Raw genomic sequence first — 144179 nt, forward strand, 5'->3', positions numbered from 1 at the left:
TAACACAAGGTAAAACTGAGGAAACTTACCATAAACATATCTAGTTTTAGGCATGGTCATCTATCAGGTCAGAATGCAACTCCCTTTGAACAGGGCACATGCATAATACTGGAATTAAGTTATGCATACTGTAGAACCCCCATTTTACATTTTTCAGTGGATCAGAAAAAATTGTATAAACTCCAGAAAAATGTAAAATCAGGGAAATGCATAATGCATTATATACTGGTAGGGCCCCAAAAAATGGTATAAAATGAGGGAGAACCTAATCAAGGTATGTGAAATGTTTACTGTACAGCAAAGAGATCATTTGAGCAGAGGGATCTAACCCTGCACAGTGATTGGGAAACTGTTACAGGCATACCGGATTTAATCATCAACTAGGGAAAAAATTGCCTTTCCCAGGTGTTCACTTTTCTTTTTGCAATAAAAATCTGTTTTTTCTTTCTACATATAATTTGTAAGCATGAATCTGTAAGCTACTGTTCATGAGAGCCGCTGGGAAGGCTAGATTATTAGTGACAGGTACTAAAGTGCAAGGAAATTCTCATTATAGGCACGATGGGGCTTGTTCACTAAGATGGGAACTACATAGGTACATGTTATGGCCCAATAGCAATTAAACTGCTGTAAAGTTTGATAAGTGTATTACAAGTTAGAAAATGAAAGTAAAGTTCTGAATGATTACTATGGTTACTGCACTGGTGCAATTTAGCACATGTTAGTAAATTTAGTAAATGTATCCCCTTTTTTCGTATTTATCCCACACATTGAGGGTACTTTTTAAGGGCAGGGTTTGACAATTGTATATTGGGTATAATAGGGTAAACATATATAAAGGTTAGTGATGCATTATTCTAATAAACTTTATTCACCTTTATCCTAGCACAGCCTCTTAACTGTAATTTATATTCTATATTTTCTTGTTGTTTTAAAAAGTCAGTAGCTAATTTCCAGGCTGATACATACAGAAAGGACACACTTCTCATTATCTCTACTAGTGGTGTATTGGCTGGTGAGTTCAGACTGACAATTTTATTATTGGGCTGGTAGAAGGGCAAAGGACACTCCCTATCGATTATATAGTGGTGACATCAGAGATGGGCAGGTCAGAGATGCTACATGGCAGCCCAGAAGACCATGCTGGGTACAGATAAGAAAAGGATGGGGTTAGGGTCGCTGTGGGTCAATAAATTGTTGACCTGTGTATCACAAATCCCTGCATATGAGAAGTGCAACATTCAGTTTCTATAATCTTGATGATGTTTCTTTGTCATTTGTGTATTAGATGTTAGTCTGTGTTTCCACTAATATTAAATCCCTTTAACTGCATGCAAATATAATATTTATATACCAAACACATTGGGCGGAATTCACAAAAGTGAAGATAGCCCTTTTTTGGAGTAAAAGTGGTGGAAAAACTGGTGGAAAACACTTTCTCCAGATTCACAAACAGAAATCCGCCTAAATTCCGACTCAACCACCACTTTTCCGTTTTTGGTGAAAGAAAGACAGTTTACAGACACTTTTGTGAATTTGTCGTTTAAACAACATTGTAATGAAATTTTTTCCTGACATTTTTCCCCAACGTTTTCAAAATGGAGTAAAGCTCAGTGTAACTCTAATGGAGATTAGCAGACTATTGTTAGGGGACAAGTTTCTGTCTAACCCTAGAACAATAGGTGCAAAAAGCCTCATTAACATTTTATAAACAAGTAAAACACTTATTAAAAAAGTTTAATTTATATCTTACATATAAAAAGTTTTTACCTCACATTTGCATGATTATGCCAGTTTTAGCTTTATCAATGAGGCAATAATAAATTTTGTGTGAATATATTGTAAATATTTAAAAGGAAAATTAAAGCCTCCCAATGCCCCCTCTTTAATCACTTCACTGACATTTGCCCCAACTTATCTGTGCCCCCATAGCATGTCCAGAACTACAGAGCTGCTTAACAGCATTGGTCCCCCACCTGTTCCCAGCAGCCATCTTGGGGATCAGCAAACAGCACATTCACACCGGCACCCAAACTGGGATATTGGGGTACAGGGTTGGACTGCCCCAACAGGGCACTGGATAAAGACCCGGTGGGCCCTAGTCCTGTTGGACCTCTATTCACTGGGCATGTTGGTGTGTGGGCCAGATTGCTGCTGACCAGTAATGAGTAGGGGCTAGAGAAGAAGGTATTTAGACTCTTAAATCTTGTTACAGAAGTGGAATTACACAGAAATATAGGAAACATTAGAAAGCCCAGCTTGTCCTAAAAAAATGATGCATAGTTTCCCTGGGCAAACTAAAATTATCCCTCAGGAAATGGCCCCAAAGTGAAATGACAAATGGCACATGACATGCAATATCCTGATAGTAAAATCCTTACCCCAAGGCTCGTGAAGCTGTGGGACTGGGTTTGATGGCACTGACAGATTTACTAAGAGCTAAAGGCAAATTCATAAAAAAAATATGTCTGTAAAATGACAAAATCTGAAAACTGTCTGTTTAAAAGACAAATTCACAAAAGTGGAGATAGAGGTTTGTGAATACGGTGGAAAATCCGACAAATCTATCTCCACTTTTATTTTGTCTCAATATCACCACTTTTGTGAATTCCCCCCATTGAGTTCAACAGGGCCTGATTCTTGCGATCTAGCATCACAGGGATTTGCATTTAGGTCATCAGAAGTGAAAGTTCCAAACCCTCCAAGCATCCCTCTACCCAAGCCGTAAATACATAATACTGGATCTTAGAAGCATCACCCTACATTCAGCAGAGGTGCCAATCACTGTATTTGTTAGTAAAGAAATAGACGATTATTTCAGGAGAACTGGGTCTGCAGGTGCATACTTCAATGGAGTAGTGCTGAACAGAACTGTAAATTCAGACAAGATTAGCCACTAAAACAAATGGTTAGATGTATCTAAAAGCTACACAGGTTTTTCAGCCCCAACAAAAATCCAAATAATGATTGCAGAAAGACAAATTCAACAAAAACACATGCGACTTCTTTTTAAGAATGAGTTTCTTTCCCTCGGTTGCTAGCTAGCACATTTAACAGAGAACTACAATGGGTTAAAAAGGATCTTGTTTTAGAAAAAAATGTTGATTGCAAACAAAAATCACATTGTTATATTTATTGCAGAGAAGCTGCAAAATCTCAGATGGTTTAAGAAGAACATCCATATACGAGTATGGGTTTGTTTTTTTTGGCTCAGCTTGTGGACAAACAAAATCTTGAATGATAAATTTGATTCTTAAACTCCCCACTATAAAAATAGGAGGGCTGGCCTACAAATACCCTTCTATTCAGAAAACCAATTTTCCGGTGAGTTGTAGTAAATCTGTCCATTATCATAACAAAGGGAGCAGAAAGATTAAAAACAACAAGCAGATTCTCAAAGCAAAGGGCGATTTCATTCTTTTTCAGTACTGTGTTTTAAAATGGACCCAAACTACATCACCAAAACACTCAAAACTTCCTCACAGACAAGTGATTTTAAGGGACTGATGCCTAGAAAAGCAATACCTTATTATCTTTATCAATCAGGCAACTATAACCTGACAAACACTTGCATTTGGGCTACTTAAAACCAGTGCGGTCAAAATTACACTGTGTGCCGCTGCCCTACGACTGTTCCAAATCCAATTGCCTGACATGCACAGATAATTAAAAAGGAATTTCTGTGCAGAAGCCATTTCAACAGATCCAAAGAATCATACTGATATTCAACAGATCACCATAAATACATTTTCAGCAGAAGAAAAGGTACAGTCATTGGGGGGTGCAAAATGTTAGGCACCCCCCCCCCCCCAGTGATTGTAATTACTTACGTGATACCCTGAGCCGGTGCTCCTGTAAGCAGCCAAGGGTACCTGCAAAATAAAGAATCCAAACGTATGTGTTGGCCCCAGTATTGTGTAGAAATAAGATGGGCAAGAGAACTGCTCGCAGGTACCCTGGGCTGGTGCAATTTCCTGCTAACAGGAGCACCGGCCCATGGTATCAGGTAAGTGATTACAATCACGAGGGGGCCTAACATTTTGGCAACTCCCAGTGATTGAACCTTTTCTTCTCCTTTAAATGGGAACTATCAAAAAAATAAAAATATATTATATACTTCATCATACTGGAATAAGAAACTTTCTAAATATAATCAATTTAAAATTCTGAAACAATCAAGTTTCTGTTCACTCTCTGTTTCTCTTCATGCAGGAGTTGGGAGATTTTGATTGGCAGATCTAATATATATTTTGGGTGTGCTTCTTTGCTAGCAGATGTATTAGAGTTACCCCAAATAACTGATTTTAATACATCTTTTAGGCAAAAGGATCACCCCCGCCCCCCAAAAGCTGTATGAGACCTAACAGTTGATTAAATGCACGAAGGGAGACAGATGCTGAGAGGGGAACAGTGAAGAGTAACTTTATTTTAAAAACAGCACAGAATTTAGATTTTTACTTGATTATAAAGTTAAAGTTTCTTAATTTAGTTTTTTTTAATTTTAATTTTCAAGATAATTTACCTTTAACTGATTGTAGGACATACATTAATTTGAGTTTCAGAATAAAGCCACACAGCTAGAATGGCTAACCACCAAAAACAAGCACACGGCTTTAAAATTCTCATTAACAAAGCAAATATGAACAAATGTACAACAGTCCTACAAATGCATTTCCTTTTATTAGCTATTAAGATGCTGCCTTTTGTGCTTAAGGATTTCAGTTGGTGTCAACATCAAGTCTTTCTGGCATATGTCACAATGATAGTTTCTGTGCAAAGAAGTCACTGAAGTCATCTTGTTGTCCTGTTCCCCAAGTCCTGTGGGTAAAAAAAGAAATCTTATAAAGCTTCTGCTTGTTGAGTTTATGAGCCTTACAGTGAGGAATCTACACCAGAGGACACATCACTAAGCTAAAAAAAAAAAAAAAATGCAGTGCTTTGTGCAATCAAGAGTTAATATTAGATCATATTTGGTGACAATACCTGGGAGGAGGGATTCCCCTGAAACATTTGTCACTGAATGCTTTGATTGTTTCAAGCACTGTTTTTTTCTGGATAAGTGCCATGTCCTTGGCTCCTTATCAGTTACACAAGTTGCTGGGGAATACCTCAATAGTAAGTATATTAGTACAGGTATCAGACCCCTTATCCGGAAACCCATTATCCAGAAAGTTCCGAATTACGGAAAGGCCATCTCCCATAGGCTCGATTGTAATCAAATAATTCACATTTTTAAAAATGGTTTCCTTCTTCTCTGTATTAATAAAACAGTACCTTGTATTTGATCCCAACTAAGATATAATGAATCCTTCTTGGAGCCAAACAATCCTATAGGTTTAATTACTGTTTAAATAATTTTTTTAGTAGACTTAAGGTAGGAGATCCGAATTACAGAAAGACTCCTTATCCAGAAAACCCCAGGTCCCATAACTGTAGTATATTCCTGAAGATACATAAATGTTAGTGTTGCATCTCTCTGTATAAACTTGTCTATATTGCCCTGGCATGTTTTATTAAAATTCCATGTACTTTGCTTCTTACCATATAGCAGCTGTTATCCAGTACACACCATTACAGTCATGGCCCAAATTGTTGGCACCCCAGAATTTTTTCCAGAAAATCAAGTATTTCTCACAGAAAAGTATTGCAGTAACACATGTTTTGCTATACACATATTCCCTTTGTGTGTATTGGAACAGAACAAAAAAGGGATGAAAAAAAGCAAATTGGACATTATGTCACACAAAACTCCAAAAATGGGCTGGACAAAATTATAGCCACCCTTAACTTAATATTTGGTTGCACACCCTTTGGAAAAAATAACTGAAATCAGTCGCTTCCTATAACCATCAATAAGCTTCTTACACCTCTCAACTGGAGTTTTGGACCACTATTCTTTTACAAACTGCTCCAGGTCTCTCAACAGCAATTTTAAGATCTCTCCACAGATGTTCAATGGGATTTAGATCTGGACCCATTGCTGGCCACCTCAGAACTCTCCAGCGCTTTGTTGCCATCCATTTATGGGTGCTTTTTGACATATGTTTGGGGTCATTGTCCTGCTGGAAGACCCAAGATCTCGGACGCAAACCCAGCTTTCTGACACTGGGCTCTACAGTGTGACCCAAAATCCTTTGGTAATCCTCAGATTTCATGATGCCTTACACACATTTAAGGCACCCAGTGCCAGAGGCAGCAAAACAACCCCAAAACATCATTGAATCTCCACCATATTTCACTGTAGGTACTGTGTTCTTTTCTTTGTAGGCCTCATTCCATTTTCGGTAAACAGTAGAATGATGTGCTTTACCAAAAAGCTCTATCTTGGTCTCATCTGTTCACAAGACGTTTTCCCAGAAGGATTGTGGCTTACTCAAGTACATTTTGGCAAACTGTAGTCTTGCTTTTTTATGTCTCTGTGTCAGCAGTGGGGTCCTCCTGGGTCTCCTGCCATGACGTTTCATTTCATTTAAATGTCGATGGATAGTTCGCTCTGACACTGATGCTCCCTGAGCCTGCAGGACAGCTTGAATTTCTTTGGAACTTGTTTGGGGCTGCTTTATTATTTCACCTTATTATTTATTATTTCACATTATCCACCATCCGGACTATCCTGCGTTGCAACCTTTCATCAATTGTTCTCTTCCGTCCACGCCCAGGAAGATTAGCTACAGTGGGTTGCAAACTTCTTGATAATGTTGCACACTGTGGACAAAGGCAAATCTAGATCTCTGGAGATGGACTTGTAACCTTGACATTGTTGATATTTTTCCACAATTTTGGTTCTCAAGTCCCAATACAGTTTACATAGTTACATAGTTACATAGGGTTGAAAAAAGACCAGTGTCCATCAAGTTCAACCCATCCAAGTAAACCCAGCACACCTAACCCACACCTACCAATCTATACACTCACATACATAAACTATATATACAACCACTAATACTAACTGTAGATATTAGTATCACAATAGCCTTGGATATTCTGATTGATCAAGAACTCATCCAGGCCCCTCTTAAAGGCATTAACAGAATCTGCCATTACCACATCACTAGGAAGGGCATTCCACAACCTCACTGCCCTCACCGTGAAAAACCACCTACGCTGCTTCAAATGGAAGCTCCATTCCTCTAATCTAAAGGGGTGACCTCTGGTGCATTTTCTTCTCCTCTTTCTGTTGTCCATGCTTAGTGTGGCACACACAATGCAAAGACTAAGTGAACTTCTCTCCTTTTTATCTGCTTTCAGGTGTGATTTTTATATTGCCCACACCTGTTACTTGCCCCAGGTGAGTTTTAAGGAGCATCACATGTTTGAAACAATCTTATTTACCCACAATTTTGAAAGGGTGCCAATAATTTTGTCCATTCCATCTTTGTTTTGTGTGACATTATGTCCAATTTGCTTTTTTTCCTTCCTTTTTTTTGTTTTGCTCCAATACACACAAAGGGAATATTGGCCTAGAACATAATATTTGTAATTGGATAGAAAACTGGCTGAAGGATAGAGTACAAAGAGTGGTGGTAAATGGAACATTTTCTAATTGGGCCAGTGTGGTTAGTGGAGTACCGCAGGGGTCAGTCCTTGGTCCTTTGCTTTTTAACTTGTTTATTAATGACCTGGAGGTGGGCATAGAGAGTACTGTTTCTATTTTTGCTGATGACACTAAATTGTGCAAAACTATAAGTTCCATGCAGGATGCTGCCGCTTTGCAGAGCGATTTGACAAAATTGGAAAACTGGGCAGCAAACTGGAAAATGAGGTTCAATGTTGACAAGTGCAAAGTTATGCACTTTGGTAGGAATAATATAAACGCAAACTATCTACTGAATGGTAGTGTGTTGGGGGTATCCTTAATGGAGAAGGATCTAGGGGTTTTTGTAGATCACAAGTTGTCTAATTCCAGGCAGTGTCATTCTGTGGCTACTAAAGCAAATAAAGTGCTGTCTTGTATAAAAAAGGGCATTGACTCAAGGGATGAGAACATATTTTTGCCGCTTTATAGGTCCCTGGTAAGGCCTCACCTTGAGTATGCAGTGCAGTTTTGGGCTCCAGTCCTTAAGAAGGATATTAATGAGCTGGAGAGAGTGCAGAGACGTGCAACTAAACTGGTAAAGGGGATGGAAGATTTAAGCTATGAGGTTAGACTGTCGAGGTTGGGGTTGTTTTCTCTGGAAAAGAGGCGCTTGCGAGGGGACATGATTACTCTGTACAAGTACATTAGAGGGGATTATAGGCAGTTGGGGGATGTTCTTTTTTCCCATAAAAACAATCAGCGCACCAGAGGTCACCCCTATAGATTAGAGGAACAGAGCTTCCATTTGAAGCAGCGTAGGTGGTTTTTCACGGTGAGGGCAGTGAGGTTGTGGAATGCCCTTCCTAGTGATGTGGTAATGGCAGATTCTGTTAATGCCTTTAAGAGGGGCCTGGATGAGTTCTTGATCAATCAGAATATCCAAGGCTATTGTGATACTAATATCTACAGTTAGTATTACTGGTTGTATATATATAGTTTATGTATGTGAGTGTATAGATTGGTTAGTATAGGTTGTGTGCTGGGTTTACTCGGATGGGTTGAACTTGATGGACAATGGTCTTTTTTCAACCCTATGTAACTATGTAACTATGTAACTATGTAACTATGTGTATAGCAAAACATGTGTTACTGCAATACTTTTCTGTGAGAAATACTTGATTTTCTGGAAAAATTTCTGGGGTGCCAACAATTAGGGCCATGACTGTAGGTCTTTAGGTCAGGACAATCTAGGGGGTCACAAACTCTCAGCCCCTCCACCTTTCATAAAAAAGTAGATGCATCACTTGAAGGTTTGTGCTTCAGGTTTAAATTAAGAAACATCATATGATGCACAACTAAGTTTTCACACTAAGAATGATTCATGCAGCTGGAAATTACACAAACTTTTAATTTTGTGCATCAGGAAAACACATATTTAACCATAAAAAAATATGGGTGTCTCCACTTATTCCCCAGATAAAGCCACTGATGAAGTGAAACAAGTACGACATTATAACACAGGTGGACTGTTGTGTAGCTCTAAAATGCATTGGCAGGATCTAAATGAGAGTGGTTATGGTGGGATGTATCATAAAATCAGACTAAATGAGGAACTTATTATTACAATTTATTGTTTCTTTTTTTTTTGTTTTTTTTTTTTAAACAGTGGCTATATCTGTATTTAGACATTAAAACAGCATCATCTTGCTATGTTAGATTGCTAAGTGTATTATACCTCACCAGATGAATGGTGGTATTTTTCAGTGTGTGATATTTATTTTCCACATCAGTATAGTAAACTATTTGCTTCCTGAACAAGTCAGATAGGAGGGGGCAACCCATTAAATGCCTGAATAAGATTTCTCCATTGGTTGTATCTACCTTTTATAAGGTATAAATGGAGGCTACAGTCTACCCCACAATGTCAGCATACCAAAACATGTGCCAAAAGCCCTACTTAATCCAGTTCAGCTTGCATCCATTCTTTTAGGTTTTATACAAAATATAGGTCTAAGCTAAAAGCCTGGTATGATTAAGCTCCTGTCTACTGAGAAAACCTCTCTGTTGCATTCTGGCTTTGAGTATGCAACCTTCTTAGATGTACTTTGCCCCCTTGATAAAGACACAGCTCTAGAGAGTTCTCTTTGCACCATCATGATGACTTAGCCTCCTTACCATCCAATCTAAATAAGTTAAGGGTAATGTAATAACATATACAGAACCAATAAGCAGCTATCATTTTTGGTACACTTTTTTTTTTTTTTTTCAAACATTTGATTGGTTGCTATGAATGTTTTTTTATCTGGGGCAGACCTTGCTGCTTTTATTACATTACCATCATTTTCATTTCTGTAAAATATGCTAATAGGTTTGTAATAAAGAACAAACCTGGTCGCTTCCCTGCAGAAAAATCCTCTACGCGGGCCCTGTGCAACCAGTCCCTCCGCCCTCCACACCTCCCAGCCCGACCGTGCCGCTATATTCAAAAGGTAGGAGAAGGGCCGTGGAGAAGGGACTATGGTACAAGAGATTCTGTGGTCCCAGCCCCCCTGCGACCATGGGGTTGCCTGTATAGATAGTTACACCACGGATACAGAAAATGTTTTGATTTCAACTATTACTGCTCCTTTATCATTTATAGCAGGGGTCCCAAACCTTTCTTACTCGTGAGCCACAGTCAAATGTATAAAGACTTGGGGAGCAACACAAGCATAAGTTAATGGAGGTGCCAAATAAGGGCTGTGATTGGCTATTAAGCAGCCGCTATGCACACTATCAGCTTACAGGGGCTTTATTTGGTAGGAAATCTTGTTTTTATTCAACCAAAACTTGCCCCCAAGTCAGGAATTCAAAAATAACTACCTGCTTAGAGGCTAGTGGGAGCAACATGTTGCCCCTGAGCCACTGGTTGGGGATCACTGATTTATAGGAACAATATTTTTTTTATGCACACATTGTACATGGAAATAAAAGCAAATCTTATGAAGACCTTGTGATCCACCATTGCGACTTATACCTTCTGATGTCTCCTCCACCATGCAGCTGTTCTGATGGCTCATTCTTTCCATGGGAGTAAATGGCATATAAAGACCACAATGTGGGCATGTCCAAAAAGAACGCAGACAATCACTGTAGAAATCAGTCTCGCTCTACAAGAAACATATTAAAAATTGTTATGTAATAATTTTAATGGAGAAAAAGGGCATAGCCATGTGTATGTAAGAAATGTCTAAGAAGCCTGCTTCTTCTGTCATATATGCCTTGTAATAAGGTGTCACAACCAGAAAATCATAATGTGACTTAGTTTGCTGCATTACATCAAAGCAACTAAAGGCCCATTATAACACTTTTATTAGATACAGCTGAACTTGGCTTTCCAGGAATTGTTTTTTTGGTTCCACAAAGGCAAAACTGTGTTTTTATTTTGCTTCCCAGAATTTATGCTGTTTTTATGAGGCCCCTGGTGAATGTATAACCAGAGTTTTAATGTATAAACAACCCCAAACAACATACCGCAAGGCAGTTATATGTAAGGAAATTGGTCACGCTGTAGCCTCCTTTTAGAGGATCCGGTTTCAATTCCACACCAGTAAACACCCCTGGAAGACCCGAAGCAGAGCTGAGAACTTGAGGTCCCACATACAGGTTCTGAGCTTCTAAGGCAGCTAATCTCCGCATACTGTAAATCGCCTGCAAACAAAAGAGTTAAAAGAGCTTAAATTTCATTGAGCACATTCTGGGTTACAAACCTTATAGAAACAGACATGGAAACATTATGATAATATCCATCTTGTAGATTAAGGCTTTGTATACGTGAATGTGGCATATAGCAAATATAACTAGGGATGCACGGAATCCACTATTTTGGGATTCAGCCAAACCCCCGAATCCTTTCTGAAAGATTTCGGCAAATCCTAATTTGCATACACAAACTCTAAGGGTCTGGGTCCTAATTTTGCACCTCAGATCGCAAAAACCTGCGGCATGCCACTTGGATCGAGCGCTACCTTCATCAGAACTTGATACAAAAGGGTCAGGAGGTACATAGGCATCCCTACACCCATTCCCTAACTTGTGCATCATTGTAAGTAAGCTCTAAGGGGAGGGCGGGGTGCTCATTGCACTTGCAACCCCTAGATACATAAAAGAACCCTTATAGTCACCTGCCCCCTGGTGCCCCTGATGGGGATTACTGAGATAGTTGCGGTACAAACATAACTGCAAGTGTTCGCTTTCAGTGACTTTTGATTTAACATTTTATATATAAATGCTAGGGTGACTGAAGCATGAGCATTGGGTAAAGTTTAGGTAAAATTTTGGTAAACTTCCATTTAAACTCAAATGCAAAACAGTGTAAACTGCAGGTAATAGTACTAAAAAATATGCACCAATGAGTAGATGTACCTCTGGCCTCACATAATCCACCAAACGTCTGCCTAATCGTTCTGCCTCTTGCCTTGCTGTCCAAGCATCGTCTTCTGTATGGTCCTCTCTTCTAGAAGGCTTCTCCAGTCTGGATTTGAGAAGTTTCTCTAAAGCTACCCTTAACTGCACTGCTTCTGTGATCAAACACAAAGCACTTTCAGGATTGTCCACGTTCATCTCCATCCACTTATCACATACAATGCGGCAGCAGTCTGCACTGGTGTCAATGCATCGGGCCAGCAGTAGAAAACCCTATTGCAGAGAACAAAACTATTATTTTGTTGTTTCTCAGTATGTAGTGCCCCTCACTTACCAATTCCACCTTGGTACTTCAGGAAAAAAAGTTACATAATTAATGTTTTGCATCCAGTTATAGAAGAGCTAAACCCCCCAGACAAAAGCCCCATTCCACTGACCTCCATTGAGCCCCCTCCCTGTTCCTCCCAGAGTATCTTTAACTGCATATATGCCAGCAAGCTCCATGTTGCTAAACTGATCCAAAGAAAACCCAAAGATACAGAAGATGGGGCCTGCTAGCTCTGCAATTCTGCATATATTGGTCATCTTTATAAACAGAGACACTTTTCATTAAAATAGACTCTGCGAGAAGGGAGCAAGGAAGGGGGGCTCAATGGAGGGCAGAGGATGGAGGCTTTTGTCGGAGGGAAGAAGGTAAGTTCTGCTTTATAGCAAAATGGCAAAGATTTTCTATAAAGTCACAGCCTGCAGTATGCTGAGATAATACTCATGGGCATGAAAGTTACTTAGGTGTATTATCTGCCACTGAGTCTAAGCTGACACTATTAGGTTAGTAAATAACTGTATAGCACATTCTTCATTACATTTATAAAGTGGTTACCTAATCTACAGTTTTTCTTTCAAATGAATATTACATATAATTGTTGGACTGATTTACTCATTGAGCTGAAGACATACATTTATGCAGTCTATGACTTGGTTAAATTCCATGCCTTACATATTTGCCTTTTTTAAGATAATTACATTTTTTTATTTTTTTTTTTAAATCTGTGTTGATGCATGGTTTTTCATACAGAAATTATTAAACCCATGGTTCATTAAACCATTAATATAGACTTAAATTATGAGAAAAGGGAAATTTCATTAGCAACCTAATGATATTGCACCCATTTGCCAGATAGTGAACCTATGTCTAAAGCAGAATGGACAATAATGGAGGAGAGATGTAACATAAAATTAAAATGATAGAATACATGGCAGGTGTCAAAATATACAGTATTACACAACATGATAAAAATGTAGTTACGTATCTCAGTACAGCAAGAGCAAAATGCCAATTAGTAATGCACAGAAAAGAGTTTACATGGAGATAGAAGTAGCAATGAAATAGAAAATGTAACATAAGCAACAAATTACCTTAAAGAAAAAGGAAAGATTCAATCACTGGAGGGGGTGCTAAATACTAGGCACTCCCTAGTGATTGTAATCACTTGCCTGATTTCCCAGGCCATTGCTCTTGTTAGCAGAAAACTGCACCGGCTTGGGGTACATGCAAGCAAGTGATCCTCTTTCTTCTTTCTTTGTGTCAGGTATGCATACACAGTACAGTGAAAAGCCAAACTTTAAGAAAAAAGCTGGCTTTTTTAGTTTTTTACACATGAATTGGCAATGGTATTTTGAAGAAAGAAGAAGGGAAGATGTGGGATCCCTCGCTAGCATGTACCCAAAACTGGTGCTGTTTTCTGCTAACAGAAGCACACCCCTAGTGATTGATCCTTGCTTTCTCCTTTAAGCTTCTGCTCAAAATCATATTAACCACAAGGGCAAGTGGTATGTTAGGCAATCATTTTGACCAGTACATTCCTAAGTTTGTTACTGTTATGTCTCCGCTTATCCCCCCACATTAATTTCTAAGACTTTTGTGTCCAATCTGAATAATCAGAAACACCCATTAGGGTGATCTAATGGAGTGGGGTGTGGACAATGTTGGGCTGTTGTGATAAACTGATTACCAGTCCATTATCAACTGGTAGGACCTGGTTTTCTTTTAGGTTCCCAAGTCCTATTCCATAGATAAAAGGCAATTCAAATTTCCTTTAAAAACCAGAATAGAAAACAGGCTTGATGTACAAATTTTATTTTATATACTTGTGTGTTCAATGCATTTTGCATATGGGATCACCACACCTTAAGGTTACAAAAACATTTACACATTAAATAAACCAAACAGGATTGTTTAATCCTTAAAATCAGAATGGATTTCAGCTGAACTACTGGGCACTATGTTATGGATGCAACTCAAGGAGTTTGTATCCCTGGTAACTAAAATCCCCAGATGAGGCAATGCTTTGACAGAATCTGAGATTTTCAATAAGACTCAAAGCCCACGGATATTAATGGAATATTCAGGCAATATCAGATATTTGTTAAGGCTCTACTATAAAACAAAATCAATTCTGGCTCAAGAGGAGATGAACCAAAGCAGAATTTAAAGCTCTACATGTATGGTTAATTTAAAACTTCTGATCATGCCTAATGTACAACCCGATTCAGATGGTTTCAACCTTGCCAAAGATGCGAGGGGTTTCACAGGATGGATAATTAACATTAGGTAGGAGAATAACTAATTAGATTGTGGCCTTTATATCAGAATCACCTAATACAATAAAGCTCTGTACAAGCAATGAAGACTGAGGACTGGCTCACTCCTCCATGCATCTTTGTGTTCCATCATTATTTATTTCCAACATTAAAATGATAATGTACATCACTTATCAAGGGAGCAGCATCAGGCTGTGTAATTCCATTTATACCTACAAGGTTATCACTTTCTTTTTATATTCAGCACTTCTGATAGAGCAACTCTATTGCATAACAAGCAGGAGCAGCTGTGACATTCCCAAAAGTCACTTTAAAGACCTAGGCATCAGGCATTTTACATTAGCTTGGTTCTTAAAATATGAACTAATCATTAAAACAGGTCACTTACCTGGAGAGCTGACAGTCTCACACAGTTTACCAAGTAAGGCTTGTTTGTCTCCAGGAGCGAGACAAACGCCACAATCTGGTGCCTGCTGCTCTGACCTTTGTTTCCTGACTCTAATGGGTGAAAATAATTCACAGTGACTATTTTATGAAACAAAATATAATCCTTTAAGTGCAACAATACACACGTGATTTGCTTAGTATGATTGGCAAAAATATTGCCAACAAATATTTTAACATGTTTAGGATAAGTATTTTAAAGCTAGATATATATTAGCAGTTATATATTAGCAGTCTAAGCTGAATCATCTAAAAATAAGAAACATAATAAATGGGGTGCACTTCCATAATGTAAAATGGGATTTTATTTATTATAATAAGACATGCTGCATATGCTTTTGTGTATAGAGAATAGACTTGTCAGGCATAATTGGTCAGACGGTCTTACTATTAAGTTCTATTCTGATATCTACTGGGAGCTGCTATCTTGCTACCTCCCCATTTTATGTGTATAATGATAGTGCTGCATAGGTATCTATACATTGGGGGTCATTTGCAGGGGTTGAACTCGAAGGATTTTTATCTTTTTTCAATCCTAATGAACTATGTAAGTCTATGTCAAAATGTTAACGCAAGACATCAGAACTCATAAGTGATTTCAACCATGTATGAATAAAGCTGAATGGTTACATACAGAGCTTCCTCTTTGAAACACTTCAAGCAGTACTTGGGCCACCGCAAATGTTTGGTGAGTTACGTTGCTATGTATATTGATCATATAAACACTACTACTAAATGCACAGATCACATATGAAATGTGGTAAACCAGAGCTCCCTAGAGTGAAAGGCTTGGAGATTTTGCACCCTAGCTACAACTACTACAGTGGTGCTTAGTGAGTTCTGAATTTGAACATTAAGTATTATTGGTTGGCACCACTATATTTATATGATCTAGACATATTCTTCGTTTTATTTGAGAAGCATATTTCTATTTGTTGAGCCACTGATTTTTAAATTATTTTTTTCACTGGCTGCTGTTTGGGGGCAGCAGATACACCCAAAAATCACAACCAAATCTTAAGACTCATGCATGTACAAAGTGTTTGCTTAGAGTCTTGCTGCCCACAAATTCTCAGTACTGAATTCTGAATATCTGCAATGCCTATATTTAGGTTTTTGTTGCTGCTCTCTCCAGTGTACTGCAGCCTTGTCAGTCATTACGCAGTTATTTATGACCTAGTACTTTCTGTAACAACTCATTGTACAAAATGTTATCTGTATTCACTACAAATTATCTACAAAAATAAATATATGTACTCAGTAGTATCTGCCACATATTTGCATTGGTTGTACATGATGTTTTCATGTTCATTTATAATGGCCCCAATTCTCATAATATAATTATTGATGGATGGGTGACAAGGGAGGAAATTCAAAAGAGACTAGAACGTAAGGGTAAACCAAGGTCCAGGAACAGATGGCAATTATCCCAGGGTACTAAACAAGCTTAGCTCTGTGATTGCCAAACTTCTTTACTTAATTTTTCAGGATTCACTGTGGTCTAACATGGTGCAGAAAGATCAGAAAATTGCTAATGTGGTGGCGCAAAGCTTTTGGAATGGGTAATAAGGGATAGAAGAAAAAAAAAGGCATTTGTGAGTTACTCTTTAAAAAGATGTTAGAGGACATTATAAATAGCGGGGTAACCTTTATTACCATAGAAAAGATCAATGGACCAGAGGCCACCCCTTTAGGTTAGAGGAACAGAATTTTCATTAGCAGTAGCGTAGGTGGTTCTTCACAGTAAGGGCAGTGAGGTTGCAGAATACCCTTCCTAGTGATGTTGTTCTTAAACAAGCATAATATGGAAGGCTCTTGTAATCTTAAGATCTACAGTAAGTTGGTATAGGTATTAGCATATACAGACCATATGTGTGAGTGTATAGACAGGTTTGTGTAAGTCTATTTTCAACCCAACTTAACTATGTTATTACCATTCCCAGCAGACTCCTCTTCACTGTTTACTTGCAGAAGTTCAGGATTGCAGGAGAAGACACAAGTTGGATGCAAAACGACTCCCTGTTTATTTTTTGTATGAAAAACCTAAGCACAGATATGATGATGGGAGTTTTAATAAATTGCAAATAGGGTAATTATGTAAGAAAAAAGTTATTTCTATTCAAGAAAACTTAATTGTTCTGTTGAGCAAAGCAAAAAAGATTGGATAGCAACATTCTTTTGCAAAACGTTCTTACCACTTGTCTCTGTGGGCAACAGGTAGCATACACCATACTGTAAAAGCACCAGCAAGTAGGGAACCCATTTTATGTAGGCCACTGCCTTGAGAATGGCTGCTATGTTTTGATATAGCTTGGGCTGACAGAAAGCAGACACCTGTTGCAGCGGAAGATTTATTTTTGCCTCATAAAGAAAAGCCTCTTTTACTGTTAGTTGTTAAAGAGAGACATATACAACAGTGGTTCCAATGGGATCCTCCTCCAAAATGCCGCAAAAAGTAATGGTAGATAGTAATCTATCTTATAAGTAATCCCTTATGTTAAATACCAGAAGAGTGCAGGAAGCAATAATGCACCACATAATTCATAATTTTTGAAAAAAGAATGTAAATGCACTCTGCATTACTTCATTACATGATCAGGGAGTTCAGGTTTTATATAGATTTTATGTCCAGGTAATTTATTTACCAAGTTTCATTTTTAGGAGCCAAATGGCAAAAGCGCCTCTGCTCTACACTAAATATTTTTTGTTTACTCTATAATCGTCCTCTAATAAAATGTATCTTGGTCGTGCTTATTGGGTCTATATATTAAAACACCTAGGTGTAGGAGAGGAAGAGGGGCCACTGGCATGCTCCTTCTCTGGTTTAATTATTTGAACTTTGCTTAGAAACAATATAGAGCAGTAATATGATACAAGTTCCTATATAAATCTAGAACCATAATCTTAGATGTTAAGTATTAATCTTTGGCATGCTGATACCTAGTGAAGTATTCTATACATGTTAATAAAACTGGTTTAATAACTATTTTAATTGGATGCAGTTTTGCTTCTTTATGTTTTTTTTAACTTATTACTGGTTTATAATTCTGTGATGGCTCTCATTTATCATAAGCAGTTAAAGGGCAATTAAAGCCCTATACTGGAGAAACTGGACTGCACAAAATTTTACAACACAGAGCAAATGTGGAATTAAAATAACCAACACTGCTCTTTTAAAGGGGTTGTTGTAAAGGACAGATTTTAAGACATTCTGCAGTTGCTCTGTTATTTTCCATGTTTTTTTTTTTTTTAATTTACATATTTTTACAGCAGTTCTTAAAATTGGAATGTAAATGGTTATCTGGATGCTAGGGCTTAAATACCCCAAGCAACCAAAGAACAGTTTTAACTCAAAATTGAAAATGCATAGTAAATGACCTGACAAGAAAAATAAGCCAAAAAATAAAAATAACAATGAAATTAAAGCCTCGCACTCAACCTGGTTTTTATACAGAATTTTCAGCTACAAGCTTGAAAGATACAAAGTAAGGAGGCTAATAATAAGAAAGAAAATGCAAGATAATTTAATATACCAATATTTTAATCTATAACATTCAAAAAGATATGTTAATGGGCCAAAGCACAAAGCTGCACATAAACCAATAAGCTGTAATGTTAGCAGCCTTACATAATCACTACACGTAGAACCCACTGACATTGGCAGCAGTATAACCATTCAGTAACACTTGCTGTGCTTTGCCATTGCAGGTTATAAAGTGATTTACACTGTGCAGTAAATGATTGTGTATGCTCATCTATTACATGTTCATGGCCAAGAACTGCTACAAGTACACAAAGAGAAGCACTGACCTGAGAAACAGCCTAGGCTTTAAAACAGTGTCTCAAGCACAGACTCTCCAATAAAAATAGACCAAGGAGGTTCTACATCTGTGAGGAAACAGCTTATCATTTTTGCTAAGCCAGTATTATTTTCACAGAAGGTTATAGTCCCCTGACAGGTAAATGACAATACTAAGAAAATCTTACCCCAACCAATAGTAAAAATAAGCATACTATAAAAGTTAGCTCAAGATGTCTCTATAACAAAGAAAACCAAGTAACCAATGTTCTGCAGTGCCAGCTTGCATAAATACACACAATAAAGTAGGAACATATTATTGTATGACTGGGAAGGACTACTTTTCAAGGTTAAATGGCCTGGGTGGTATCCTGTACCAATGTACTGTAAAAATACTCACCTGATCAGAATCCTTTCGACAACTGTTGAAGCTATCAGGCACCCCTAGCTGTGGGTACAAACCATGGCACACAATCAGTTTCAGTAACGATACCTCCTGGCTGGAGAGATCTTGGCCCGTACTGGAAGATGCATGCAATTCATGGATGTTGTGCCTTAACTTGAATTTTACATCCTGCACAAAATGAAACACTGTACACATTAACACAAACAAGAGGTACATGGAGGAACTGTCCTTAGTGACATTGCATTGTACTCCTCACATATCAAATGCTGATACTGTAACTGCAACCTACTCCTAGGGCTTTTTGGTGAATTTACACTTTTTTTATTTCAATAGTTTTTATTTTGTTTTTTAACTTTTACAGAGCGGATATCAAAGTAAAACATTTTCGTAGTAAATGACTTATATCCTGAGAGAATGGAAAAAAAAGGAAGAAGGGAGAAGAAGAGAGATCCCATTTTAATAACCAATGGGTCAAAGGAAGAATATAAAGAAGTAGCTTAAGAAGCATGTAAACTAAACATTGGGTTGATGGTTCTTTTAATCATTAGATCTAATGATCTGTAAATAACAGTGCCTTTGAGGTCCCATAGTGTAAGCATAAATCAGAATGATCAGCGTCTTTGAGAGTTTGGTTCATGTATAACCCAAATAAACTTTTCTTTTATTCCTATATCTCTTAGTATTATTCTGTCCTGTAGTTCAGGATGAAAATACATGTAGGTTACTTGTATTCGGGAAAGAGTAGGTATACCATGGCTCCCATATCTTCATAAATTTGTCGTGTCTATCTGCTAGTATGCTAGTTAACCGTTCATTAACCATGACCCAATTCATTTTGCTCTTAAAGTGAGAAATGGGAATTTGGGTTGTTTTCCAGAATTTGGCAATTGTTATTTTAGCTGTCAGGAAAATAAAATTTATTAATAGTCTAGTATGGTTGGTAAGATTAGGTATTTTGGTATTCAAGAGAGCGTTTTGAGGATCTTTCCTCAAATTTATTTGCGTTACAGAGTAAATAATATTATATATTCTGGACCAAAATCTTTGGACATTTGGACAGTCCCACCAAATGTGGAACATGGAGCCAGTTTGTCCACATCTCCTAAAACAATCTTTACTAAATTGGGGGTTTATTTTATGTAGGCGAGAGGGGACCATATACCAACGCATAAGAACTTTATATGTGGTTTCCAACAATGAAGTATTTCTAGAACAGCTAGCTGTAGTTTGCCATATTTGGGTCCAACTTTCATCAGTAACCGTGGTATTAAGATCTCTATGCCATGCTTGAGTGTATGGCAAGGGATCTTGTGAATGTATACTCAGTAGCAGATTATATAGGTTAGAGATTAACCGCTTGGAATATGGGTACTTAATACAAACCGTTTCAAAATAAGTAGGGGTCAGGGTAGAATTATCTTTAATGATTGTTCGGATGAAATGACTTATTTGTTGATAGTGAAAGATCTCAGAAGGAGGTGGGTCGTGGGTATTTTGTATCATTGGCCACGTCTTGAGGCCCGATAGAGAATAGAAATTGTATATAAATTGGAATCCCTTTGACATCCACCATTGGAAGGCAGCAAAAGAGAGTCCCGGAGGAAAAAGTGGGTTACCAAATAATGGTGTTGCTGGGAGGGCTGGTGACATAAGCTTAGCTGAAAGTTTGTATCTATCCCAGACTGACATAGAGTGGGTCAAAAAGGGGTCTGAAAATTTTGGACGTTTCAGAGGGGGAGACCAAAGTAATGCGCATGGGGAGGTTGGGTACAGTTGATGTTTTAATATGGCGACCCATTTAGGAGGGTTAGCAGCATGCATATGAATCAATGGAGTCAGTTGTGCTGCTATATAGTAGCTTTGTAGGCAGGGGACACTCAAACCTCCTTGTTGTTTAGGTCTATACATAGTTTGTCGAGTTATTCTGGGATGCTTGTCTGCCCAGATAAATTTAAACATTTTCCTCTGCATGGTCTTAAGGTCTTGGTCCAAGATAGGGATTGGTAATGTTCTAAACATATAAAGTATTTTGGGTAAAAGGGTCATTTTAAAAGCATGTATTCTCCCAAACCAGGATAAATCCATCTTGGACCATAATTGTAAGTACTCTCCCGCCATTTTCCAAAGTTGTGGATAATTGTGCTGGTATAATGTTGATGAGTGAGATGGGATATTGACTCCTAAATAGTGTATATAAGAGTTCTGCCACTTGAAGTCGAAGTTCAGTTTCAGTAGTTTGACGGTTTGATGTGGTAAAGTTATATTCAGGGCTTCTGATTTGTTGTGGTTTATAGTTAGTCCCGAGATATTCCCAAATGTGTCCAATAAATGGATTAAGTTAGGTAGGGAAGTTAATGGTTTCGTTATGGTCATTAATATGTCGTCTGCGTACAGACATTGTTTGTGCATCATTTGTCCAATTTGGGGACCTGTGATGTTCTTATCTTGCCTAATAAGTTCAGCTAGGGGTTCGATCGCTAAAACAAATAGGATAGGAGAGAGAGGGCATCCCTGTCTGGTTCCCCTTTCTATAGTAATTGGGTTCCCTCGGTATGGTCCCCATTTCGGGATGGCTTTGGGGAAGCGGTACAGGGATTTTAGAATTGTAATGAAGTGGGGTCCTATACCCCATTTATTCAATATAAAATATAGATAATCCCATGAAATAGAGTCGAACGCCTTGTGAATATCAATAGATAATAACATTCCTTGTTGTTTCGTGATATGAAAATTGTGTATAAGTTGTAGAGTTCTTCTTATATTATCTGGAGTTTGTCTGTTGAGAATGAAACCGGTTTGATCTAAATTAATCAGACCAGGGAGAAATTTACTGAGGCGATCAGCTAAGATTTTAGTTAGTAGTTTAATATCAATGTTCATTACTGAGATTGGTCTATAGTTTGCGCACTCCAAGTGATCTTTGCGGGGTTTCGGTATAAAGGATAGTTGCGCTTTTAGTGATTCCTCATTGCATGTCTCACCTAGTCTGATTGCATTAAACATATTTGTTAGGTGTGGGATTAAAAGGGTGGCAAGTTTTTTATAGTAAAGGCCTGAAAATCCATCTGGTCCTGGGGATTTAGCTGTTTTCAGGTCTTTAATTGCTTTTGCTACCTCTTCATGTGTAATGCTAGCATCTAATGATTCTGATTGTGTAGCAGATAGTGTGGGAAGTTGTAATGTTGACAGTAGTTTGTTGGCAGTTGATGAAGGAAATGGTTTAGTATTAGTATATATTGAGGAGTAATACGTAAAAAATTCTTGTAGTATTTTTTGGGGATTGCTTGTTAAACACCCTGTTCTCATACGGATTGTAGTTGGTGGTGGAGTTTGATAGGTCGGTTGATTTAATTTTCGTGCTAGCAGTGTTCCTATCTTATTGCTTTGAGAATAGAATTTTTGATTAGTCCATTGTAATTGTTTCTCAGTTGCTTGAGATAAAAGGAGATCTAAGTCTGTACGCAGGCGGCATATGATAGCTTTCAGAGATGGAGAGGGTGTGATTTGGTCTTGTCGTGTTGTATCCTGTAGTTGAATTTACACTTTTTATATGCATCACTATGAGATACCAGTAATTTAAATATATATAAATATAACATGGAAGTGAGGGTGCCCTTACCTCAGACCTTACAGCTCTTGGAGTAGGTAACAACTGAAACTGATGTAAGCAGGCACTGAATCTGGATTAAGCAGGCAGATAAAATAGCCTTTATATAAAAAAAATTGCATCTGACTAATACAGCCTTACGCATTTCACAGCTATCAAACACTTAATCACAGGCATTGCCTATGATTAAGTGCCCCTTCGGAGTAATACGCATATGGCTTCCCTAGTCTCTTAGGCTCTCTTAGTCTTTAAATAAAGACTATTTTTTCTGTACTTGTTCTGTCTCTGTGATCTAAATTCAGTGCCTGCCTACTCCAATTTCGGTTGATTTCAGACTTTACTAAAGGCTATGAAATATTTTGAGTTAGCCCAGAGGGCATGCACTCTGTGTCAAATAATAATCATTTAGCATATGCAAGTGAGTATAAACAACATTGCCTACTAAGGTATAACCCCTACTGGCTAGCATCAGCTTATTCCACATCCTCACATCATGTGACTTTGTCAATATACAACCCAATATTCCTGCCTGCAGACTAATCCCAGTAGATGCTATCACCCTAAATCAGTGCTGTCCAACTGGCGGCCCGCGGGCCGCATGCGGCCCGCGACCCCCCTCTGTGTGGCCCCCCACCTGTCTGGCTGCTTTGATGGCTTACCTTTGTGTAAGCTTTAAATGGTATCAGTACTGTGATTAACTGCCCCCCCTGCATGGTTCTCACCTCAGATTCAGGCTGTAATCAGGCTGTATTGTTTAAATATGTAATCCCCTGTGTTGTTCACACCTTTTAATCTCTGCATTGTTCTACCCCCTGCAGTGTTCACACCTCAGGCTCAGGCTGTAATCACCCACATTGTTCCCCTGTTCACACCTCAGGAGCAGTAGAAACCCACAAATAATCCCTGCATACTACAAAAAGAACATATACTGAGGTGGTACTGCAATTAAAAAGTTATTGTGCAGACTGTAGGAGCAGTGCCAGCATTGTGTCACTGTAGGCTGCCTGTGTGTGAGCATAGGGCAAGCAGAGTATGGCACACACAGGCAGGGTAGGGAAGGCAGAGTATGGCACACACAGGCAGAGTAGGGCAGGCAGAGTATGGCACACACAGGCAGAGTAGGGCAAGCAGAGTATGGCACACATAGGCAGGGTAGGGAAGGCAGAGTATGGCACACACAGGCAGAGTAGGGCAGGCAGAGTATGGCACACACAGGCCAAGTTTGGCACAAACCAGTCAAGAATGGCACACACAGTGAAAGTATGGCACACGCAGGCAGGGTAGGGAAGGCAGAGTATGGCACACACAAAGGCAGGGTAGGGCAGGCAGAGTATGGCAGGTTTTTGCTGTACTACAACCATTAATATGGGTATGGTCATGTGATAACATGGGTGTGGTTTCAAGTGGGTGCGGTTTCAAAAAGGGGAGTGGTCAAAACTGGCTTCCATTATCGGCCCTCCACCACGTAGGTCGGAAAAATTCCGGCCCTCGGTACAACAGAAGTTGGACAGCACTGCCCTAAGTGATTAATTAACATTTAAGTGACATAATTGTTTTAATATAATCCAGTTAGTTTGGTAAAAAGTGTAAGTTTGGTGACCCACTGCATAGAAAACTCGACACCACTATCTAAAAAAAGATATAAAATGTTGGTGTTCCTGGGTATCACAATATTCACTCATAAATGTACCTAAATGTTTAGTACCATGTTAGCAAAGGTAACTTATATAAACGACCAATCCAGTCAATATGTTCAACAGAATGGAATCCCAGGCAAGGCAAGTTTTTCAGTGAAGAGGAGTGTCAGCCTGGGGTCTAAAGTTAAGGATTAAAATAAATGGGGAGGAGGCTAAGAGGAGGAGACATATTTATCAAAAATAGAGCCTTTTTTTTAATTGGAAAAACTTATCAAACTTAGTTGTGCGCTTATCTATTAAAGAACTTGAATCTCAAAAATATGTAAAAAGTCTAACACATCAAAACTGCATTTATTCAGCAAAATTGCATTCAACTCATCATTTTTAACAGGTTTACTAACTTTCAAAAAGATTTGAAAAACTTTAATTAGAAAAAATTTTGCCTACGATAACTCCGATATTCTATATGAATGTTTGAGTTTCGTAAGATTTCTGTAGTGCAAAACATTAGACGTAAATGCATAGTACATACATATGTGTTAGGCAGTAGGGAAGTGCCATATTCATAATTTTTTTATATTCCAAATACCATATGTATACCAAACAGAATCTGAATCCCATTTTGTGTATATGTGCTCATTAACATACAGTCATGGCCCAAATTACTGGCACCCCAGAAAATCAAGTATTTTTAACAGAAAAGTATTGCAGTAACACATGTTTATTCTCTTTGTGTGTATTGGAACAGAACAAAAAAAAGGGAGGAAAAAAAGCAAATAATGTACACAAAACTCAAAAAATGGGCTGGACAAAATTATTGGCACCCTTTTAAAATTGTGGATAAATAAGATTGTTTCAAACATGTGATGCTCCTTTAAACTCACCTGGGGCAAGTAACAGGTGTGGGCAATATAAAATTTAATATAAAATTTACACCTGAAAGCAGATAAAAAGTTCACTTAGTCTTTGCATTGTGTGTCTGTGTGTGCCACACTAAGCATGGACAACAGAAAGAGGAGAAGAAACTGTCTGAGGACTTGAAAACCAAAATTGTGGAAAAATATCCTTCCTATATATTTGTATATATCTTATTTTTATTATTGGGGCAATATTCAGTTATAGAAATAAGCCAAGAACCAGGTTATGCTCTTTGAATATAATTTCGTATGATATTTCATATGATTGGAAAAAGTGAAGCCAAGCACACCTAAATATGAGGAGCATTTATTTACATTTTCTAGTTCTGCCTAGCACACTGCTGCCACCGCATGGAAGTAAATTGGTACTGCTCTGCTTATCACTAGGTTTGGATCTCTTCTTGTTTAACTGCATTTTATCAGAACACATCACTTTGACACATCTAGAGGTTTTGATGCTCAAATGGTAGGCTTTCTCTACAACAACCCTTTTCTATAGCAAAATTGCTGAGATGGCAATGTCATGATTACCTGAATATCTATGCTGTCTTTTCTGTCCTTTCTATGTTTTTCAGTGTGGTACTGTTCTTCTCCATCACTAGAGGACCCAGCACCCTCATCCTGTAGCTTTAACACTTTACGCTTTCGTTTTTCCACCCGTTCATGCTGTCTTTTGAGCTGGTGTAGCTCTTTGCGCTCCTTATGCTGTCGTTGGCGACTGTTTCGATCTCCTCTTTGAGCTACATTCTCTTCCAGTAGCCCATGGTCCTTCAAAAGTTCCTGAAAATGAATCAGTGGCAGAGGAAGTTTTATTTCTCAGCAAACACTATTTACAGTGGGAATAAAGCAGTAAAACAAAGCAGAGGTTAGAAACATTGCAAGTAACGGTGTTTACCAACCTAACAATAAGAATGCTGATGTACCATAAAGCTGGTTTCCCACTACAGCTTCATCAAACTTGCCTCTGCTTTATAATGTAGTAGAACTGCATTTTTGGTATTATACAGTGAATCCACTTGCACACAACAGGTAAAAAGATATCTGGCCTTTCCATCACTCGGCAACTGCTAAGATCTGGACAACAGACATATTGCCATACTACACAGCAATCCTTACAGCTACAGTCCAGTTCATATTAAAAAGAGGCAAATGACTGTACACACTGTTGTGGCTGCAGGGTCAGAGTTTCCAAGGAAAGGATACCCTGCTGAATCAAGGAATACCTACAGCATTGGACTCAATGGGATTTGATCTGCAGTGCAACCTATCTTGATATAACTCTCTTGGCTTACTGAGAAGAGATGAATCATCCTAAAAACAACTAACACCTACCTGATTGGCTGGGAATGTCCTTTGGGTGTGGTTGTCCTGGGAGAGGTATAGTATGGGTTATGCTTGGTTGAATGATCTTCCTCATGTATATAAATAGCATTTGTAAATATTTTGTTAGTTAGGCACTTTCCTCTCCCTTCCATTGCACCTTTCTTCTCCCTCCCTCCCTCCTCCCACTTTCCTCTCCCTCTCCCTCTCTTCATTTTATTTATTTTCCCTTTTCATTTTCTTTTATTTCTCATGTAAATAAATATATTACTTATTTAATAGATCAGGCGGCCTCAGTTCAATACTTAAATACACCAAAATAGAGCAGATCCAACAGATACCTACCTTGAACTGTCGACGGAGGTTCGCCATTTCATATAACCTTTGTTCTTCTAGCCCCCGGCGTCTACACCACTTCCTTGAGTTACTTCTCTGATTTGCCTTAACCTAAGACACATTCAGACACATTCAAAGGTCTTGTTTACGATGACATTTTTAAGTGCCAGTTTTTCTGCTTTAAATTACATATTCATTTACTGTTTAAATTACATTTTGATACAATTTGATACAATTTGATAATTCTACTAAATGTTGCATTTCATACTACAAATAATATAGTGGATGTGAGTGCCTCTGTAATGGTCCAAATACTTGGTCAGACCCTTCCTTAGCTTAAAACAAGTTTATGAACAAAAATATATTTATGTCTTTATAAATAAGGACTGAAACTTTGGATAAACCAAATAGGATTGTTTTGCCATCAATATGAATGTATGCAGCTTAGTTAGAATGAAGTACAAGCTACTGTTTTATTATTACAGTGAATCATTTTTAAATAACTTAAATAACTTAAAATAAAGGGAACCTGTCACCCTAAGAAATAACTCCAAAATCTTTTCTATTATGTTAGTTGAGCAAAATAAACTTCAGTTACACTATATAGATAAATCTTGCTTCCTTCAGTCTTGGAACTATTCAATTGCTGCAAGCAGGCAGCTGCCATTTTGTGGACACTGTTAGTAAGGCAAGCTTTGCATCACCCCAAAATCTTGTTGGAGGACCAGATGCATATGCCCTGGCTACATAATTAGGTGATGGGGAGGGAGGGGAAAAGTGTTAAGTGAAGCGACATCTAGAAAGTGCTGAATGGAAAGCCAAAGGTATTGTCTGCCCCACCTCTATGCCTAAGGCATAGAGGCGGAGCAGGCAATATATGATTGACAGCTGGGATTTTTAAATGCCTTTACAATGGGTATGGATGTGTTATTAAAAAAAGGCATTTCGGTTTCATGTTTAACTCGAAAAGGACTTTCATTATTCAGCTTTTTATGTCTGGGTGACAGGTCCCCTTTAACATTATATGCTTAAAAAGGAATGGAAGATGGCCTGCCTGTTATTCAGAGCTTTTGAATACTTTAATACAGCATTTATTAACCTAAATTAATTGTGGCTAAACAGCAAGGTATGTACAATAGAAGAAGTAAATCAAGATGTAATTACATTAAAACAACATATAGTAACTCAAATGAGCAACTGCATAAAACACTTCTTCTGTACCTGGACCCACTCGTTAAAAATATTGAGCAGTGTAAAGGGATCCCCATGCTCACTCTCCAGAGGCTTTCTGGCAGTGCCCCACTCTGGGTTGCTTGTTGAGTTTCGCAGGATAGGAGACTGCACGCTTAGAGCAGAAGCAATGGTCAGAACTGGTTCCACTAGGCTGAAAAGTGAGCCTAAGATCAGCATTTTTCCTGCACAAGAGGTGTGAACATAAATGCAAATATTAACTAACAGATCTTAAAACAATTAGAAACAGAAATCTAGTTCTACTTGCCTATAACAACATCAACAGGCAGTTTGGCAAGCAGTTTCCCAATGGGCGTAAGTTCTTCATTTATGTCTAGTGCCCCTTGGTCTCGAAGATAGAAAATAGCTGTCTCAATGCTAGACATGGAGGGCTGCTCGATAAAGGGGAAGTGTCGAGGATTACCCAGCTCCATGCTTTTCATCTGGTAGTATTAGAAATATTCAAAGTTATTTACTGACAAACCACAAATGTTAGCCTGCTATATATATTTTCTAGAAAAGGGGTAACTTTTACTCTCATTTTAGATCTAGTACAATAGGACAACTACCTTATATAAGCTGTAACAGCTGTCTAAGATGGCAAAACCACATACCTAATAGCCTCTCCTTACAGTAGTGAGTAAAGGCATAATTGGTGGCAATTGTTAACACATGGGAAGTGGTAACCACCCTTTAGCGCTATGGCTGGTATAAACTAAAAATACTGCAATACTACAAATGATTTTCTACACCTATTTCTAAAAACCACTATAAGTACATAAGAATTTTTGTCACCTTTTATACCCCCAAACAATTAAAAAAAAAAAAAAAACACAGGTAATAATGCACTAATCATCCATTCATTGAAAGTAAGGCATATGCCCTATATTCAACTTTTACAATAATGAATTTAAAGAAGTTAAAATATGATATATTATAATATTTTTTATTTAAAATAAATGTCATATCATCATGTGATACCTGAAGAACCAAGGAATCCAGTGCCACTCGCTGGATTTCGGGGACAGGGTATGGAGAAAAGGCATCATAATCTGACTCTGCATACAGTCGATAACACACCCCTGGCCCTGTCCTACCCGCGCGGCCTTTCCTTTGCTCTGCACTTGCACGGCTGATCCAGAACTCCTGCAGACGCTGCATCTTAGCTTTCGGGTCAAAACTCATCTCCTTTACTTTACCTAAAATAAAAGAAAACCATTGACTCTCACATAAAAGAACTTAGAAGTTAATTAGTATCAACTATAACAAATGTATTTCCTTTAAATTAGACTTACAATCCTAACTCTATGTAAGCAATATTGTGTGAATATGTGTATGTTACAACAGACTGGGTTATTAACTGTATTAATACGTGTATAATGGTTGCCCACTTGTTAATGTAATTTGAAAAGTCATAGTAAGATCAAACCTTGAGTGAAATCAACTTAGTAATGAAAATATATGCAGCATACTCCTGATAGTGGAGGAGGGTGCTCATTCTATGTACTCAACAGGATGGAATTCTCCAATGACATATTGAAAAATTTGAGAATAGAGTAATGGTAAGAAGTTGCACATTTAGAAGTGGAGTAGGGGGTTGATGTTTTGTACAAATTGGATCTCTATAGTACAATACTTTGAAATTTTACAATTCACAGTGGAGAAATGGTGAAAAACACTCCAAATGCTCACCTGAATCAAGTACAAATCTTACTCCATCGATTGTGACTGATGTCTCAGCAATGTTAGTTGAGATAATACATTTTCTGACACCTACAGGAGCCAAGTCAAAAACCTGGGCATGGGGAAAAGGAGTAATATATAATTCCCCACAGTTTGCCGCTATGATTTAAATGTATTGGGAAACTAGTATTTATAACAGAGAATTGTATTGCCCATACATTATGTTTACAAGAAGCTTTGTTAAAATCACCATAATAAATAAGTGGTAATCCAGATATTGTCTTAAAGAATAAGTAAACCTTTTTTTTTTTCTATTAATAAAATTACTCTAAACAGCTTCCAAGAATTGCCTACCTTTGTCCCTCTGTTCTTTCTGACCTGGTTCCTCAGTTACAAGATGCTCGATTCCTCTCCTTCCTTGTTCAGAGTGAAGCTCCGCCTCCACTTCCTGTTCAGGTCTCTCATCAAGAAAAAAACCCTGCTAATGCACAGACTGGCTCCTGCTGCCTCCAGGCATGCACAGAAGGCTCTCCAATTCTACTACAGGTAGTCGATGTAATGAGAGACCTGAACAGGAAGTGGGGGTGGAGCTTCACTCTAAACAAGGAAGGAGAGGAATCGATCATCTTGTAACTGAGGAACCCGGTCAGAAAGAACAGAGGGACAAAGGTAGGCAATTCTGGGAAGCTGTTTAGAGTTATTTTATTAATAGGAGAAAAAAAAAGGTTTACTTATTCTTTAATGACTAGTCCCAATGACTTGTCTTGAAAAAAGCTGCAACAATTAATCTTCATGTCGTAAATTAAACCTTAAAATGTTGGGGGGTCTGCACATTCAGCTGTGCAAGGCATAATGTTCTTTGGCCAACTCGACTAGAAATTATAAATCTACTAATATCTGCAATATCAACAGCATTCAAATTTGCTAAAAACTTGCCTCTCTATGAAACATAGTTCATCCACCCAACTTTTTAATGTTCAGATTCTGAAAAACTCTTTGAGTTTAAAGGGGACCTGTCACCCTAAGAAATAATTCCATTTTCTTTTCTATTGTGTTTGTTTAGCGAAATTGACTTCACATACACTATATAAATGATATAAATCATGTTTCCTTCAGTCTTGGAAATACACAATAACATCAAACAGGCAGCTGCCATTTTGTGGGCACTGTTATTAAGGCAAGCTTTGTATCACCCCAAAATCTTGTGTATGTGCCAGAATGGGGGACATGATGCCCTTGCCCATGCACTGGCTACACAATTAAATGGTGAGAAGGGAGGGGGAATGTGAGTGCTGAATAGAAAGTTTAAGTAACTGTCTACCCCGCCTCTATGCCTGAGGCATAGAGGCGGGGCAGGCAGTATTTCATTGACAGCAGGGATTTTAAATGCATTTATAATGGGTTTGAATGTGTTACTATAAAAATGAATTTTGGTTTCATGTTTAATTTGAAAAGGACTTTTACTATACAGCTTTTTATGTCTGGGTGACAGGTCCACTTTAATGGTATCTTTCTGATAAACATATTAGTTGCCCCTGCTATTATTATCTATAACTATAGATACAAAAAAGAGTTTGAAACAGAGTGGGAGACCTACCTACCTTGTCTTGATCTGCAATTGATAATGTGCTGTGTAACGGAAGCACAATCCAGCGCTGAGTGTGGGTGGCATACACCTGCACTGCTTCTTGGACACTGCTGATTTCAGTCACTCCACTCAAGAATATTAACAGATCACCACGCTCATCTGGTGGGTATTTGTGATCAATGGCCTGCAGCACATGGAGGTATGGTCGAGGATCCAGTTTCTCTGACTTTGACACTGTTTCCTCCTGAGGAATTGGTTGGTATATTACCTGAGTTTTAAAAAAAAATGTAGTTATTCATGCCCAAGTCAGTAGGATAGTGCATGACTCAAGACCAGACAATTACATGAACCTATTACCTGAATTGGAAAGAGTCTCCCAGGGACCTGAAGTACTGGTGCCTGTTCAAAGTATCCAGAGAATAATTTGATGTTGATGGTGGCAGACATAAGTATGACTTTAAGGTCTGGACGCAAAACAAGAAGCTGGCGTAGCACACCGAGAAGAAAGTCACTATGTAGATGTCTTTCATGAACCTCATCCACAATAATTACTTGATATTGAGGAAGCGTGGAGTCCCTTTGGATTTGACGTAGCAAGAGGCCCTCAGTTATGAACACAATTTTTGTAGCAGGTGATCGGCTGCTCTCAAATCGGATTTGGTACCCAACCTAAACATTAACATGAAGTTAAAAACCACAGAACACAAACACCTGTTATCATGTTGCTTTGCTCATACATATGCAGAACATACATACCCTGTAGGTGTCATATGGTAACTTTGCCTTTAACCATTTTAAATATTTAACTTTCACATAATCTATCTTACAATTAATAGGTCTTGCAGTTTGACAGCTTGCCCAACAAACACTTATTGCCCTCTTACCTTTGAACCATACTGATTGAGGCTCTCAAATCCAACTCGCTTGGCTAATGAAATACAGGCAATTCGGCGTGGCTGAGTGCAAGCAATATGTCCAAACCCTGCTGCCAACATGTACTGTGGTACTTGAGTAGACTTTCCACATCCAGTATCCCCGGCTACCACCACCACCTGATGTTTATGCACCATACTAATTATCTTCTCCTTGTACTGAAATATGGGCAAGCTTGATCTCTCCTTGCGAAGCTTGACAAGTTTTGCAAAGCTTTGTTTCTGGGTGAAGTCCAAATAGTGCAGAACAGACATCTTAAACTCCTCTAACTTCTCCCTTGGTATTGATCTACAGTCTCTAGATCTATATTCTTTTACATGGTTATGTCTAGATTTCTCCACATCCTTACTTTGGATGATGGAAAAGTTAATACGGTACCTGGGGTCATACACTTTAGGCAGGTCCTTTAAACTACCACTATATTTTTCCTTGTCTGTTCTCCCTTTGCATTTATCACCTCTCTTCTGCATCTTCTGGAATCTCTGAAAGCGGTCAAAAAACACCCAAAACTCCTTGCTGTCTTCAGAATTTGCCTTGATGTATCCTTGCTCACTAAAAAACAGTTCCTCCAGCTGTCGCCTAGTATTAGGGCAATCCCAGTTCCAGCGCTGGCTTTCTCTGTCTCCATCCATTTCTGTTCTTTTCAGTTAATAGCATGGATTCCTGGAAGCATTACAATATATTAGTTTATCTGAGACATCTAAGACATGAAGACATCTAGCTTCTTAGATACCATGTTGCTCCAAAGCATTAGGGCCATGTACCTTCCCTTAACCACTAGCAGTATATACTGATATACTCCCATTACATATAATGCTTGCTAAAAGGAATTACCCAGCTATTTCTCCCAAATGTACATACTGGGGTACCCTCCTCACCCTTTTCATCCAAAAGGAGGGATGAGGAACACCCTCCTCTGCTTTGCCATTGAGTCCCTAGGCATGGTGGGCGCATCCCTTTTACAAAGGCCTGGGGAGCCAGTTCTACAATTGAATGTGTCAATTATACCTGAACAGCCAGGCAAGCAGGGTGCCTCCCAGCTTCCACAGTATTCTAGTCTGGCCCAGGGAGAAGAAATGTATGTAACTTCTCTAAAAAGTGTCCCATTAGCTGTTTTATTAATAATAATACAAACATGATTAGCAGAGAGCTGCTCAACATAATGATTTCAAAAAAGTTCTGCAGCAGCAATATGTGCAGGGTTTGTTTCACAACATATCTACTACAACAAATCAGCTGCTGCACAGCCTCTCACTAAGCAATATTAACCCTGCAGCAGCGCTGTCCAACCTTTACATGTAACTACAATGGTCAGACATACATTACACAGCACACTACATATTGTAACTTGGCAAGCTCTTCATTTCGTAATTGGGACGCGAATAGGAAATCAGGAATACCTCAGTGATTGGTACATTTAGAACATCAAGTGTAAACACTAATCCTCACAATGCATTTTCTTCGATCCCTTAGTTTTGTCGCTAAGAGTAACCTAACCCTGTAGAAATTAGAAAACTGCACTGAACGCCCCCGGCTTGTAAGTGGCTCTCTTTCCCAGGGAAAACGGCAAGCTGGCCAAGCAGGATTGGGGAGGAGCAATAAAAATGATAATGATTGGATAAGAGAGAAAAGAGGGCGGCACGGAACGAAGAGTAAAGAATAGGAAGTCACGGAGGGAGTTAAGGCTGTAGGGCTTTAGGTTTGGGTGCAAACCTGCACACCCCTATAGAAGCGATACAATGAACTACTTTCTGGGCAGGCTGTTTCCCTATATATATTATTTGCTCAAGAGCTAACGAAGCCTTCGTTCTGTAAATGTTTGTGAAATTAACCACAATGCCTAATGCTCAAACTTTTAATCCCACCTTTTTGTATATTTAGCCAATCATGCGCCTGTTAATTTTGTGTAGCGCATTTCCCCACCCCTAGCAGCTTGGCCCTTCTCAGTTGGTGGGAGGTACCAGTGAGGCGAGACAGGAGTTTGTGTTTCGGCTAGTGTGCGTATCCATGCTCCCGACTTTCAATCTGCAGGGGAGAAAGGCTTTATCCCAATGCAGGGTCTATTTGGTTTATCCAATGGGCAGCTGTGGGATCAGGGTTTAACAATACGTAAGGGGCAACTGCTGGATTTGAGAATATATATGTAATGTCAATGACCTGAAGTGTCCTGGCAGATTAATAAGAATAACTACTACCGGGACATGAATAGTGTTGCTCATTTGCCTTACATATGGTTGCATAGAAACCACAACTTTCTACCGTAACTGTAGGGCAAATGTCCCACGGGGAAATGTTGTCGCTACATTTTTAAAAAGCGAGTTCCAGCGACAAGTTGCTCCTCTTTTCCTTACAATCGATTACTAGAGATTTCCACAATGGAGCAATTCTATTTCCCACAAATCCAGGTGTTATATTTCCCGGCCACATTTAGAAAATACATTCGATGCAATGGGGAAATCGCATTGACTTCCCAATCGTTGAAAAAAGGGTCTCGTAGCGATTAGGAACGATAAGCAGTTTGAACTAGTATCGACGGTTTAGATACTGGTGATTTATATTTTTCTCTATGTAGAGACAAAACAATCAACTTATAGCTGGAACTCGCTTTTTAAAAATCGCAGCGACCTATCTCTCCGTGGAACATTAACCTAAATCATATAGGATTACATCTTAAAAGGCTGATGTGTTTGATCACCTTATAAATTGCACTGTCAGAGCCTAAGGGGCTGATTTACTAATCCACGAACGGTTCGAAGGTGTCCGAATGCGTTTTTTTCGTAATGATCGGTATTTTGCGATTTTTTTCGTAAATTGTCGCGACTTTTTCGTAGCCATTACGTCTGGTTCGCAAAATGTTGCAACTTTTTCGTAGCGTTACGACTTGCACGAATTGTCGCGACTTTTTCGTAGCCTTCGCGCCGAGTACGAAAGTTTCGGATTCATTCAAGCTTCAGTATCGTGACTTTTCTTGGGCCAGGTTGGAGTGCCATTGAGTCCTATGGGAGGCTTCCAAAATCATGCTAAGTCTGAAAGGTTTGCCCGCAGTTTACGAGCGCTCAATACGAAAAAGTCACTACAAGATACGAGCAAATCGTAACAGCTACGAAAAAGTCACGACAATTCGCGCAAGTCGCAATGGTTACGAAAAAGTCGCGACAATTTACGAAAACTCGTAACGGCGATGAAAAAATTGCAAAAAATATGAAAAAGTCGCAAAATGTTCGTTTTCCAATCAGAATTTTTCCCGTGGGTCAGTAAATCAGCCCCTAAGTCATTGTGCTAAAAGCTGATTGCTTGATTTTAGCACTGTCTCCTAGCCAGAAAGAAGGCATGATGTTGTTGCTAAGGCAGCAGCTAAATGAAACATGGTAGCTGCACTTGTACAGCACAAGTAGGAAATAATTACAGCCATGCAGTGAGACCATTGAAGGTTGCTAAATCTACAACTGCATTATGTGCCATGGAAACAATAGGCAATAACCCACCCATAAGGGTAAAGACACACACAGCTACTTAGTAGCTGCTACTTGTCGCGGCTACTAAATGCCATAAAATACCCTGCCATAGACAATTCTGAGAATTGCCTCTGATAAAACACATGTAGAGACAATTATCAGTAAATGATCAGCATTGTCTATTTCTGTAGCTGTGACAAGTAGCTGCAAGTAGTAGGTCTGTGTGTCTTCGACCTAATTCTACACAAAAGCTAGACAACATATTTTGCACAGTCTTTCTTTGTACTCAGAGGGAGTACATAATTATAATACACCAGTTTGATTGAGGAATTACAAGTACTGTTTATGAAGATATAGTTTACAGGATATTCATGGCTTTTGTGTATTATTAATTGATATACATACAGGGTTATATGGGGTGGGAGTAGAAGATGGTGCTTTGGTTTAAGAAAATACAGTATAACTATAAAATTAGGATAACAAGGCAAAATGTAGGTAGTTCACCTTTGAATTACCTTTTAGCTTGATGTAGGCATTGATATTCTAAGACAATTTGCAATTCCTCTCCATTTTTTATTTTTTTGTGGTTTTTCAGTAATTTAGCTTTTTGTTCAGCAGCTCTGCAGTTTGGTATTTCAAAAGCTATCTAGTTGGTAGAGTCTTCTTATTTACCCTAGCAACCAGGCAGTGGTTTGAATGAGATGCTGAGATAAGAATAGTCAAGGGACTGAATAGAAACATAAGTATAAAAAAATAACAACATTGTATCCCCAGCTGGATAACACAAGCTTTTCATATTTTGGGTGAATTTATGTGTTGCAATCAGCACTGGGAAGTTAAGCATTGCATTTGCATCTGCCAACTGAGGCAAGTTTCTCAACTGGCTTCATGGCAGCAGTATACCTGGTTCTGCTGTACACTGCTGCATTTATAAATAGTGCTATATAAATAAAATATACATGCAAACATCAAAACTATCTTCTGCTTCTAAGACCATCCCATCTGCACACCACAAACTGATTCTGTTTCCTTCATTTATTGAATGTATAGGTGAGCAGATGCAGAGCGAACAGAAACAAGAAGTGGTGAATAATGCTCAAAGTGGTGAAGTTACTCTATAGTAATGTAGGGACCCATAGGGTTAACATGCTCCTATGGCTTTAAACCCTACAATTTCCTATGTTATGTTGTTACTGGGCAAAGACCCATGTATCCAGTTATAGTTTGCATATGTGCCTTATTAGTTTATAGGTTGACTCCACCCTTTGCACTCCAATATAGTCTTTAGCAAAGGGGTGGGTCTTCCTCTTTGGCTGCCTTTGATGTCTCAGGTGGAAGGTCCACTGAGCCTGGAATCAGAATAGGCCCCAGTAAAGCCAAATCCTACCCTAGAGTTACAATCCACTCTGGAGAAGTCAGGGACAGGGACCCCCTGAATGAGGACCAGTTATATAGATATACTCTGTCAAGCACTTTCTAGGAAAGTGAGGAAAGGAAGCAAGAGCAGCTTTTGGCTCCATTCAGGATGTTAGCTGGAAGTAGCCTTACATGCAGGCACTGTTGCCTTAGCATAGGGCCACGGATAAGACACAGGATACAGGCTAGTATTTAACCCTGATCCACCGTCGGTTGTAGGACTCTTTGAAGCTAAAGGTATTCAACCTAAGGACTGAGGTATCTATCCAGACTCCATAGTGGTGGCGAGGTGACCAGGTGCTTTAACCTGCCCAGTCTTCCAAAGAGGTGGGATAAACCGGTGGCATCCTCTCTTGTTGTCCTCAGTGTGTACTACTGCTATAACATCTGCATTTGTGAGTATATGAGCTAACCCTGTGCACTAATTGTCTTTGACAATAAAGCAGTTATCATTTGTTCATCAGCAAAGAAACTTCTGGCGTCCATTATTTGCTATTTTACTCTGCACACAGTACAGTGAGTTGTAGCTGCACTACACCCCAGGATATTTCCACTTTGTGAAAGCCCATCTGAAGGATTGAGTTCTATGTACCCTATGGTCTAAACCTATCCTAACTGGTGCTTGTCAGTTTTACAGCCAAATAGGGGTTACAGTAATTTATGAAAATTAGTGTATACTAGAGGAAAAATACCAACAAAGCACTGTGGGTGCATAATGCCAGAGTCAAAAAGAGAAAGTGCAGATTCTCGAAAAAATAAAAAGGCAAAAAAAAAAATAAAGATTAAGTTAAAAAATTAATTTATTTAGGGCAACAGATAAGCCTAACATTTGGCATAGGCAAAAACAGCCTATGAATAAGCACCCCAACGAAATGTATTTATAAATTATTTTTTTTTGCCATTTTAATTTTTATGGAAAAGCTTTCTATTTTTGTCTTGAGCAGATACAAAGCAATAGGGAAGACAGCTCAGCATACCAAAGAGACCTGTGGCTCACTTCCACAGGTATGTGTTAGAGTAAGGTGAAGGGTATGTTGTACAAAGAACACAAAACTGTAGTTATGTCTCTCCCAGAATGAGACAAATAATCAAGTTAGGAAAGCCAGTGCAGGTGCTGGAATGTATGAATCAAAAAATATGGTGGATAGGTGAGCCTTTTGCCCAGAAAGTAGGTATGTAGAGTTGTTTGTGCAGTTGAGTCCTGAGGAGTGGGAGTCTACTATCTGTATATTGTATGGGGTAAAGTGCCCTTACAGAGGATGAAGTCTTATTGAAGAGCAAGTCCTATATAGCAAGACTGCCCGTGAACCAGACTGTTGTTATTCTTGTGAATAAACTTGTTGTTGAGTTGTTTGTGGCTTACATTATGTACAGTTAAACCATATTTTCTGATTAAAGACGTCCTGGGTGTTGCTTTACCATTGGAAAAGTTATTGCAAAGCCTGCCATATAAGTGAATTCCCACACCATGGGGCTGATTTACTTACCCACGAACGGTCGAAATGAGTCCGATTGCGTTTTTTTCGTAATGATCGGTATTTTGCGATTTTTTCGTATGTTTTGCGATTTTTTCGGATTCTTTACGAATTTTTCGTTACCAATACGATTTTTGCGTAAAAACGCGAGTTTTTCGTATCCATTACGAAAGGTGCGTAAAAAGTTGCGCATTTTTCGTAGCGTTAAAACTTACGCGAAAAGTTGCGCATTTTTCGTAGCGTTAAAACTTACACGAAAAGTTGCGCATTTTAAGTTTTAACGCTACGAAAAATGCGCAACTTTTCGCGTAAGTTTTAACGCTACGAAAAATGCGCAACTTTTTACGCAACTTTCGTAATGGATACGAAAAACTCGCGTTTTTACGCAAAAATCGTATTGGTAAAGAAAAATTCGTAAACAATCCGAAAAAATCTCAAAACATACGAAAAAGTCGCAAAATGTTCGTTTTCAAGTCGGAACTTTTCCAATTCGGGTCGGATTCGTGGGTTAGTAAATCAGCCCCCATGTATTAGCCATTTTCAAAATTGCATTTTTAAAAAAACATGTTTGTGGAAAAAACTAAGGTCAGACAATTTTTTTTCTTATCCTTAATGTAGTTAACAAAAAATCAAATGGGATAATTGTGATCATGTTAAATCACGGACAAGTTTTTCATTCAAAAAACTCAGACTTGGGTACACTGGAGATAGAGCTTTTTGGTTTGTTTTTGTCAAATCAAGAAATGCACAGTTTTTATAATTGACTACAAAAAAACAAAAAGCAATTGATAGAAGAAGAGTGAGATTAAGATCTGTATGTTTTTTTTCTTTAATCAGTATTCCCACAGCTGACTTATGACTAATAATAAATCAGTGAATAATAATTCAGAGGATCTGAATACTTCATTACATAATAAACCTTTGAGGAAAGGGTTTGTAAAGGACTTAAAGGAGAAGGAAAGTCATTTTGGCATTTTACTACCAATAGATTTGCCACATTAGTGCCACCTAGAACAATATATTTATTCTGCAGAAACCATTACCATACCTGAGTAAACAGCTTTAGAAGCTTTCTGCTTTTGCTTAAGATAGCAGCTGCCATATTAGGAAGCTTCCTTCCTGCAGTCTCTAGCTGTTATACCTGAGATCACACATTCCTAAAGAAGGGGGGGAGCAGGAGAGGGGAGGCAAGAGAGGAGAGAACTGTGCAGGCTCTGGCCCCGGGAATTAAGGCTGTTTCTGAGAGAGGAAGTCAGACACTGGAACATCATGTTTGCAAAAAAGAGACAAGAAATACTGTTTCTTTTGATAGAGGACTCAGTGCAGCATTACTGTGCTTATGGCTGTATTTACATAGACCTTTCTGATAAAGCTTACTTAGTTCTTACCTTTCCTTCTCCTTTAAGGAACAATTTATCAAAATTCAAATTTGCTGGGTTTTTTTCGAGAAAAACTGCAGCGAAAAATGCAAACAAGAATATGCTCAAGCATATTCTTAAGAACCACAAATAGTCTGTATTTTGTTCCTTTGATATTTTGTAAATTGGAATGTAAATACATCTGTTTGGTAAGTGGTTTTAGTGGGGAGGTAATACAATATTGTAGTTAGAAGGCAATGTAAGATCTCATTTTATTTTGCATAAAATCCATTTAAGCATTTAGTTAATTACACAGAAATGAAATTATCCCACCCCATACATTCATTAAATTGCATTACTATGGAATTAGCTGATTCATGATGGAGAACCATTGACCAGTTAGTCAGTGCCATAAGGACAATGTCTCGCAGACCTGATGCCAGTGAGCTGCTTCCCAATGGCAAGTGCTGCTGGTAACTTTGGGCCCAGAATCAAACTGCATCCCTGCATTTCCACAGCTTTCCACAGACTTCATGGCAAAATCTGAATAAATTACATGATTTTGTCATCCCATTATATTTTATATTTAGTTGTAAAGTATCCAAACACACAAGAGTTAAAATAAGTCACACAAATACTATTAGATATTTACCTTTTTTACATATATATATTATATATATATATATATATATAAAATGACTAAATTTACTTTTATATACAACTTGTCTCCAGAAACTTAGTGGGAAGCTCATTTAGGATATGATGTGGGGTGAATACATATTATGCTATTGCAGATATTGTTAGTATGGCCTATGTAGGGCCCAGGCCAATTTTGAACCTCAAGCTGAAAAAGTTTGCAATTCACTGACGTAAAGGATCTGAACCGTGTTCACTGTCTGATATTTATTGTTGTCCAGAACATTATGTAAAGTACAATACAGGGCCTGCCCACCCGAGCATCTCCAAAAGCAGAACAATATAAAATCAGTTCTCTCCCTTACAGTGTACAATATTGCAGATTTATTATGACACTGGAGAAGCTTTTCACTTTTGCTTTGGATTGTTTTAAAATTTAGGGCAAGTATGCAGCATCAGACCTGGCTGGGGAGTCACCAGGAGGACTGGGGTGGAGGTATAAATAATTTGCATCAGGTGCGGTGGGAGGGCCTGCGTCAAGTACAGGAGGGGTCCATGACAGCAGTAAGGGGGCCGCAAGGCTCTGGTGGTGGGGCCCTGAGATTGTACCAACCAGTGGGCCCAGGAAATCACAGTCCAACACTGCACATTTGACCCCCTTTCTCTTTTAATAGGAATCAACAGGCAATATACAGCAGGGTTCATTTCTAAGGGATCCAAACTTAAGCAGATTTTTTTTGTTGTATTTTTGCATGTTCAATACAGGACCTAACCTGTTTATGTTATACTTGAGTGACCCCAACAATAAAGGAAATATCTTTCCCACAGACAGAGAATAATCCACCACAGACACTAATCTGATTTCCTCCACACATCTCAAAAAGGATCTGATTTCAAGGTTTGGTTAATGTACTTGATTCTTTACACTACACACATGTATCAGTGTTTTTTGTCTCAGAACTTGATTTTGTCTTCTTGGAATCAAATGACTGACTTTCTTCTTCTGCCAGTACGTTCTTCACTACTGATCTAATGGATTTCCTAAATTTGGATTTCAGGTCTTGCCCTGCTAAAACATAAATTATAGGATTGATGCAACTGTTAATAATTGCAAAGCTAACCAAAATGGGGTCTATTTTCAATGTGTTCTGGTAAAGGTCTGAATTGGATGAATGAGTAGCTATTATAAGACCAGCTATATGGTAAGGGAACCAACAGACAAAGAAGCCAATTATCACTACAGTTACTACTTTCATTGTCTTACCAGATTTGTTATAGCGCTCACTGACTTTCCTAACTAAAACACCATAGCATACAGTGATAACTACAAAGGGAATAATGAAGCCTATTAAAAATCGGAAAATAGCAATAAATTGCTTGACCTTTTCTATATGATCTTTAGAAATATTGTAATGCATTACACAAACATGTTTTTCTACAATGTTTACAACTATTTGCCTAAAGACAAAAGATGGGCTGGTCAAAATAAGAGCCAACAGCCACACTATGGCACATGCCAAATATGCCTTTATCACAGTCCTTTTGTTCTGACACCAAACTGGTTTTGCAACCAGTAACCATCGGTCTATACTTATCACAGTCAGTAAAAGGACACTGGCATACATATTAATCAATAGTAGAGTAGGTATCAGTTTGCAGGTAGCGAGTCCCAATGGCCACTGACCCATGACAATCTCCATTATTGTAAAGGGTACAGAGAGGCAGCACAGTAGATCAGCAATGGCCAGATTCAGAAACCATACTGTGTTGACGGACCTTTTCATGTCACAGGTTGTTATCCACACCACCAAGGCATTGCCTGGCACGCCAAGGACCAACACTACGCTTAGGATAAACAATGCCGTGGTTTGAAATGAAGACAAAGAAGTTGGTTTTCCTTTGTTCAAAAAATCATCAAAATCAGAGTCCTCTGAGTCATACAGGGAGTTATTTGAAGAAGGTGTAGTTTCGAAATTCATTATTAATTTTGTTGTGGCGTCTTCTGACCCTAAAATGCATGAGATTATGTTTTGTATCAGAGTCTAAAAATGATTAAATTGCATTGCTATACCACTTAGCAACTAACATATAATCATCACAATACATGGCAAATTATACATAAATCAGGATGTATGGGTACAGTATGGATCTGCATATTATCCATGAGGCAGAATTGTATGTGTCCTGTTTTAAAAGAGATAACTATAACTTCCAGTGGTTTTCTTAATTTATACTGTCACTGCTATTGTCAGGGTAGCACTGACCCATAATGATGTCACTGCCTTTAGTACACTTATCTATCCATGAACAATAACACAGGTGGCACATCCAATTCTTGGTAAGGTACTACTACTGTTTTGTAACAGCCCTTCAATTTGGAAACATGCTTGAGGTTTTAATAATTATACATTCATAAAATTTGAGCATATTAAGAATATTAAAGGAGAACTAAAACCTAAGAATGAATATGGGTAGAAATACCACATGTTATATACTGAACCTATTGCACCACCCATAAGGAACCCATAAACAAGACTATTGGCCATGCATTAGAACCAATTTTAAACAGCACTTACCAAACACTCCAAAAACACTCTATTCTTCCTGTAGCACTGTGGCAGGTGCACATTTTCCCAAGATGTGACATTCACCCACTGAGTGCTTCCGGAGCAAGACCATATCACATACGTGCATCATGTGCCTGAAAACCTGCGCATGCGCACAAAACATACATCCTTAATCTACTGCTCTCTTTCCTTTAAGTTTAATAATGTCTATTAATTAATGATTCAGGCCTTCAGACTTGTCCACAGGGGGTCACCATCTTGGGTTTTGTTAGATGTGTTAATGATACTGCAAAAGCTCAGTTGAGAAGCTGAGCTTAGGGTTTGTAGGAGACTATCAAGCAGAAAAATATGCCTGTCATAAAAGCTGATGCTATAGGGCTGATTATTAAATGCCTATGCTAATTGCACAGGTTTCAGATCTGTCATGTAATGCGGGCCTTAATTAGTAATCAGCCTATATTGAGACATTTATATTCTATAAATACTTTGAATGTTGGCACCTGAGCTCAGTAACTGAGGGTTTATTTCAGGGCACAGATTTTCCCTGCTAAATGGCTGAGGTTGCCTTGGGCTGGTACAGAAGCCCAAAACATAATGTACAACATGTCTAGCCTACTTCTTTAGTTAAGCTTTAGTTCTCCCTTAAAGGAACAGTAACACCAAAAAATTAAAGTGTTTTAAAGTAATTGAAATATAATGTACTGTGGCCCTGCACTGGTAAAATTGGGGTGTTTGCTTCAGGAACACTACTATAGTTTATATCAGTGGTCCCCAACCAGTGGCTCGTGAGCAACATGTTGCTCCCCAACCCCTTGGATGTTGCTCCCAATGGCCTCAAAGTAGGTGCTTATTTTTTCATTCTTGACATGTAGGCACGTTTTGGTTGCATAAAAAGCAGATGTACTGCCAAACATAATATCCTGTAGGCTTCCAGATACCAGGGGCTACCAAATAGCCAATAACAGTCCTTATTTGTCACCCCCAGGAACATGTTTTATACTTGTGTTGCTCCCCAAGTCTTTTTACATTTGAATGTGGCTCACAGGTAAAAAAGGTTGGGGATCCCTGGTTTATATAAATGAGCTGCTGTGTAGCCATGGGAGCAGCCATTCAAGCTGGAAAAAAGGAGAAAAGGCACAGGTTACATAGCAGATAACAGATAAGACACCATTGTATTCTACAGGGTTTATCTGTTAGCTGCTATATAAGCTGTGCCTTTTCTTCTTTTGAATAGCTGCCCCCATGGCTACACACCAGGGTTTATATAAACTCTAGTAATGTTTCTGAAAAAAAAACACAAAACTTTTACCAGTGCAGGGCAGCAGTACATTATAGTTTAATTTCTTTGAAATATATACATTTTTTGGTGTTACTGTTCCTTTAAGTCTAGATTCATCCTGAATAGAATTGTTATTTCTATCCTACAAGGTACTGGGTTTCACCAGCTGCACTGCAATGTCTTCACCATGATTGCAGTTAAACACATGGAATACTAACAGCCTGCAGAAACAGCATAGTGTGAATTAAAAGGTACTTTTTACACACCAGACTGCGCCAGGCATAATGTTTCAGTTATGGTAAGTAGCTGCCCAAAGAGATTCAAATATGGATAAATTACATTGTAGAATAAACAAAGAGTAATACCTTTTCTGCATTTATGAAAGCCCAGGTATCTGTTTTGCCTTTAGACATAGGCAGCTCAATAAAAACATATTTATAATATGAAGAATGTGATACTTTACTGTAACCCTCAAAGCATATTTATAAAAATTGATATTGAAATTGCTGCCCCCCCCCCCCCCGTGCTAATTTTCAGATTCCATACCAGTAACCAGGTAAATTTAATTTCACAAAATCCTTTAAGTTTTTTTGCTTTTTTAGGAGTCCTCAGAATCTGTAAAGCTTTATAAAGAAAAACAATACTGTTATAAAGCTAATTACTAAAAATACACTAGGTTACAGGAGTGAACATGTTTAACTTACTTATAGTGCTGGTGCTTGTCTGAAAGTGCTGGTTGCACTGTCCAGGAACACATAGTCAATAGAACTATGCAATAAAGGAAGTGAAGTACTTCTGCTTATTCTGCAATCTGTTCCTTTACATTATCCAACAAAACCTTGCATAATTTCAACACACTATCTTCCAAATAAAATAGTTCTTATTTTTTTGTGAAAACAATTTGTGATGTTGAATAAAGTGGTACTGAGGTAAAGAAGAAACAGTAATACTAGTAAATTATAGGCATCTTTCTGGTAATAGGGAATAGATCCAGGCACTCCTGTGTCTAAATACATATTACTTCTGTCAGGAAAACAGCAGTCATCCTGTTCTTTATGACTGAAAAAGGAGTTGCACAAAAGAGTTGTTTAGATTGTTATCTAAACAAACCCACACATTCTGGATGGAACAGCTCCCTACCATGGAGAAGGGTCCTGTTTAAAGGGACAGTAACACAAAAAAATGAAAGTGTATAAAAGTAATTACTATATAATGTAATGCTGCCCTGTACTGGTACAACTGGTGTGTTTTCCTTAAAAAGACTACTATAGTTTATATAAATAAAGCTTCTGTGTAGCCACGGGGGCAGCCATTTACAGGAGAAAAGGCACAGGTTACTTAGCAGATAACAGTTAAAACCCCATTATATTCTACAAAGTTTATCTGTTATCTGCTATGTGCCTGTGCCTTTTCTCCTTTTTCCCAGCTTCAATAGCTGCCCCCGTGTTGACATAGCAGCTCATTTATATACTATAGTAGCATTTCTGTTGAAAACTTACCAGTTTTACCAGCGCAGGGCAACTGTACATTATATTTTAATTGCTTTAAAACACTTTCATTTTTTGGTGTTACTGTTCCTTTAAGAATATATATACAGGAATAGTAGTTAGGCAGGCAAAAGGTTGAGGCAAGTGGCATAACAGCATCATCATATTCCAGGCAGAGGTCGAGAAAAGCAGAACACCTTCAAATTTGAATCAATAGTGAGAAATTGGTACTCAAGGTTAACAGCAAGGTTCTAAAACGCTAACGAATCTAAAACAGAACCTAGTTTGGACAAATAACTAAAGCAGAATCAGTGTTTCAATAGTGAGACTGGAGCCAAAATGACAACATCGGCACTTTTTCAGCAACGTGGCCAAGCTGACAAAGAACTAAAGCAAAATATGGATTTAGCCAAAATACCAGTAGCATCACTTCCTGAGCATAAGGACACAAGACTGCATGTGCTGGTGCCAGTGTATGTTGACTTATCAAACTCCTTATAGCTACACACAATGTCACACAACATTTGCAGTCCACATATGACAAATTTTATGCATCCCCTTATCAATGTAGAAAAATGTTTGTTTTAGCTTTAGTGGCTCTTTACAAGAGCAAGAGTTGCAAAAAAGATTTTCTTTATTCTCTGTGTTGCTTGCCAACAAAATGTAAAAAGATTTAATTAAAACAATACAACCATTTAAAGAAATTACTAGCAGTATGAGGCCCATAAAAATTACCTGTAAGGTTATATACTGTCCACAGTCATCCAGTTGAAACATCTTATATTAAAATTGTGTGGATTAACTGTACAAAAATGTATATGGATCAAACTGCACCAGTGATCCCCTCTCCATCCCCTATGGTACCTATCTCACACCCTAAATACTGGAATAAGGTTAACTTAGAGTATAATATAACATGTTAAAAGGTCTGTAGGAGAAAGGGAATGTTTTACATATAAGGTTGCCACAGATGCCCCATATCTTAATTTCTGCCCCACAGGGCAAAGGCAGCACTGCTTTGACCACCCAACACTAACTGAAGGTAACAGCTCTGTGACAAATGATATAAACTAAGTCTGGCAATAGGCATGAATATTACTTGCCTTGAAGTGTCCATACACCTTAAGATCTGCTCGCTTGGCAATGTCGCCAAGTGAGCAGATCTTCTCCCGATATCCCCCACCTACGGGTGGGCGATATTGGGAGAATCCAGGCTTATTCAATCGTTTGGACCTGGGGCCAAACGATCGAATTATTACGGCGTGCATAGGCAAAGTTGGTCTGGGGACCACATCAACAAGCTGATGCGGTCCCCGATCCGACTAGATTTCAGGCCAGATATCGGTCGAGCAGGCCCGTCTGTAGTGCCCATACATGGGCCGATTAGCTGCCGAATCGGTCTAAGGGACTGATATCGGCAGCTAGAATTGGCCCGTGTATGGGGACCTTTACAGGCTGACTTAAGAACCTCACCCTGCTGTGTGTGGTATCCTATTGTTTTACTTACCATAGCAGTTTTTCAGTATAGCAACTCAGTGCTGCTTCCCTTTTTCGATCTAATTGCACAGCAAAGCAAAAATATTGTCCTGGTTACAAAAACAAAAAAATCTTATTTCATATAAAACACTGTTTATGCATAGAAACTGGCAATACACTGACAAGCTCCAACAAAAAAGAAAAAAGGGTTTTGCTGATATCTGACCCTGCCTTAAAAAAACCCTAGTGTTAGAACATCAGCTTATAATTCTATGTCTTGTTGGTAGTTTTATCTACCAGAACCTTACCTTATATAACAAGACTCAGAGGTAAATGTGGCTTTGCAAGATTAGATAACATTTGCAAGTGGCATGAGATGTTCCGTGTGGACAGCATTTATGTTATAGAATGCTAACTGTTAAACTGCAGGGTGGAGATATTTTTACACAGAATAGTTGATGTTACAGTTCTATATTCTTTTATATATACCTATTCTATACCTGTGAATTAAAAATCCCAGAATCTCACCTACCTTGGGTTGCCTCTCAGGAGACACCTATGGGAGTCTTAGGCCGGTCCAAACTAACAATCTGTGGATGGGCTGCAGTAAGATGCCATAGACAGTCACTATTTAATGGACTGGTGTAGACCATTTGGGAAGCTGTATATTTGTAATACCAAGGCCTATTTTGAATCCTAGTCTAGACCTGGACTTAGGTGTTGTAACAGTGCCTGGTGGTCTAGCGGGGCAGCGGGGACGCCCGCCGCTCTCTAGGTGGGGACACCCGCCTCTTCATGCGAGCCAATGCACACGTCCTATTCTGGCGCACGGAAGTGCGTGTGCATCCTTTTAAACTGGCGCGACGCATGACGTCATTGCGCAGGCGCGAAATTCAAATATTTAAAGACGCCTGAGCATATTTTCATCGCCCAACTTCGGTTTAGCTTCCTGGTTCCTGATATTGTCTACTTTGATTGCCTTTTCGTGTTTTGACCCTTGCCTGACCTTGACTTCGCTGTTTGCTGCCAGTACTGACCATTCGCCTGTTTACTGATTACGCCTTTTGGATCTCAACTCTGTACCTTGTTGCCCGCACAGATTTGACCTCCATATTCGTCTCCTCTCCCTAACTTTGCGTTAACACTGGGTTCCCTCGCCTGCCCAGAACATTTGCCCTGGTTCTCTCACAATAAGTCCTGGCGGCACCCGAGTAGCGGACGGCTCCTCCCAAAGTGAAAGGTGGCTGTTATAGGCAGATGAGTGAGCTCTGACTGGGATCTTGGCTTTTGTTCTGGGTTTGGGATACCGTGAGTAATAGGCAGTCGGGCGATAAAAATATGATTAGGCACCTTTAAATATTTGAATTTCGCACCTGCGCGATGATGTCATGTATCGTGCCGGTTTAAAAGGATGCGTGCGCTTTTCCGTGCCCCAGAACAGGACGTGCGATCGCATCACAGCATGGACCTACAAGGAGCAGACCCGATCGCATTGCGTCTGCTGCTTGTCCTGTGTCTTCCCTGCTCCTTGCCCCCCCCCAGCGCCACCCATGCACTTCCTGTGCTGGAAGGACAACAGAGAGGACCCCTGCCTGCGATCCCTGAGACCTTCTAATGGTAAGTGCTCTTTATTTTCCTAATACATACATTTACACACAGTTTTTTTTTTTACACACAGTTTTTTTATTTTGCACACTCTAGCACTCTTTAGCACATTTTAGCATAATTATATACACACTTACACACTGTCACACAAATTTTAGATATGTACACACATGTATACACAATTTTTTTTTACGTATTTTTTTTACCCCTTTGTCTTTAGTTTTTTTCCCTAAAAAATGTATTTTGGCAGCGTGACTATCGGATAGCTATTCTAACCACTAATTACACTGTTGTGTGACTTCTTTTGTTGTTTCACAAATTTGCACAATTTTTGTGGTTTTATTGCATTTTTATCCCTGTATTAGTATTCCTAATCTGTTTTTTAGCATAGCTTTGCCATGTGGTACTTTGGTGTAGAAAAATAACTTAACTTATTTTGAATTTATCAGAATGTGTACTTTCCAAAAATATATGGTTTTCTGGGGCTCTCTGTAAAGTTTGGGGGTGTTACGGCACATAATACACTGACAGGGGGCTTTCTTTCCAGATTGGTACTTTGGTGTAGAAAGTCTTCTTTACCCATGTTGGATTTGTCAGAATGTGTACTTTCCAAAAATATATGGTTTTTAGGGGTCACCCTACATTTCTGCAGCTTCTACCCCTCATAAAACTGCCATGTGTTTATGAATTAGGTAAAGGTAAGCCATGAAATTAGTGTGCACAAGGTATATTTGGGGTCTCTAAGTGCCATGTGCTTTGATAAACCTATGTACAGTGGGCATCTGGTGTGTAGCCAAGGGGGCAGCCATTCAAGCTGGAAAAAAAGGAGAAAAGGCACAGGATACATAGATGATAATAGATAAACTCTGTAGAATATAATGGGGGTTTATCTGTTATCTGCTATGTAACCTGTGCATTTTCTCCTTTAAATGGCTGTCCCATGGCTACACAGCAGCTTATTTATATATACTATAGAAGTCTTTCTGGGGAAAACATACCAGTTGTACCAGTGCAGGGCAACAGTACATTATATTGTAATAAATAAGGCCTGCTACAAAGTTAATAAATTGTTTGGTTAGATCTTTTGTTCATGACAAAAGTTTGTACACAATATTGCACAATAAGTCAGCACTTGGTGTTGGGGGTTTTGCTAACATCTCTGGTATAAAAGGGAGCCACCACCATGTGTCAGTAGCTTCGCCTAGGACTCCTGAACGAGTGCTGGGACATTTGGATCATCACTTGGTTATCAGGAACCTGAAGGTCTTGTACCAAAGCCTGTGGGGCTCCCTGATTGTGCTGAATTGATGCAGAACTGGCTACGCTTGTAACTATAATCATACAAAGATATGGAAATCTATTTGATTCTATTATTACGTGTGTGTAAGTTATTGCTCACTAACAGAAGGTTTAATCAACCCCAGACACAGAGTCAAATCAACAGGATTAATGGTCATGCCATCTGCAGTCATAGTAAAAGAAGGAGACGGACCAGTTTGGATGGAAAGACCATGAGCTCTGTTTTAGCTAGTTTCAGCTGGAGGTAGTGCTGACACATCTAGTGGGAAATACCTTGAGGTAGACATGTATTTGTATTGAACAGTAGTTCCATGGAATACTGTAACTCAAAACCTGTGATTAAATACTGTGGTAGAAATACTGTTAGTATCAGGCATGGTTATTGGAGAGATTTCAAATACTCCGGGTAAATGATAAGTCACTAGTCATTAGTTTTCTATGTACAGTGGAACCCACCTGTAACTCTCCCACTGCACATTAATGGATGATATAAAGGTTTGTTTACACTGATATCAGCAGCCAAGAAACATTATTGTATATGCAGTTAATTTAGCATTCCCTTACAAATCTTAGTATAATCTACTCTATATTCTCCTTAAAATACTCCTTGAATTGATTAAAATTTATCAGCATTATATTTTTGAGAAGCTTCATTTTTCTGACATAGGTGAAAGCAAGCATTTTCCATGTCACACATGACTATGATTAATAACATCTATGATTAATGAGATCCTTTTCTATCTTTTTTAAAGGCAAACAGAGGAGCTTGAGTCAGATGATTCCTGGTACACAATTTGCAGTAATAACTAGAATATACCCTGTTCACTGCTAAACTACTAGTCCTAGTTCAGAGCATCATTTATTATTATGATGAGCATAGTACATACAATGATCTTCATCTTCAACGATGTTTATGTGTAATAGGGCTTATTTAATAATACAAGGTGCATGTGCCATAATGGTTGCTAACCTGCACCTGGCATTTGCATTTAGTGCCGGTGTAGAGCAGCTAAACTCTTATGCCTATGATGGTGCATTTGACATAAAGAGGCAATTGCTGCCCAAGGGTGGCCTGTACCTAACACCTCCCCCAAACAGGCATTTATACAGGGCTCTGGAGCACCGCTACACAGACAGACACAATTATTTTCCATTTTCAAAAAAATGGCAGTTTTTTGCACTTTGCACACTACCTTTCTTTGTTGCTGTATTGCCACAATCCATTGCACTGCATTGCAGCTACTCCCTTAAATAGAGCACTGCTTGCATTTGATAGCACTTTGTTCAAGAGTTGCAGTCACATAGAGGCGCATAGGTTTACCTTCTCCAACCACCTTACTTTTAGAGAGAAGTAGAGGATACAGACCACAACAGAGTCCCTTCATTAGAGCCCTATCTGTACAGGTACCTGATGCTGTGCGCCTTACGCTAGATTTTATATTCTGAGCAAGATGCAAATTGCAGATATTTCCTCGGACAGAAATGCTGCCTGATTGAGCACTAATAGACACACTCTTGCTTCCCTTTAGTGATCCTGCATTTATGCCCAGATAATTGGCTAATGTTTTGTGAACTGCCCCTTTAATTTCCTTCAGTAAATTTAGGACTGAATTTAGTGCTGGACACAGAAGAGCAGTGTGGGCCAAAGCAAAGTTTGTCGGGGTCCCCTTTTGTAATGGTTGTGAAATTTTTTTTTCCTGTCTGCAGAACAATAATTGGGGGCCTCTAGGACAGGGCAATTAGACTACTCCTATTTCTGTTAATTGCCCCACCACATGAGGGTCCCTAAAACTCAGCTCCAAAATATGGTTTACTTGATAGGGCATAGTATTAAAAACAAAGCTAATATTCCACCTTTAGTAATACATTCTAGTCCCAAGTACTGTTTTTTTGAGAAAAGAGGAAACATGGAGAACTCCTCCAGTGGCTATAGGACAGGTACTTTAAGTGATGCAGACACCTTTGGATTACAATTGGATTTCTTTTGAGCATGAAACATTACCCAATACCCTTTCCTACACTCATCAGTGCTCGTTGGCATAGAATTAACATTGGACATTTGAGACCATTTTTACCTAAACCAAAGGCACTGATGGGGATATGGCTTTTCTTTGTTCTTCTCCTATCTGTGCTACTCTAATAAACTCTATCTAAATTAATTTTTAAGAAAGTAAGAGAATAAGTGAAAAGGGATCTTATGCTACTACCAGGAGCATCTTCTTACTGAACAACGCAAAATAATTATCATTATTAATGAGCAAGATTTAATCTAATTTGAAAATGTGCCTGGCAAATATTTTCATGCCAGAAATGTGCTCAGTGTACTATGGAAATCACATATAGAATAAATGTACACCTCCAAACATGAATAAATACTTCCTTTACATGTAAATGTACTTGTCTCAGAGAGAACAGTTCTGATTAATGAAATATCTAACCTTATAGATCTTATGCTCATGGCTTAGATGTTGATGGTTTGGACAGAGAATACAGCTCTCTAAATGTTGACTATGAAGCACAACTGTTTGTCTTTCCATTACTCCAGAGAAGAGCAACATCACATTGTGATGCACATTAGAGGGGTCCTCCACTCAAAGTCTGTTTGCATAATAAAGGAATATTTAAATGTCCCCATACACGGGCCGATCCGCTCGCTTGGTGATGTCGCCAGTTATAACGACGGGTATAGGAGAAGTCGGTTGATGCGGTCGCCGATTCGACTAGATTTAATAACCTGCCCGATCGAGATCTGCCCGATTTCAAGCCCGTTATCGGTCGGGCAGGTACGTCGGTAGTGCCCATACACCGGCCAATTAGCTGCCGATTCGGTCTAAGGGACCAATATCGGCAGCCAGAATCGGCCCGTGTTTGGGGACCTTAATTTTAAGAAACTTTCCAACATATGTTCATTTTAAAAATGCAATCATTTGAAAGTCATTTTTAAACGTAATAGCAACTGAACAGAAGTATTTATTTATACTTTTGTAATCTCTTCACTCGTCCCTGCTTCTGACACTTGAAATATAGCAGAAGTCAGTTATATTTCAGGTCTATTAATGAGCAGGATTCTGCTACATTGTTTTAGGAATCAGGATAAGATATATATATATATATATATATATATATATATATTCAAAGTGAAGAAAGAGGACCGGCACTCCATATTCCATGAACAGTGAAAAGATAATCAAAAATATTATTATTATTTTCTTTCATTATTACATAAAAAAGTTTTGGCTGGTAAGTATCTATTTATCTATCCACTGATTTGCTAATTTATGTACTTTTTGTTCCGTTTAACTTGCGTTACAAAACCACATCCTTCTTAATAACTTGTGTAAATTCTGAGGCAATCTTTCTCTTGCTTCACTTTAACAGTATGATATTATAGCACATAGAATTGTTATTAAAGTCACATTTCAGGTTTGCTCTGCAAACATACAAGTTTTAAACTTTAAATGCCGGCTTGAAACAGAAGCAGACCAATAGGGGCATATGGTGCTCCCCTACAAAACATCTGCAATCCGCAGGGCATGTTTTAGCCTAAAGGTCTACGCAAGGGTAATAATAGCAGCCCACAACAAACCACAAATTAAAAGCCATTTCTGTTTTTAAGGTCTGTGGCTTACAAGAGGTTTTGACAGATAAAGGGCTCTTGGGGCAAACTTTTCAGTTTATCAAATTTATGAAAGGTAGTCTGCCAATGAGAAGGGAGTGAAGGCAGATAATGCCTACGTTTCCATGAGGCAAATGATTATTGATGCAAATCCAAGGGGTTATTTAAATCAATAGTTCTATATTAAGTCTGGCAACAACATTTTAATACCAAAAAAAACTTTTCTATCTGAGTAAGTGTGTTAGTCCCCATTATAACATACTAATGGTTAAATTAAAGGTAAACTGCTACTACATTTAAGAGCAAAAAAGATCTGTTTGGCCAGGTTGCCAAACAAAGCAAATCTTTGCCTTAGGAAAAGACTACATGGAAGGCCTCTTAAATCCATGAAACCATGCAAACTGAATTTGTCACTGTGCTGCCACTGTTATATAAGAGAACTCTAATGAGGTATTGTTATCTAGGAAAGCCTAATGAGATATTGGTCAGGGAGGGAGAGACTGCTGACGTGGCCAAGGGTGCTATCCACAGACACAGCACTCAGGCAGGGACTGATGTAAATGATGAAAAATTTCTGTAAGGGCTCTGGCACATGGGGAGATTAGTTGCCTGCGACAAAACTCCCCGGATTGCCATCCCACCGGCGAAAAAGTAAATCGCCGGTGGGATGGCACACGCGGCGGCGCGATTTCAGTGAAATCGCGCAAGTTGCCTTGAGAGATTCAGTGAAATCGCGCCGCCGCGTATGCCATCCCACCGCCGATTTACATTTTTGCCGGTGGGATGGCATTTGGGGGAGATTAGTCGCCCGAGACACAGGAGATTTGTCGTGGGCGACTAATCTCCCCGTGTGCCAGAGCCCTTAGGCTGGGTTTATTTATTAATTTATGGGGTTCCTTTATAAATATTGTAGATTTTCAAATGTACATTAGCAAATGTTTGCTTCTTCATTGTTCTACTTTCAGATGATTGGTTGCTATATGTTACTGTCCAGGTCCAGGTTGCTATATGTTACTGTCCAGGTCCACTACTACTGCGGTTTCCCGTCTTAAACCTTTCTGCCTGGCTGCCCCCTACATTTGGAATGCCCTCCCTGATTTCCTCTGGAGAGAATCCTCCCCCAGTCTTTTTAAAACTAAACTAAAGACTACCTTTTGGAGCACTCGCCCAGCACCTGATCTGGGAACTGGCACTTATATTGTAGTGTCACCCACTGTGACCTACAGCACTTATATTTGCCTACTTGTGTCTGTAAGTTACCCTCCCATATAGATTGTAAGCTCTACGGGGCAGGGACCTCCTTCCTCTTGTGTCCTCGACTCTTAACTTATTGCTGCTGTATTTATCTGTATTTATTATTATACTTTGTATTTATCTATTATCTTAACACCCTGTTTGTATTAATGTATTCTACTGTACAGCGCTGCGTACATAAGTAGCGCTTTATAAATAAAGATATACATACATACATACATACAAAACAAATGTAAAAAAAAAATGTTATCCAATTAATTAAGTAATCACTTATGACCTGTCAATCATTTGTATTGACCTGGATATAATGCTAATCCTCTCCTGACCTGGTTTTGCATCACTGACCGAGGTAGGTCAGTAGGGAAGGATTAGAGCTCTTGTTGGATAGATGAGCATTAGCAGATTTAAACACAAATCTATCTTGATTTACATCTGGATGCTCAGTCTTTATATATAAGTATGTTATATTAGGATTAATACATGTAAAAATGTTGATTTGAAGCCAAAGTGCAGGTTTTTGTAAAAACAAATGTTAGTATCAAATGACTTCTAGCTTTTGCCTAAACAATATCCCACCCAGTCTATGGTGTTGAATTGAACTTTAAAGAAATTAGTTTACGAGTTGGGTCTGGAAGCCATTTACAACAAGCAAAGGTTTTATGTATGAATATAAGCTGCTGTATAAAAATTGTATGCATAAATACATGTAAAGCCTGGCGTCTGTGGCCCTTAAATTAATAGAAAATGGGTTAAAAGTATTTAGGCACATAGTTACTTTCATGGAAATTGGTGGCCTTAGGCAGTTATGTGCACATACATAGGTATTTATTGTTTGCCCTTGGGGTGAGGAGCATATCAGCTCATTAATACAGTACTTGCCCCAAGGACCTGCATCCCATCAACATGATCCAGTCCTTTGGCCTAAGATCCGAACATTGGGATCAATCCGATATTGCCCACCTTGCCAAATGAGCAGATCTTTCCATGTATGGTCAGCTTAAATGAAGGATATCCCTTTTTACAATAAAGTAAGTACTATTCCATTGTGCTTTATCTTTAATAGGCATTAATATGATACCAAAAGTAAAGGCAATACTAATGTTTGATTTTACATCTTAAAACACATAACAGTTACATTGCCAGACAACAATACAGTGCTATACATTGCTGTATTAGTATTGCCAGTTATCTGCTGGCAGGAAGATGAAATCCAAGCTAATCTAGCCATTATGCTTGTAACTGCCATATTGGGTAAAAAATAATAATCCCTTTCTTGGTGGCAGGTACTGTTTTGGCTGTCATCTTAACCCTTTAAAACTAGATTTGTACGCATCCATGTAAATATGCATCTTGTTTATTGCTAATTTCTCGTGCAGGATGTTGGCTCAATATGTGTGTGGCAACGTTCCCTCAAATTTCTTTTTGGCCACAAGGGCACAATTAATCTTTTACTCTGTACACTGTGCGTGCGCAGAGAAGTGGGTGAATTCACTAATACTAAATTACTTGTTTTCCACCACGATTAGTTGTGGGTGCTGGCCTTATAATTTGTGTCCACAAGCCAAAAGCTTTAACCTAGAGGGAATGCTGGATTTTGGGGTTTAAAGGGATGAAATGGCAGCAATTGCTGTGTTGATACGGGGATATACAAACAGCAAATCATAAGAAAAAACACAGACAATTGAAGTGACACGCTGGAAGTAGGCAATGTATTGTTATTATAAGTATATGGATAAATATATGATTAATATTAGTGATGAATATGTGTACAGACTGGCACATGTAAGGTACATATTGTTTTATGAACTTACACAAATCCCCCGTTATTAACCTGCATGTCTGGCAATAAAATATTTTATACGTTAGTAACCTAATAAGCAGAGAGCATGATGCAGTGATGTTGGAGGTGTATGAATTAGTAGAAATTGTGGCACACAGTATAAATGAATGTATTGATCCCTGCTACTTCCGCCACATCCAATACCAGTGCAAACTGTGTTTTTCCAAAGCCACCAGGAAATAGATTCAGTAAATGAATGGATAATTCATCAATGTTATCCTCTGCTTACATTTGTCAGAGGCAGAATGGCTTGAATACAGATAAACCTTCACTCACACACCATTTAGCTTTAGGCTTCATTTTTGGAGTTTAAAGTTTTCTATTGCCCATACTTACTAATCAGAATATTACTAAAAATTATCGGCAAATCTAGATTTTCAAAAGAAATAAATGAATGTGTCCTAATATTTATAAAAAAAAGGAAACGTTTATATTAGTTCATTACAAGTAACCCACAGTATTGACCAAGTGAGACCTCTGCTACATGCACTGGACCATGTATGCTGTCTGTAGATATAGTTATGACTGGTTAGTTGTTATGGTTCCATCAATAATCACATTCAGGTTGGAAGCTGCTTCCTTCTTCAGATATCTCTCCAGGGTTAGCTGTTTCCTCTGTGCCTTTCAGAAAGGAACATTTTTGTACCGAACCTTTATCTTTCTTTCTGTCTCTTACGCTTGTTTTTAAGACCTTTTCTCCAAAATGTGTTCTGTGAATATCTTGAAGATTTTTTCCTTGTTCCTGAACAAATAAAGTCTTGAATCCACGTTTGGATCTGCCATTGAGGTCCTTGCCTTTCATGTCTTGATTAGAGACAGGTTTCTTGACTTGTATTTCTGTAGAGTTTTTGTTGGGTCCAGCTGGAGACAGACTGGGCACAGCACCACTAAAATCTCCAGTTCTGTTCTTGGAAGAGGGGACCCATATCAGGCCATAATACACAGCCAAAATAACAGCAGCCAGAGACACGCATAGAAAATATGCCACGACAGTCGCTAATCTCACCCACTGCTTGTTGTTAACCCCTGAAGCCTTTCCTTTCTTGTCCCCAGAACAATTTAGGTCCTGAGTCTGCATCCCAATGCCATCCATATCTCTTTGTGTCATGGTTTGCAAGCTGGAGAATATGCTTCTTTTAATGTTACAAACGATCTAGATGCACATCACTGCCTGCTTCACAAATGGGCATCATTATCCTTTCTTTGGCTGTTAGTGAAGCTTGTATCATCACAATAAATGGCAGAATACGTCTGAACCCACAATACAGCGGATTGTTAAAGAATGACTGATGATGTGGTACATCATGCTCATCCCACATGGCTCGATATTCCCAGGGTGAAGCTCATTTTTTCTGCAGTATTATCCTCACAGACACAACACGTTAGTGCTAAAAGACACCCCCAGCTACTGCTGTACTTGGACTAGTCTGGATGCCCCCTGGAGCAGGAGTGAGGATGGATTTTATATACGTCAGGAGAGATGAACTGTTTCCACATCATATTGCTGTTAGCAGCAGATGTGCTGATTAAAAGACCCGAATTCATCTGAGAGCAAGTGCAGAACGCATGATTTTATTTGATAATTTCATTAAGTATAGTACACATTTTGCCTTTGTGTGAGATCAGTATACATAGCTTATATTGACATTGAATAACAATCTATTTGGCATGGATGAAAAATAGGATTTGAAGTCTATTTAAAGAATATTCAGTGATTTTGTAGATATGATGAATAATGTGAAATTTCCACCGCCATTAGGTAACATTGCTCTTTAGAGGAAGCAAATATTAACCCATTATATACATCACTGTCACTTGGTCACTTTTTCCTACATGATTTGAAATCTTGATCCCATTAAACACATCCAAGGCATAATATTACCACTCCTACAGAGGAAGGAAGCATTCATTAATTATGTATGCCAGTAGTATTAAACCTATTAGCTCATGCCAGGCCTGTTCTCCAGCCTAAGTATTGCTGTGATTATTGCTGGGGAATATTTCCCTTTTGGACTGATGTTTAAACCATAAAACATTTCTATGTAGATGACATTATTCATACATGGATACAAATGCAGACAGAGCTTATTTTTCTAAAATTGTGGGCACCCAGTGGTGCTGGAGTGATGTTGTTTTAAAAAAATATCTGTAAAATGCACACTGTTTTTATTTTTGAATAAACTAAAAGTAAGGGGCCCAAAAGCAAAGCCTAAAAGATGGGGTCCAAACATGAGAAAATATACAATAAATGTGGGTTCTTTAACCATATACCGTTTACCTGTTGTTAAACTACAGCTCTCACCACACTGACAGATGCTGGATTTAGGTGTTCTGCTAGAGGTTGTCAATCAACAATAGCTGGCAGCAAGTTTTATTTTTACAGGTCTAAATATTATATATATAAAACTGTCTTTATACAGAATAAAATGTGCAGTTTTTATTTTTTAAAATAGTCCCCAGATCAGTAGAATCTAGTTTGAAAAGTTTCTGGAAAGTGATGGAAATTTTTGTCAAGTAACCTATTGGACAAACACTTGTAAGTAGGGATGCACTGAATTCACAATTTTAGGATCCAGCCAAACCCCCAAATCCTTTGCAAAGGTTTGGCCGAAGGGTGTGCTGGTGAGTGTGGATTGGCACTAAATGAAGGCAACACAAAGCCAGAAATTAGGAGAGACTGCTAAGATCCAGTACAGATCAATACCCAAATAGCCCAAGTCAGTGCCAGGAAAAAGAGATAGTAGATTCCCAGTAAAAGGGAAGTTGTATAATACATAAGCCTGTAACTGGGTGGGTCTAACTTCTGGTTAGAATAGTATTTATTGTGTAGTTGGTGATAGTATCATTATTTTCTTATTGTGGATTTATTGGGATTTATGTTATTTGTAAAAAAATATCTTTATAATATTAATCACTTAAAAATCATATTTGGTTTGTTAGTGTTTCTTTGGCATACCATTCTGCAGAACCTATATAGCTAAGTATTATGTAAGGCTAAAAACCTACAGGGTTCGTCTCACTGGTAAGAATGTATCGCAATTTAATAGGTAAAATTAATTTATTGGCAGACATTGTGCTTGATGATCTCACATATTTTCCTATAAAATGACCAAAATATATTAAAAATTGAGATTAGCTTAACATCATTAATGGCATTATGATGCCAAGCCAAGTAGTGCTTTATTTGAACTGGTTAAAGACAAAGTTAATTCCTGTAATATGAAAGAATACTCGGCCTGCTGAACTCTTCCTTGTTCAGAAATTGCACCACCAGAGACTAATTTTAAGCCCAGAAACCAAAGCTGATGTAGTTCTGCAATATCATCATTAAATCAAAAAGTACAGCATTATTGCCAAAGCATTCTTTAACAGAGTGACAAAGTGGTATCCACCATGCATTTCTATACCTCAGCCTCATACAATTTACAGAAATCTAGTTTGTACATTGGAATTACTAAAGTCAGGAAACATTCCAGTCTCAATTTCAGAGACTCAGAATCTCTCCAAATAACTTGTTGAGACTGGAATTTGTTAGAATTTATAAAGTGCTAATTAACTTTATATAACCATTAACCATGCTTAACCATATAACCCCTAGCTACTAACAGCTAAGGACAAGTTAAATATAACCCTGAATGAATGAGGAGTGACAGGTGGCATTTGGGGAAGGCTGATGATTTTGGTATCCTTGCAAGATAGAGGTTGAAATCATCCTTTCATACATTTATATATGAATATTTATATGTATGTCCAGTTAGTATTAGGTTTTATATGTAAAATTCTGTGTTAGAGATATTGTTTATGTTTTTTTATATAAATCACAGGATTGGGTCTTCCGAGCTCAGTACATTTGCCTGTCATAGGAATTTGCCTTCTGTAACAGAAATAGATAAGGGGAATCAGCATCCTTATAGGATATTGCTAGACTTTACTACATGACAAGTAGTGAGTCTATGGTGCAGTAACACCTCTTACATACAAGGTTGTGCTGATACATAGCCATGTCCATAGTAGGCAATCCCTGACAATATAATATCTATTACTGGCAAATGGGTGGGTTTAAGTGGAATATGATCTATGTTAAACCTGTATAAAGTGAAGCCTTACTTGTATTAGAGAGAAGTGAGGGTCGGAGAGAAGACACTCCCAGAAGGAACATCAAGACCTCAGTACCCTCCAACATCGGGTCATGTAAGATAATAGGCCAGGCACCTTAGAATAACTCAATTTATGTGCCAGTTAAGAATTGTACTTTGTTTCTTATATTCCATTTATGCCTAAAGGATTAAAAGACTCTTCCTGTATTAATACTCATGTTTATTTGTGGATTTTGAGGGTTCCCAAAGAGTACCCTCCCTTCATCAATCTTCCGGTAAATTTTATATAATATCATTATGGATTATTATTTTTTATAATAATTCATATTTTACAGATTCATTTTGTAGAGATATTCTTTAACATTGCCTCTGAACAACCAGATGATTCGCTGATTATTACCTTAAAGGTACCCTATGGCATCTTTCTAAAATGTATAGCTTTAACTATTAACTCAAAGTTTATTAGTACTAACAATTCTAAACTGTAGGTATAGTACAAGTTGGCGGAATGGAAAAGATGTTTATAAATATTTATGGTGTTTGCAAATATATAATACTAATAATGGGCTCCTGGAGCTCTGCAACTATACACAGATACAGCTTATTTGGGACTAAAGGAAAAAAAACTGAAGGCATGCTAATATTTTAGATATAGTTCCATGAACCAGTAATAAAAAAAGGAATCTGCAGAGCAAACACTGGCAGACCCAGAGATTCCTCGCCTCAATTATTTGTATTGGATTACATTACATTTATTTATAAAGCGCCAACATATTTTGCAGCGCTGTACAATAAGTGGGTTACATACATGGACATACAGAGTAACATATAAAGCAATCAATAACCGATACAAGAGGTGAAGAGGGCCCTACCCAAAAGAGCTTACAATCTAAGGAGAAAGGGTTGAGACACAAGGTGTGGGAATGGGCATGACCAGAGTTGTGAGAGGTGTGGCACAGGGTATTGCTAAACTAGATAAGGGTAAGCTTCTCTGAATAAATGTGTTTTTAGAGATCTCTTGAAGGCAGAGAGATTGGGAGAAAGTCTGATAGTTTGTGGGAGCGAATTCCAGAGAAGGGGGGCAGCCCTTGTAAAGTCTTGAATGCGAGCGTGTGAGGAGGGAATGAGAGAGGAGTTGAGGAGCAGGTCAGTAGAGGAGCGTAACAAGTGGGTTGGATGGTACCTAGAGATTAGTTCAGAGATGTAGGGTGGGGCAGAGTTATGCTTTAAATGTGAGGGTCATTAGTTTGAATTTTATCCTGGATGGTAGGGGAAGCCAGTGCAGGGATTGGCAGAGTGGCACGGCAGAGGAGGAGCGGTTGGAGAGGTGTATGAGCCTGGCAGCAGTATTCATTATGGACTGGAGAGGGGACAGTCTTTGGAGGGGAAGGCCAATTAATAGGGAGTTACAGTAGTCCAGGTGAGATATTATAAGAGAGTGAATAAGAATTTTGGCAGCATCTTGGGTGATAAATTTTCGGATTTTGGAGATATTTCTTAGGTGAAAGTGACATGATTTGATGAGTGATTGGATATGAGAAGTGAAGGACAGGGCAGAATCAAGGATAACCCCAAGGCACCGGGCCTGGGAAGATGGGGTGATGGTAGAATTGTTAACCGTTATAGATACCTCGGGAACAATGTGGGCGTTGGATGGGGGAAAGAGAACCAGTTCAGTTTTAGAGAGGTTTAATTTAAGGTAACGTTGGGACATCCAAGTGGAGATAGCGGACAGGCAGGAAGAGACGCGAGTTAGAAGCTCTGGGTTGAGATCAGGAGAGGAAAGATAGATCTGAGTATCGTCAGCATAGAGGTGGTACTGAAAGCCAAAAGAATTGATTAATTTGCCAAGTGAGGAGGTATAGAGAGAAAATAGTAAGGGGCCCAGGACAGAGCCTTGAGGAACCCCAACAGAAAGAGGCAAGGGAGAAGATGATTCACTATTGTAAGAGACACTGAAGGATCGATCTGAGAGATAAGATGAAAACCAGGATAAGCCAGTGTCACGAAGGCCAAGAAAGCGGAGAGTCTGGAGGAGAAGAGGGTGATCCACAGTGTCAAAAGCAGCAGAGAGATCGAGAAGTATTAGTAGTGAGTAGTGTTTTTTGGCTTTAGCCGATAGGAGGTCATTTGTTAGTTGGGCTAGAGCAGTTTCGGTGGAGTGTTGTTGTCTAAAACCAGATTGTAGGGGATCCAGGAGGTTATTGTCAGAGAGGAATAGCGTCAGTTGGTTGTATACTAGGCGCTCAAGCAGTTTGGAGATGAATGGGAGCAGAGAGATAGGTCGGAGGTTAGTAGGATTGGAGGGATCAAGGGAGGGTTTTTTCAGAATAGGGGTTACCAATGCATGTTTCAGTTGGGAGGGAAAGATTCCAGTAGAGAGCGAGAGATTGAACAGATGAGTTAAGGATTTGATAAGACAGGGGTTGGCAGTGAGTAGAAGTTTGGTAGGAATGGGATCAAGCAGGCAGGTAGTAAGGTGAGAGGAAGACAGACTTCCTCTTCAGTCACTGGGGAGAAGGAGCCAAGAAGAGACTGGGAAGCATGTAGGGAGGGAGGGGAATGGTTATGGGGATAAAGTTGTGCATTGTCACTTCGGATGGTGTCAATTTTATTTTTAAAATGCTCGGCAATAGCTTGAGCAGTGACTGAAGCACACGGAGGGCGGGAAGGAGGGGACAGCAGAGAGTTAAAGGTAGAGAAGAGTTGTGCAGGTTTTTTAGAGAGGGAGTTAATAAGTGCAGTGAAGTAGGTTTGTTTAGCTTGGCAGAGGGAGGTGTTGTAGGAGAGCAGAGCAGATTTGTAGCTGCAGAAATCTGACTCTGACCTTGATTTGTGCGAGCGGTGTTCAAGTGCACGTGGAGGGATTTGGTATGAGCAGTGTGCCAGGGTTGGAGTGGTTTGGGCCTCATGCATTTAGTCTTGGCAGGAGCAAGCTCATTAAGGGCAGTGGTGAGTGTGCTGTAGTAGACAGAGGTAGCCTGATTAGGACAAGAGACAGTTAGGATGTTAGAATGAAGAGAGTCAAAGGAAGAAGAGAGATGTGACGTGTTTAGGGATTGCAGGTCTCGGTATGTGTATGTTTGGGGGACAGCAGAGGGTGTAGAGGGAGTTAGAGAGAGTTGAAATGTGAGCAGATTGTGATCAGAGAGGGGGAAAGGGGAGTTAGTGAAGTTGGAGGCAGAAGAACATTTTGTAAATATAAGATCCAGGGAGTTTCCATTAGAGTGAGAGGGGGAGTCAGAGCACAGAGATAACCCAAAGGAGGATGTAGTGAAAGGAGTTTAGAGGCAGCAGGGGCATTAGGATTGTTAACAGGTATGTTAAAGTCACCTAGTACAATGGATGGGGAATCAGAGGAAAGGAAGTAAGGAAGCCAGGCAGAAAAGTTGTCAAAGAATTGTGAGGTCGGTCCAGGAGGTCGGTATATGACCGCAATGCGAAGTGAAACAGGGGAGAAGAGCCTAATAGAGTGAACCTCAAATGAGGAAAATGAAAGAGAAGAAGGAGGTGGAAGGACTTTAAATGAATAGCGGGGGGAGAGAAGGAGTCCTACCCCACCCCCTGCCCTGTTTCCAGGTCTGGGAGTGTGAGTAAGGTGTAGCCCCCCAAAGGACAGAGCAGCAGGTGAGGCAGTGTCAGTAGGGGAAAGCCAGGTCTCAGTTATTGCAAACAAGTTAAGTGATTTAGCGATGAAAAGGTAAAAAAAAAAGCAGATTCTTTATTTTGACTAAACATGGCACATAAGTTAAACACTCTATACAATTGTGACTTCAGTATGGATATCTTACATGTTTCACAGATATTACTCCTTCTACAAAAGCTAATATAACTGACAAGGCAAAGATAAGACCTCTCATCTGGTTCCAGTGTTTACAACATTAGCATGTAGGATGTTCCCAGCTGTGTGTGTCACCTAACTTTGCACATATCATCTTGTGCACGATAGGAATAAAGCTAAATGCAATGTATTTTGCTACCTCTTGTAACAGAGGGTAACAGGGTACTATATCTGGATGATCTCTTGTTTTAGCTAGTTAAAGGAACAGTAACACCAAAAATGGAAGTTTTTTTAAATCAATTAAAATATAATGTACTGTTGCCCTGCACTGGTAAAAGTTGTGTGTTTGCTACATTAAAGGAGAATGCAAGTCAAAATTTAAAAAGCATACTGCCCAATAGTCCTCCTATTGGTTAGTAAAAACGCCACACTTTTGGCTCACCTAATCAAATATTTACTCAGTCACACTTACTTCACTGTTTTCTTGAACAGGCAGCCATCTCTAAAAAGGTATTCTCCCTTCCTTTTCCTCCTTGCTTCATACTGCACATGTGTTTCATTCCCTCCCCCCCTCCCCTCTGCCAGATCCGCTTCTGATTGGCTGGTGGGCATGTGTAGCTCAGAACAGGAGACAGGATCAAGTTACACACATGCTCAGAGAATAGGAAGGCTGCCGCTGGCAGCCTACAGGAAGGGGAGAGAGATTTCAGTGATGTCACTGTAGTCTTCACACTGCTGTAGGCTGCCAGCACCATATCTCAGAAGCAAGCAGGGATCTGGGAATTTAGATATATAGTAAGTACTTAAAAAGAATGCCTTTAGACTTACTTTTAATTTATATTAACCTTTCATTGTCCTTTAACGCTACTATAGTTTATATAAATAAGCTGCTGTGTGGCCATGGGGGCAACCATTTAAACTGGAAAAATGGAGAAAAGGCACAGGTTACATAGCAGATAACAGATAACCTCTCTAGCATACAATAGTGTTTTATCTGTTATCTGCTATGTGCCTGTGCCTTTTCTTCTTTGAATGGCTGCCCCCATGGCTACAGAGCAACTTTGTTTATATAAGTTTCTGGGTAAAACACCCCAGCTGTACCAGTGCAGGGCAGCAGTACATTATATTCTAATTACTTTTATACACTTTCATTTTTTGGCATTACTGTTCCTTTAAGGAGAGTCTTTGAATGGGCTTCACGAAGTCCTGCCTGACTGGTAAGTCATGAGCTTTGTAACAGTGAAAAGAGTCCCTCAAGACACATTCTCTGCACTGCCCCATCCTTCCCTGTGGCAACACGGCACCAGGAAGCATTGCGTAGTCCCTTGCCGAAGTATGCACACACTGAGAGGAACTGCAAACTCAGAAGAGAGCCAATACACTGCTATTGCTGTAAAGCACCTGCACTTTTGGCTTTTACACATAACATACAAGAGAAAATGGAACCGATGTAAGGGTTGAACAAATGCAGAATTGTGTCTGACAACAATTAAAAGACTTTTTGTTCCATTTATGGGTCATCTAAATTTCCCCTTGTTTTGAATATTACTCATCTTAAATAATAGTGTTCTGTTTTTAATGAATAATAAAAGGGAATGTTCAGCCCCTGTGCAAATTGACAGGAATTTAGCTTAATATTTGTAACCAGGTCCCACAAACAAATAAGTTATCCAAACATTATGGTTGTGTTTAATGTAATTATTCATTTTGACCACTTGGTAGGAAGTAGTGTTGTGATATTTAAGCCTGAAGCTGGCAAAACCAGGATTTCACAACATCTTGTTTCACAATTAAGATCACAGAACTTAGTTATTCTTAGTCATTTTTTTCAGCATAATTTTTTAAGTTCAGAATAGAATAACAAATAGTCATAGCCATGAATGGGCTACATCCCTCTACTGACAGTTTGGCCCATTCTTCTTTTGCAAACTGCTCCAGTTCTCCCATTAAAAAGTTGCCTTCTCTCAAATTAAATTTTCATATCTCTCTGAAATGGAATTTCGATTCGGACTCATTGCTGGTCACTTCAGAACAGTGCAACACTTTGTCTTCCATCTGTGATTCAAGTTATTCACCTGCTGGAACACCCATGATCTGTAGTGGAAACCCAGCTTTCTCATGGTGGGTTCAGTAATGAGCTCCAAAATGCCTTGGTATATCCTGATTTCCTGTTTTCACAACTCACAGCATCCAGTTTCAGAGACAGAAAAGTGACCCCAAGACATTAATATTCATTCATCATGACCATTTTTTTTTCTCTGTAAACAAACATGTTTTGCTTTACCAAGAAGCTAAAATACTGTCTCATCGATTTAAAGGACAGTCTCCCAGAGTAAAAAATTGGGTTGATAAGTTGTGTTTTGGTGAACTCCAGTCTGGCTTTCTTACATTTACGTTTCAGCAGCTTACCATAGAGCCCTATTTCATTAAGTTGCCAATGGATAATGTGAGCTAAAAATGTTGTACATTGTATCTAAAGGTCAGCTGAAGCTGCCTGGAAGTTTATCAAGATTCTTTCATCACAATTACTGTATAAGTAATGTATCAGTGTTTGCAGATGACACAGAATTCTGCAGCTCACTCAATTCTATCCAGGATGTGGCATCATTGCAGCAGGATCTTGACAAACTGGCAATCTGAGCGGCTAAATGGCAGATGAGATTTAATGTGGATAAATGTAAGGTCATGCGCCTGGGATGTAAAAATATGCAAGCCACTTATACCCTTAATGGGACTGCACTAGGCAAATCATAATGGAGAAGGACCTTGGAGTCAGGCAGCAGCTGCAAGGGCAAACAATGTTTTGAGCTGTATTAAAAGAGGTATAGATTCACGGGAGGAGGGGGTTATTCTTCCCCTTTACAGAGCGCTGGTAAGGCCCCATCTAGAATATGCTGTTCAGTTTTGGTCTCCAGTGCTCAAACGGGACATGATTGAGTTAGAGAGGGTCCAGAGAAGGGCAACTAAGCTGGTAAAGGGTATGGAAAGTCTCAGTTATGAAGAAAGACTGGCCAAGTTGGGTCTGTTTACACTGGAGAAGAGGCGCTTAAGAGGTGACATGATAACTATGTATAAATATATAAGGGGATCATATAATAACCTTTCTAATGTTTTATTTACCAGTAGGTCCTTCCAACGGACACGAGGGCACCCACTCCGTTTAGAAGAAGGGAGGTTCCATTTAAATATTCGGAAAGGATTTATTACTGTGAGAGCTGTGAAGTTGTGTAATTCCCTCCCCGAATCAGTCGTACTGGCTGATACATTATATAGCTTCAAGAAGGGGTTGGATAGGTTTTTAGCAAGTGAGAGAATACAGGGTTATGGGCGATAGCTCTTAGTTGATCCAGGGACTGGTCCGATTGCCATCTTAGAGTCAGAAAGGAATTTCCAATGGGGTTTTTTGCCTTCCTCTGGATCAACTAGAAGTTAGGCAGGTTATATATAGGCATTATGGTTGAACTTGATGGACATGTGTCTTTTTTCAACAAAACTTACTATGTAATTCAAGTAAATACTTCTCTGCAATCTTTGATCATTTGCTATGCCATGAGCTTCAAAATTCTTAATATTGTGGTGGACACAAAAATATCTCTGTCTCTGTAGATAAACATGTAGGCTTGAGATTGCCCATGTCCAATGTCCTGTCTCATCTAGTCATACAGTACTCTGCTTTTCTCTTTTCTTTGTGTTCATTGTGGGGCACAAACAGTTGATGCTTCTTATTTTGCTGGTTCCTTATACCATGGGTAAGTTAACTTCACAATCAAATTTTAGCTATTAGAAGAAATAAAGTGCCTCGCATTTTGTCAAGTCCATTTTAGGATTTTTAAGATTTTGTAATGCTTTTTTATGTTGTATTTTTTATTGAACACTTGTATCAGAAACGAACAAACTTTATGTGACTTTTTTAGACTGACGCCAGGTTATGAGGTAATCATTGTTTTCTATTTCACACATTTTCAGGGGGAAGTTTATCACATCATTGTTTTCTATTTCACCCAGTTTCCAGTAAAGGTAAACATGTTATTGTTTTTCCAAGAATAAGCACCAATGCACCTAATATGGGCGCCGGAGCACTTCCTGTTAAAATAAGGATTAATGGAAATGAACGGGCATTTAAATTTCACAAATTTCTCGGCTCGAAAAAATCATGATTTTAGGACAATAAACTTGACATTTAATAAATGCAAGAATGATTGTATTTTATTCGAAAAAAATACCAAGTTGAGTTTATTCAAGTTTTAAGACCAGAAAAATTCTAGTTTTAGTAAATCTGCCCCTTAATGTACTGGTACTTGTGGATGCCTTGTGAGAATTTACTGAAACACAGCATTACTCTTCCTCCCAGTGCAAGAAATTATAGAAATGTCCCTACTTTTCCACAGTGCCTATGTACATAGGGAAAGAAATTTGGTAATTTTCATTCTATTAGTAGTACTAAATCACTTTTTTTAAAACAAGCTTTATATTTTGGGGATATATTGTACTGTCTACTCAACCAGTGTTAATCTCATATTGGAACAGGCAATTACTATACAGAATCTGTAAGATATATATATATATATATATATATATATATATATATATATATATATATATATATGCTGCATTACCATCATGTTGCTGCACAAGCAGTTACTTCATTAGGCCTATGCACCCATTGTGTGATCTCTGCAGGAGTGAAATAGAAGAAGGAGAAAACCCCAAAACCCAGTGTGTTCCATAAGCAGCAGCAAAAGTTCAGATCAAACGCATGCATTAGAAAGAAAGCATTCCATTTATCACAAAGAACTTAAATTTACATCTCAAGGTAAAAATGATGAAAAGAGAATCTGAAGGGCTTTAAGAAAGGTAAAATATATGTTGACACTGAGATATGCGAACAAACTCTGTCTCCACCCTTTGATAAATATGTTTGAAAAAAATCCTATACATCCTATTAGAAACCTGGAGAGTTCCCATCTGATGTGCTGTGGTGATCTCTATTTTAAATTTATGATAAATATGCCCCTTTGTTATACAGTTCTTCAAGTGTCATCAAAGCCCTCTTCCACCATGTTTTTGAGTTTGTCTGTAACTAGGAGTTTTTATTGGTGCATAGAAAGATGAAGGTTTTGTGAAGTGCAGATTTGATCTTAAGATGGCCATACACACTAAGATCCCCATGCTTGGCGACCTCGCACATCTTCTCCTGATATCCCCACCTGTGGATGGGCGATATCGGGCTAAAAAAATGTTCCAGCATAGGGATAAAACTAACACAGCGCCTAACACAGGGCTAAAAAAATGTTCCAGCATAGGGATAAAACTAACACAGCGCCGCCATCTTGCTCGCCCTCTTAACTTTACCAGCATCCATCTTCAGACCTACAATTTAAAGAAGGGTGCCTGGGAAAGATAAGTCAGATTGTGCTTCAATACTGCATTTGTTTTATCCCCAAACCTATAGCACAGGGTATGGTCTTGGAGATGCTAATTTATATCTACATTTTTGGTCTCCTCTCTTTTAGGTACTGGATCTATTTGGCTCTTTTGCGTGATCTATAGATTAAATAGATGCACAGCCTGTGTGTCACTAGCCTTAAGCAGATTGTTTTTAACTTGGTAAGAATTAATGTGGGATATTGTATGCCTAGTAGTGCTTTTTCAGTGCTAACTAGGCCTTGGAAAGCCTATGTATGTGCTTAGTATTTGCTACGTTGGCAAAGTAATACTGACCGCAAGTATAATTGTTCATTTATTCTAAATAGCTGGGTGTTTGTCGATATAGCAGGCAGATGATGAGTGGAAATAACCAACTTGAAAAACCTTTGTGAGGCTAATCACTTATTTACCACTATAAATTGCTGCAAATGATGATATAAGACATGATTAGACATTTATGGGAATATGAACTTGAGACAATGTTATGTGCAGTATCACCCTATTGTTCATATTGGATATATATTAAAGGGACCATTAACTACACATACATTTGGCAAAGAGCTCATTGCCAACTATACACAAGTAGTGATTGGTACCACATGGATCTTATACTGGATATAGATACTTATCTAGATCCTGTTTGAAGATCTATATCAATGCTAGGAGTGATACAGGAATTTATTTAGTGAGTGGACTGTTATGGAAGTTAAACTTGTCTTTTTGCTCTGTCTATGTTATTGCTTTAATTGTTAAATAATCATTTCCATTGTTGAAATGCAAACACTGAGATCCAAACTGAAAATTTACTTGCCAGTCATTTGCTCTGTCTCAAAGAAGCTGGGTTACCTACTAGGACATTGAGATGAAGGCTGGAGAAGCCTCATAGTGTGTGCAGAGGGGCAGCAAGAAGCGCACTGCTCAATTCTCTAAACTTCCCACGCAATATGATAACTATTTACATTAATAGTATTACAACCCATATAAAATATAGCAGCAATAAATTTAATTGCTAATGTTTTTGGAAGCAAAACACATCACAATGCCAATGTTTTGTGGACAACTGAGGATTTCAATTTCAATAAAATATTGTAATCCAGCATTTTAATGCAAAATACTACATTTAAAAAGTGCAATATCACAATTTATACTGTCCTCCTGCTGGAGTAAATTATACACATTTGTATTGATTCAGTGATAAGCGCTGGGCTAACTGCTAAACAGACTTGTGTTCTTGCCTAGCTGTTTACAAACTGATTCTTGTGGGTTTAATGATAATAAAATGAGGATGGCATGGAACCCCTGGGCAGGCTGGAGGCCATTAAAATACCCTGGACGTCTCTATCTAACTCACAGATCCTCATCTAAGGCAGCCTAGCTCTGATTGACATTAATACTTAAAAATAGATTGCCACTTAGGTTCAGTTATGTATATGCTGGTATATAATAACACAGTTGCTTAATTTGTCTACACCAAGGCTGAAAAAATAAAAAGTTATTTTGAGAAATTTATCGTTTTTGTTAAAACTGGTTTAGCAGAAATCTACATAACGTATTCAACACTTTATTACAAAAACGAGATGATTTAAATCAAGGCTATTCATGCTTAACTTTAAAATCCTATGCCTGGAAGGAAGTAGAATTAAATATATTCCCTTATGCGACAAGAAAAAAATACCATATCCTTTTAAAAATGATAAAACACACATTTTCAGTAATAAATAAAATATTTGGTTGGATGACAGCATCCCTTTGAATGAAGTTCTGGATATTGCCTCATTTATCAAAATGTCTCTATAGAAAAAATTTAGACCTATGTACTTTTAACTCAGCAAGTACTAGTAAGTACCCAGTTCATTGTGAATTCAATGTTTTTTGGGGGGTTTTTTTAAAGCTAGCAGCAATATTATCTATTTCATCTATTTATTTCATGTGTAACACTTATATCAAGAAAACTATTACTGCTGGGTGTATTCTGAAAGTCTTGAAAATGTTTACTGATCTGACAATTTCAGTCCCTCCTAGGTGGGAAATAATTCATTTTCACATAATGTGTATTCTATTTTAATGCATGCAAAAAATGTATTTTCCCACCATATAAAAGCTGACTGAACACTGTATTTATTGCAGTACTGTATTTATCCACCTGTCATTTCTAGGAAAGACTTTGCAAAGTCTATGTGTAGTTAAGGTATTCTTTGTTGCTAAATCACCAGCCGTTCTTTAGGCTACCATTCAGTGTCACGAAAATACATATCATCTGTAGTGCAAAACAGCCCTAGCTTAAACTAGTCTGGAAAATGTTTTGTTTCTGAAAAATAAAAAAAGAAAATGGATGGAGATTAAACAAAACACAAAAAACTATTGATATACAGAAATCTATAAACACATGAGTTTTCTAATAAAGTCACCCACAGCATTTCAACTTTTTTGAGTAAAAAATGACAAAATACAATAAAGGGAAACATATGCTCATAAGTAAATAATTTGTGAAAATCTCACCCGTAGTATAGATGGGCCCAGGTGCTCATGCCCCAGACCTTCAGCTTAAGGGAGCCATCATGGATAAATCAAAAATATAAAGAAAAGGCAGGCACTCCGGTATACATACATTTTTAGATTAAACATTTATTAAGATACCACACAAAAATTTCTAGGAAATATATTGTTCTAACACATGTGCTTTTCATTTTGATTTGTTTTAACATTTCTGATCTGTCATCTAATTAACTTTGACATGCTATGATTGGTTAATTACATTTGTAAAGCCATTGGCTCTCTTTGCTTTAAATACCTCCTGTATGTAACTTTTCATTCAGGCTATGATTAAGTACCGCATGGTACGAAACGCTTAAGGCTATCTGCAATATGTGTTAGTATAATAAACTTTTTGTGATTTTACTTCAACTTTTCATGAACAACTGCTACTTATTTACTTCAATACCGGAGTGCCTGCCTTTTCTCTATATTTTTGAACTTTTTTGAGTAACCTTAACTAAATATGAGAAACACATAATTTGAAGTGCTGAGCTACCCCACTACAGTTCCAGAAATGCTGCTGCCCACAGAAATAAGTAAATTTCCCAAGGCATTTATTAAGCCATTTCCAAATAAAAACTTGAGGAGATTGCCTTGTTTTTGGCTATTCCTGCATGTCTTCTCCCCTAGTTCAATATCTATAATAATTCTAAACTCCACTGTACTAAGTGCAGTACAAGTTATTGAGCTTCAAAGTGACATCAAGAAATGATGGGAAGCAGAAAGCCACATTTTCTTTAAGTGCAATAGCTGTGTAGTTGAGGCAATCCCAGTGCTGACAAGGAAAACAAACATTCAGTTGTAGTCAATGATGTGCAGGTTGACTTGTAGAACATATGATGATTATGTTGGTCAGGATGAAGCTGGAGTTGCAATATCCTGCTGAAAATGGAAGAACAGAGGAATTATATCACCCATAAAACCAAAGAAAAACAAATGTTTTTATACTTTTCAATTAAATACCATTTTAGCACAATTAATGTGCTACTTAGACATTTGCATGACAGCTGGGAGAAAGTATCCATGGGTTGGAGGAAAGCTGCACTATGGCATGTAGTCGTCTTCCTCTGATCCTCTAATAAACCACAAGGAAATTGTGAAAGAATAGATTAAATATGTATATATATATATATATATATATATATATATATATATATATATATATATATATATATATATATATATAGCTTTGCAAAAATCGGCACTCACCAGTCCAAAGGGCAACGGCCGGGTGCTAACCCAAAAAATGCATCCAGTAAATAGAAAGCACTCACAGCATAAGTGTCCAACGCATCAGCTATTCATTTAGACATGCTATCTACGCGTTTCAATCCACATGGGATCGTCATCAGGATAGTGGATTGAAACGCATAGATAGTATGTCTAAATAAATAGCTGATTCGTTGGACACTTATGCTGTAAGTGCTTTCTATATACTGGATAGATATATATATATATATATATATATATACATACATAATTCACTGTGGACCTAGAAATGTACAGTATAATGCAGAAAGAAGTACATAAATGTACTAACAGCCTAAGGAAAATGAGTCAATATTCAGCAATGCCAACTTTGAAACTGTCAGTAGCAGGTCAGAAGAATGGACATGAGCCCGTGAATAACAAGAAAATTGCGTTAATTGACTACAAAAGACAAGCAAGAGTGTTTTTCAGTATACTCATGTATTATGTAAACTGTTTCAATTAACCACAAATACTTCACAAAGCTTTTAAGAAGCAGGTTCTGAAAAATTATAAGTGCACCCATATGAGAAGATAATGATTTACTGGAGACAGAGAGACAGACATCCTTTTAAAGCAGGAGAGGCATGTGAGCTTTACAGGGAAAACAAATTAGAAAATGCTAGGCAAATATAGGCAAAAACGTGGAAAAAAATCTTCCACTCAAAAAGAAATATCTGTAGTAGTTAAACATTAATTTTGTTTTTTCCATTTGTATATATTTATAGGCAATAGGTAGTTGAAATATGAATCTTTTTTTTGTACCTAATGCAGATGTAAGCCTTAATTTGTTACTGGCTGCCTAACCACAGCCTTCAGTATCACCTTCTCTAGCAATTACATAATGTAATAATCCTCATACATAGGAAGTGGGCTATGTAACCTAGTGAAAAATGAGCATGCAATCAGCCTAAAACACAGTCATGGAATATTTCCACATTCTACAAACCAGAAACAATGTAAACTGCCCACTCAGCAAAGGAATGGGCAACAGACTAAAAAGCCATCTATTGTGGCAACCATATTAAAAAGTATTTCAAAATAAGTACATTTCTTCAAAAAGATTCTCATATCTAACAAAGCATTGTCTTCATAATGCTGGAGAAAGTATGGCTCTCAAAACATAATATACCATATATTCTGGGAATACCCTGAAATAAAACTCTTTGGAGAGAGATATTTGATCTGATACACTAAATGCCAAATACTCAACTAGATGTATCTGTTTCATTGTACTTCACATATGTCCTAACATATTGGAGAAAACTCCCTCCTGTATCATTATTCATTTTGAAGTTAAAAAACTAATTGCAAAACTGTGGAACTGTGCAGAGTAACCTCAAGAAATAGATACTAATATGCTCTAAGAAGAAGCCTTAGTTAAACCAGAAAGAGAAAGAGATAAAATGAAGCATAGCCACTATGCTAAAACAGAGCTTGAGAATCTTAAATAAACCTGCTTTGCCAGATGAGCCTAAACTACAATATGAAGCATAAATGCCCAACTTCAAAGTAATGTCTCATGATTTGTCTGATGAAAATTCTGCTACAGTCTAGGGGATATCTGACTGCAAATTTGGAGATTACCCTTCAAATAAAATCCGAGTTCTTTTTTTTAGAAATCATGTAGAACAGGGATGAGGCAGGTAAATAGAGAAGGCTTATGTCACATACACTGAAATTAGAACAATCCTTTTGTCCATGAGACAAAACTATTGTGAAATTGAAGCTTTAAGTTTCCCAACTGTTAATCTGGAACTGACACAATGCTCATTATGCTTAAAGGGGAACTAATGCAAATACCTTCACCAAAGTGCAGATTAAATAGATCGAATCCATATTTAAGCCCTAGTTTGAGAAACCATTATTTTGCCAAAGGACTGCCTTATTGCAGGACAGACAGTAACCCTGCAAAAAGCAACATCAGTGGGGTCTTACAGTTCTCCCCAGGAAAAAAAAAAGATATGTTGTGTGGAAAAAATTTGAGCTAGGTTAGAAAGATAAATATGTGCTGCCCCAGACCCTCCCACACTAGAATAAGTGTTTTTTACAAAGGCCGATAGGACTCTGTGCTTCGGCAAGGGGTTGTAATTTTAAGCTAAGTTTTAGGCTAATGGGTGACAGGTCGTTGTATATACATCAGTGGAGAAAAAGTGATCCACAGCCTTCTACTACGTGAATGTATGCATGCTGACAGGAATGGGACCAGCCTGTCCAGGCACAAGATTTCAGCAGAAAAATGAATACATAAGTGACTGTGTGTCAAAATCTGCTATGTATTTATGCTGTTGGGCTGATCATGTGTCTGTCACCATAGCAGAAGGCAGCAGATTGGCTTTTCTTCAGTGATGTATATAGGCCAGCAGAGAAACCTACCCATGTGCCATTATCTTTAGTATGATATAGGCAGTGATATTTAGGTACAACTGCCACTGCCACAATATTTATACTTTATGAAAAAGGGTGAATAAAGGTTAATGGCAAGCATTGCAGTATAGGGGTATTATCAAACTGCAGACCAAATTCTTTTCACAGCTGTTAAGAAGATTAACACCTACTTGGGGCAGGCGGTACTTAAAGAAAATTGTGGTTGGTGAGCTTTTGGCAACACAACATGGACTTTGCAGTGGAATTTTTTCAAGTATGTGTTGGCCCTATAGTCATGCATCCTCCAGTTTTCAGGGAAATGGTCATTTTCAGAAAAGTAGTTTTACGAACGTAATGGTTACGTGAGTTAAATCGTGCATTAAATTGTGTGCTAATATAGCAAGCGGCGAAATATATTGCGTTCAGCAGAAAATAACGCAAGAAAAACGCTCATTGCGACTTAAATAACGCAAACAACATTGCATCTAAATTAACGCAAACAACATTGCGTCTAAATTAACGCAAGTATCCTTTTAGTGAATCGTGCGTTAAGTCGCAAAAAATAAGCAATAAAATTTTTAACGCATGCTATAAATAGCGCTCATTTTAACGCACTTTAGTAAATCAAACCCTATATTTATTTAGCAGAAAGCATTGACAAGCTTGAGTAAAGAGTCCTAGAAGTTTTCTCCATTTGCTTAAGACAGCAGCTGCCATTTTAAATAGCTTCCTGTTTGCAGTCTAGCCGTTATAGCTCAGATTGCACATGCCTAAAGGAGGGGGGAGGGAGTTCTTAGCATTCTTGTGGGAGGGGGCAGCAGGAGAGGGGAGAGATGAGAGAACTGGGCAGACTCTGGCCGGAAATAAGGATTTTTCTGAGAGAGGTCAAACACTCAAACAACATGTTTACAAAAATGGAGACAAGAAATCCTGTGTTTCTTTTGATAGAGGACTCAGTGTAGCATTTCTGTGAGTGCTTATGGTTGTATTTACATAGATCTTTCTGATAAAGCTTATTTTGTTTCTACCTTTCTTTCTCCTTTAAAGAGTGTAGCCTAAACAAGAATCAGACCCTGATGTTGTTGATGTTTTTATAATGGATAACTGGATTATGCTGGAAGCTATAATGCATAAACATCTGAGTAATACTTATGTACCTAAAGAACACTGTTATGGAAGGTTTATGTCCCCTTAAAGGAACAGTAACACCAAAAAATGAAAGTGTATAAAAGTAACTAAAATGTAATGTGCTGCTGCCCTGCACTGGTAAAAGTTGTGTGTTTACTTCAGAAAGTCTACTATAATTTATATAAATAAGCTGCTATGTAGCCATGGAGGTAGCCATTCAAAGGAGAAAAGGCACAGGCACATAGCAGATAAAACACTATTGTATTCTACAGAACGTATCCGTTATCTGCTATGTAACCTGTGCCTTTTCTCCTTTTTTCCAGCTTGAATGGCTGCCCCCATGGCTACACAGCAGCTTATTATATAAATGATAGTAGTATTACTGTAGCAAACACACCAGTTTTACCAGTGCAGGGCAACAGTGCATTATATATTTATTACTTTAAAGCTCTTTCTTTTTTTAGTGTTACTGTTCCTTTAACAGGGGCTTAGAATTTTGGTGTAAATAAAGTAGGAAGAGACTAGACCAATTTATCATCCAGTGTGTCTGTTAGCCATTTACTTGGTCAAATTCTTAGACAGAAAACCTCAACCTATTTTCTCCAAATAATTAAAGAGATCTATTACACCGTGAATGGCAAATTGCTCTTTAGAGTAACTGATTTCTTTGCACAATACATAATAGTAACATTTTATAGATCTAGATGAAATTATTCATATTTAGAGACAACATATTTTGCTGCTATATACAATTAATCTTAAGATGTAAGAAAACAATGCACATACATACAAGCTCGTAGAAAAGGCTCACAAGAGGCTGTTATTTGATGTAATGTGAGATTTGCCATCTTACTGGCATGGTGTAGAGGGTTTAAGCAAGAACTAGGTTCCTGCTCTAAAGCTTTTAATAGTTTCCAACACATTAAATATTGATATTTTAACATTTTCCCTAGAGTTGGCAAAGTATTAAGCTTATTCAAACATTTGTCAGAACAATCTTTTAGTTCATTGCAGCTGAACTCTATCAATAAACAGTTATCAATTCAAAGACTATGCGTCTATGGTACTGGTACGACTCATTTTCTGTGTTACTACAAATAGGTCAGGGAAAATAAAGTATTTATTGAAGAATGGAGTCTGTTATCCATAAAGTATGGGCCTTGTGGTTTTCTGAATAAGGGGTCTTACCATAATGGGGAGTACCATACCATAAGGCTACTCATAACCACCTTCAACACTAATGAATACTAACTCTGTTACCATCAAGTAAAAGCTTCTGCCCTATTAAAAAGAAATAGTAAAGCATCAGTAAAAAAGTTTAAAAATAGGACATCATGGGAATGGTATTGACATATCTTAGATCTTTCTGAATAATAAGTTTCCAGATTATAGATCCTAAAAAAAATATATAAATTAATATTTAAAAAGACTAAAGATTTAATGATACTTAAGTTTCAGCACAATTCATATCCATTAGATTATGTGTGCCCATTGCTGTTCTTACATTACATCAATCACAATACAGGAGTTACTTACCACTCTGAGTAAAGACTGAAATGGGCTAAAATTGCCAGCTAAAACTATGTATGCGAAACGCATTTGTCGTGCGTTTTTTTTTTTTTGTCGCCCATGTCTTTTTTGTCAGCCGCGTTTTTTTTTTTGTCGCCTGCACAATTTACAGCGACCACGCCCAATTTTTGTAGATAAATAGAAGCATTTGAGCAATGTTTAAAATGAGGACAGGTACATTATGACAAAGAAAGCAGGGATTTCTCAGAAAGGGTGAGAGGCTGCAGTATCAGTACCACAGTTCTGATCCTCTCCATTAGAGCTGATTTCAGATGGATAGAACACAGACAGAGAACAGACAACATGCTTAGCAAAGGAGAGGTTAGGGAAGTCTGGCCAAACCCCATTCCATCAAGTAGCTGACTAAGCTTTCTAGCTAGGAACTTCTACCTGAGTGGAATAATAGGCTTGGATTGTCAGTATACATAAAAGGTAAATGGCAATTTGACAGTTAGTATTGACAGTATAGATTATTACTAAGTCTAATGGCACATGGGGCTGATCAGCCCCTACGCTGGCACCAGCCTTTCCCTGTTCCCTGCGCCTACACCCAGAGCTTATTGCATCAGTCAATGCATACTTGCATGTTTCAGGGGACAAAATCAACTCCATGTGCCTGTCCCCTGACCAAACACAATGGCTTCTCTTCCTATGTTTATCTGCAGGTCAAGAATCAGCCCCATGTGCCATTAGCCAAAACTGTGCCTTCAAGTATCAGACCCTGATCTTGTGTATGAAACTATACTTATAGGAACCCTCGACTTTCTGCAGAGAGAGCTGGGTAAAATATTCAAGTAATACTATTATGACATATCTAACTTTGTTAGTAATGCCATCTAATTTGTTGCACAGGTTTAAAACTTTCTATAAAATTACATTTTTGAAATAATTGTTTGGTAATGCTACTACTAACCTTTATTCTCCCCAGCCTGCAAGAATGTTAACAACAGAAACCAGTACTGCTTTACCTATTGTGTTGCAAATATAGAGACAGGGGATAAGTGACAATTTTCATAGTCCAGTGCTGTTTTTGGGTCTACTCAAAGTTTGCAAATTCTCTCCAACCTGAGAAATATGCATTTCTGTTGAATGGCAGAAATAAGCATAGTGCCTGGCTGCAAACCACTCATTGGTCCTGGCCATTTATAACACCAGCCATAAGAGATCTGTAATGAAAAATACTTACAATATTAAACTTGTGATGTGCTAAGATGTTGCTGGACTGAAACTCCAAATATTGTCCAACAGCTGTACAACTGCTATAAATGCATGAGTATTGTATTTTGGCAAGAGCAGTTAGAAAGCAATACAATCCAACACTGACTGCCAGGCATGCTGTAAAGTGCTTTGAAAAAGATCTCTCTGTAATTATCAGACTGGACTGGGTCAGCAATGGCAGGTTTAGTGCATTTGTATCTGTTCCAATCCCCCTCCCCCAAAAGCAAGAGTTAGAATCCCATTGCAGTTATTATACATGCAGAGAAGTCTGTGAAAGCAATTCATGCAGTCATTACAACAGTTCATCAAATGCGATGCAATCACCAGTTCAGCACCATGAAGAGCAGCATTGTCAGAGGCTGTCAGCAAGCACTGTGGGTGAAGGACTACCATTTCTGGGCAGTTACAGATAACAATTCAGCACCACACACAGCAGAAATCCAGGGAGGCTTGCAGCAAGCAATGAATGTGAATGGTTACCATGTCAGGGCAGTAACAACTGAACACCACAGAAGCCAACAGAAAAGTTGAGAAATTGACAGCAATCTCGGGGTGACAGGGAGAATGGGTACCATGCCAGAGTAGCTGAGGGAGACAGATGCTAATGCAAAATCAGTTTAAGAAGCCAGAAGCTTTAGAAAGACTCCTTTCTGAAACAAACAGTCTCAAAGTCAGTGATGTACACAGATTTCACATGTGGCTTGGGTACCTCCGTCTCTGGTTTGATTTCCTCGGCAACTTGCTTAGGTTCCTTAGAAGAAGGCCTGCGCATGTCTGTGACTATTGAGGACACTTCTACACTTCCACCTTTTGAAAGAGAAACAAAGGCAACTAATCAACACTGAAACTTGTGTTTTACATAGAATAACCATGGCCATTGTATTGTTATAGAAAACCTCTGTTACTTCAGGGACACTTATTATTTACATTTTTAATGATATTCATCTTCTAGCCCAGTGCTGTCCATCTAGCGACCCACATCTGGCCTGTGACCCCACCTGTCTGGCTGCTGTGACTGCTTACCTTTGTGTAAGCTTTAAATGGTATTAGTACTGAGATTAACTGGCTCCTGCACTGTTTGCACCTCAGATTCAGGCTGAAAGCTCCTTCATTGTTCACTGCTGTAAGACCCTGCATTAGTCACACCTCAGATCAGTTACTTACTTAGTCCCTGTCTCCTCCCTAGTCTGCCTGCCCTGATCTACCTTGCTGCTGCGTGCCTGCCCAACACTGCCTGTGTGTGCCATATACTGACTACCCTATGTTGCCAATGTGTGCTGTACTCTGTTTGCCCTATGCTTCCTGTGTGCCATACTCTCCTGCTCTATGCCCGGTGTGTGCCATAGTTTGCCTGCTCTATGCCCCCTGTGGCCATACTCTGCCTGCCTAACACTGCCTGTGTGTGCCATACACTGTCTGCCCTATGTTGCCAATGTGTGCTGTACTCTGCTTTCCCTATGCTTCCTGTGTGCCATACTCTGCCTGATCTATGCCCCAGGTGTGCCATACTCTGCCTGATCTATGCCCCAGGTGTGCCATATTCTGCTTGCCTAACACTGCCTGTGTGTGCCATACTCTGCCTGCCCTATGCCCCTTGTGTACCATACTCTGCCTGTCTATGCCCCTTGTGTGCCATACTCTACCTGCCCTATACTGCCTTTGTGCACCATACTTTCTCTGGCTGCCCTACACTGTCTGTGTGCCATAGCCTACCTGTCATACTGCCTGTGTGCGCCATACTTTGACTGTCCTATGCCCTGTGTGTTGCGTACTCTGCCAACCTGTGGGTGCCATATTCTGCCTGCCATATGTGCCATACTCTACATGCCCTATGCCCCCATGTGTGCCCTTTGCTGCCTGTATGTGCCATACTCTTCCTGCCCTATCTGCTTGTGTGTTCAATACTCTGCTTGCCCTATGCTCACTGTGTGTCACACTCTACATGCCCTATGCTGCCTGTTTGTCCCATACTCTGCCTGCCCTATGCTGCCTGTGTGTGTGTCGTACTCTGCCTACCTGTGTGTGTCATATCCTGCCTGCCCAATGCCCCGTGTGTGCCATACTCTGCTTGCCCTTTGCTGTCTGTCTGTGCCATGCTCTTTGGAAATATTTGTTAGGGGTTCTCTAAGGTGTCTAATTATGTGCTGGGGCTTGCTGTACTATCCACAGGGAAGGAAGAGGCATATGGATTTAAGGGTATGTCTAAATATGTGAACTTTTTCACATGATGGTTAATATCCCTGCAGTGAGCACCAACCATTTGTTTTTTTTTTGGTGGGCTACCACCATTAATGTGGATATGGTCTTAAAACGGTTCGTGTTAACGCGGCTGTGGTTTAAAAATGGGAGTGGTCAATACTGACTTCCATTATCGGTACTCCACCATGTAGGCCAGAAAAATTCCCACCCTCAGTTCCACAGAAGTATCTATCGACCAGGTGATAGTTTAATTACAAACTAGAGAGCTACAAACCAAAAACAATCATTGAAAATCTTAAAGAATAGAAAAATCAAGACTGCAAATTGCCTTAGAATACCCATGTTGACATCATATTAAAAGCAAGGAACAATTGCGCCATAAAATTAATTAAATTAAAAAAACTTCCAAGGTTATTTTTTTTTTTTTTTGAGACACCTTTGGGAACGTTGTCATATTTATTTTAAGGAACTCCCCTTGAATAGCAACAATGCCAATGATTTTGGTTTTTACCATCAGTTGATTTTTCCCCATCTTCCATGGGGGGATGGTCTGAGACATTCTTTGTAGCAACATTGTGCATATCCTTCTCTAGGGCCAGCTTTTCCCCAATATCTTTGTTGGCTTGATGGGATTCTGGTGATGTACGTTCTAGATCCTCTGTCACATTCTGGGTTAGTCCTTCAGCTGTTGTGGGAAGAACTGCAGATTCTGGCCCAGGATCTGTCAATGCAAGCGCACAGACTCCATTATATAGATGCCAGTGTTCACATATAATGACCAGACTTTAAGAGATGAATGAGGTATTGAACATAGCAGTCCATTAACTGGCAATACATAATAAACTCCCCTCTTCTTTACCTCTTGTATTGGTTATTGCTTATTTTTGTATTATTCTGTTCTGTTTAATGTATACATCAACTTATTGCAACACATTTATAAAACAACATATTTCAATAAATTGATGTATACATTAATAATATCCAGAATCATAAAAAACAATCTTGCTGTAGATATGCATAGTTATTCAAAAAGTACAATAAAATTATTTTTGCACTTGATTAGTATGTGTACTTGCAAGATAGGATATGAAATAGTGACTGCCTATGGCCACTGGCAGATGAGGGAAAATACAAGGATAATGTCACTAATACATTAAAATAAACTGGCCTAATTGCAGTTTTGGAGTCAGGATGGGATTTTCCAACCCAAAGGGAATTTGAATCTGCTACAGGTGAATTTTATCTTCTTCCTTTGGATCACTGAAAAGCTACTGAGTATGAATAATTTAAAGGGATTCTGTCATAATTTTTATGGTGTACTTTTTTTCTAAATTTCATTGTTTACACTGCAAATAATTTTCTCTAACCAAGAAATGTATTTTTTTAGCTGTAATTATGGTGTGTAGGCAGCCATCCTAATGAATTGTGCCCAATTCTAAGCTTTTAGAAGGAGCCAGCACTACACAAAAGAACTGCTTTCAGGGGTTACCTATTGTTTTTCCTACTCAATGTACTGTTAATATGACCCAAGTTGCATATTAGGAAAACAAGGTTTCTCCTTCTTTGGAGCTTATTCTCATGTCTACCACAATGGGGGGGGGGAAATGGGTCCATGTTGAGCAATGCAAATGATTTCTATATTCGTTTGATCTCTACAATGTTGAAATCTTTTCCAGCCTTTAGGAAACCTGCTTTTTACTAGGGTCAGGGACTTGGGGTATCAGGAAACATTGCTTTTCATTGTATTTAATGTATTTGGGGCTAAAGTTTCTCATTGCTTCTCACTCTGTACTTGGACCATTGTTGTTTTCCCTCTATACTGTGTCTTTGGGAGATCTCATCCACTTATTTGGCTTCAAATATCATCTGTATGCTGATAATATACAAATATACTTTTTGACCCCTTTATAAACTAAAATCTCTGCCTTCTAGCAATCTCCAACTAGATGAACCAACACCACCTCAAACTGACACTTACAAAAACTGAAATAATCATCTTTCCACCTAAGCCTGGTCCTACTCCCCCCTCCTATCTATGGTGCGTGCGCTTATTACCTGTCGACTCGGCACATTGTTTGGAGGTGATCTTTGACTTCTCTGACCCTATTAACACATATATATATATATATATATATATATATAAACCTGTTTGCCCTTTACAAAACAGATTTCAGTGCAGAATTCAGCTGGAGCCTCACTATTAACTGATGCGTTTCGAAAAAGAAAAAAAAAAAGTCATGTATTCCTTTAAGCAAACTGTTTAGATTGAGAATGAAAAAAAGACTTATGGTCATATTTTTTGGATTAATTGTTTGAATAATGTTGATCCAGTTAAATTGTGTACAGGGTACAAGGAGTCACCTTAGACTAATTTAAATATAAATGCTTCTTAGTTTGAGACTAATTCTTGTCTCTCTTTTGTAAACATGATGTTCCAGTGTCTGACTTCCTCTCTCAGGAACAGCCTTAATTCCCGGAGTCAGAGGCTGCGCAGTTCTCTCCCTCAGGAAAGTGTGATCTCAGCTATAACGGCTAGAGACTGCAGGAAGGAAGCAACGTAAAATGGCAGCTGCTATTTTAAGCGAATGGTGAATGCTCCTAAAGCTGTTTACTCAGGTATGTTTCTGCAGAATAAATATATTGTTCTAGGTGGCACTAATGTGGCAAATCTATTGGCAGTAAAATGCCAGAATGACTTTCCTTCCCCTTTAAGTAGTAACGGTTAAGGTTTGCCAGGTCATTGAACCCATAGCAACTGGTGAGATATTTTCTGTTACTCAAACTGCAAACGCCACAAGAAATGCAAACTGATATGGTGGCTATGGGTTGCTAGACCTTGCCAAATATAGCACCTCTTACTACATAATCCCCACAGTCTCCTAATATTTGCAGTGCTTGTAAGTGATAGTTTGCCTAGTGGTTGAATTTTTTATACAATCAGCAGAACCCTGTGAATTTTAAAAGAGGGATCTGGCATTTTAAAAATGAAGTCTAAATTAGACTATATTAGAGGTTCTCTGTGGGCACGCATAAACCAATAGGAGGAAAGACCATCAAACATACAGAGGCAAGGTGCTAAGCTTTTTGCACTTTGCTACAGGATTTGCACTCAGAGGCACCGCATATAGTGGGGGCAGTAAGTATGTGAGCATCCCCTGCAAATCTACCAAATTACACATTATTCAGATATGCAGCTAGGGTGTGCCAAGGGCCCTTTACTTACTGTGTAGACAGTACCATCCTTCACCACAGGCACAAAGCATAGTATTGTGCCCCTTATTGCTCTAAAACTTGCATATTATCTTGCGAGGGGAGACTTAATTTGTACCACTGCCAAAATCTCACTGCCTTTGGAAATACCACAGTAAGCAGGCTGTATATGAGTTCTGCTTTCAAATAAGCAGGGTTGCCATATCACCCCTTTCGAAGTGGACAATTTCAAGAGATAGAAAACGGTTTCATATTTGTGAATGATCTAGTGCTTTTTTTTATGAATATTTTCTATTTGCAATGTAAAATATACCTAAGATTTACATTATTTCAGATGCTAGTTTTTACCAAATCTCCTGCCATCCCCCTAAAATTGCTAGAAAGCCATTCTTTTTGTTCTATTCAGAGTTGATTATTAAGATCATCACAGGAAGCAAGGAAAGCTTCTCATGTTTCCTTTTGCAAATAATAGCTGCCCCACAAACATTGGCCAAAAGTTAAATTCTTGTTTCTCCATTTGATTAAAAAAAAAAAACTAACCACTTCTTCAAACTTTCCACTGTGATACTGTCTTTCACTGTTTATAAGACCTTTAAATATACTGATTCAGCGATTTCGTAAAGGGCTTGGCTTCCTCTTTCCTAGAATTGCTCATTTAGACTACCACATGTGTAACCTTTCATTAAAAGCTCTCCTTTGACTGCAGGGACAAATCAGATACCCTCGTCATTGAAACCTCAAAGGTCATATACACCAAATTTCAGCAATTTCTGCAAAGCATGCAGGATTTGGTATTGTCTAAACATAATATAATATTTAATATTGTGTAACTTGTGATCTACAAGTAAAGATGACACATTTTGTTTACTGATTATAGATAATGCAATTAAATTACTACACCTTTGACCAAGTCTCTCATTTCATGAGAAATAAATCCTACACTTTCAGCGCAATATTGTTTTGTTTGTAAAAATGTTAACATAAAACTCTGAAATATGCATTGGAGTTTAATCCTTGCATATAAATATGCATTAAAGATGCCTTTTGCAGTATTTACTAGCTGTGCACCCTTTTTAGGTATGAACATGTGCCACTGTTTTAGGAGATGCTACTTGCATACTTTAATTTTCTAATAGTCAAATAGACTCTCATTTGACTGCGATGAGGTCTATCACTGGTCCATTATAAGACATTGTTTGTTATTTTGGAACCACTACAAATTAACATTGTAGTATTTGTGCTTTCCTATTAGTTCGTCAATGCCCTACCAAACATGTTAAGTTTTACTACTACACTAAGTTGACACTAAGTTAGCCTAGGAGCAGTAATTCATAGCAACCAATCAGCAGGCAGCATTTACTGGTCACCTGTTTAAAAGCAAACATCTTATTGGTTGCTATGTGTTACCGCTCCTGGGCAAACAGTGTCTTTTATTACATATGGGGGATAGTGTCTTAACTATATGTATTAGAGAAAATAGTTCAATTTACTTAATTAAAGGAACAGTAACACCAAAAAATGAAAGAGCTTTAAAGTAATAAAAATATAATGCACTGTTCCCCTGCACTGGTAAAACTGGTGTGTTTGCTACAGTAACACTACTATAATTTATATAATAAGCTGCTGTGTAGCCCCGGGGGCAGCCATTCAAGCTGGAAAAAAGGAGAAAAGGCACAGGTTACATAGCAGATAACAGATAAGTTCTGTAGAATACAATAGTGTTTTATCTGTTATCTGCTATGTGCCTGTGCCTTTTCTCCTTTGAATGGCTGCCTCCATGGCTACATAGCAGCTTATTTATATAAATTATAGTAGCCTTTCTGAAGTAAACACACAACTTTTACCAGTGCAGGGCAACAGCACATTATATTTTAGTTACTTTTATACACTTTCATTTTTTGGTGTTACTGTTCCTTTAAGTTTGGTACATAACAAAAAAGCCCCACTCAAGGGCCTTTATCTGGAAACTAAACAAAAATTGCTAAATTGTTAAAGGACTATATGCAGAGTAGTTCCCACCTTGCATCTTATAACTTGTGTCAAATTAATGACATGGAAGCAGTGATCAAAAGCAACGTATATGTTTGCTAATGCCACAAAACTATGTATATCAGTGCTGTCCAACTGGCGGCCCGCGACCCCCCTCTGTGTGGGGCCCCCCACCTGTCTGGCTGCTTTGATGGCTTACTCTTGTGTAAGCTTTAAATGGTATCAGTACTGTGATTAACTTTTTTGGAGCACAAAAGGATACCACAGGTTAAAAAAAAAAAAGCTTTAGCAAAGTTTACAGAGAATTAGAAGTTGAAGCTATGACTGTAAGGAGGATCTGGATGCCATTTTAGCAAGAGCGAAAATAGTAAACAGAGTACAATGCTGAATAAAAGGTCTGTCCATTTGAGAGAGAGAAAGAAACACAGGTATGGGACTTGTTATCCAGAATGCTCGGGACCTGGGGTTTTCCAGATAAGGGATCTTTCCGTAATTTGGATCTCCACAATTTAGGTCTGCTAAAAATCATTTAAATACTGAATAAACCCAAGGAATAAGTTTCTTAGTTGGGATCAAGTACAAGGTTCTGTTTTATTACTACAGAGAAAAAGGAAATCATTTTTAAAAATTTAGAATTATTTGCTCATAATGGAGTCTATGGGAGATGGCCTGTCCGTAATTCGAAACTTTCTGGATAACAGGTTTTCGGATAAGGGATCCCATGCCTGTATTTTACTTCTGCAGTAAATTTTAAAAAATTCTGTAATGTAGTTTTTTTTTTATATAAAACTTATATAAACATAATTTCCCCTTTACTAAGCACAACTCAATACTGACATTACATGAATGATGCCATTTTGTTAAACCACTAATAAAAGGTTTTAAATATTTTTAAGGGTAATGTAGCAAAAGGTGCTAAGTTTGCCAAGGATTAGTAACCCACAAAAACCAATCAGTAGGCAGCATTTACCAGTTATCTGTTTAAAAGCAAACATCTTGGTTGCTAAGGGTTATTGTTACTGGGCAAACTCAATACATTTTATTGCACATAGGGGTTAGACTGGTACAGTAAATTTGCCTGTAGCTATGCTTTCTTATGTTTTTCATCAACTTATAAATTAACCACATGCATTTGCAGCCAGAAGTAGTAAATACAAATGGCCAACAGGAAACTTAACATATTACTAGTATCACTGCTATAAAGCAAGACAGGAATGCTTACAAAAAGGAAAAACAGGATATCACAAAATAGCTGCTTTTAGGCAAGTACAGACATAGCATTTTGAAATGCATTCAAATCTCAGAGCATTACAGGAATCTGACATCTACTGGCAGAAATCCTGTGTATAACTAACTTCCTAACAAAAGCATGTCATTATAAAACAGGACAGCTGGGAAATATATAATGTATCTGATTCATGTAAAGAAAGGCAGTTGTGGGTCATAGCAGATCTAGGGTGACAGATGAATTATTCTGGAATTTATGAAATATTAAATGCCCTATGTATCCAAACCAACTGCAAAGCAAGCTAAAATATGGTTGTTTTGGACTACCCACACCTTACAGGGGATGGTGTTTACTGCATGTCACTTTTATTGATTTGCTTGGATGAGAAATATAATATAATGTCATGGTACTTTATTTGTAAATATATATGAGGCAAGTTATCTTTCTTGCCAGGTTAACCCCATTCTGGGGTGATCTATCCCAAATCATTGGCTAGTGCCTTAAGAGGGCAATATCCAACCATCAAAATTGAGAAAAATATTTTAATGCATAGAAAACACACAAAATAACACTTTACAAAGACACTTTTGGAATGTAAAATTCAAACAAATATGAAAAGATTAAAAAATTAATGTCACAGTAAATTAAATAGGTTTTGGTTAAAAGAAAATCTATACCAAATAAAAAGTTAAATCAATTCACAATGCAAGTGCATGTGTCTCCCAGAGAACACTGCAATAACAGCTTTGCAACACTTTCCTGAGATGTAAGCTTTGTCTTTTACCTAGGATTCATTCTTTTGTCTGACTGAGAGCATATCAGTCTAATATTGAAAAAAACAATTTATCATGATATAAAAAAGCAGAGTGGCAGATGAACTGAATGGACTAATGCAGGGGTGTCACACTCAATCACATAAGGGGGCCGAAATCTAAAATACAAGTCGTGGGCCACATTTTTTTATTAATATACTTAGTAAGATACTAAAGGGTATATTTATCACAATATGTAAAAAGTGGAGTAAGACATTACCGGTGATGTTGCTCATAGCAGCCAATAGATGCTTTGCTACTGTTGAAATCGGATTACTGATTGGTTGCCTTGGGCAACATTACTAGTTATGCTTCACTCCACTTTTTACACAGCATGATAAATATACCCCTTAGTCTTAGTTACTATGAGAGGAAAATGGAAATTGATCAGGCTGGATGGTCAGACACACTCACCAAGGGCCACATAAAACAGCCAGGTGGGCCGGATTTGGCCCCCAGGTCTTGTGTTTGACATTTATGGACTAATGAAATAATTGACATTGTAAAATACAAGGACTTAACCAAAATGTATTACCGGTATTTATGCCATTATTCTACATTTAATAATGTTATTCTAAGCTAATTTACAATAACTGTGTGTAATGACATCAGGAATTTTAACTTTTGTACTCTTCTCAGGGAAAAAAAACTGCAATCAAAAGAACAAGGTCAACTTTGAGAAAAGGGGCACAAAGGAATATGCCTAATGATAATTTCTAAGTTTTAATTGCAGTGGTCAAACCGTAAAGGTATTTCATGTAAAGAATGCATTTGTCCTATAATACAATGCTGGAAAGAAAGATGGCTCCAGATAGCACTTTAAAAAGTATATAATCACAGCACATTGCTGCAATGGCAAACACTATCATTTTTTTGTTCCTTGCTTTATGGCAGCTGCCAACTACCACATGATTGTAAGGTCATGTGATCTACAAATCACAGTTTAATGGCAATTCCTCGATCATTGTCTTATGCGGATCAAACGTGCCAGGTCATTCATTCTCCGTACAAAAGATGCGCCGCAACACAGCTGACTTAGGGGCACCCCCAAATTCTCCACGGGCAATTTTTCTTTGGCATGATGCGTGCAGAGTTAGTAGCTGACTTTGTGATGCCTTCTGTTCCGTTTATACCCTGTGAGGTTTTGGGAAAATTAACAACTTGAGTCTTTAGGGGTCAAGAAAGCTAAAATAAAGACTTGGAGCCTCATTCTCACATGAACATTATAAATCTTTGTAAAAGAGTGGACAATTGGCAGGAAAAAAAAAGTCTGCAGATATAAAAACTGCATTTGCCAAAATAAATTAGGAGAGTGAAAGTTGGTAATTTGACTCGAAAAAAAAATCTGTACTTACAGGCCAAAACAAAGCTAAATATACTTGATTCAAGAACGAAAGGCTCATTAGGATTTATAGCTGTTCTGCACAGCAGGTTTCCTAGGTCTGCAGAAAATCTTCTAATGTAATCTATCTAATCTTTACGACAGGAAAACCAAAACCAAGACCAGTGAAATGTATTGAAATCTATTTTTTTCACTGACCTGTATGTGTGAAGTGGTCTTGAGATCCTCTGTCTGTGCTAACATCCTTGGAAGTAGCAGGTCTGGGAGGGCTGTCTTCACTACTGCTTGCAAAGGGGGATACCATCTCCATCTCCTCCCCCCAGTCAGATGTTATTCTGTTTGTGTCAGGTAAAAATGGGCTTGTTGGTTGCACTTCTGCAGATTTATCCTGACTTTCCTTTGATGGAGTCAAGTTTAGCTTAGATGTTTCATTTTGAATAGGTGGCATCTGCTCATTGGCAGCGAGTTCTGAAGTGGCTGGTAAAACAACTGGGGGTTCTTCTGCTGGGCCTCTCTCATTCAATGAGGCATCTGAACAGTCTTGGTCATCCTCTTCATCTCCAACATCTTCCCATCCATCATCATCCTCTTCTCCTACCTCCTCTGAAACTTCTGTTTCAGGTTCTTTCTGGGGTTCAACAGTTACATGCTCCTAGAAAAGAAAAACCAAAAAAAAAAAGGCTTTTAGGCTTATTCTCACATCACAAACCAAATATTCAAAATTTATTCACATCCCTCTTAAAGCTAGCTCTAAAAGTAGAAGGAAAAGCAGCTATTAGGAACCTCCAATGATTCTGATACCTACCTCCTACCAAGCCCAGTGTTTTTCCTAGGAGCATCACACCTCCATCCAGATCCCAGCCATCTGTCTTTTTTGGCTGAGCTCATGTGTAAAGGAGTAAAATAGCAAACCTTACATTTCAAAATCACAGGGGTTGCCAATTTGATAGGCACCCCCTCGGGATTATACCTTTTTGTTTTGCCCTTTAATTTCAAACTTCTATAATGGGTTCATTGATGCTATTATATAACAAAACTGTCTGATAAAAGGTGTATAAAATAATGAAAGCTAATTTCAGGTGGGAGACATCAGAATTCAGAGATGTTGCACACAATATCGGTTATATTATACTGTGTGCATTGTAAATAATTAATTCTACTATTTAAAAATTTGTTTTGGACCAGTTAAGCAGGTCATACATTCATTTAGAAGTGGGGGTTATATATGTCTGCCTTTTCTAAGCTGTATCCTTAAGAAAAGGTCTCAAAACTAATAGGTGATGGCGTAACTGGCATAGTGAAAGGCATTGGCATGAGAAAGGTCCCAATGGGGACCGAAACTTAACATTGGCTGTTCATGCTTTTTTATTACATTTTTTACAATAAACTCAGTGTTGCTGGTCTCTCTTTTAATAGATAAAGTCGTGGGCAAAAGTTTTGAGATTGACACAAGTATTAGCTTTCACAAAGTTTGCTGCTAAACTGCTTTTAGATCTTTGTTTCAGTTGTTTCTGTGATGTACTGAAATATAATTACAAGCACTTCATACGTTTCAAAGGCTTTTATTGACAATTACATGACATTTATGCAAAGAGTCAGTATTTGCAGTGTTGGCCCTTCTTTTTAAGGACCTCTGCAATTCGACTGGGCATGCTCTCAATCAACTTCTGGGCAAAATCCTGACTGATAGCAACCCATTCTTTCATAATCACTTCTTGGAGTTTGTCAGAATTAGTGGGGTTTTTTTTGTCCACCCGCCTCTTGAGGATTGACCACAAGTTCTCAATGGGATTAAGATCTGGGGAGTTTCCAGGCCATGGATCCAAAATTTCAACGTTTTGCCCCCCGAGCCACTTAGTTATCACTTTTGCCTTATGGCACGGTGCTCCATCATGCTGGAAAATGCATTGTTCTTCACCAAACTGTTGTTGGATTGTTTGAAGAAGTTGCTGTTGGAGGGTGTTTTGGTACCATTCTTTATTCATGGCTGTGTTTTTGGGCATAATTGTGAGTAAGCCCACTCCCTTGGATAAGAAGCAACCCCACACATGAATGGTCTCAGGATGCTTTACTGTTGGCATGACACAGGACTGATGGAAGTGATCACGTTTTCTTCTCCGGACAAGCCTTTTTCCAGATGACCCAAACAATTGGAAAGCGGCTTCATCTGAGAATATGACTTTGCCCCAGTCCTCAGCAGTCCATTCACCATACTTTCTGCAGAAGATCAATCTGTCCCTGATGGGTTTTTTTTTGGAGAGAAGTGGCTTCTTTGCTGCCCTTCTTGACACCAGGCCATCTTCCAAAAGTCTCACTGTGTGTGCAGATGCCCTCACACCTGCCTGCTGCCATTCCTGAGCAAGCTCTGCACTGGTGGCACTCCGATCCCGCAGCTGAATCCTCTTTAGGAGATGATCCTGGCACTTGCTGGACTTTCTTGGACGCCCTGAAGCCTTCTTAACAAGAATTGAACCTCTTTCCTTGAAGTTCTTGTTGATCCTATAAATTGTTGATTTAGGTGCAATCTTAGTAGCCACAATATCCTTGCCTGTGAAGCCATTTTTATGCAACGCAATGATGGCTGCACGCGTTTCTTTGCGGGTCACCATGGTTAACAATGGAAGAACAATGATTTCAAGCATCACCCTCCTTTTAACGTGTCAAGTCTGCCACTCTAACCCAATCAGCCTGACATAATGATCTCCAGCCTTGTGCTTGTCAACATTCTCACCTGAGTTAACAAGACGATTACTGAAATTATCTCAGCAGGTCCTGGACATAATGACAGCAATGAAATGCAGTGGAAAGGTTTTTTTGGGATTAAGTTAATTTTCATGGCAAAGAAGGACTATGCAATTCATCTGATCACTCTTCATAACATTCTGGAGTATATGCAAATTGCTATTATAAAAACATAAGCAGCAACTTTTTCAATTTCCAATATTTATGTAACTTTCAAAACTTTTGGCCACGACTGTATATATACATATATTTTTTTTCACAAAAAGATATATTTCAGTACAGGATTCTGCTTGAGAAGCATTATTAAAGCATTTTCAAAACAGGGTGTTTCCCCATGACAGTATCCCTATAAGTTTTTATGTGAGAAATTAGCAAGAGGAGTTAGAAAGGATTGTTATTACACAATCTGTATAAGGAATTACTATTTCACATTACCTTTGTGGTGTATTAGTAATGAGCACAATTTCTCGATGGGTACACACTCCAGACACGGGTGGAGGTGGTTTAAGAAATAGCTTTATTCACATTTGTCCCCACTGTGATTACATGATAATTTAATGAAGAAATAGTGAAGAATCATGAAAATAATTTTCCCTGGGTGAAGGGTCCGGGGCACGGCACCCGGACCAACTTTGTGAAGGGGTGAGCGAATGCTAATCGAGATTGGCTGTTTCAAATTTTAAATTAGACTTGATGTGCTGAGTGGCTTAGAGCAAATTCTGGTGTTGTTGTATTTAATTGTGTAGTGCTTACCGTTGCTTTCTCCACACACGTCTCTTTCTCTCTTTCCTCTATTACCTCCTTATCTTCTGGCTCCTCCCAGCGGCTGTCATGCATGCTAGACATTAATACAGAAAATAGAAATTCAGAGCTGAGCGAGATCTGCCAGCACTCATGCACCATTATCAGTGGACACTCCAGACTAAAGCTGACTAACAAGTGATGACTTTTTTTTTTTTTTTTTTAACAATTTCAGTAAGATTCCACAAAATCATCAACTTTTTTTCTTTTGTACCAAGTCCATGAGTGTGCAGTTCTTTTCTCTCTATCTATATATCCCATGCTTTGCTTGACTCAGGATTTAAAAAAAATGTATATTCAGAAATGTAACTGCCATGAGTTCTAAAACTTTTGCGAAGTCTGCAGATTTGTATCCCCCAATCATACCTGTATGGTTTGTTTTGTCCCTGACCTCGTTGCCGGTCCCTCTTTCTGTTGGATTCCATAATGTTTCCAGGGAAGAATTCACCCATGGTTGGTGGCTTTGGAGCACCCCTTTTTCCCTTTTCTGTGGAACAAAAATAAGTGTATGATAAAATGATCTATGATTTTATTTATATATTTATGCCTTGAGAAAGGTCCCAATGGGGACCGTAACGTAACGTTGGCTGTTCATGCGTTTTTAATACACAATTGATGGTCTTTTTTCCAAAAACAATCAATTGTGTATTAAAAACGCATGAACAGCCAACGTTACGGTCCCCATCGGGACCTTTCTTTTTGGATATTTAAATCATTCACCTTGCACCCATGCTAAGAGCTGAAGCAGAGTGCCACCCTGGGTTTGCTATATCTATATATATCTATATATCTATATATCTATATATAGTAGTAAAAGGAATATTTTCTAAGTAAACCAATGTTATTAGAATACCACGGGGGAAAGCTGGGAAGAGTCAAAAGAAGGCGGCAAATAATTAAAAAGATAAAAAAAAAATGAAGACCAATTGAAAAGTTGATTAGAATTGGCCATTCAATAACATAACAAAAGATAACTTAATGGTGAACCACCCTTTTAATGCATTTAAGAATGGCTTGGATAATTTCTTGAAAAAGCATACTATCCAAGGCTATTGTGATACAGTAATAGGACCCCTTATCCAGAATGCACAGGAAAAAGGGTATTCCGGATAAGGGGTCTTTCCGTAATTTGGATCTCCATACCTTAAGTCTACTAACAAATCAATAAAACATTGATTAAATACAATAGGATTGTTTTTCATCCAGTAGGGATTATTTATATGTTAGTTAGGATAAAGTACAAGGCACTGTTTTATTATTACAGAGAAAAAGGAAATCTATGGAGTCTATGGGAGACGGGCTTTCCATAATTCCAAGCTTTCTGGATAACAGGTCTCCAGATAAGGGATCCCATACCTGTACTAAAAACTAGAGTAAGTATTGATGTTGGTAATATAGTTTAGATAGGTCGGTATAGGTCTGTGTGCACTGGGGTTTGCTTGGAAAGGTCAAACTTGATGGGCTTTGGTAATTTTTCAACCCAACTTAACTATGTAAGTATGTAAATGTGCTATCACCCAAACTGACAGCAAAATTAATCATTTCTGGCCAGTTTTGGGATAACCACAGTGCCCTCTTCACTAACACTAAGGCAGGTCCCAAACCAACCCTAATGTGGACAGTAGCAGAGAACCGCAGGAATAAAATTTTAGAAAAGCCCATGGTTCCTACGGATATGTCTGTATGGAAATACGTAAAAGCCCATTTCTTGTATTATACTCCTGGTTTGTTTTAAACTAAAGATTGTGTGTGTTGCTGGGCTGTCTCAGGGTAATATGTCATTAACCATCTTATTTGTCCTTTGGTTGACTAATGGCTATGTACACAAAACGTGTTGCATTTTAAAGGGATTCTGTCGTGATTTTTATGGTGTACTTTTTATTTCTAAATTACACTGTTTACATAGCAAAGAATTCACTCAACCATTTTAAATTTTATTCTTGAACCAACCAAATTTTTTTTAGTTGTAATATTGGTGTGTAGGCAGCCATCTCTGTGCATTGTGTCTGAGCTTTCATAAGGAGCCAGTACTTTTTACTACTATAAGTAACCCAAGGAGACAATGAAACGGCTAAATGGACATAAGCAGGCACAAGGTTAAAGAACTGGCCCTTAGTCTAACCTCTCCGGCTGACCGGCTCATCTTCCACACGTGGAGAGCCACCATCCTTGAACCTGTCATCAAAAAATGAAAATGATAAACATTAGATATATAGTAACTGTAACCTTGCAGAGATAGAAAGGGGATATATGGAGCAACAAGTAGGGTTAATGTTAAGGTAATATTCAAAGGAGGAAATTGAGATTTTACAAGCTTACATGGAGTAGCAGGAGAACGGATAGCTGGTAACGTAAAAGCAGAAACAGAAGCTGGTGATAATTATAATGGCAGAATAGCTTTTTAGTAAATTTTCAAGCCAATATGATACTTTTCTCTAGTTCTTGCTAATTTAGAGCATGAATGAAGAAAAGGGCCGCAGATGGATGGGACTACACAATAAGGTGCTGATAAGATGTTCCCCAAAACAGGCTCCAATTGCACAGATCAGTTATTAAAATTGCATGACAAAGTTACTTATAAGTGGCATTTGCTTGAAAGAATTCACCAAACTATGGATAGTTCAACACTGAGTTGAATCATTGGCTCAGATTTTTTCATAGCCATGTGCAATACTGAAGAATCGGCAGGCAAGAGAAGTTGGAATATATACATGTTTTTATGAATGCAAAAAGTTAGTCAGTAGATCATTCTTATAATTACATTGTTTTGCCTAACATTAGCTGGGATGTTAAACTAAAAACTACGCATGTCAATGTAATACATACGTGTGTTTTCCAGGATAAATATGATGTAGTTATAGGATATTTTATATGTATATAGCGTGTGCACATATTTATAATAAAGTTTACTAGACTGAGGCACCAAAAGTGCATGTGTTAATGTTATCCTACTTTATTAATAACTAATATATCAGTAACGCTAGTGCCACTGTATCTGTACCAAACGTTTTATAATAGGAAGGCATTTATGGAAAATATGAATTGTATAAATAAACTTGTTATAGGGAGGATTATATGGGGTAACAAGAGACATGGTGATAAGTAACAAGGAGCAACTGATTAAAATTATAGGAAGGGGATATTAGAAACATTTCAATTATAGACAAGCATACAAAAAAAAAAAAAAAGAAAGAAATTTTCCGTCATGTTTTTCACACTTACATAGAATCTGTTTTCTCTGCATCCCACTCCCGTCTCCACTGCCCAGTGGGTTTGCGATGACGAGCCAGTCTCTCCTGGTCTATCTGTTCCCGCTCCTTTTTCCAGCGCACGTACTCTGCTCTTTCCCTACCAGTCATTGACATAGTCATATCCATCTGGTCCTTCATTGCAGGTCTTCTTCCCTTAGCACGCATACAAATATATCAACGTCAACTAAACTGCATTCAACTCTAAATAAGAACTAGTAACCTTGTTATAAAAAGGTTGAAATCCTTATTTTAAAGTAGTATACTACTTTTGTTTAAAAGGGCAGTATACCACATTGTTCAAGTTCAATGAATAGGGCATGAACACACTTTTTGTCTATTGTTTAACATGAAAGCTGCTGAATAAAAAGTGAATTAAAAAAAAAAAAAAACAAAGTGCTGAATGGAAAAAGGGTGACAAGCACTGCCCTAGTGTGGCATGCTTTGCGAGTGCGATAGGGAACTTCGACTACATTGGGGCAGAGACTTGTTTGAATGACACTCTGTAAAGCATCACAATAGTGTCAGGTTTATTCAAATTAAGTAAAATAACTACTCTGGCATTCTATGACAATCAAAATCAATGAATCATATGCAATAAAAGATGCAATGTTTGCAAAAGTACAGTGACCCATTGCAATTAATAATATGCTTACTTTTAAACAGATGACTAGTAAATACTTCCAGCTGACAATAGTTTACTATAGGTGACTGTAGGAATCCTTGCAGCTTTTACTGCATAACCCCGTATAATGGAATCAGTACTAAAAAGGACTATACGTAATTTTGTTTTGTTTGCTGAAATTCATAATACTATGCATGAAAGCCATTTGCCAACTTTATAAACTGAACTTTATGAAGTTGGCAACCTTGGAGCTCCATGGGTTCCATATACTTACATGACTTTCCTTTTCCTTGTCCATGCCAGTTTTCACTTTCTCAAAATCAGGTCCACCCCAATTACGATTGTGCCTGCGACTACCCTCCTTGCGATCCACCTCTGCAAATGGCCCTATGCGCCTGGGATCATCCAGAAAGTTGCGAATAGGATTTTTTTCTCGTATGCCATCCTAGACAACCAGTGTTTCAGTTAGACATATTAGGTAAAAAGGTTTGCATTCAAATTATTGCGACTAATATATTAGAATGGTTGTAAGTGCCCTAGTCCCTCTGTTTTCAATAGTGGGTGGTGTACACATTCTCTGGAAAGCAGAGGGACTTTAAGTACAAGAATCAATTATCGTATCATAGGATAAATATTTAAAAAAAAAAAAAAAAAAAAAAAAATTACCACAGATGTATCTGCACGTTTGCACCCTTCCTTTCCCAGTGGAAAATAAGTGTAATTAAGCAAGGTGTAAGCGATTCTGTTACTTAATTTTATTTGCTATACAGCAGCTTGTTTCTAGAAACTATAGTAGGGTTTTTGAAAGAAAAAAAAAAAAGTTTTACCAGTGCAGGGCAACAGTACAATACTTTTTAATTACCATTTTAATTTTTTGCGCTTTTCCTATATTAATATTCTGTGGTCTACAATAGCTTTGAATATTTGTGAATTTGGAAATCATGGGGTCCAGATAAAATGTTTACATAAACTTACCCGTTGGCTCCGTTCATATTCTGCAATTTTCTCCATTTCCTCATTCATCATTTCTATATTTTGTCTTCTTCTCTCCTCCCACTCCTTTGAAGACAAAAAACTGTTACTGTACAAAGATAAACCACAGAAACAATACTTGAAAAAACATACAAATAATATACCTGTGTTTTCCTGTCTGATGGTAAAGATTGTTCACTACTTCCTCTAGGGCCTCCACCTCTGCCTGGTGTTCCACCAACTCTTCCAGATCCTCTCGCACTTCTTTCCAAATGAGATAAACCTCCTCTTGGAGATGAAATCTCTCCAGATAAACGTGGGTTTCTTCGTGGTCCATCTGCTCCAGAAATTCTTCTTCCTTTTGCAGATTGCAAAGCATCTTCGTCATTCATAAATGGTTCAGCTCGATGTTCTGTAATCTCTTCAGATAAATGTGGGTTTTTTCGTGGTCCATCTGCTCCAGGAATTCTCCTTCTATTTGCAGATTGCAAAGCATCTTCGTCATTCAATGGTTCAGCTAGATGTTCTGTATGGGCAACATGTCCAGAGTGTCCACTTGTTCTACTGCTATTTCGCTGAGTTGGGCTTTTTGAAGTGCTATCCTTATTAGCAGTGGGCTGAGAAGTTTTGGCAGACTTTGGATTGTTAATGACCCGCTTTTCCTATAAATGAAGAACAAAATGTTATTCAAAAGCCAAAACTGTAAGGCTAAACAATTCCTAGAAAATCCTAACTCCCTCATCCAGGGTGCTTCCAGGAGAACCCCAGTAGTTAAAATGCCTTTGATTTCCTTTGCCATTTACCTTTAAAAATAATTAGAAATGCTCAGCCTCTAACAATCACCGACACAGAAAGGCAGGCACCACTTAGTAAAACTCACTTTTCCAAGAAAGTATTTGAAATAGGCAAGAAGCATTTGCAATAGGCAAAACTTTTCATTTCAAAAGGGGAAGCTATTACAGAAGATTGGCCAGGGGTAGTGATGAGCGAATCTGTCCCATTTCACTTTGCCGACAAGATTTGCAAAATGGCAAAAAATTCACCAAATGCAAAAAATGGCGCTAGTCAAAAAAATGTTGCATGCGTCATTTTTTTTATGCACATAATTTGTCGTGCAGCGATTTTTTTTAGTGACAAATTTTTGTGCCCGTTTCACAAATCAGTCTGCCAATGGTGAAACGTGGAAAATTCGCAGCAAATCCATGCCTGCTGAAAAATTTTACTCATCACTACCCAGGGGCACTGCAAAGGTCAAAACACAGCCAAAGGCCTATCATTACATTAAACATCTTCTAACATACGTTAAACCCATAACAGGGCCCCATTTTGGTTGCAACCCTATTTCAAAAATACAGTAGGCACAAAGCTTGACTATAAAAGCAGAGCATTTGAAAAACGAAAATACTGTAGGCACAACTGTTGCTTTGAAGTAGTGGATGAGATAGAGCATTGCCGATAAATCTGGACTCTATTTCATGGACTTGCCTATATTGGATCTGCACATCATATAAAAGACTTTGTATGGACTCAGCTGGTTGGGGGATGGGTTAAGGGGGTGGTTCTAGCCTCCCTCTCACTGGTTAAATTCTCTTTGATTGTAACACCATCTAGGCTTGACAAAAGGCCTGGAATTGGTCCAAGACGTTTTTGAGCTAATAAAGCACCGTCCACGGCTTCACAGCAACTGTTGTATTTTTGTTTTTCAAATGGTTGATTTTCTGGGCCCCTATACTAGAAGGCACCTGCCCCCTTAAAGCTAAGCAAAATGTTGTTGCTCTTGTATATTAACTTAGGGGAAAATCCTATATGTGCTAATACTACCAAGCATGTCCACCACAAATCAATGTAAAATTGATGAGCACTCTTATGAACACTTGCAATCTACATGATTTTTTTGCTTATTGTTTAAATTGATCCGGGAGGATGAAGCTCTAAAGAAACACATATATACTGAAATCTCAGTGATGACCTTTCTTGCCATTAGTAAATTATTGCACCTTACCAACACCTCTTTTGTAATCTCTACATTTTCTAAAACTGCATCACCAATAGAACGGCTCCAATGTAAAGTGACAGAATAAAATCGAAAAAAAAAAGTTACCCCCACAGAGATATCTACAGTGATAGAGAAATTTTCCTTTTCTTTACGGCTTTTGTCCAGCTCCACCTCAGAATGTTTCACTTTCCTAGGTGTTGTGATAGCAATTCCCTCTTGTTCAGCTCTCCTGCGATCTTCCTCTATCAGCTGACATAGAAAAGCTCTTGGTTACACACACAGGTTAGTTAAACTATTGTAAAAAAATAAATTAAAGATAAAACTTCTCACTGAAGAAACTTTTCTAAATATAATAAATTACAAATTCTTAACTGTTTAGACCTAACTGATTGACAGTTAGGTCTAATACATCTTTGGAGGAGTTGCACCCTTTGCCCAGAAGGTGTATTAGAGCTCACTCTTTAAAATGTCTCTGACAGAAATCCTGCCACTCTACATGCAGTATATATTGTTATATAATTTTTTAGTTTTTGTTTGTGATGGAGTCTGTTATTTGAGTTACCCCCAATACATCTGCTAGGAAAGGGAGCCCCCCATAAAAGATCTATTAGACCTACCAGATCAAAATCTGACCCTGACTTCTGCATTAGACAAATGCTGAGAGGGGGCGAGTGAAGAGTATCTTAATTATATCAAACTGTACAGAATTCTTAATATTTAGAAACATTACATTTTCATAAGATAAAGCTTGTATTACATTTTAATTTTTGCAATAGTTCCCATTACCATAAATGTGGCATCTAAAAGACCTCTATTGTCCCTTTTAAGAATTGTGTGAAAATGCCAGCATAGACTTCTATTAAGAAGGCAAAGGGGACTATGGAAACCATTTTCAGTCATTTTGGCACCATGTTTATATGGTGCCATTACCTGAAGCATGTGCATAAAGGGAAAATATACCCCTCTTTAACATTACTCACTCAGTTTAGCTTATGTAGAAAAGGTGCTTAAGCACTATATGAGCCTCCTGAAGAACCATTTTCCAACATCTGCTCGCAATGTAAAGCAACCCCTCACTTTTATCTATTATAAAGTGATTGCTTCTGGTATTTGAAGTCGCTATGCGTTTCATAGTGGATAGTGCACAGAAACCTCTTACTATCTGTTTATCTGTTAGTTATTTCTACAACTGTGCTCAAGGCTGGCATCTTGAAATACAACAGAGTTGGAGAGCCCCTTGCATGTTATTTAAAATAAATAAATAAATGAGGGTGGCCAATCAGTGGCAATTCTGGGGCCGCTGCTGCACCCCTCTCCCACTCCATCCTTACAACTTTAGCATCGGAGTGGGTTAAGGGGGGCTGCTTCATTAGTGCAGCGAACGCCATTTCAAAAACAGAAATTTGGCTTCTTAAGTTACCTATGGTCTCAGAGATAAGCACTCATTGGTGTCACTGTGTATGGCTCACAAAAACATCCTGTGTGTCTTCACCATTATGTGGAGTGCTACTGGCAACATCAGCCTATCAAAAGCTGACTGCCCATTTTAATTCCTTTTTTGCCATCAGATTTTGGGCTTGCAGAAATCTTTTAGCTGCTGGCTAAAAAAAGTTCACAAATGTCATGCTTTCTGCACTTGGAGATTTCCTAATTAACCAAAGTAACTGATACTTGTAAATGATCAGAGTGTACATTCATCTTCTGATTTTATTGTCCCTTCAAAGCACAAGGATTTTTTTTTTTATTTTTTTTTTTTTAAAGGTGTTCTCAATGCAGAATATTTCCTTTCAAATACAAAAAAGGCATTCTTCTGGGTTATTGTTACCATATATACTCGAGTATAAGCCAATCCGAATATAAGCCGAGGTACCTAATTTTACCTAAGAAAACTGTAAAAACGTATTGACTCGAGTATAAGCCTAGGGTGGGAAATGCAGCAGCTACTGTGGCTATGAGTTCTTGGATTGTTATATATGGAATTGCGCTGGCATTCGGCATGTACGCGCAAATTAACTCTGCCATTATCTGCATATCAGCAAATAACAATATTAATGACATTGGCTACTGATTCCCTGTGATGGAGCCGTTTGCCTCAAGGCAAGGTAATTTGATTGTGTACAATTTGTACCAGCTATGATGGCTAAGGCTAGGTAGGCTCATAGCTCACAGATGGGCAATAGGCGGATTCTTGTAAATTAGGGCAGAAATTCCTATACATCAGTATAAAACAGGCAGTGCAGGGAAACACTGACTGCTGTCTCTTTTAAGTTGACCCAATACTGCTACACTAATAGCTATACAACGCCGCACCCCACCTCCCCCCGCAACCGCTCGAGTACACCCGGGGCGGGGGGGGGGGGGGGTGCGGCGTGCAGGCTGAATGCCAGCACAGCCTATACTCACTCGAGTATAAGCCGAGCATGAGTTTTTAAAGCACATTTTTCATGCTGAAAAACTCAGCTTATACTCGAGTATATACGGTACTGATAGATACAATTTTGCTTCATTGCGAATAAATTTTGTGATTATGTTAGTATAGTATATTGCTAGTTACCAAGAGTGCTTTAATCACATCCAAAGGCACAATACCATTTAGTTAATTCTATTTTTGTACTTATTTTTATACAAACTATTTAGTTTGTTTGGATCTTGTTTTGTATTAGTCAACATACCTGGTGTCTCTTGACTAGAGCCTCATTTTTTTTACGTAAAGCTTCAATCTTCCGGTCCAATTCTGCATCTTTTTCCTCCTTTGACTTTAAATCTACCACAGATGCCTGCAAAAACACACCTTTGAATACTAGAATGGGGTGATTCTATACATGGTACTGTTGTTAAAACACTCTGAATATAGCTAAGAGTGATGCATAAATATTTCCCTATTATAGGTACTATAATTATAAGAAAGGACTAATAAGCATGTCACTGTTATTAGTAATCTTTGATTATACAAAGGAATAACTCATAAGAATGTACTTTTTTGGAGTAGTGTAGTACAAATTGCGGGTCTAACCAAACACCAAAACCACACAGAACATGAAAAAAAAAGGCTGGCTGATGAGTACACCCACCTATCCATCGGAACCCGTAAGGGCTCACAAGTCAACCAGAAGCAGGGGGCAGCGGCACAAGCAGCCTGAGAGCAAGACAATCCAACCTGTGCAACAGTACCATGCACATAACATTACCAGACAGATCAAGGAGATTAGTTGGTTTGGTGCAAATTTAAAGCAATCAATATAGACCCAGGAAAGTAAACTAAGGCAATATTAAGAGAGACTGGAGAAATATAGAAAATACTTTACCATATTTCCTGCAAACTACTTCACCCCAGTGTACAGGGCTTTTCTTTCTGAAATATAAAAATAAACACTTGGTTGATTTAATTCTAAATGCCCAGTATGAATTGGATACCATACACTACCACAAAACTCAGTAATAAGTCTTACTGACCGAAATACGTATCAATGTATCCTCTTAAAAAGTTGGCCATACACGGGCCAATTCTAGCTGCCGATATCGGTCCCTTAGACCAATTCGGCTGCTTAACAGCCCCGTGTGGAGGCAGCAACAACAGGCCTGCCCGACCGACATCTGGTCTGAAATCGGCCAGATATTGATTGGGGACCGCATTGGCTCATTGATGCAGTCCCCGAACCGACTGTGCCCATTACCGTTGTTATAATTCCTGGGGTCAAACTACCAAATTAGCCTGAATTCCCCCAATATCGCCCACCTGTAGGAGGGGATATCGAGGCGTTGGCAACAACGCCAAGCAAGCGGATCTTGACATGTATGGCAACCTTAACACAAACACTGCTTTCAATACTATTATAGGTCTTATAAAATATGACTGAGAATAAGGTAGATAGCCAACGATAAAGCCAGTCTTTTCAACTGGATCAGTACAAAGGTAAAGTAACAAGTGAACTATGGGACAGCTGGTCTGTGAGTTAATTAGTTAGCAGTGTCAGGGAGACCAACCACCTGATAAGTGGAAGGTTGGCTCTGGTAACAGGATAATGTCTGGTATCAATTCCAAGAAAGTAGTTCCAATGACAAGCAATCAAATGTGAGCCCTTGGGTTGTTTGACTGTCAGTACTACATGTAAAGGGGTGCATCAGACTAACACATAAATATACTATATAATATATGTAGTCCAGTGAAAAACCCAACGTGTATTCAAGTAGGAACATACAGCCAATGCAATGTTTCGGTCCTTGAGGCTTTTTACCATGCACCTGGGTAGAATTTTTTGAAGCAGTGTGCCACCTTATGGATATTATATTATATATATGTGTGTGTATGTGTCCTTACAAAAGGTTGTCAGGTTGTCACCCGTTAAAAAAAAAAAATTATAATATATACTGACAAATTCCACATTTGCCGCAATGTAAACACAAAGCCATCACCACTTAAGAACCCTTACTTCTGGCAAAGGGTTCTGCTTTTCAGAGGCACAGTTTGAATATGGAGCGCTGGCCAAGCAGAAATGGGATAAGGCTGAATACTTGTTTGAAAAGAAAGAAGAGACTTTCTTGCTAATCTCATAACGGTTTTAATCTAGTCACTACTATCATATACTATCCTGCTCTGTCCATTCAACATATGCAGAGGGACACAAAAACAGTCCCCCTAGGTCTCCCTCTTTTATCAACCATACGAATGATTACTTTGCAGGAGAAATATTTTAAATGTAGGGCTGCCTGATCAATTCCTAGAATTTGTCCAACCACAAATGACACTCACTTTTAGGGCAAAAAAATACGTAGCAATTAAGTAGCCGTAACTTTTTAGCCGCAGCGACTTATTCGCACAGCAAAACCAAAGTGCTATTAGTTAAAGCAACTTTTATAATAACCTATGGCGGAAAAAGTTGTGGCAATTAATGGCCCAGTGTGTCTTCGCCCCTAGGTCATTAACAGATGTGTCACTGGTCTGGTTTGGGGAAAAAGTGCAGTTACATATTTACAAAACACATGGGGTATTGTAGTACACTAAGCTTGCCCACACCTAGCAATCAAACAGCCAACCATTAAATTTCCCCAGATTTCTATGGGTTACTGTATAAGTATCAAATGTATGCCCATTTGTTACATAAGTAGAAGCAAATGTATCAACTACTGTATCAATTTGTGACAGATCAGACCAGGCTTCCTCAGGTGCTACTGTGACAAGTGAGAAGAGAAACAATTAGATTTTTAAAACGGGTTTAAAATGGGTTGTTTAAAATGAACCTCTCCCGCTAATTTGCCACTAATAATGTGTAATCTTCCTCCTGCCGCCCATTTTCCGCACCAGAGGAATTCTCTAAACCTCTAAAGGTATTGTCCATATAGCACTGATACTCACTGGTGCACACACTCACTGATGCACACACTCACTGATGCACACACTCACTGATGCACACACTCACTGATGCACACACTCACTGATGCACTCACTCTGTCAGCGGCCCGAACAGGAAGGCCAGCATTAAAGTGGCACAGGGCTCACATATGCACATATAGGACACGCCTTTTATAGAAGATAAGCATTTGGCATCACAAGTTCCGATCTATAGCGCAGCCAAAAGGAGGCTCATATATCATGGCGTCTAATATAACCCACATTAAACACTAGTTAAAAGCCCATTTCTTCTGACTCCAACCCCCTCCTCTCAAAATCACTTACGCGAAAGGCTGGGTTACCTGCTAGGTGCAATCCGCAGCGCTTAGGGACCAGCAGCTAATAAGTAAGTTCCGAGGCTTAAGTGCTTGTGTGACCAGCCATTTGCATGCTTTGCCTTTCAGTCCTACTAGCGGCTGCTTCCTATCCTACACAACCGACTGCGTGCTGCGTGCTGCGTGCTGCGTGACTGCGTAACAGCGTGCGTGTGACGGAGGCGTGGCTCCAGGCTGGAGTGTAAAGAGGCGGGCTTACGCACACGCTGCATACACTGAAAACGCGCGAACTCTACTTGCAGTGTTGAGCGCAGCGTTAATCCCAGCTATTTAATGCGCCGTCTGCTGGCTGCTAACATTAACATCTCAATCCTGTGCTGTAACTAATTCTCGTCAGCTTTATTAATGGGGTTATTTATTTGTTACAGTTTTTGAATTATTTACCTTCTTCTTTCAACTCATTGCAGTTTTTTAAATTGGGGTCGCTGACCCCAGCAGCCAAAGAACTATTGCTGCTACAGTTTTATTGTTATTGTTACTTTTTGTAACTTTTCTATTTAAGCCCTCCATTAGTCATATAATAATCTTTCATACAAACCACTCCATGGTTGCTAAGGTAACTTGGATCGTAGCAACCAAATAGCTGCTGAAAATCTCAACTAGAAAGCTCCTGAACAAAAAGTTAAGAGAAATTGCAAACTGTCTCAGAATATCATTCTCAAAGGTGAAAAACCCCTTAAATGCATCTGACTGCTGCAAATATTATTGTATCAGGGGAGAAAACAGTGATGCATGAGAGAGATCAGGCTTATACTAGTGTTTTGTTTTTGTTTTTTTCAAAAATGGCCTGCAGGAGGCTTTTTTGTTTTAATTACATTTAAACAAGTTTTTTGAAGGTTTTAATTATGAAGTTATTTTTTTAACCCTTAAGTGTCTACATTTTGAATTTAAGATACATGTGCTACCAGACAGCTTTTTTTCAATCATGTGCACTTTCAATGTGGGAGCATCTCCATGGGGAGCATTTTCAGTTCCTAGGAAAACTACAACATTGTTTTAAGGACAACCTGAGTTTTGTGCAATTCCACTTTATATTTATTACATTAACCCTTTAAGTGCCAGCCGAATTCGTCATTTCAGTTCCCCCCAGTGCCAGACGTTTTGTAAACATTCTGTGCTCTCTCAATGTAGGGGCTTTTACTGGGGGCAGGGTTAAGTTTAGGTAGGCAAACTATATATTGTTTTTTTCAGGAGAACCTGAGTTTTTGTGTATTTCCACTTCTGGAACAAGATTTAGAGCTTGAAATACAAAAAAAAAAGAAGAAAAAATGCTATTTTTCATGATATAAGGATTTCTACCAGAAACATATTTTATTTTATGGACAAAAATCCAACTGATTTGGAAAGCCTCATGTCTCCCGAACGTGCCAATACCTGATATGTATAGTTTTATTGAGATTTCTGACTTCTATAGATCAAAAACTCTCAGCAGTAAATTACTAAATTTTCAAAGCATTACAGCAGAATACGGTATACTTTACATTCCAAAGCCAAAAATCCTGGAACATTAGGTTTACCCCAGGAAACCATACATTGAAAACTACACATTCTGACGAATCTGAAATGGGTAACTATGTCTTCCAACTCCTAAGTACCAAACAGCAATGCTTTACTGAATTTAGCATTTTCTATAAAAAATTATGAAAATTCTAAAAAATCACCTCAAATCTTCCACTTTCAAGCACCTTATCTCCCACATAACATTAGGTACCAAGAAAACACACCCTAAATATGAAAGCCAGGGGTCCACTGAACGGTTTGATGCCCATTGTGCATAGGATCAGCACTGTATCTGGCATTTAGAGACCCCATAAGGAAGTTAGTGCATAGAGATTGCCCCAGAGGTCTCTTTAGCTACTGAAAATTCAACACATTTACTGCATTTTCTGTGGGGTAAAAACACAAAAAAATACATTGACCCCCCAAAACCATATATTTTTGGAAAGTACACATTCGGGCGAATTCAAAATTGGTACCCATGTCTTTCTACTCCAAACTACAGAGTCGCAGTGCTTTCCCAAAATTGCCAGTTTTGGTGAAATACCTGAAAATCACATCAAATCTTCCACTTTCAAGCACCATATCTCCCACATAACATTAGGTACCAAGAAAACACACCCTAAATATGAAAGCCAAGGGTCCACTGAACAGTTTGATGCCCATTGTGCATAGGATCACTGATGTATCTGGCATTTAGAGACCCCAAAAGGAAGTTAGTGCATACAAAGTGTATATACTGCAATATAAGCTACCGGCATGTGCATTATGCGGCATAAGACCCCCTAACAGTAAGGAGACCCTAGAAAACTATACATTTTCCAAAAGTACACAATCTGACAAAATCGTCACAAAGCTTGCATTTTACCCCATTATGTACCCCCACATTTTGTACCGTATCAACATAAAACATTCTAAATATGAACGCCAGGGGTCTACTGAACAGTTTGATGCCCTATATGCATAGATTTACCAAACTATGTGGTGTACAGGGGCACCCAAGTAAAAATAGTGCATATGAATTTTCACACAAGACGCTCCGGCTCATGCAGTTTTTGCACCCGGTATGTGTATTATGCGGCATAAGACCCCCTAACAGTTAGGAGACCCTAGAAAACCATATATTTTACGAAAGTACACTTTCTGACAAAACAAAAATGGGTAAATACATCTTTCTACTGCAAACTACCAAACTACAAAGCTATGCTAAACAGAACGTTTTTTATGACATTTCTGAAAATTGTCACAAAGCTTGCATTTTACCCCATTATGTACCTCCACATTTTGTACCGTATCAACATAAAACATTCTAAATATGAACGCCAGGGGCCTACTGAACAGTTTGATGCCCTATATGCATAGATTTACCAAACTATGTGGGGTACAGGGGCACCCAAGTAAAAATAGTGCATATGAATTTTCACATAAGATGCTTTGGCTCATGCAGTTTTTGCACCCGGTATGTGTATTATGTGCCATACGACCCCCTAACAGTTAGGAGACCCTAGAAAACCATATATTTTCCGAAAGTACACATTCTGACAAAACAAAAATGGGTAAATACATCTTTCTACTACAAACTACCAAACTACAAAGCTATGCTAAACAGAACAGTTTTTATGACATTTCTCAAAATTGTCACAAAGCTTGCATTTTACCCCATTATGTACCCCCACATTTTGTACCGTATCAACATAAAACATTCTAAATATGAACGCCAGGGGCCTACTGAACAGTTTGATGCCCTATATGCATAGATTTACCAAACTATGTGGGGTACAGGGGCACCCAAGTAAAAATAGTGCATATGAATTTTCACATAAGACGCTCCGGCTCATGCAGTTTTTTGCACCCGGTATGTGAATTATGCGGCATAAGATCCCCTAACAGTACAGAGACCCTAGAAAACCATATATTTTCCGAAAGTACACATTCTGGCAAAACAAAAATGGGTAAATACATCTTTCTACTGCAAACTACCAAACTACAAAGCTATGCTAAACAGAACGGTTTTTATGACATTTCAGAAAATTGTCACAAAGCTTGCATTTTACCCCATTATGTACCCCCACATTTTGTACCGTATCAACATAAAACATTCTAAATATGAACGCCAGGGGCCTACTGAACAGTTTGATGCCCTATATGCATAGATTTACCAAACTATGTGGTGTACAGGGGCACCCAAGTAAAAATAGTGCATATGAATTTTCACATAAGACGCTCCGGCTCATGCAGTTTTTGCACCCGGTATGTGTATTATGCGGCATAAGATCCCCTAACAGTACAGAGACCCTAGAAAACCATATATTTTCCGAAAGTACACATTCTGACAAAACAAAAATGGGTAAATACATCTTTCTACTGCAAACTACAAAGCTATGCTAAACAGAACGGTTTTTATGACATTTCTGAAAATTGTCACAAAGCTTGCATTTTACCCCATTATGTACCCCACATTTAGTAACGTACCAACATAAAACATTCTAACTATGAATGCCAGGGGTCTACTGAACAGTTTGATGCCCAATATGAATAGATTTACCAAACTATGTGGGGTACAGAGGATGCCAAATTGAAATACAGCAGACAAAATGTCCATGTGCAAAGACAAGTAACAAAGAACAATGTAAAAAGCACTAAAATTTATAAAAATAAAAAAAAAATCACTAAAATCATTTTTTTTTTTGCCTAATAATATCTGCAGGCAGAATAACAGTTTGAGTATTTTGGCTTGGGCAAATAAGTTTTACAGACAAAGTCAAGCGAACAACAACTATGCATAACTGAAAATGCTATAAAATGGCTAAACATGCAGTAAAATACCCAAAAATGCACCAAAATCACAGAAAATGTAGTAGAAACACCAAAATAATACACAAAAGGTATTGCGCAGTGCGATTAGCGAATACGCTATCCGCAAAGGCAATAAAACATTTTTTTCAGGCAAGAATGAAAACGATGCGATAGAAAAAAAAAAAATACAAAATTACATAAGTGTGTAAGTGAGTGTGTACACATGGTAAAATGTGTTTTTTGTGCATGTGTGTGAGTGTGCAAGTGAGTGTGCAAGTAAGTATGTGTAAGTGTAACTGTTCTGAATGTGTGAAACCCACCAACTACCCAAAATGTATGTGTTTGTGTGTAAGTGTGAGTATAAGTGTGTATTAGTGTATTATGTGTGTGTATGTGTGTTTTTTTACACTTACCAGGGACAAGCAGGCACAGAGATCGTCTGAAGGTGGGAGGAAGGACCCAGGAGCCGCTGCAGCTTCTTCCTGCGACACCGATCCGGTGAGTATGAGAAGGGGGGCCAGGGGGGAGGGAAGGGAGAGCAGGAAATGTCAGGTGCGCATAGACAGCGAGTCCTGACATTTCCTATGGGGCCCCTGGGCGATCACGACCCAGGGGCCACTCGTTCCCCACCTCTGACTTGTGTCTGGAGGCTGGGGAACGAGCGGGGAGCGAAGAAGCGGCTTGAAAAGCTGCTTCTCCGCTCCCAAACCCGGAAGTGCCCCAGGACGTAGAATCTACGTTCTGTGGCACTTTGGTCCTTTAGTACCCAGGACGTAGATTCTACGTCCTGTGGCACTAAAAAGGTTAATGTATCAGAAACAAATACTATTTTATGCACTAAAATACAACTGATTTGAAGACTCTTATGTCACCAGAATGCACCAATACCAAATATTATAGGGCTAGTATATTATGCTTGGAGCGGGGGCGCTCCAAGCATAATATATAATAATATAATAATATTTCTTGGTGCGATGGATTTCTCCTCCATTTCAGCACAGGGGGGGCTGTGCTGAAATGGAGGAGAAATCCATTGCAGCAAGAAACGCCTGTGTGTGAGAGCCCTCATTATATCACCAAATACACCACCTCTTCATAAATCTACATACTTCGAATTTCAATGGCAAAATAGTGCTGGGCGGTATACCGGTTTTTAAAAAAAAAACGATATGGTTTTTAAACATACCGCTACACCGGTATGCGCGCATCCTGCTATTTTTCTTCAATTATATCCGGGTTGCGCCCGTGCGTACGTGACGTCAGCGCGCACGCGACGTCGCTAGGACGCATCGCTGGAGGAACCACAAGTTGGGTAAGTTCTGCTGGGGGGTTGTGGTTAAATTTATATTTAAATCAGATTAATTTTATTGTGCTGCTTCTGTTTTGTGGTTTGTATCTACACTGGGCCTCCCAATGAATGGAAATAGGATTGGGGTTCCCTGTACCCACCCCCAACGGCTACCCTACCCTACATCACAAAGTTTATTTTTGTTACTATGTTCCAAGCATAAACAACTGATCCAGGCTCTCAGAGTATGCTGGGGTGAAGTCATGCTAAAACCATGAGCTATATTATCCCAACTCGGTGGTGATTGCACCACCCGTGTGACTACCATGTAGATTCACAGTCAACATGGTATATAAAGGTTACTGCAATACCTCTGTACAAAGTGACCGTTGTGAGGGTAAGTGCTTGCTTTTGCCAGGTTGGATCTAAACAGACACTGGATTACATGCATTGGTGTGGAGGCAAAGATAGATACATATATATGAAACATGGGCATATCACATTGCTATAGTTTCACCTTCACAGGATGCCACCTTTTTAACAAATAAGTTTTTGGTAAGAAATTTTTGCCCTGCTTGAGCTGCACTGGTCAACTGTAAGAGAAGTACAATCATCTAGAAGCACAGTACATTTGTAAAGTTGTAGGCCACAAAAACCTCCAAACTGTTTCTGGACATGCAAAACATGTCCTATTGTGTTTAATTTAGGTTTAAAATATTTAGTAGTAGTAGACTTAAGGTATGGAGGTTCAAATAACTGACTTTTCAGTTTCATTTAAGATATTCATGACACTGTTAGATCTATAAACAAATATGCATATTATCACTGCTAAATGTGTTAGTTATGCAGTATATTTTAGACCTGGTTCCTGGACACTGAAACAGCACGTGGGGATCACCCTACATGAAAGGCAGGAGGGTCACCACCAGTCCATTCTTTAGACAACTGCATTTGATACAACTCCCCCCTTACAGTTGCAACTGGAGTTGAGAGGGAAAATGCTGTATACTTCAAAACATGGTGATTGCATCTGAAATTGCACACTGTACTTGTGTAGAAAATGGAAGGCTAGGTGATACCTTTTATTGTCTAACTGAGTAAGTAAAAATTGCAAGTTTCGGAGCATCCAGGCCCCTTCTTCAGATGTTGGGGTTTGGGGGGGGTCGGGGTTGTGGTTGGGGGGGTTGTGGGGGGGGGTTGGGGTTGTGGGGGGGGTGTTGGGGTTGGGGGGGGTCGGGGGCCACCAATATTTATTATTTATTTTTTATTTATATACCGTCAAATACCGTGATACCAATATAATTTTGAAAAATACCGTGATATAAATTTTTGGTCATACCGCCCAGCTCTATGGCAAAACTTCCGTTAATAGGTTTATCCCAGCAAACCATACATTTTTTGGACAGAACACATTCTGACAAATCTGAAATGGGTAAATATGTATTTTTATTCCAAACTACCAAAACATAATGCTTTTCTAAAGTTAGTGGTTTTCATCAACATTTTTCTCTTGTCTACATTGGGGAACACAGGCACCATGGGGATGAAGATCCTGCAGCTTGGAGAATGGACACTAAAAGGTTAACGTAGCTCCTCCTCCTCCTCCTCAGGGCTTCATCCCCCGCCTACTCCCTCCACCTCCAGTTTACTTTTAGTGTCCTCAGAAGGAGGACGGACACCATGTGGCTGGAGCAGTGGTATAGACCAGTGCTGTCCAACTTCTGTGGTACCGAGGGCCGCAATTTTTCCGACCTACGTGGTGGAGGGCCGATAATGGAAGACAGTTTTGACCACTCCCCTTTTTGAAACCGCACCCACTTGAAACCACACCCGTGTTATCACATGACCATACCCATATTAATGGTTGTAGTACAGCAAAAACCTGCCATACTCTGCCTTCCCTACCCTGCCTGTGTGTGCCATACTCTGCCTGTGTGTGCCATACTCTGCCTTCCCTACCCTGCCTGTGTGTGCCATACTCTGCCTTCCCTACCCTGCCTGTGTGTGCCATACTCTGCCTTCCCTACCCTGCCTGTGTGTGCCATACTCTGCCTGTGTGTGCCATACTCTGCCTTCCCTACCCTGCCTGTGTGTGCCATACTCTGCCTTCCCTACCCTGCCTGCGTGTGCCATACTTTGACTGTGTGTGCCATTCTTGGCTGGTTTGTGCCATACTCTGCCTGTCCTATGCTGCCTGTGTGTGCCATACTCTGCCTGCCCTATGCTGCCTGTGTGTGCCATACTCTGCCTTACCCTGCCTCTGTGTGCCATATTCTGCCTGCCCTATGCTGCCTCTGTGTGCCATACTCTGCCTGCCCTACCCTGCCTGTGTGTGCCATACTCTGCCTACCCTGCCTGTGTGTGCCAGCATACAGTGACACAATGCTGGCACTGATCCTACAGTCTGCACAATAACTATATATTAAAAAACTTTTTAATTGCAGTACCACCTCAGTATATATTCTTTTTGTAGTGTGCAGGGATTATTTGTGGGTTTCTAGTCTTTCTGAGGTGTGAACAGGGGAACAATGGGGGTGATTACAGCCTGAGCCTGAGGTGTGAACACTGCAGGGGGTAGAACAATGCAGGTATTAAAAGGTGTGAACAACACAGGGGATTACATGTTTAAACAATACAGAGGGATTACAGCCTGAATCTGAGGTGAGAACCATGCAGGGGGGGGCAGTTAATCACCATTTAAAGCTTACACAAGAGTAAGCCATCAAAGCAGCCAGACAGGTGGGGGGCCACACAGAGGGGGGTCGCGGGCCGCCAGTTGGACAGCACTGGTATAGACTATGGTCCAGTGTGATGCAACATTGAGGGCCAATGTTGTTTTTTCCCTTCTAGAGCCCCCCAGCCTCGGTTTACAAGTCACCGTGCCCGTTGCCTTTCCGCTCTACGGAGGTCTGCAGGCTGTGCTCCCCAGATCCCTGTGGGATGGATCCTGCTCCCAGGAGGCTGCACCATCCCTCAACCTACAGGGGCTCCCACTGGGCAAAGAATGGCTGAAGGATGAGGTAAGTACATACCTCCATCCGCATCCCCCCCCCTGGGCACCCGCCCGCCGCCGTCTCTGCCACCCCACAGGGTCTACCTCTTGTCCCAGCGCTCTCTGCTACATCTTCTGAGGGAGTCCCCTAGGTGGAGGGTCAGTCTCCCCCTGCCTTCTATTCAGCGTGCCGTTTTCACGCGCCGCTCCAGCAAGATGGCCGATGCGTTCCACCGACCTCCTCTGTGCGTTCCACCACCGAACGCTACTTCCGGGGCGTGCACGTCAGATCCGGCGGCCATCTTGCCAGTCTCTTCTATGCGTGCCGCATCTGAACGTCACACTATGCGTTCCACGACCATATTGTTTGCGTTCCACTGCCCCACTTCGTGCTTCCTGCGGCCATCTTGGATCTCAGAACAGCGTGGTTTTCACTGCACGGCACAAATTTTCTCTGCTCCTCTGCCCAGATGCTCTGGCTAAGGTAGGAATACTACTATGTCCCTATCTGTTGGCAGGATAACCAGGAACACACTCTCCCCTCTCCACAGCTTGCTCCGGTCGGCTCTCCAGCTGGTTCCTAAAGGGAAGAGACCCTCCATTAGTCTAACACCCCTGCCTACTCCCACCACTACTATGTCTGAGCCCTCTGAGGACCCTCCCAATCCTAGGCCACAGGCACGCTCTACCCCATTGGTGGGCTATTTTGCCTGTACGGTTTGCAAGCTAAAATTTGCTAATGCATCTGCCGACCCCACATGTGGTGCCTGCAGACAGGTCAAGGGCCCCCTGCCCATACACCATACCGCGTCCCTGCCCTCCTGCTCAGCGGCAGCCCCGGCTCCCCAACTGAGTGCAGATTCTGAACTAGTTCGGGCCCTAACCCTATCACTGGCAGGACTCCAGAACCTAGCCAAAATACCAGAAACCCTGGACAGGGTTCTGGAACATCTCTCTGCTCCACAGCATATTCCCCCCACCAAGGGAATCAGCTCCAAACGCCCACCCCCTTCTCCTGAATCTACTGAAGAAGTAGAGGAGAGATCAGAGGAAAGGGACAGATTAACTCCGGGGAAGACTCAGAGCAGGAGGCTGACACCCCTAGGTCACAGAGGGAGGTGGAGGGCCTATTCCAGGCGGTGCTCCAGGCCCTATGCATCACGGATACTCCAGCCACTGCGGAGCCCAACAAGAGTATCTTTAAGCACCAGAAAAGGGCCTGCATTTCCCAGCCTACGAACAGCTCGACGAAATCGTCAAGGCGCAGTGGAAGACTCCAGATCACAGAGTCCAACTCTCAAAGCGTTTCACCCAGAATTACCCCTTTCCGCAAGATTGTATAGATACGTGGGCCTCCCCACCGACTGTTGACCCCCTGGTCTCCCGCCTGTCCAAGACCACCACCATCACGGTGGCAGACGCAGCCTCATTCACGGACCCTATAGAGGAGGGCTTCTGCAATGCCATCTTTACTGCCTCAGGGGCAGCCCTACGACCCATCTTCGATACAGCTTGGGTGTCCAAGGCCATGGAGGTGTGGGTGGAACAAGTGTCCCAGCTGTTTGGATCCGAGGATCCACAGACCGAGCTTCTACTATCACAAAGAGCAGATGCCAACTCATACATCTGTGAGGCAGCATTAGATGCGGCCAAGCTCATTGCTAAGGCCTCAGCACAGTCTATTGCAGCCAGACGATTCCTGTGGCTCAAGACTTGGTCGGCGGATCTTGCTTCCAAAAGATCCTTGGTCAGCCTTCCCTTCTCAGGGAAACAACTGTTCGGTGCCGAACTTGACAAAATCATCTCGCAAGCCACGGGGGGAAAGGGTACCCTGCTCCCCCAAAACAGGCAGAAGAGACCTACATTCAGACATTAAATCTTTTTCTCTTGTCCTACTATTGGGGAACACAGGCCTTCCCTCCCTTCTGTTATAGTTAGCCTAAGGTTACAAGTTAGTTAAAACACAGTTATACTCCTGGTTAAGGGGGCCCCAAGGGGGGGAGCTCCTTCTTCTCGAGGTGGAGGGAGTAGGCGGGGGATGAAGCCCTGAGGAGGAGGAGGAGCTACGTTAACCTTTTAGTGTCCATTCTCCAAGCTGCAGGATCTTCAACCCCATGGTGCCTGTGTTCCCCAATAGTAGGACAAGAGAAAAAGATTTAACAGTGAGTACAAAAATCTCTCTTTTGCTTAAAAAAATGTAGCATTTTATGTCCTGCAGGCCATTAGGTACCAACAGAAAATATCCTAAATATAAAAGCCAGGGGATTTACTAAACAGTTTGATGCCCATTATGCATAGGTTTACCTAAATATGTGGCATGTAGGGGGCCAAGAAATAAAAATATCCCATATGATCTATCATTTCTGTCATTTCAGTTACTGCAAAAACAACACATCTACTGCAAAGCTATCAAAGTTTTTATGTAAATCACCTAAAATATTTTATTGTGGGGCATGTTAGCTCACACAATCCTTTATGTACAAAGATAAAACTTTGTGAGTATTAATGCAAAGGGTCTTCTGAGTTTAACGCATAGTGCATAGAGCTACCAAAGTAAATGCAGGTACGGACTCCATAATGAAATAAGTGCATATGAATGTTTTTTGCTGCACGATAAATATCCTCTATGTGTGTTATGTTTTGTGAAACCCTTTAATAGTATTAAAACTACATATTTATAGAAAGTTTATTTTCTCATAAATCCATAGGTGAATATGTAATTTTATTCCAAATTTGCAAAGCTATGCTAAAAGTAGCATTTTGTATATGTATATTACATATGGTATTAATAGTCAATATGCCGTGTGTCAAAATATCCATTTTGACACAAATGTAACATTTGCCAGTGTTCCCAACATGTAAACACAGAAATCTTGTACTTTACTTTGATTGAAAGTCTACATAATGCTCTCTACAGTCGGAAGAATATTAGTCCCCTTTTACCTGTCCTGGATGCCACAAAAAGAGTGTGGGACAGCATGACACATCTCACCAATACACCGGGGTTGCTGTCACCCAGTTCTCCACTATGGGGCAACACCAGCCTTTCAAACTTTGCAGCATTTCCCAAAGCTGAAACTTTAGCCAAGTTCGAGTTGACCACTCGACCTGACCTGTCAGTGTTTAGGTATGATAAATGAGATTAGGATAAAACATATGCTCATAAGTGTTTCATAAATCTCACCCGTAGTATAGATGGGCCCAGGTGCTCATGCCCCAGACCTTCAGCTAGAGGGAGCCATAATGGATAAGTCGCAAAAGTAGAAAGAAGGCAGGCACTCCGGTATTATCAGTGAAGAAAAGCGATTGTTCACAAGAGATTGAAGTAAAATCACAAAACTTTTATTAAGCTAACACATGATACAGAGAGCCTGACGCGTTTCATACCCTACGGTACTTAATCATAGGCTAAATGAGAATTGACATACACAGAGTATTTAAGACATAAAGAGCCAATGGTTTTTCAGAGATAATTAGCTGATGTAAATGTAATTAACCAATCGACAACTTGGATGGTTAATTAAGTATCAGGCACATAAAAACAGGCCAAAATAGAAGAGTGCACATGTGTTCAGGCAATGTATTAGTAAAGTAATGTATAGGGTTTATAAAAAGTTAAACTCAGTCTATTATATATTTAAATAAAAAGAGTTAAGTATAGAGTATAAGATTGCCCTTATTTATATCTAGTTATTATCAAAAAATGTTATGATGTATAAAAATCAGTTAGACAAATTCAAGGAGTATAGATAATTGAGGTTATGTTTCAGAGTCATAAAATATTTCTAGCCATTTTGTATATTTATATCTATAGATGCAGAGAATAACTAATATTCATTTATAGTATGGCTAGTGATTTAGACAAACACAGCGAGATGCAAGATAATCAGACATAGCATGATACGTCATAATCAAACTTGAGGCCATTTGGTTGTCTAGTGTTAAGGTAAAAGATCCATTTAGATTCTCTCTTTATAAGAGCATTGACTATGTTACCTCCTCTAAGACTAGGGGTAACCTTGTCAATGCCTACAACAGAGAGATTACATAAAGATCTATTTGAACATTCTTGAAAATGTCTGGCTATTGATGTATGGGATTTGATGTCAGTAATATTCAAGACATGTTCACGAATCCTTTCTTTTAAACTTATGCAAGTCTGACCAACGTATTGCTTTCCACATTTCTTACATGAATAAGGTGATATCGAACAGCCTCTAAGCCTTGAGAATGTGGGATGCATGAATAAAGGGAAACAACATCTATTGAGGCCCATTTATGGGTGCCTTGTTCCCAATAAAAAGTTTTTAATGTGTGTATTAGATGGCTACTGTCTTTCAAGTAGCTCGGTAATCTAAGGACTAATGGTTGTAGGTAAAAGTCGATATATTCGCATAAGTTTTCACCTAAAGAGCCTATACCCGCTATAATAGGTCTACCTGGTGGTGGTCTTTTGCTTTTATGTGTCTTAGGTAGGTAATGGAAAATTGCTATCTGAGGTTTATCAGGTTTCAAAAAAGAAAATAGCTTTTCGTCTATAATTTTAAAGTCTAAAGCTTCTGAAAGAAGCTGAAGAAGCTGCTCGGATGAGTAGTGAAACGTCTTCAATGATTACTTAACAAGTCCAGTTGCTTTAAATTTATTTATACTAGATATACCATGACCTGGATGAATGAAAATCTTCATAGACATACTTCTGAAAGAACAGCGTCTAATTCTGTTTCAAAAAGGGGCAAAGGATTTTTGTCTAGAATTTTGTAAGTTAGTCTATCAGAGAGTTGTCTCTGAGCTTCACTTAAAGGAACAGTAACACCAAAAAATGTATATATTTTAAAGAAATTAAACTATAATGTACTGCTGCCCTGCACTGGTAAAAGTTGTGTGTTTGCTTCAGAAACATTACTAGAGTTTATATAAACCCTGCAGTGTAGACATGGGGGCAGCCATTCAAAAGAAGAAAAGGCACAGGTTATATAGCAGCTAACAGATAAACCCTGTAGAATACAATGGTGTCTTATCTGTTATCTGCTGTGTAGCCTGTGCCTTTTCTACTTTTTTCCAGCTTGAATGGCTGCCCCCATGGCTACATAGCAGCTTTGTTTATATAAACTATAGTAGTGTTCCTGAAGCAAACACCCCAGTTTTACCATTGCAGGGCAACAGTACATTATATTTCAATTACTTTAGAACACTTTCATTTTTTTGTGTTACTGTTCCTTTAAGTAATCATTTTTGTTAAGGATCACAATAAGACCCCCTTTATCAGCTCTGTATTGTCTTTCTCTAAGTTCGGTAGAGCTCTTTTTTCTATGGACGATACGTTATTCACTGTATGTGGAGATTTATTCCCTTTTTTCAAATTTTCATGTAATAGAGTTAGTTCCAATTCTACATTTTTCTGAAATAGATTAACAGTGTAGTCTCTAAGGTGAACTGGGTAATAGTTCGATTTGGATTTGAATTTTTTTGAATTTTTTTTTTTGTGCTGGGTTAACTCCTACCCGCCCTATCTTCGGGTTGCTTTCTTTTTGTAAGTTTTCTAAGTGTAGAATTGAAGTCATTTCTTTAAAACAAGAAGTGTGTGATTGAAGGGATGTAGGGTCATTAGTGATTGCATCGTATCTTAATCTACTGTTATTAACAAGGTCATCTGAAAAAAAGTGTTTTTTCAACAAAAGCTTACGTATGAAGCGATTTATGGCCGTTATAGTGTCAAATAAGTCAAAGGTAAGTCCTTTTTCCAAACAGGTTTCTCCGCGGGGCTCAAGGTCCTATCTGAAAGGTTCAAAATCTTCTCTTTGTTCCTCAGTGGGTATTTTGAAGTCCTGGAAATGTTTTCTTCCTCTCCTGACTCGCTTGTTCGAAATGTCTTTTTGTTCTTCCATTTTTATCTGCTGTTTTGGTGTTTTTTTGTAGGTAGGAAGCTTCTTGGTCTAGATACATCATCGGAGAAGATACTTTTCTTTCTTAGGTCTCTAGTCGCCTGAGGAGACAAAGGAGAACGAGAGCAGGCACCGGGATCTGATTCACCATTGCTATCCAGACTATCAAAGTCTGTCCCCGAGAAGCTGACCCTCTTATCCCTATTAGTTTTAAGAATAGGTTTTCGTATAAACTTTCTTTCTCTCCTAAAAGGAGATTTTCTCTGTCTGTTACGGTACTGTGACCAATTATATATTAAATTCATATCATAGTCTTTTTTATCATGTCTGAATTTGTTGGTTTTACTGTCCATAATATCTGTTTCAAGGTTTTCTAGTTTTGTATTTAAATTGTCTAGCAATTTGGTGTATTCCGAAAGATTTTCAAGATGATTATGAGTTTGTTTTAACTCAAGAATGTCTGTTTTAAGTTTATCATATAATTGTTGTTTTTTATTTACCAATAAATTCATAAGTCTTAAGGAGCAGTCTGATAATATTCTGTTCCATTGTTCCATAAACTGCGTATCGTCAGTAAGTGAGGTTGGGAATTTTTTGATCCTTAAACCTTTTTTCAAAAGTAGCTATCTCCCACCACAGACGCAGTTCTTTAAGTGATAGTGTCTCTAAGGATGAAAAATATTCACGTATATTGGAGGTAGATTCAGTACATTCTTGAGAAAAAAAAAATTCAAATTTTCCTTCTTTCTACGTTTGCGACTTCCATTATGGCTCCCTCTAGTGTTTAGGTATGCGCAAATTACACATCTTTGCTTAGTTCAGTTCTCATCCTCACCACCACATATTCAGCACACATACCTGGAGCTATAAATAGTTTATTCTACTAGGCGAAAATTCCTTTCCAACACATACATACATTTGATTTCTAAACAATATGATCCATGGCCTAGAGTAAAATACAAGTGAGAAGCCAGCGGGATCCACTTAGATACCAATGACTGGGAAGAAATATTGACAATCTGTACCAACTCTTAGGGGCTGATTTACTAATCCACAAACGGTCCGAAGGCGTCCGAATGCGTTTTTTTTGTAATGATCGGTATTTTGCGATTTTTTTTCGTAAATTGTTGCGACTTTTTTGTAGCCGTTACGACTGTTTCGCAAATTGTCGCAACTTTTTCGTAGCATTACGACTTGCGCGAATTGTCGCGACTTTTTCGTAGCCTTCGCGCCGAGTACGAAAGTTTCAGATTCATTCAAGCTTCGGTATCGTGACTTTTCTTGGGCCAGGTTGGAGCTGCAGAGTGCCATTGAGTCCTATGGGAGGCTTCCAAAATCATGCTAAGTCTGAAAGTTTTGCCCGCACTTTACGAGCGCTCAATACGAAAAAGTCGTGACAAGATACGAGAAAATCGTAATGGCTACGAATAAGTTGCGACAATTCGCGAAAGTCGTAACGGCTACGAAAAAGCCGCAACAATTTACGAAAAAGTCGTAATGGCGACGAAAAAATTGCAAAAAATACAAAAAAGTTGCAAAATGTTTGTTTTCCAATCGGAATTTTTCCAATTCGGATTCGGATTCGTGGGTTAGTAAATCAGCCCCTTAGTGAGCGTCAAAGACAAGCTCATATAATTCAAAATTATCCACCAAACTCATCTTACACTCCAAAAGCTACACACTATTGGGATACTCCCCTAGCTGTCTCAGATGCAAGCCCCCCTCTGCCATTTTTCTGCTGGGCTTAATGGACTCCTTGGTGTCCAGACATACAAAAGAAAGAGGGGGATTGATCAATGCACATTCCCTGGTCCCGTTTAGTAAGTTAAGAAAATTATCTTTGCTATGTATTTTCAAAAAACAGGGGTTTTCAGTTACAAAATTATGATCATGATACTGGTAAGCCACCATACCACGTCAATATAAATCCCATATGGTGGTCCTAACTATTTACCTGGTCATATTTTTCAAAGGCTGGCACTTCCCTGAATAGTAGCTTTTCTTGGGATAAGTGTCTCCTGACCTGGGCGTTAATTTCAGGCACAGGGCTTAATCCACCCCCATGCCTTTAGCTTTTATAGAGAGAGACTGCGAAGATCACAGCATTGGTTCTACAGGCACAATCCTCCCCTTATGTCCTGGGCCAGTGCTTCTGTTATTATAAAACTGTACCAGCCTGGGGTACCTGTAATTGAGTGATCCGCTTCCTTTTTCTTTCTCTACACTGCTTGTGCATGTTCAAGTAGAGTGAAAGGCCAAACTTTAACAAAAAAGGTGGCTTTTTCACTCTATTGTGCATTCATCGACCCCAGGATAGTAAAGAAAGAACACAGAAGGAAGAGGATCACTAACTCACAATTACCTATGGCTGGTGCAGTATTCTGCTAACAGGAGCACCGGCCTGGGATATTAGGTAAGTGATTACAATTACTGGGGGGCCTAAATAAAGTGTAAATAAGAAATAAGATACATGTATGGGATCCCCCAAAATACGGAAAGGCCATCTCCCATAGACTCCATTATAAGCAAATAATTCTAATATTTAAAAATGATTTCATTTTTCTATCTAATAATAAAACATTATCTTGTACTTGATCCTAACTAAGATATAATTAATTCTTTTTTTGAAGCAAAACAAGCCTATTGGGTCTATTCAATATTTAAATGATGTTTAGCAGACTTAAGTTATAGAGATCCAAATTACGGAAAGATCCCTTATCCGGAAAACTCCAGGTCCCAAGCATTCTGGATAACAGGTCCCATACCTGTACTGAAATACATTTCCAATCACTATACTATAGGTTTGTGTCAGCATGGTTTTATGTGGTTTTAGATCTTCCCAGACAAAAAAATGTGCCCTTAAAATCTTCTTGGGTCTGGAAGAGGTATTTATTTGTGGGTTTGTTGTGAATTCATGCTTAAACTGTAAATAAAATATTCTGTTCTGGGGATTGTTTTTAGCCTGAAGGTTCAAAAAAGTAAGTAGTTTTCCCTGTTCTATATCACTTCTTTCTGAGAAGTTGAACCCCAAAGGGAATATAGTTAGCAGTGATTATTATCTCTAGGGAAGTATCTTAAAGGTAATTTCCAATCCTGAATAAGAGTGATGTTTTTATTTGCTACAAGGCCCCTCTATAACACGCTTTTAAAGTCTTCATAAGAGCCACTACTGTGAGATTCGAGTATTCTAGGCTGCATTATTTACAGTACCAGATAACAGGGTCAACAAAGACTTGTAGTGTATTGCTTACTGTTTGTTTTTGTACGTGTTCTTGTTTAATGGATACACCCATTTACTGTACAATACTGTGCAATATGTTGGTGTTTCATAAAAATTAATAAAACATCAATAATTACATTTTCTAAACAGGGTCATAGGAATATGTACCAGCACCTATACCCAATTTCTATGTAAATAAGTTTATTTAACCCATAAGAGTAAATGGAAACAGGTTCAAATTTTGGTTTTACTTGCTAGAATCATGAAAAGTGGAAAGAGATTCAGCTATATATATATATATATTTTTTTTTTAGATCTTTGTAGGCTGTTATACCAAGGCACTTAAAGGAATCTACGCAGTTTATGTTTGAATGTACTGGCTTTTGGTCTGTGGTAAATGACTAGTGGCTAGGAGAGTGAGCAGTATGGGTCTGCTTGAAACAGTATTATATCATCAGTATGCATTATGATTTAAAAAAAAAAAATGCATTACCATTTTCAAAATAAATAGCGTAGTTATTTTTTGTCCAGAAGTAGGGTAGACTTTGGAGTGGTACCTCTTGTACAGGGTCCTGGAGTATTGTTAGATGCTGTGATTTTTCACAGTTCTCATGACTCAAACCCCTACCCGCCCCACCTATGGAGATGCTTTAAGTTATTTCTTGCACACATGGGTTGCCCTGGGAAGTCATGCAAGGCACACAGCACAAGGGAACTGGGCCAGTGTGCAAGGTAGCACTATATATATATAACACTGTTGAGCTTGCCACTGTCTCTAGTAGAAGGTATCTATGCACACCCAAAACTGAATACATTTCTATCATTATATGCATAAGACCTCTGTTGCCCCGGGTGTATTTGTTTCAGCTTATGATTGTAACCCTTTAATTGCTTGCCATGATTTCTGCAGTGTATTTCACATATGAACCACACGAGGTCACTGTCATCATGACAATGAGATAAGAATCCCACTATGAGATGATCCACAAACATATCCATAGCACTATTCTAAAATATGTATCTTAGAAAGTGTTTGTACTGAATGAATGGTTCAGTAATACAAATAATTAAAGGAGAAAAGAAATGGAGCTTCCAGCAACAACGTAGTTTTAGAGAAACCTACCTACTGTGTGTATAGACAGCCTTAAAAGTTATTAATTGTAGTCCAGCTTAATCTATACCATGGTATAAGGGATATTTATTAGGGCCAAGGGAATTGTGATTTTTAACTATGTTGGGTCAATAAACCAGGCAACTTGTTCCTCTTACAATCACAGTTGGATATGAAACTCTGATTTTCTGGTTGTTGGTCATTCCCACGGTCCACCCTTAGGGTTTCAGTCTCAACTAACTGTAAACAAAATGTTGTGGTTAATCGGAGACACCATGCCGCCTTTTTTACCAACAAAAATATGTTCTGATGCAAAACACAAATATGTGTTGCAGAATTATTCTGGACTTCCTCATTTCCACTGATGGGAACCTTTGTTGTGGATGGTCATGTGCTGGGTGGAACACCAGATGAAGAGAGGAAAGAAGATCAAACTGCAGGAGTGTTAAAAATCAGCTTCCTCGTTATATGCATCAGTCACATCAGCACCATGAAAACATGAGTACATATAACATGCTGTTCTCTACAAGGTATGATCCCTACCCACTCTGTGTAGCATGGGGCATGATCTTTCCCATACTGTACAGCACAATGTCTGATCTCACATGGCACTTGTACAGTATGGAGCCTGGACTCCTACACAATGGACACTTTTTGGCCACAGCTAATATGATACAAACTGACAAACTCGTAATGTAAATATCAGAGGGAAAAGTAATAGGTTGGTCTGGAGTCTATTGCATGTACTGCTAATTATGATATAACTGGTATCACTGAGACCTGGTGTGATGAAACATGCCACTGGGCCGTGAATTTAAATGGTTACACCCTTTTTAGGAGGGACAGAGGGATTAAAAAGGGTGGAGGGGTTTGTCTTTATGTAAAGCCATATTTAAAGCCATGTGCTAAACAAATTACCAGAGACAATATTGGGGAGGGTATGGAAACCCTTTGGGTAGAGATTTCAGCAGGGCTAAAATTGCAAAGAAAATTATCATTGGAGTATGCTATAAACTACCCCATATAAGTGAGGAGGATGAGGCCCAGCTACTATTGCAAATGAAGGAGGCCTTACAACTAGGTCAAGTTGTTATTATGGGGGACTTTGATTCTTTAATCATTGACTTGAATAATGGGGTGGCCAAGTCAGAAAAAGCTAGCAGGTTTGTAAATATGCTAAATTACAACTTTTTATTTAAGGCAATTTAAGAACCTACTAGAAATGATTCTCTTTTGGACCAGGTGATATCTAATAACACTGAACTCATCTCTAACATCTGAGTGGGTGAGCATTTATGGAACAGTGATAATAACATGGTATTCTTTGAGATAATGTTGCAAAGGGAGTAACTAAAACATTACATTTTAGACATGCAGACTTTGCCAGTATAAGGGCATCTCTGCAATGTATTAATTGGGAAAGGCTTTTCACTGGGTTAAACACAGAAGAAAAATCTTGCTTAACAAATATACAGGTCAGTATATTCCCCTTGTTAGCAAATAAAGACATTGCAAAGCCAAACCTGGCTGGATAAAAGTGTTAGTGTTGAGGTTGGTAAAAAAAAAAAACATGCTTTTAAAGCAATAAAGTTAGCTGGGACAGCTGAAACTTTTATCAGGTACAAGGAAGCAAATAAAGCATGTAAAAAAAACTATCAGGCAAGCTAAAATAGAGTTTTTAAGTATGTAAATGGTAAAAAAAATGAAGCAAGAAGGCGTGGGACCCTTATTATAACAGGGGGGTCAGTTGGTTAATGAGAACTGGGAAAAAGCAGAAATTCTGAACTCTTGTTTTTCAATGGTCTATACAACTGAGGAGCCAGCAGACTTTACAAGTTTTAAAACATATATTGGCATTCTCTAAATATGGGTGCACATATACAAATGCCACATTAGAATTTACTTTAATTTACATTTTTGTATGATGAAACCAGTACATGACACTTAGAGGTTGATTCACTAAAGGGCGATAACGCTTATCGCATGTGTTTTTGAGTTAAAAAGAATGCGATAAATAACTACCGATTCGTCAAAGTAATTTTGCATGCGATAATCCAAATATTAACACCTACTTGGGGGAGGCGGTACTCAAAGAACATTGTGCCTCGTGAACGTTTGGCAACACAACATGGACTTGGCAGTCAGATTTTTCTTGCTTTGTGAAGAAGAGGATCAAGCATGTGATCGTCCTAGAGTGATGCATCCTACAGTTTTCAGGGAAAGATCAACTCAAAAAGGAATTATCAGAGGAGGAAATAGTGAGGTGCTAAAGGTTATTAAATAGAGTAGCAATCTATGGCCTGTATGAGGTACTGGAGCCTTATCTGCAGCCACTAACATGCAGAAGCCATGCTGTTCTTGGCACTGTTCTGTGCTGGGGTTGTGAAAATCCCCTTTTGATGCCTGGACAAGTCGGGTGGAAGCCTGATGTACAGCCCCAGTAAAGTGGCACAAACTGTAGTAGCCTTTGCTGTACTGCACAATATTGCCAATCGTCATGGATTGCCTGGGTTTGTGGCTGATGACCTAGATGACCCAAATCATCCGATATATTGTGTACAAAGTGCAGACGACAGAGGCAATGGAGTGCGGGGAGAAATCCTAAACAATTACTTTATGTGTAAGTACCTGCAATCTTTACTACAATAAAAAACAAACACAAAACAACATCTCAAACAATAAAAATGCTTATTTATTTTATTGAGCTCAGCAGTAGTGAATGGCAATATGCCACATTTCTGCATTCACAGTAACTAGGATTCTTAAAGCACTAAGCACTTAAAGGAAAAGTAACACTAAAAATTTTCAAGTTAAAAATCTATTCTACTCTGCCCCAATAATTGCCTTATCCTGCAAACCATTTATTATTTTGAATGCTGTAGTAGATCAATCGATCGCCGCATAGTGGATGCTTCGCCTGATACTTCACCTGCATCGCCATATCGCCTTTCTTCAAATGACCAGAAGTTTTAAAAGGTATCTTGTACTACAGCATTCAAAATAATAAATGGTTTGCAGGATAGGGCAATTATTGGGGCAAGGTAGAATAGATTTTTTACTTAAAAATTTTTAGTGTTACTTTTCCTTTAAGGCTTATGTCCCTTGGAGCGGGTGAGTCCCCCCAACCCCCACAACAAATAGTAAAAACAGAAAAGTTTAATTACATAGCACTAGATTGGCATAGGACTAATGTTTGCATGGGTCTTGCATTATCATCAACAATAAACCTCTTTTCCATTTCAGGTTGTGGTTCTCTGTGGAGCTGTCTTGCTGACTTTACAACCCACTGACCTTTTTGATGTTGTTGGAATAAATGATATATTTTTGCCAATCTTCTCAATGATGATCATAATGACATGAAACATACAACTTCATGGACAATAATGTAATTCTGGTATTTTTGGACATTACAAAGTTCATGAGAAGAAAACCTTTTTACAATGACCAGCTCCAGTTCCAGACTTATATAAAAAAATATATGAATGCTTTTATTGTGTTGGCTACAATAAGCAATCCCATCACAACATAGTGACTTTTTGCTACTCATTGTTGCCCAAATGAATCCCTTTCTTCCCATTGTTATCAATAGAATAGTAAGGCATGCTCTGACACTAAACCTACTAAACTACTGCAACTTGCTACTAACTGGCCTCACTAACTCCCATCCCTCTCCCTTATATTCTGTATAACTGTACTGTGTAGTTCCTCACTTTCCAGCTTCACTGGCTTCCTCTGGATGGTAATCTTTATCTGTGCCCTCAATATCAGACACATCTGGCCTGCTAATGTAGCAAGGCCTCTCGTCCTCACTGTTGGCCAAATGTGAAGGTTCAATTATGTTTTTTTTGTTTTTGTGTTGAGTTTGTGTCATATTTACTAACATCTGAACTGTCACTGCTGTCATTAACATGAATAGGTATTTCAATTTTCAATTAACATTTACTAACACTTGCATGTTTGGTGGTTTGGGCTAAATCTCTGATGTAGAAATTGCTTTGTTCCTTTCTGTTTTCAATTGTGGGTTTTGTGCATTGTGACCTCTTTTTTTTTTTTTTACTGTGTTGTTTGGTTTTTGGCATCTGTGAGCACTCATGCCTCCTTCATGTTATTCATTTGTTTATTACCGCCACTACTGTGTTCAACATTGCTGTGACCCCTCGTCAAGGGTTTTTTTGGTCGCTCCACAGGCGGTAACTGAGCTCTCCATCTTAAGCATCTCTGCGGAACTACACAAAATGGTGGAAGTCATGTGGTACGCGATGTGTAACGCATACTTGTGGAATATTTCGTGGTAATAACGCATGCGAAATATATTGCAAGCGGCAGAAAACATCGCTTGAAATTGTGTTATCGCCAGATACATAACGACAATAAAATCGCTTGTTAATTATGACGCGTGTCCTTTTAGTGAATCGAATGTTAAGTCGCAAAAAATAAGAAGCCATAAAATTTTTAACGCATGCTATAAATATCGCTCGTTTTAATGCACTTTAGTGAATCAACCCCTTAATCTGAAATAGCCTGAGGTTGCTGAGGGGGCAACCACAAATCAGATGAACCATATATCTAAATAATCTGGGTGACCCAACCTGTGACCAATAAGCTTGCTTACACTGCAGGATCATCATGTAGATTTAGGTATATTGACTGCTGTGTGAGAGGTGTACTAGATATGTCACTGAATGCATTATAAAAGTGCATGTACTCTAGATTTTTCTTTAAAATGGGGCCTATTGCCACTAACCACCCCACATTTAGTTGTACAGGTTTGATTCCACTTGGGAAAATCTTTCTTAACCCAGTGTTCAGATATTATGATGGGATCATCATGCATTTAGTATAAACTGCAGAAAGGAAAGATGAGCAGCAGGATAACCAGGGAAAGTTGGCAGTATTAGAGCAGGTTAACATTTTTAACAGTGTATCCAGTGTTAAATTGGTGAAGAAAGAGGCATAAGGATCACATGATTGTAAAGACCTTAAGCAATATAAAAAAGTTGCACTCAGTTTAGTAATCCATAGCAACCAATACGAAATTAGCTAAAAAACAGGTAACCAGTAAGTGTTTGCTAATTGATTGAATGGGTTTATATACATGACGCAAACTTTTATTACATTACTATGAGTTCATTTGTTCTAGAGTGGACTGAAGGAGTAAGGCTGAGGACAGCAGTAATTGTAGGTGTTATATCCAAGGAATGAAACACAGGGGGAGAGTAGTAGCGAACTAGTTTTAAGGTCGGTTGGTGATAAGCAGCTATGTAAAAGAGACACAAAAACTGCAATTAGATAGGCAGTACACAATAATTTTCACATAAAACGCCTTTAGTTAAAGGTAGCTGCATCAAAATGTATTCTCTACACTTTCGTATTGTTGCGCTCGGTGCCACTCAGTTCTTCATACATTCCAATCTGAATCAGGTGCTGCTGCTCCTATTGACACAGGGGAACCCTGAAGCTACTGTCACACCCTTGCCATGTGGTAGCTCCAGGGTTCCCATGCTGACCCTGTGTAACAGTCTCAACACACTTGAGCCAAAAGAATCGGTGAAGCATTAGAGCAACATAATGTAACAGTGGCAGAAAAAAAGCAATATAACCTTTTTCATTCGCCCATATAATGTAGCATGCATATTGCTATATCTAAAAACCTAACCTTACATTCTGTACATTACAATTCATAAATTAAACTGCCCATTTTAATTTTTCCTTTCATTATGTATGTACTTTTAATTAGTGCTGAACATCTTATATCTATCTAGCTTTCAAAATGTTTGAAATTGTTAAAAAAGTGGCATTCAGATTTTTGGATTATAAATCCCCCATTAGATTCAATATTTGGACCTCAGACCACTATTGTATTAACTCTCCCTATAGAGGTTGATGGATTCTTAATCATTATTCCTTCACTTATTCCTAGCATGAAAGAACTGCTACTTTTTGAGATAAGCACAGTTTAACAAATTCTTGTTTTTCTTTTTTCAAAGCAACTCTGTTTTCTGGAACTCGAGACACAAATCTAAACTTGTTTTATTTTTATGATAGTGTCCCTTTAAGATCTTTTACAGAAAACTTGTTTTTTTATTTTCAACTTAAAATGATTAAGTGTAAAATAATGTGGTCTGAAATGTATGCTAGTTACTCTATTTACAACCAGAACACCTAAAAAATAGCTTATATCAACTGTCTGTCTTTCTCCCCAAGTTCCACCATTAAAGAAGTCAGATAGGCAGTGTGTCCAGAATATTGGTGCAGGATTCAGCCGCAATTCTTGAAGGAAACATTGTAGGCACTACCATCTGTGCCGCATAACAATTCTCCTCCTATGTGGGCTAATTAATGTTATTGGCCACAAAACATTTGTTTTTTTGGGGGGTTTTTTTAAAACAAAGCCATTAAAAGGAGATATGTAATTCATTCTATCAGGAACCTTGGATCATACCACTGGACCCCATTAAAAGAAAAAGGTTAATAAATAAAGTCTGGAGTAAATGATGCCTTGGCACATTCTTACATAAAATCCACTTGCTGGGGAAAGGTCTCCTGAAAATTCAATCAGCAGAAAATTAAATGTTTTTGAAAATGTAGAATGCTGCAGCTCCTACCATTCCATCACTATTTCCCCTTGTTCTTCCACTTTATCCCTCTCTTCCTCTTTCCTTTGTCACATATACAGTTGTTACATTTTTTCTTACCTCCTCTTTATATTTTTCTTTGCCCATTTTTGGTTATTACATCCTACACGTCCATTTTTTTCTACTTTCTCTTTTCTTTGCCCTATATGCTTTAGTCTCCCACATTTTGCATTTCTGTTAATGCCTTGTGTTCTGCCTTTCTACCCTTCATTCTTATCTTTTCCTTTTACTTATTTCTGTCTTGTCTGTCTGTTCTACTTTTGTCAGTTTCCTTGGCCTGTTCTTTTTCCCAGCCTGTGTTCTCCAGTCTTCTCCACCCTTTCTCCCTCCCCTGTTTGCCTACTAAAATGTATGCATTGGTTGGATTCCTGCCCAGTCTGTACAGTTACACATTCGTCTTGCCTCAGGAGCACACTGCTGTGTGATGGTCCATGAAGGGGAAATGTTCATCTGTAAAACTTGTGCTTTGCCTGGTGTCAGAAGAACATACACATATCTTTATGTTAAGTGAAAAATGCTGCACTGAAATCAATATGGACAAAGGCATTACGGACAGCAGCACTCACTCGGGGTAACTAAGAGAAAACTTACCTGCAGTCAGCGGTCAGTTGTTGCAATAATTATAGAAATCCTGCTCTGTGACTGATGCTAAATCTCAAAATATTCCTACACATTTAAGGCTCATTTGCATGTTGCTGTTTTAAATGCCTATTTACTGTTGTGTAAAGTGCATTATTTGCCATCATCAGGTAAATGAAGAATATTTATTATTTCACATGGACCTGTAATACACCCAGGCAAAGCCCAAATGCCATTTTTGGAAAAATCAAGCAGGCTAATTACCATGCATGGTGGTACAGTGGCTAGCATTTCTGCTTTGGGGTGCAGGGGTCTATCTGCAAGGAATCTGTAAGCTCTCTCTGGCTTGTGTGAGATTCCTCAAGGTACTCCAGTTTCATCATGCTCCAAAAACATACAGAAAGTTCTTATGAAACCAAGCCGTGTGTGTGTAAATGTGAAAGGAATCCAAGATTGTTTGCTCCTATAAGGTAGGGACCGAAAGAAGTGAAGAATATGCCACCACTATATCAATAAAGTATACATATAATGTAATTTATTAAACGCAACATGACCTAATGACAATAATATAAATGCTGAGTAGTAACATCTTTAATGGGTCTCATATTCAAAGGTGAGACCCATGTAGGAGAAAAATGACCAGATGACATGTTTAAAAGGTTAAAAGGTCAGACCCATGATGGACCAGAGTGACCTAATGACAGTAATATGTTCATTGATTTAAAGGGTAAGTTCTGTGTAGAAATTGAGTGACCTATTGACAGTGACATAATCTATGAGCTAAATAAACTATACATTTAGAGCAAGTGCTTAAACAGGCCAGCAGGCACACTGAGAAATAATAATTATAACTGTCAGTTTTACAGAAATATTTGTGCTAGCAGGAGGTACTGTACCTAAGGACACCTCCCAGCAATCTGAAATCATGCTTACAAATATAAAGCTGAGAAACAGGGTGAGAGATTTGCAACCCAATGACAGTAACATGTTAAATAAGGTTAACGGGGCAGAACCAGCAAAGAGACCTAATGGCAGTAGCATATTCAGTCCTACATAGTAATGTGACCAAAGGACAATAGTATAAGGGTTAAAGGATTAATCCCATGTAGTGAGATGTATAATGGGTTAAATGTTTCATGCCATGTAGGTACAGTGAGGCTATGGTATTTACACATTCGGATGTGTCGGAAATACTTAATGACATCAAACATTAACTAACCATTGCCTTTCACTAGCCTCCCAGTTACTTAAATGATTTGGATTCTCTACAGCCGTGGCTGCTGCACGAGAAACATTAGGGCTTGGGGACAGGGCAAAGACCTGATAGGCTGGAGACTCTCTTTATATCAGTGCTTCAACCTATGGCTTCTCTTACCAGAACTCCTCCCCCATACAATGTCTGAGGAGTTGTTGAAAAGTTTAAGTTTTGTATGTAAGATTACTGCGAGGAAGGTTTTTTAAAGTGACAGAGACACTCTCCTGTAAAAGACTGGAATATGTCAAGGGCATGGTAATGGGTAAAATCAATAGTCCCATAGGGAATGGGATATGTTCCATGGGTTAAATTTACCGTTTCATAAGATAATATGTGAAATGATGTTGCTGACATGCTGAATGGGTTAAAATGACATTATCATAGAGGAGTAACAATAGGTTTTATGGGTTAAATAAACAATTTTATGTACATGAAATATGTATGTATGTATATTTATAGTGCTACTTGTGTATGCAGTGCTGCGCATTAGAACAATACATTAACAGAGCAAACAGGAGTCAATACAATAATAAAAGGTAAAGACTAAATATACTTATATTCATATATAATCTGTGAACTCAATACTAGATATATGTATTGTTTCTGATATACTAGTAATGCAAAGGTTATATACATCATGCCTCAGGGAACCTATCATCACAAAACAACATGTGGCACTTAGTAACCGAGTAGAGAAACAGCATAAAATGACTTGTCATTTGGGGAAGTTTAACAAATGCTCAAAAACTAAAATCATTTGTAAAACAAGCCAGGGTGTGCAGGATTGCAATTAGTCTTTGTACTGACAAACAGCTTTCCAGTCTGACACACTGGTAGAAATGCAGAGAAACATTTAAAGATATATTTCATGAAAATATTTCAGTAGTGAGAGACAGACTATAACACATGCATACACTGTGTGCAGAAGCCCTTATACCTAACTCCTGGCAGGGCTAAGCATTTTGCAGAATCGTCTAGGAAGGTGAATGGATGTTGTGGTCTGTGGCAATGCTGAGTCGCAATAATGGGATTATCCTAATTAGCTCTGATTCCTGAGCAGGCTAATCTGCTGTGGTGACACGGGCTCTGGTTGCGAGGCAAGGAGAAGAAATTATTGGCTAGTGGGTTGAGTAACCAAGCCAATCGGTGATAGGTTAGTATCCTCACGTACACCTGGAGGGATGTTCACAGGCCAATTACAAGAGTTCTACAGAGAGAGAGGAGATTTCATTGGATGCAGAATTCTTGTAGTGATAGAGATAACTCTTCTGTGGGAGAAATGGCAACAAACACACATGCATCTCTCTCTCTCTGTATATATATATATGTGTGTGTGTGTGTGTGTGTGTGCCTCGATTGCAATGAATTATTATTAACAAATAGTGAATATTTGTCCTTATAATGATTAGAAACATAAACTATTTTCTCTTACACTGCACTTACAGTTTAATCCATTTAATGTGCCACTCTCTCACACTGCATTTCTCCTTTATGGAACAGAAATTTAACCCACTAAATACGTCACTATCATTCAGTCACCATGCCTCTCTATTTTACTGATCTTTTAACCCTTTCAGCACATCACTGTCATAAAGTCACTGTGCTCTTGTAGTACTCGAGACTGACTCATTAACTAATTAAATGTGTCATTGTCATTTAGTAAGTTTGTTCCTACATGGAATAGAATATGAGATCCATTAAAGATGTTACTACTCAGCATTTAACCAACTATACGTATTGATGCTGCATGGAAACCAACACTTAGCACATTAAACATGTCACTGCCATTAGGTCACCTTTCTTCTGTGTGGCACAGATTCTATAATCCTTTAAACATCTCACTGCTATTCAGTTACTTTGCTCCTACATGAGATGCTTTATATTTGTCACACTCCTAAGGTCACAATGTTCCTACATAGGACAGACCCATTAACCTATTTAACATTTTGGTATATAGAAGGAACCACGGAACCCATTAAGCATGTCAGTGTGTTGAGTTCACTTCATATCCACGTGACCATGGTGTTGTCACATTGTTCCTACAGGTGATGCAAATTTGTTTATAGCAGGAATTCTGCCCTCTGTCTCTACAGAAAGTTCTGCCTACCAGCAGCAGGCCTACTACTTACCAGCAGTCAGATCATGAGCCTGATCTATGCAATAACCCACATAAGCCAGGCATAGTGTGCTGAATCAGCTTACAGGTGTCCTCTTGTCCTTGGGGATGTGGTGGGCAGAGTGTTTTATATAACAGGAAAAGAATAAACCAAGTTTGTCTACAAAACATATTTGAAATATCACTGCATAACATAAGAATTCTGCACAGTACCACAATTGCTTTGAAGATGGGTGGCAGGGGGGATGTATAAAAGTCCACATGGCAATGGAGGAGACAGCTGCACATTGTCACTACAGATTTAACAACAGGGATGAGGGGGCAAAAATATTTCCAATCCATGGTCTTATGCACCACTGCTATGGGGGACAAGAGCACTAACCCCCCATGTAATAAAGGGCACTAAGTTTTCCCAGGTGTGGTAACCCATAGCAACCTATAAGATGTTTGCTTCTATACAGGTGACCAGTGAATGTTACCTGATGATTTGTTTCTATAGGTTACTGCTCCTAGGCAAACAGTTGGGCTCATTTATAACTACTGGGCAAATTTGCACCTGGGCAGTAACCCATAGCAACCAATCAGCCATTAGACTTTTTCAGCCAGCTGATGGTAGAACAATGTAAGCAAACATCTAATTGGTTGCCATGAGTTACTGCTTAGGTGCAAATTTACCCAGTGGTTTTAGGTTATAAAAGATAACCAGTGTCTTTAATTACATAACCTTACGGGGCACAATATCACACCCATTGGGGCCTTACACAGAGCACTTGTACCCAGGGTAAAGGATGGTGCATGCAGCACTCTGCACCTTGGGTTGAACCAGAGTACAGTGTTTGCATACCCTGGCTCTCCCTAGCTTGTGGGTCCAAATGATGGGCAAGGTAGTGGATGGTTGTGCCAGTAGCACTGCATACAAAGACCAGGACAACTCTTTGCTCTCTGTTTTTTGAGAGCAAAGAGTTACATGAATGAGTGCAAGCTGAGATTACCATATTGCACAACAGTGAAATGCTTTGCATAAGTTTTTTGCAATTTGTTTACTGTCCTGCCAATATAAAGGCACTTGTGTATATGCATATAAACATATACAGTATATATAGTATGCAAAAAAATAAATGCCGCACTCACAGGACTTAATACAAAAAAATTATTTGTTTATTTCAAAAGTCAATATATATATATTTAAAGATTGTAATGGAGATCCGCACATTACAGGGCTTATAGGTGAACACTTTATTTGGAGGTTGACGTTTCGGCTTTTTTAATTTTCACTTTGAAATATGCCTTTGTGTAGGCCGAAACATCAGCCTCCAAATAAAGTGTTCTTTATCACCTAAAAGCCCTGTGATGTGAAGATCTCTATTACATTCTGAATACCTTAAATTATGGACTGCACCCAGGCAATCAGATAAAGGAATTAAACGTGAGTGCCTGCTACCATTGACTGTATACATATATATATAACAGACTGGGTAATGGGGCATCAGTTCTGTATTTCTGCAAAAACCCAAATCTGAGAAGTGCTGCACATAATTAACTTTGTACCTTATAATTTCCATAGTTAAGCTCTGTGCAACAGGGACCTCTCTCTCTCTCTTTGTTATTCATTGTTACCTGACACCACATGGCAACCCCCAATTGTAAAACAATTTAACAATATTTGTATCCCCCTATACTGCAGTAAAAAAAATAATGCTAGCCATGTCTAACAGATTTAACGTAATCAGTTGCACACTCTCTTGAACAAAGCCAACTAGACACTGCAGCAACATTTTTTCTTCCTACGCCTTAGCATCCAATTCATCATGATCTGCCTCACACACATATTGAAATTGTATCGGACCCCCTATATTCCTGGGCCACTTACAGCTGCTTGGTCAGTTGTCTATATTGTTATGGACATGCTTATTAGCATCATTTATCCAGATGTTGCTGATCTAGAATTTCCCAGCACTTGTGCTTTACAGTTAATGGGAGTCATAGTGCAACATCTAGGTCATAATTCTATATCCTCTCTTATTTTCCTCTCTTTGCTTTCACACATTCTTCCTGTAACATAAATCAGCAGACTTGTTTTATGGACGTTGGTCTTGTTTTATAAAGGAGGTTTTACCACTGATCTCCAGAAACAATCCCAATCAATCTGTATGGGGAAGGAGCAAACTATTACAGTGCAGTACAACAGCTTTCGATCTAATCAGCATAAAAGCAATCATATAATACAGAAAGAAGCTGAACAAACACAGGTTCAGACAATGCAAGAAAAAATGACACAGCATTACATTAGGCATCTGAATGGTAAAGACAAACTAGGCTTTATAACTATGTAGGCACAGCTCATAGAGACTGGTGCTGTGCTCTTCAGTTTTAATTCATAAACTGCAAGCTCTTTTTACATTTATGAAATACCCTAGCAATTAATATTAACCTTAGTGTTATAGACAGAACAGACTCTGTTGGGAGCTTACTCCATGATTCCACCGCCCCTTCAGTAAAGAATTCAGAGCATGAGGCATGGAGAAGCCATATAAGTGGCTGTGTGCAGCTGAGTGACAGACACTAAAACAAGTGTTATGGAATGAGAGAGGGAAGAGCAGGGGTTGTTAGGTTGTTGCATTCACTTTCATGGATGTGTGAGGATATGGGCAGGAGGGGGCAGAGCAGCTGTGCGCTCCTGACATACCACCAATCCATACTAAAGGAGTGGCTGCATGGACCTTTGGGTCAGGGATACATCAGATAAACTAATGTGTGGGCAGTGGATGAGCTACTGGCATGTTCAGGGGTGGGTGTGAACTTTACACCAAGAATGTATCTATGATACCTATACCATCTGTATTTTCTCCAGGTGAAGCCAAAACTGAAAGTTTTAATGTACACAATAAGGGGGAGTACCAAAGTATACACTTATTTGGATTTAAGTCTCACTGAATTATGTACTGCGCATTAGGATTATTATACACACTGCCATATGTGGTGTGTTGCCAGACCTAGGACCAAAGTCCTAGAGCGAGACCTGGCGATTCATCTTTAGTAAGCCACTGGTCACATACTGAACCTGAGTTACAGGTGAGTTGGTCTAACAAACTGGCTGATAATGGCCCAATATGCTCAGCACATCATCTGTAGACAGTGAAACTCCCCATATGACAGGGAGGTGGCAATGCTGTCAGAGGCAGGACACAAAGCCAGCACATCATCCAGCAAGTTCTCATCTTAGACCTATGTCTAAACAATAATCTATCTATCTATCTATCTATCTATCATCTATCTTTCTATCTATCTGTCTGTCTGTCTAATCTGTTAATGTATCTATCTATCTACCAAAAAATATCCCTTTATCTCCGTTATATATAGCCACATAATTGCCCAGGTTTATGTGATAATATTCCTTAAAACTGAGGAAATGTCAGCCTATACACTAAGGGGCTGATTTACTAACCCACGAATCCGACCCGAATTGGAAAAGTTCCGACTTGAAAACGAACATTTTGCAACTTTTTCGTATTTTTTGCGATTTTTTCGGCGTCTTTACGAATTTTTCGTTACCAATACGATTTTTGCGTAAAAACGCGAGTTTTTCGTAGCCATTACGAAAGTTGCGTAAAATCTGGCGATTTTTCCGTAGCGTTAAAACTTACGCGAAAAGTTGCGCCTTTTTCGTAGCGTTAAAACTTAAAAGGTGCGAAGTTTCGCGTAAGTTTCAACGCTACGAAAAAAGCGCAACTTTTTGCGCAAGTTTTAACGCTACGAAAAATCGCCAGATTTTACGCAACTTTCGTAATGGCTACGAAAAACTCGCGTTTTTACGCAAAAATCGTATTGGTAACGAAAAATTCGTAAAGACGCCGAAAAAATCGCAAAAAATACGAAAAAGTTGCAAAATGTTCGTTTTCAAGTCGGAACTTTTCCAATTCGGGTACCGAATCATACCGATCATTACGAAAAAAACGCAATCGGACTCATTTTGACCCGTTCGTGGGTTAGTAAATGTGCCCCTAAGAATGAGTATTATATTGTTTTCTCTGACTACTGTTTCACTGCTTATTTTCCCAATATAAGATTAACGCCAAAATATCTTTACATATTACAAGCACCACTCCTGCCCAGGGCTGTTTTAATACATGGGCAAAAGGGGTGTTTGCCTACAGCCCACCAAGACAGGGGGCCCACTAGCACAGTTTTCACATGAGATACGTTTTGGCAGAAGCATCCTAAAAACATGGCTTTTTTCTTGTATCCATTTATCTGCTCCCAGGGCTGTTGTTCCAGGGTGGCACACCTGGAGATCATGTGTACTTCAGTAAGTGCAAACCAATTCTTTACTATATTTATCTTCATGTGCTTGAGATTTTTTCTATTACAAATTTCTTGAAGCATTTCTTGGGCGAAGTGAAATTTTACCCCACCCCTGCTACAGATATATAAATGCAGTATTAACCATAAAATTAGCAAAACTCTTTCCCTGCTTCAGATTCATCAGCACAGTACTGATAAAATCATTGCTTGTTGTAGCAATTCCAGATTGCCATCTCCTTCCTTCTTTCATACCTAGCTACAATGTATATGTTACAGGCTCTAAAATCCAACAATAAACAAGATACATATCTAATAAAAATGAATTTAGATGAATACAATAGTCTACACAGATTTTTATGCAATTACACACTGTGCAAATAAATAAATTGCAAAATCCACATGCAGCATGTGGATTTTGTATATGCCTCAGTTTTAGGCTAATGCCACATGGAGAATTTTCTTGCAGAGTGTTTCAGCTTCTGCCACCTCCCATTCACTTAAATTAAAGTGGTCACCAACACATAAAAAGCTGTATTAAAAAAGTCCCTTGCAAATTAAACATGAAACCCAAATTCTTTTTTTTTTGTTAAAACCTCAAAAATCTGAGCTGTCCATCATATATTGCTTTCCCCACCTGTATGTCATAGAGGCGGGGCAGCTATTACTTTCACCTTCCATTCTGCACTTCCAAGATGCCATTGCACTTATCTATCCTGTGCATGGTCATTGGCATCAGGTGCCAGATTATGGAGCATAAACAAGATTTTGGGATAATGCAAATCTTGTCTTTATAACAGTGTTTGCAAAATGGCAGCAGTTTGCTTGCTGAGCTTGTGTACTTGCAAGATTGAGGGAAACAAGATTTATATAATTTATGCAGTGTACGTAAAGTTCATTTTGCTCAACTAACACAATAAAAAGGAATTTGCAATTATTTCTTAAGGTGACTAGCCCCCTTTAAGTATGCCCAAACTGTATTAGTACTGGGGCTTATCAGCCTGAAACACTCACTAGACCCTTTTTGGTACAGTCCCATAGGACAGACTGAAACAAGTTAACATTTGTGTTGCTGTGCAGTGGACTGCATGAAACAAAAGTTCAATACGCAGTAAGTATGTACCCTTAGCCTGTTTATCCAAAAGCATTATCTATTTGGTTACCATGTTTTCAGTGCATTCCACTTCATATGTTAATAGACTGAATATGTTACTTAGGGTTAAACGAGGCCCCATATGCAAAGCCGTCTGCACTGTGCAAGGTACTAAAAAAGGCTGCAATTGGCATTCAGCATCAGCGGTGCACAGAAAATTGCAGCACAGCCATTGGATCCATCGCTGACTGCATAAGGCTAATGTCACACTTAGGGGCCCATTTACTTACTCACGAACCGGCCGAATGCGTCTGATTGCGTTTTTTTCATAATGATCGGTATTTGGCGATTTTTTCGGCAAGTTGTCTTTCGTTACCAATACGATTTGCGCGAAAAAACGCGAATTTTTCGTAGCCGTTACGATGCGCTCGTATTTTGTCGCGACTTTTTCGTAGCCTTCGTGCCGAGTACGAAAGATTCGGATTCATTCAAGCTTCAGTATGGTGACTTTTCTTGGGCCAGGTTGGAGCTGCAGGGTGCCATTGAGTCCTATGGGAGGCTTCCAAAATCATGCTAAGTCTGAAAGTTTCGCCCGCCGCTTATGAGTGCTCAATACGAAAAAGTCGCGACAAGATACGAGCGAATCGTAATGGCTATGAAAAACTCGCGTTTTTTGCGCGCAAATCGTATTGGTAACGAAAAAGTCGCGACAATTTCCAAAAAAGTCGTAAAGGTGCCGAAAAAAATCGCAAAAAATACGAAAAAGTCACAAAATGTTCGTTTTCCAATCGGATTTTTCCAATTTGGATTCGAATTCGTGTCTTAGTAAATGTGCCCCTTATATATTGTATATTTTTTGTAAGCCGAAAATATGTGCCATGCGCACCATATGCTTCTACCTGTGCCTGCATAGTGCTGATCATGCCTTGCAAAAACCCATTTTTTTATATATATTTTTCTTTTACACATCTGAGGAGTTCTGAAAGTGTTAAAAAGCAGGATGGATGAAATGCACCAAAATATGTAACATTTGATAAACATCATTGATTTTTTTTTTTATACAACTTCTGTCTGGTCAGATTTTACTAATTTTCCTATGGATCCCTTAGGTACTGCTCATTATACAGAGACTGTTCATTATCCCACCATTATATTATCTGACACACATTATAAACTGTGGTTTGTGAATCTGACATTACAGCCTCTCAAGTGCCGCTAATAGTTCTGTCTTTCTCCAGTGCTATGACAAATTAATTTGTGCCTACCTTGTAAGTGCATTGTTCAAATAACCTGTCTATATATCAGCCACAAGGGAGGTGTGTGAACTCATATTAGAAGACTAAAAAGCTGTTTTACAGCATTAGAACTTGCTGCACTGTAGAAAAGCAATTAAACCTATTATTGGCATTAGGACACCTTTTTTTGCTGCTTAGAGCAAACCCATAACTTATTAGGCATGCAATTGTCATTATGGCAATTAGTAAATCTTTTACTCCATATATCTCTTTATAGTCTTTTTCCATAACACACTCTGTTGCCCTGTGTAACTAACCCCTTCCCTGTATTTAACCACCAGTATAGCGCCTTCTATTTCTCCACAAAACCCACAATTGTCCTAAAATAACATTTTCTTCCTATTGCTCTTTAAAGCCCTCCCTATAACACCTGCTTCTAAATCCTAGTAGTAATCCCTCTAGCTACTGCTATTAGGGATGCACTGAATCTGCTATTTGGGCAAATACTGAACCGAAAGAAATCCTAATTTGTGTATGCAAATTAGAATAAGGAAGGGATAAAGAGAACTGTGCGCAGCTAAAATTTTCTTCCATGTTTGTTAGTCATGTGATTTTAAGGATTCAGATTCAGTTTGGCCAGGAGCATGAATTCAGTCGAATCCTGCTGAAAAGCCTACATTTGGCAGAATCCCAAACTTGCCCGAATTCTGGATTCAGTGCATCCCTAACTGCTATTGTC

The 144179-nt window shown here is 38.8% G+C and overlaps 4 protein-coding genes across 9 annotated transcripts; all 4 read right to left on the minus strand.

Annotated features, from left to right (window-relative positions):
• Nucleotides 1-4397: 4397 nt before the first annotated feature.
• On the minus strand, nt 4398-33965 carry dhx34 (DEAH-box helicase 34). Of its 2 annotated transcripts, none has more exons than XM_012968062.3 (17): nt 33743-33813; nt 32373-33084; nt 31846-32157; nt 31502-31756; nt 29910-30012; nt 29199-29416; nt 28486-28660; nt 28209-28402; nt 26997-27098; nt 25863-26111; nt 19165-19338; nt 16900-17008; nt 14910-15019; nt 11921-12193; nt 11030-11206; nt 10533-10665; nt 4398-4818 (listed from the first exon to the last, which is right to left on the minus strand). In XM_012968062.3, the coding sequence occupies exons 2-17, from the start codon at nt 33051-33053 to the stop codon at nt 4682-4684; spliced, it is 3402 nt and encodes a 1133-aa protein (XP_012823516.2). In that variant the 5' UTR covers nt 33054-33084; nt 33743-33813; the 3' UTR covers nt 4398-4681.
• A 6292-nt stretch (nt 33966-40257) lies between these two features.
• Nucleotides 40258-45378, minus strand: c5ar1 (complement component 5a receptor 1). Of its 2 annotated transcripts, none has more exons than XM_002941282.4 (2): nt 45312-45378; nt 40258-42769 (listed from the first exon to the last, which is right to left on the minus strand). In XM_002941282.4, the coding sequence occupies exon 2, from the start codon at nt 42738-42740 to the stop codon at nt 41688-41690; it is 1053 nt and encodes a 350-aa protein (XP_002941328.2). In that variant the 5' UTR covers nt 42741-42769; nt 45312-45378; the 3' UTR covers nt 40258-41687. The 2 variants fall into 2 exon arrangements, with proteins under 2 accessions (XP_002941328.2, XP_031746700.1); XM_031890840.1 differs by lacking the exon at nt 45312-45378 and adding an exon at nt 43338-43860.
• Nucleotides 45379-56382: 11004 nt separating this feature from the next.
• On the minus strand, nt 56383-58592 carry inafm1 (InaF motif containing 1). Its single transcript, XM_012969742.2, has one exon. The coding sequence runs from the start codon at nt 58290-58292 to the stop codon at nt 57732-57734; it is 561 nt and encodes a 186-aa protein (XP_012825196.1). The 5' UTR covers nt 58293-58592; the 3' UTR covers nt 56383-57731.
• A 12878-nt stretch (nt 58593-71470) lies between these two features.
• Nucleotides 71471-107661, minus strand: ccdc9 (coiled-coil domain containing 9). Of its 4 annotated transcripts, none has more exons than XM_031890838.1 (15): nt 107410-107661; nt 105024-105070; nt 104391-104495; nt 101824-101967; nt 99887-100384; nt 99726-99809; nt 99025-99195; nt 98100-98281; nt 97000-97052; nt 95244-95364; nt 94830-94914; nt 91533-91986; nt 83265-83474; nt 81264-81361; nt 71471-73903 (listed from the first exon to the last, which is right to left on the minus strand). In XM_031890838.1, the coding sequence occupies exons 2-15, from the start codon at nt 105024-105026 to the stop codon at nt 73877-73879; spliced, it is 2235 nt and encodes a 744-aa protein (XP_031746698.1). In that variant the 5' UTR covers nt 105027-105070; nt 107410-107661; the 3' UTR covers nt 71471-73876. The 4 variants fall into 4 exon arrangements, with proteins under 4 accessions (XP_031746698.1, XP_031746696.1, XP_031746697.1 ...); XM_031890836.1 differs by having other exon boundaries at nt 71471-73906; XM_031890837.1 differs by having other exon boundaries at nt 71471-73906; nt 107393-107661.
• Nucleotides 107662-144179: the final 36518 nt, after the last annotated feature.

The sequence above is a fragment of the Xenopus tropicalis genome, chromosome 8 (assembly GCF_000004195.4).
Source record: "Xenopus tropicalis strain Nigerian chromosome 8, UCB_Xtro_10.0, whole genome shotgun sequence".
In the NCBI taxonomy this organism is placed as follows: Eukaryota; Metazoa; Chordata; class Amphibia; order Anura; family Pipidae; genus Xenopus; species Xenopus tropicalis.

Excerpts from the sequence above, each read along its gene's own strand:
- dhx34 (XM_012968062.3), bottom strand. The coding sequence starts at position 33,053 with ATGGATGGAGACAGAGAAAGCCAGCGCTGGAACTGGGATTGCCCTAAT. Across the intron at positions 12,194-14,909 it reads TGAGACTGTCAGCTCTCCAG|GGTTTTCTACTGCTGGCCCG; the intron begins GTAAGTGACCTG and ends TCTCTGCAATAG. Across the intron at positions 10,666-11,029 it reads TTACATATAACTGCCTTGCG|AGCGAGACTGATTTCTACAG; the intron begins GTATGTTGTTTG and ends TGTTTCTTGTAG.
- c5ar1 (XM_002941282.4), bottom strand. The coding sequence starts at position 42,740 with ATGAATTTCGAAACTACACCTTCTTCAAATAACTCCCTGTATGACTCA.
- inafm1 (XM_012969742.2), bottom strand. The coding sequence starts at position 58,292 with ATGACACAAAGAGATATGGATGGCATTGGGATGCAGACTCAGGACCTA.
- ccdc9 (XM_031890836.1), bottom strand. Across the intron at positions 100,385-101,823 it reads CTGTAGATATCTCTGTGGGG|GAAAAGCGGGTCATTAACAA; the intron begins GTAACTTTTTTT and ends CTTCATTTATAG. Across the intron at positions 95,365-96,999 it reads TGAGCCGGTCAGCCGGAGAG|AAAAGGGAAAAAGGGGTGCT; the intron begins GTTAGACTAAGG and ends TTTGTTCCACAG.